Source organism: Podarcis cretensis (assembly GCF_951804945.1).
Source record: "Podarcis cretensis genome assembly, chromosome: 14".
NCBI classification, from domain to species: Eukaryota; Metazoa; Chordata; class Lepidosauria; order Squamata; family Lacertidae; genus Podarcis; species Podarcis cretensis.
Window position 1 is genome coordinate 24,744,872 of NC_137183.1, and position 144,179 is coordinate 24,889,050.

Genomic DNA, 144,179 nt, shown 5'->3' on the forward strand with positions numbered 1-144,179 from the left:
TGACATTTGAAAGTGCCAGGCCCTGCCCTCTCCTCATTGCTGTTCCATCCAAGGGCTGAGCCTAACAGTTGCAGCCCTTTGTTGTCCCCTATGACAAGAGGTGTAAATAAATAGTGTTGACTTTAATGCAGTCACACAACTTTACCTTCTCTCACACCCCTCTCCTCTATCCACCCATCCCAAAAATAACATTTCCTTCCAGCGGTCACACAATTCAACCACATGCCACCTGATCCCTTATATCTGTAAGGGAGCCAATACACTATTGCCACTCTGGCACAGAACCCACTTGGGGCAAACATGGGCTTGCAAGGCATTCCAAAAGGAGTGGAAAGCTAAAAGAGAAAGGGAAGCTCCTTTCCGTCCTCTGAAAGTGGCTCCTAGGAATGCAAGAAGTTGCTTTACACAGAAGCAGACCATTCGACTGTCAAGCACAGCGTTGTCTGTTCAGATTGGCAGTGTCTCTATGGGCTTCCAGGCAGGAGATTTTCCCAGCCCTGCACCAGAAATTGAACCTTCTCCATGCAAGGCCAATGCTCTAACATTGAGCTACAGTCCTGCGCACTTCGCCACACCATTTCTTGCTTTTCTAGGTTTGGTCTTCAAGGTGTGAAAAGATAGCATTTTCTCTTCTCGCTTCACCCTGACAGCTAAAGCAAAATAGACATGGGGTGGGGGAAGGCTGTGAAGTGGGTAAAATTGCCTCTTCTCCAATGCTCCATAAAGCTAGCTGCATCACTGGGCAAAGGTGCTCTATACAGTGCACCTTTGCACTGTATACCTCGGGTTACAGACGCTTCAGATTACAGACTCTGCTAACCCAGAAATAGTACCTCGGGTTAAGAACTTTGCTTACACAAGTGTATCACAAGTATCACAAGTATACTGTGCATCACAAGTATACTGAAAGTGATTGGTTGGGCAACAATAACTGACTCCATGGACTTCCACTGAAAAGAACATGGACACTATGCTTCGAACAATCCAGAGTACACTCTTTTCTCTCCTCCACAAATATCAACAACTTGCAAGTACAGTGGTACCTCAGGTTACATATGCTTCAGGTTACATACACTTCAGGTTACAGTCTCTGCTAACCCAGAAATAGTACCTCGGGTTAAGAACTTTGCTTCAGGATGAGAACAGAAATTGTGTGGCGGCAGTGAGAGGCCCCATTAGCTAAAGTGGTGCTTCAGGTTAAGAACAGTTTCAGGTTAAGAACGGACCTCCACAACAAATTAAGTTCTCAACCTGAGTTACCACTGTAGATGTGTTTATCCCATGGCTCTTGGAAGTCCAAATGCAGAACTAAAAATTTGGCCAGGGCATCAGTTTTATCCCCATTTCGAGGACATTGACTAGCAGTACAGGGAAAGACCTCTTTGCCTGACACCTTGGAGAGCCTCTGCTATTGAGAACAGTGACTAACAAGCTGGATTGGGGTCACTGTGTTGTTCAGCTACAGCATTTATAATCCCTGACCATTTGCCATACTGGCCGGGGCTGATGAGAGTTGGAATCCAACAATATCCGGAAGGCAACATTGTGTCTGCCGCTTTGGTAGATGGATCAATAGGATGATTCATTTTCAAGCACCTTCACTGGGCATGTGACCTAATGTTGTGGACATTATTCATTTATACGTTGAGTTGATTAATTTATATTCCACTTTTCTTCCAAGTGCAGGACCCAAGGTGGCTCACAGCATAAATTAAAACAGGTACAACTAAAATACACAATATTCTTTTTTGTGGGAGAAACCCTCCCAATTGTTTTTTCAGTTGGGGCGGGGGGAGAAGACCCTGCCACAACAAGCCGGTTAGTGGCCAAGGAATAAAAAAAAGTATTTGCCTGGCTGCAAAAGGAAAGGGGAGCTGCCTAGCCTCCAGTGGAAGGGAGTTCTACAATTGGGGAGCAGCCACTAAGAAGGCCCTCACCAAACATACCTGTGATTGCGGTGCGTCTGAGATAAAAAAATCACTTTCTCTTTGAGCAGTGGTTGGGTAAAAAAGGTAAAGGTACCCCTGCCCATACGGGCCAGTCTTGACAGACTCTGGGGTTGTGCGCCCATCTCACTCAAGAGGCCAGGGGCCAGCGCTGTCCGGAGACACATCCGGGTCACGTGGCCAGCGTGACATTGCTGCTCTGGCGAGCCAGAGCCGCACACGGAAACGCCGTTTACCTTCCCGCCGGTAAGCGGTCCCTATTTATCTACTTGCACCCAGAGGTGCTTTCGAACTGCTAGGTTGGCAGGCGCTGGGACCGAGCAGCGGGAGCGCACCCCGCCGCAGGGATTCGAACCGCCGACCTTTCGATCAGCAAGTCCTAGGCGCTGAGGCTTTAACCCACAGCGCCACCTGCGTCCGGGACCAAATAACAGAACTGTAGAACTGGAAGTAATCCCAAGAGTCATGTAAGCCAACCCCCTGTAATGCAGGAGTCACAACTAAATAATCCCTTACAGATGGCCACCCAACTTCTACTTAAAAACCTCCAATGTAGAAGACTCCACCACTGTCCAAGGCAGTCCACTGCACTGTCAAAAAGCTCTTATTGTCATGCACCCCTCTGTATAAAAATAATAATAAAAAATAATTTTATTTATGCCCTTCCCGGTTCAAAAACCGGGCTCAGGGCGGCTAACAACAAATTTAAAACACTTAACTGTAAAAGCAGCATAAAATACAGTATAAAAACATGAATAATCATAAAATTCAAAATTCAGATATCAATTTAGGGGAAATCCATCTAATAAACATTAGATAATTACCAGGGCTAGCTGGCTGAATTAGTCCTACTTGGGCCAGCGAGGAGGCCCAAGGAGGAGGAGAACCCTTGGGACTCTCTCCTACAGACTCTGCTTCACACCCTACTTGCATGTTTTTTCCAGGCACAAATGTCTACTTGAACTCTCTTGCTTGCCGAGATATATGTTACAGAGGGGTGTGTGTGTCTGTAGGAAACAACCAAAGGCAAAATTCACATCTGTAGCTCTTCCCCCTTTTGCCCCTGGCCCCACTCACCACTGGCATGCAGCCCCAAAGAAGGGATTGTGCCCTCAGACTGATACAGGTTCCCCGTCCCTGCCTTAGAGATACAGCAGACACAGGTTATCATGGTATTCCAAAGGATCATTAAATGTTACCTGTTCACAAGAGCATTCCCAAGCACTTAGTTGTAGTCTCTTCTTTTGTTGGAAATAGTGAATATCCTTGCCATATTTATGTGGGTGCGCATTGCTAAATTATTCTTTTGCTCTTTTATTCTATAGATCTTACTCTGTAAATTGCCTCAAGATTTTATATGAAAGACAGTCTATACATTTTTTGAATAAATAAATAAATTTTCAAGGAGGAGGAGACAAGGGGAAATGTCTTCTGGAGAAAATGGCCTATTTATTTATTTATTTATTTATTTATTTATTATTTTAAGTTTTCTAAAACCCCCACCCCTGAAAAAAAAAGGGGGGGAATGACTGTCAGTTTGCAGAATTTTCTCTGGATATTCTCCACCACTTCTGGGGGGTATTTGCCATTTTCCCCACTGCAATGCCCCAGAATGGCACTGGGGGGCAATGGATGTTGAATGGTGACCACGCTGCCTAGACAATGACTACTGCTGCCACCACCACTTGCAAAAAGGAGGACTAGCAGCGGCAACAGCAAGAAAGCAGCAAAATGAACCTTGGGGAAATGAACAAATAAGCTGTGCTCCTATGACTGCTAGTGGTGAACTCCACATCTGAGAAACTACGGCACATTTTCTCATCACCTTAGAGGAGTTTGACGAAATCCCATCCCTTGCTTTCTCTGCCCATAAATGGGATAGAAAAGATCATTTGTCTCCAGTTGTAGTGGCAAGGCAGGTGTGGGGAACCTCAGGCCCAGGGGTGGGGGTGCGAAAGCCACGTTCACCCCATACATCTAAAGCACTGTGATACCAGGTGCAACAGCTGTGGCTTCCCCCAAATAATTCTGGGAGCTCTTGATTTTTCAGGGTGCTGAGAGTTTTGGGGAGGCCCCTGTTCCCCTCCCAGAGCCAGATTTATGTACAAGCTAAACAAGCTATAGCTTAGGGCCCCACTCTCTTTGGAGCCCCCCCCCCCAAAAAAAAAAAATTAAAGGAAAACACACACACCTGGATGCACATTTCCAAAATATAAGGTAAAAACCAAATAAAATAAAACCTACATACAGCAACAGTGTTTTGTGTTGTGTAGGCTCTTATTATGTAAGTAATGGGCCCCTCCTGCTAGCCTTCTCCCTAAAATATCACTGGTTTGCTCATTTCTATATATAGGGTGCCTACCTTCTGCATGGACTGGTTGCATGGCAACATGGACAAATGGCTTTAGATACCTATTAGGTCCATAAATTACCATAAAGCATATATTCAACACAAAAAACAGTGACAATTTGTTGTTGACAAAGGACAGCTGGGCATATAAAGGGCCCCATTACTTTCAGTAGCTTAGGGCCTCATCAGACCTAAACCCGGCCCTACCCAGAGCTACAATCAACTGTTTTGGGTTAATAATCATTCCCTCTTCACAGGGAACTCTGGGAATTGTAGTGCTGGGAGAGGAATAGGGGTTTCCTCTCAGCAACCTTTTAAATGGATGGTATACATGTGGCTCAGGTCTCTCTCTCTCCAGCCCTCAGGCTCTTCCTAGGCTGCATCCTCACAGCAGTGCTTTGCATCCTCAAGTGTTTTCCTCTAGCCAAAATGGGTTCTTGAACTCTGAGAATGCCTCTTGCTTCCCTGGGTGGAAGCTAGGGAGAGGTAGGTTTGCAGAAACCAGCTTACCATTCAGTAAAGATCTACCCACTTCTACCTCACTCCCTCAACCTTTCCATTACCACACGGTTTTGTTTTGTTTTTTGAGGTGGGCATGTGAACTGACAGCCCCTCTTTTTTGTGATAGTCTATGGTTTGTAACAGCCTGTGGTTAGAAGCAATAAATATTTATCTTATTGCCCCGTCATTTGTAAGAATAGAACCCATAGCTGTGTTGATAATTTGCCTGTAGGGACCAAAAAAACCCAAAGAACTTATGATGCACTGCAGGTACACATCTCGATCCAAATGTTTATTTTTGCTTTCTGCACCTCGGCAGAACATATTGTTTGATTTAGGCCTCCACACGAGTCTGAATTCCATCTTTGCCGAACTCTTTGTTTCTCTTGCCATACTCTAAATGGCTCATGCAAGAAAATGCACTCCATCAAAGGAGAGTCATTTTCTTCCTGATTTGTGTCTGAAACATGAAAACAACGTAACAGCTGCATGCTGCGTTGAATAAAGAACATACACATGCATTTAAATCACTTATATCTTACTTTTTTATGATGCAATTGTGAATTATGTTCTTTTTGCATCTGTAATTAGAGGGCAGAACAGATGGCGAAGGCTTGGTTTAAAGTGATGTGTCCATTAAAATAACCTATGCTGCCAAATGATTGTCGACTATAACAGGGGTGTTCATTCAATACAGCAGGCAGTTTGTTGGGCTGAAACCCATTTGTGGAAAAAAAAAAGGCCCCTGGACTTTACACAGCGCTTGTTATTTTTAGGGTTTTTCCTATAAAAAGGATCTGCAGCAACAGGGCTCGCCTCATAACCCCGGAACATATGTTTTACCGTAGCGTTATAATTTTAAATATGACCTTGTGTGTAATGATAAGCATTTATGGCTGTAAATAATAGGTTGTGTTTGAGATGACAACATGGAATGAAAAAAAAATAAAAATGAAATCATCCGTCCTATATGGAGCGGGTAAGTAACATGTTTGGTGATCTCAGCTAATCTCCGATGGCCAGTTCTATGCAATCTGCAGCATGAAACGATGAATGGTCTTTTACACCCCTCTCTTCCCCCAACCCCGGGAATAATCGATCCAATGGTGAGACAAAGAAGTGTTGCTTGGATGGATGGAGGTAGCCTTGCCAAAAAAGCCTGAGGAGGTTTCAAACCATACCTTGCTGCAGACAGATGGTGGTTTTATATGCACTAGCATTCCTTAGTAAACTTTTAATAACATTTTTTCTCCCCCTCCTTTTTTTTTTTAGTCAGAAAAAGGTGAAAGGATCGCAGGAAGCTGCCTTATGCAGCGTTAGACCATTGGTCCATCTACCTCATTATTGTCCACACGGACTGACAGTCTACACTGACTGTCCTTTCCAGCCTTACCTGCAGTTGCCAAGGATTGAACCTGGACAGGTGTCATACCCTGTAAGTGTCCCGGAAAAAAACGCAACATCCTGTTTCCCCCCTCCCCACCCCAAGAGAGCATGGTAGCCATTTTGGTCACCATGATCTCACACAGTTTCAAACCAAGCCCTTGCCCTGAAAAAAAGAGTGTTTCTTAGGGGGTCGCAATATCGTATGGCACCCCAAAACATGACTTTTTGGACACCATGAGAGCATGTTCCCCCCAAAAGTGTGTCTTTGGGGCTCTGTGATCTAGCTCTGTACAGGATGGGAATATGTGTGTCCCAGTTTGGGGTTTTGGGTGGAGGGTATGCCATGTCTTTTGTTTAGGACAGGGGTAGTCAAACTTTTTTATACCTACCGCCCACTAATGCATCTTTCTTGATGAAAAAATTTCCTTACTGCCCACCAGTGCTGCATTAACATGTGCCGTGGAACCCCCACCTGAAATCCTGAAACACCCACTAGTGGGTGGTAGGGACAGGTTGACAACCCCTGGTTTAGGAGCATGTGAAGCTGCCTTATACTAAGTCAGGAAAAAATGATCCACATAGCTCAGTACTGTCTACACCATGGGTAAGCAAACTAAGGCCTGGGGGCCAGATCCAGCCCAATCGCCTTCTAAATCCAGCCCGTGGACGGTCCGGGAATCAGTGTGTTTTTACATGAGTAGAATGTGTCCTTTTAGTTAAAATGCATCTCTGGGTTATTTGTGGGGCATAGGAATTCGTTCATTCTCTCCAGAGTTTCAAATAGGGTTTTTTTCCGTCCCTACCTTGAGATGCTGAGGATTGAACATGAGACCGTCTGAATGCCAAGATGATGCTCTATCACTGAGCCTTCCCCAAAGGATTTGCAAGTTAAGGCAAATTAGGATTGCACCAAACTGAACTGCTGCGGCAAAAGGGTATCAGTGGGTGAAGTTTTCTTTCCTTAAAAGGGGACTGGCAGGCAAAGGGTCAAATCGTGGTGGAGAAAGGCAAAGAGCTAGTAGCTGAGCAACTCAGGACTCTCATATTTCTTACGATAGCTCCCTGCCCCTCCACACACAACACACACACACACACACACACACACACACACATACTTGCCAAGACCTGTATTTGACACTGGTTTGGTTTAATGGCGGCCTTGAAATGTAATAAACAAATGACAAAGCAGACTGCTTTGACTATACTAAAGTGAGAGTTTTCTCCCCCATCCCCTCAGCATTTGGATTCACTTTCATGTAGAATTCGGATGCACTTAGTTCAGATTAAACAGCCTTGATTGTGCCAGATTGAGGCCAGGAATGGGGATGGGGGAATAAAAGGAAGGAAAAAAGATAATAGATCAGGAACAAAATGCAGATTCAGATGTTGATGTTTGCAGGCTTTTGAATGCCTCTGTTTCATTCAGGGCCATTGATTGCATATAGTTGTCACTTTATGAAGAAGCTTTATTTTGTGCCCCCCCAGCCCTACCCCACTGCCCACCCAGGTAAGCTTTTTCCTCCTACACAAGTGTGTTAGATGAGACCTTCAGCATTGTTCCATCTGACAATACGAGGAGGTGATGAGTGACATGTTGTTGTTGTTGTTTTCACCGAGGACAGTTTTCCGGTCTTCAGGAGACCTGTTGGAACAAACACGCTGGAGATAATAGCATTGAGGAGGGACAAAAAGCAACATCAGTGTAAAAACACCATCACCCTGAAACATTCTGATGGGCCAGGCAAAGAACAATAGCCACAAACTGTCTAATGTGTTGTGTAAAGATAGCAATAACCCTTAATGGCAACTGTAAAATACAGCATTATGCTTGCCTCCAGAAAGGAAAATGCAAATTGATTCTCTTTTTCACTCTATCTCTCTTTCCTCATAGAGGTTTAAGTGCTTATCAAGGTTAGTAGGTAGGGCAGGGTAGAATAATATTGTTCTATTTGTGTAAAAAGGTTTGTTTCTTATTCCCTCCCTCCCCCTGCCCCGTGCTGTTGTTCTCTTCTCCTTCTGGATTACTTTCAAGGCCAGATAATGTTAAAAAGAGGTATTCTCTCCCCCACTGCCACCTCACCTCCTAATTTTCCCTATTGATAAGGCTTGGAGCCAATATGGTGGACAAAATGGTTGTCAGGACAGAAATTTTGCTTATGTGCCTCTCTCTCTCTCTTTCCATTGTTCAGACCCTGTGTTAGTAGGCAAGACAGCATAATCACACATAAGAGGAAGGAATCAGCAGGCTACAGGGGATCTCTCAGTTTTACAGTAGAGGAAGCCTTTGTGGGAACATCCCACCAAATTTGGGTTAAGCCCCAAAACAGCCCTATGAAGACTGAACATTCTCAGTTTTCGTGGCATGCTGACATAAGATGCCTTCAGACATGGAGAATATCTGAATTAGTTTTCTCAATTATAATATTCATTTCATACTGCAGCACCTGTTGCATTATAGAATGGTGATTTTTTGAGCAATATACTGGCATGCTGTGCTAAGTCTCATTCACAGCAATGGGCATGATGTGACATAACAACAGATGTCATTGGTCAATGTTGCTACTTCTCCACTCTTTCTGCATAGGTGTGCTTCTGTTTCCCCATGAAAACAGCAGGAAAGAACTATACGCTGGTATACCACCCCAAATTTCTTCAGGTTTCTCCTGCAATTTCCTGAGTTAAGGGTGCTGCAGAAATATTCTTTTCCTAGAATCAAATAGCACAGAACTGAGTGCTAAACACTCACTATATTCCATTAGTTTTCTGGAAGTGATTTTTTCCCCATCGTGTGAAAGCTCAAATATAATGCGGAAATTAACAGACAGGGAAATGTTGGCGACATGGAATAACCTGCTGCATCAAAGCAGCCTTAGACTGCATACACACAATAATTTCAAGGCACATTCCCAGCGCAACCTTTCCCTCAAAAGGAAAATTCTGGTCATTGTTAATAGCAAGGTAAATAATGCACGCTTTGGCAGAAGTCGAAGTGTAGCAGAGCAGAAACAGCACTTTGACAAACACAGAATGGGCGGATATTGCATGAAATTTAAATACAAATTTCCATGCACATTTTTTTTTGGGGGGGGGGGATAGTGCAGAAATTGGATAGACTGAGCTTATGAATGAACACATACAATAGTGACAGAAATAAGCCAATTCATTCATCCCTATTGAATCATATATTGTGTGGATTTTTTCATATAATTTCCAACCTTCTCTTACAGTCCAGGATGGAATGCAGCCTATGTACTCTAGGAAGTCCATGTGGCTAATAGACCTTGTCTGATAGGCATGTGATCTACTAGGGGCAAGCAAATCTCACTCTGTTCTGGTAACTTGCAAATCAGGCTTCAATGTCATCTCAGTGGGAAATGGTATTTTTGTTGCTATCATTTTAGAAGCTGAGAGCGGAACCGGCCACTAGGAGACCAATGTTCAGATTCCTTTTCCATTTGAAATGCTGAACTGCCATGCAATTGCCCTCTTCAGTGGAGCTATGTCCTAAATGATAAGGATGATTCGTGTACATGCCGGCAATGATGAAGATAGCTGATAAGCATTGTTTCATAAGCTCTTATGCAGATACAAAATGTTACCTGTCATTCTCTTGGCACATTAAGAAATCAGATAAAACAAGGCTCTACTGAAGTGTAGCACGCAAAACAGATATATTGCCTTTAGAAAATGCCTCCTGTCATTTCCTGAGTGTGGGGAATAATAATAAACCTTCCATGTAAAGAGCAGAAAAGAAGGGGCTTTAATCAAAATCTTACATTGATCTACAGTTAACACCCCCACCCCACCCTCACTCTCATTAATAACACTTGCACAAATTTCTATATTTTCCTGGGAAGTGTTGAGAGGTGGTATGATACTGCTTTTGGTAGAGAGTGGTTGTTTTAGGGTCACTGCTAGGAAGACCAGCAGATCATTAAGCACTGGGCATCCTCATTATGTACAGTGGTACCTCGGGTTAAGTACTTAATTTGTTCCGGAGGTCCGTTCTTAACATGAAACTGTTCTTAACCTGAAGCACCACTTTAGTTAATGGGGCCTCCTGCTGCCGCTGCACCGCCGAGGTACTATTTCTGGGTTAGCGGAGTTTGTAACCTGAAGCATATGTAACCTGAAGTGTATGTAACCAGAGGTAACACTGTATAGGGAAGATGTAAGAGGATTGTTTTGGTACAAGTGTCTTATGAGGATACAGATGGATAGTATTTTGAAAACTAGTTCATTGAGGAGTGCTGAATTTATTTAACTGCAGATTTGAGGGGTCATCCCCACCCAAAGGACTGGATGAATTTCAAAGCGAGCCCAAAGTGTTTCAAGAAAACTAGTGGAACTTCTCGGGAGACCCGTCTGCACTGCCAAGTTACAAAGTGCACATATAAACAAACTAACACAGACTCAAGGGCATCCTGATCAAATTTGCAGATGACACCAAACTGGGAGGGGTGGCTAACACCCCAGAGGACAGGATCACACTTCAAAACGACCTTGACAGATTAGAGAACTGGGCCAAAACAAACAAGATGAATTTTAATAGGGAGAAATGTAAAGTATTGCACTTGGGCAAAAAAAATGAGAGGCACAAATACAAGATGGGTGACACCTGGCTTGAGAGCAGTACATGTGAAAAGGATCTAGGAGTCTTGGTTGACCACAAACTTGACATGAGCCAACAGTGTGACGCGGCAGCTAAAAAAGCCAATGCAATTCTGGGCTGCATCAATAGGAGTATTGCATCTAGATCAAGGGAAGTAATAGTGCCACTGTATTCTGCTCTGGTCAGACCTCACCTGGAGTACTGTGTCCAGTTCTGGGCACCACAGTTCAAGAAGGACACTGACAAACTGGAACGTGTCCAGAGGAGGGCAACCAAAATGGTCAAAGGCCTGGAAACGATGCCTTATGAGGAACGGCTAAGGGAGCTGGGCATGTTTAGCCTGGAGAAGAGGAGGTTAAGGGGTGATATGATAGCCATGTTCAAATATATAAAAGGATGTCACATAGAGGAGGGAGAAAGGTTGTTTTCTGCTGCTCCAGAGAAGCGGACACGGAGCAATGGTTCCAAACTACAAGAAAAAAGATTCCACCTAAACATTAGGAAGAACTTCCTGACAGTAAGAGCTGTTCGACAGTGGAATTTGCTGCCAAGGAGTGTGGTGGAGTCTCCTTCTTTGGAGGTCTTTAAGCAGAGGCTTGACAACCATATGTCAGGAGTGCTGTGATGGTGTTTCCTGCTTGGCAGGGGGTTGGACTCGATGGCCCTTGTGGTCTCTTCCAACTCTATGATTCTATGATTCAATGCATGAAACAGAATGTTTGCAAGAACATACTAAGATCCCTGCTGGATCAGAACATCCACAGTGCTTGGTAAGAGTGGAAAAATCAGTTAATTTCAGCCTCCCTTAAGTTAAATCTATTGCCTCTACAGATCTTGTCCCCTCTTTTTCTTGGGGGAAAAAGTCCTCACAAAAATTGTCAATATTTTAATGCGCATTTCCCCTAATATACAAATTTGCAAGCAAATTTTCCTAATATTTTCTGAGAAAAGATGGGAGAAACAGCAGTGGTGAGGATGCTACTGTCCCCTGGGGCAGGCATGCAGGATGCATCCCCAAGGGGGGTGGGGGAGCAGAGGGAACCACATCAGCCCAACCCTCACAGCTGCTTCAAGGACTTTGCAAGGCTTTGCAAGGCTGGGGTCAGACTCCAGTACTGGGGTTGGCCAATGCTGCTGCTGCCTCTCTGACCCTGGGTCAGGCCTGACCCGGAAGTGGAGCTGCAGTCAGCTGGCAGAACCCCACAAGCAGGATTTGAGCACAAGAACACTCTCCTCTTCTGAATACCAGCAGCTGGTATTCAGAAGCACTGCTGCCTCTGACTGTAGAGGCAGAGTGTAGCCACCATGATGGCTACTAGCCGTCTATAGCTCTGTCCTCCATCAATAGTCTTCTCCTCAATCTATCTGCCCTCCCCCCAAAATAAATAAATGAATAAAAGGAAAATAAGAATGTTCAAAGTCAGCTTTCTCCAGCTGGAAGTGTTCCAGCTGTTTTGGACTACAACTTTCATCAAACCAGCCAACTGGGGCTGATGGAAATTGTGGTCCAAAACAGCTGGAGTGCATCAGGCCGGGGAAGACTGTCCTTGACCATTCCTGCATTGCTTTTTTGTGCCTTTTTTTTTTTTTTGCTGATAGAAATGCTGTTTTTAAGCTTTTATATTGCTAGTTGTCTCGGGTGTCCTCAGATTTCAAAATGGACTATAAATTTGCTGAAAGAAATCTATTACCTTGTAGTGGTTTATATTTTTATTTATATTTAACAAAAATTCTATACCACTTGAATGTAAGAAAACCTCTACGGAGTTTACAAGAAATATTTAAATTATCAGTAAAAGTGGACAAAAACAATTAAAAACACTTGACAATAATTAACAGTAATAATTATCGGGGGGGGGGGGGATTAAAACACACCACCATCTATGCGTTACTTTAACCTTGCTGAGGCCCAAGAGAATGGGTGATTATTTTGATTTGGTTCTCATTTAAAGGTGAACCTACCTAATTTGTACTTTCTGAAACAATGTACAGATTGAAGCATAGCCCCATCCTTCGAAATCTGTCACACTTATTCCAATTTTGCAATGCAGTTATCCATCCGACTATATAAAAATGCATATACTAAGATTAACATGTGCATCACATTTTGGGAAACTGCTTTGCAAAAGAATTGTGTAACTTGCAATTGCATGCCACCATGTGTATATTAGCAGAAATTCACACTACAATGCTGGTGAATTTTGATGTCAGTTTTTTTAATTTAAAAAAATTGCAAACTGATGTAGAAATGTGGAGAACTTAAGGTTGGAAATATGAGAAACAGAGAGAAACTGAAATGGATAGTTTCACTCATCCCTACTGGAGATGCACACCGACAATATCAACCTGGAGCTAAGAGGCTATTGCAAGGCTTTCCCAAGCACCCTCCCTCCCTCCTTCCGTCTCTCTCTTTCCCTGTTTAACAGTAGAACCAGTCAGGGGAACTGATCGACCAGGTAAGAATCCTCACCTTTTCTAGAAGCAAACACCATCTCCAGAGAGTGTTTTTTTTTTAATGAGTACCATGTCTTTATTTAGGAAAAGGATGTACAGTTGGCAAGTACAGCACAGTAAGACGATAGTTCAAACATGCTGATAAAACGTCTAGTTTTACGCCAGACGTGACTTTATCATTTACCAAGGTATATTGTTAGTGTGAAAATGATAGCCATCCCATGCCAAAACACAGACAGTGAAATGTATAGGAACAAAATGCTCATCGTGAGGAATTCTATGCTGTTTTGTGTGTGGGTGTATGTGTTTGTATGTACTAACATACAGCTTTCCGGTACGGAATGAAAGAAGAAACCATGGGGAAAGACCACAGTGAGCTGGAAATACTAAACTGGTGCTATTGGTCAGCAGTTCTCAACCTGATGCCCTCCAGATGGTTTGGACTACAACTTGCATTGGCCTCAGCTAGTGAAGCCAGGTTGATGAAGACTGATCTAGACTTCCTACTGACAAATTAGGGGAAGAGTCATAGTTTAGTGGTAGAGGATCAGCTTTGCATGGAGAACGTCCCAGGTTCAATCCCTGATGGCATCTTCAGGTTGGACCGGGAATGTCTTCTGTCTAAAACCCTGGAGAACCAAGCTGGTACCCTCCAGATATTTTGTACTACCACTCTTATGAGCCTCAGCCAACAGAGTCAATGGTCAGGAATGATGAGAGTTCAAAACATCTGGAAGTCACCAGGTTGTGCAAGGCAACTTTAGAAGTTTGGGGCTAGAAGAAAATAAAGGAGGACAAGAGAGGGAGAAGAATTTTTGGCCAAATGTAATTTGCCAGATTTTTTTTCATTTGAATTTAGTATGATACCAACACTCTGGAGCCATATACATACCACACATTGAAAGCACTTGTACCACTTTTAACCGCTATGGTGTCCCGCAAGGAATTTGTTAAAGGTGTTGAGAGTTTTCAGGGGACGCCCCCCCTTTAAGTCTGGTGAACCGGGTTCGCTTCCCCGCTCCTCCACATGCAGCTGCTGGGTGACCTTGGGCTAGTCACACTTCTCCGAAGTCTCTCAGCCCCACTCACCTCACAGAGTGTTTGTTGTAGGGAGGAAGGGAAAGGAGAATGTTAGCCGCTTTGAGGCTCCTTCGGGTAGTGATAAAGCGGGATATCAAATCCAAACTCTTCTTCTTCTTCTTCTTCTTCTTCTTCTTCTGTCTGCTTTCTTACTTACAGCCCCAAACTAGTGGGTGGTCTTGGTGTCATCTTCCTCCTCCTTAGTCTCAATGCTACCTCTTGTAGAACTCAGGAGGGTGGAGGAGGGGAACACAACTAGAATTAGTTGGATCTGCCTGTCATTGGCTCTGGCTCCGCCAACTATTGGCACCACTTCTGCCTACTGTTGGGGTCCTTACCTTTCACCCTTCCAGTTCCAATGGGCATCAGCCAACACCAGGGTGGTTCACATGACACAAGAACTCTATACAGGTGAAACTTGTTACTTAAACCTTTAAATACCAGTATAAATATATACTCTGGAACTGATGGGGAACTGAACAGATGGAGAAATCATTATCAGTACATTGACCAAGTTGACTCTAACCACAGCCAATTTTAGTATCTTCATGTACCAATGCTCATTGACTAGGCTTCAAAAACTGGAACCTTCTAATGAGAAAAGTCGCCATCTCCTCCCACCCCCAGCCAGACTGTCTAGAGTAGGACTGAACTGGAGGCCGTGTGGTTGACAGCAAATAATAATGGACGGGTTGCATCCATTTTCCTTGTGAAAACAGCATAAATTGGAAATTCTCCACCGCTGGGAAGACATTTAATATTTAAAGGTAATTTGACCTGAACATGTGTGTGTCATGAATCTTTGATGTGACCTACAGCAAATGTATTTATATAGCATTATTCCAAGGCTACTTATCTCTTATTCATTTTCTAGGATATTATTTTTCTTTCTTTGACTAATATACATTGGGCCTTCTCATTTCTCCACTCCAATAGAATCAAAGCAATCCTCTTATTTACCCTTATTCCCCATTCTCAAGGTCTGGTAACTAACAGTATAGCCATTTGACCCCCACATTGCTAAAATTATGCTGGAGCTATATCCTTACTGTTATCAAGACGGTCCTTTCCATCTTCTCTTGGTAAACATTTCTCTTTCACTTATTTTTCAAATGGGGTTATCAAAGGAAGTTAAATGCTTATTGGAAACACTTTTGGAAAATTCTGATAACTGAGGAGGTTTAGTGCTACTAGCCATCCCCATCCCCCTTATCTCCATGTAAAGTAGGCCATCAACATTTCAAATATGCTGATGAGGAACTAGAATGCAAAACCACATAGATGTCCCGGAGGGGACTGGCTATGGATTTGGACCCTGTATTCTTCATCTCAGGCTCTTCTCTCTGTGCCTTCTCTGAGGGAAGGATGGTGGGTGGCAACGTGGGAACGGGTTTTCTCCTTGGTCGCTCCCCATTTGTGGAATGCTTATCTCAGGGAAGCATGCCTGGCGCCATCACTATCTGCTTTTAGGCACCATTCAAAAACAAGAGCTGTTTGACAGTGGAATAAACGGCCTTGGAAAGTGGTGGAATCTCTTTCAATGGAGGTTTTAAGACAGAGTGTGGATGGCCATCTGCCAGGGATTCTCTAGCTGTGATTCCTGCACTGCAAGGGGTTGAACTAGATGAGCTTGGGGGTCCTTTCCAACTCTAGAGTATGATTCTATTATTCTTATTCACATAGGCCTTTGGATTTTAATATTTTAATCACCACCACCACCATCATCTCATATTTGTGTTATGGTAGTCATTGGTAAACAACATGGTATGCATGTAGGTGGTTCCAGGTTCAACCCCTTCAATCTCCGGTTAATGTAGCAGGTTATCTGAAAGGACGATGTCTGGGATGCTAGAAAGCTTATGCAAAACAAAACAGACACTATATTAGGGAAGGGCTGCGACTCAGTGGTAAAACGTCTACTTTAGATGCAGAAGGTGCCAGGTTCAAGCCCCAGGATCTCCATGTAGGGCTAGGAGAGTTGTTGTTTAGTCATTTAGTCGTTTCCAACTCTTTGTGACCCCATGGACCAGAGCACGCCAGGCACTCCTGTCTTCCACTGCCTCCCGCAGTTTGGTCAAACTCATGTTGGTAGCTTCGAGAACACTGTCCAACCATCTCATCCTCTGTCGTCCCCTTCTCCTTGTGACCTCATATTTCCCAACATCAGGGTCTTTTCCAGGGAGTCTTCTCTTCTCATGAGGTGGCCAAAGTCTTGGAGCCTCAGCTTCAGGATCTGTCCTTCCAGTGAGCACTCAGGGCTGATTTCCTTAAGAATGGAAAGGGACTCCTCCCCCAGGGAACAACCATGGATATGTCTCAACATTATTGAGAGAGATGTAGCAATGGTCTCACCTGGTAAAAGGCAGCTTCTGATGCTCCTGTGTAGATGTGCAAATGGTCTAACTGATCAGTTTCCCATGCTACTCATCCAATAGACTGCATTCAACTCTTTCTAGGACTGTATGTTGTCTATTTCTATCCATTTTCAGCTCAAATATATCAATTTCACTGAAGTAGAACTATTTCCTAAAATACTGTTGGAGTAAATATTCATTCCCTCCACCCCAAGTTCTGGTCCAGTATCATGGTTTCCTTTGGGTGTTACTTTCCTTCTGACTGTTGCCACCTTAACCTTCCTGGCTTAGTTACCTGGGCAGTCTATCCAATCAGGGATCATTTAGCTAACACGGTGAGGTCACAAATGCATATAGCACAGAGGATGAGGTCACAAATCTGCACAGGCAGATGAAGCTTAGATCAAAAAAAGGGCACTGTAAGCAGATAAGCAAACGTTTATGCAAGGGGTGTCCAAAAACTGCCAAAAACTAATGTGTGTGGGGTTTTTTTTAATGCCACTGAAAATATTGGTGGGAAAGTAATGTGGTTAGTTTGGGCTCACCACTGTTTCTTACATATACTTTGTTTTGAAGTTCATTCTCTATATGTAGCCCAAGTAGCCTCCACAGGGTTCCTAGATAGTCTCTCATCCAAACAACTTACTGGAACAGACCTGCTTAGCTATAAAATGGAACTGTATCATCTGCCTCCAAACAAGAGTGAAGGGTCTCAGCTTCCCTTAGATCTGGCAGCACATCTATGTATTTTATTTCTTGAAAACCTTGGGTTCTAGCCAAGAAAATCATTACACTCATGCAGAACAACTGACGTGAGTAGAGCAGAACTTCCTCTCCCTCTCACCTTTGACCCCAGCCTGCCTCCACGCTACTCCCAAATCTGGTCCAGAGAGATGTTGTGGGGGGACGGGACCCAGTGCAGATTGTGGGATATACAGGGAGAGAAGTGGTGAGTTCTGCTGCACTTATGGAAGTTGTTCTATGTGCACAAAGAATATAAGAACATGGGGGAACCTGCTGTGTTAGGCCCATGGTCCATCTAGTCTAGCATCCTGTTCTCACAGTGGCCAACCAGATGCCCATGGGAAGCCCATAAGCTAGACCTGAGCACAAGAGCCTTCTCCCCTCCTGTGGCTTCCAGCAACTGGTATTCAGCAGCATTTAGCTGGATACAACCCATCATCAAGATTTCTTGTTTATAAGCCAGCAGTTCTAAGCTTCTGTTTAATGTGATGTAAGAAACTGGCTACATTTTGCTATACCGGGGAAATGTTATAGCTTAATGACATTTTCTCTCTCTCTTTTACTTCTGAGAATTTGCTATTTTCCCATACTTTTGCATCTGCAGATTCCCAGAAACAGGAAATGCTGAGAAACCCATGAGAGTGATTTAATGAGAAATCTAGGCCAATTTTGACAAAGCCTGCTTTTGATGAGCTATTGTGGATAATGCAATTTCCCCTTTCGATTCTGAATTCCTTGGGCTTCAGTGCTGCCATCCCACTTCTAAATGCGTGACCCATTGATGCAGGATCACAGACATGAATGGATCTGTTTCAAAACAGAGGTGCATACTCAAGATGACTTTAAAAGGTTGATATGGCACAGGGCAGGTGCCTGTTGCTGTAGAAGAGACATCATCGCCTTAGCACCCTCTAGATGCTTTGGACTACAAAACCCTCAACCAACAGCAGATGGTGGCTGATGGGAAGTGTAGCGGGTGCCAAGATGGTAAAAGGTGCCATAGGTTTAGACTTAGGTGCAAGCTATCTGAAAGACCATATTCCCTCATATGAACTTTCCCTTTAGAAGGAAGCCCTTCTCTTGGTTCCACTACTCTCACAGACACACTTGGAAGGGACACAGGAGAGGACCTTCTCCTTGGCAGCTCTCAGACTTTGGAACTCCCTAAGAAAGCTGGACTTGCTCCGTCCTAGCTCTCTTTCTGCTGATAAGACTTTCTTGTTCCAACAGGCTTTTGGGAACTGACTTCTTTTAATGAAATGGCTGGTGCTGTGCTGTTTTTATTGTAATTCTTGGTATGTTTTAAACAGATTTTATATATGTATATGGTTTTAATTCTATCAGTGTTTAATTGTATTTTAATGGTTGATTTTTCTACAGTTTTTGTTTTAATCTATAAGCCACCTTGAGTCCTGTCAGGGGAAAAGACAGGTTACAAATCTACAGAGTACTATTTAATTATTTAATTATTAATAATACAGTCATTTTTATTTATTCATTTATTTTATTTACACCACGCACTTACACTTACTAAAGTTCTCTGAGTAGCTTACAAAAAAGAAGAGAAATGTAGTTGCACACCCTACAGCATTTCTCCGATGAAAATAGGGACGCGGGTGGTGCTGTGGTCTAAACCACAGAAGCTAGGGCTTGCTGATCAGAAGGTCAGCATTTCAAAACCCCGCGACGGGGTGAGCTCCCGTTGTTCAGTCCCAGCTCCTACCCACCTAGCAGTTCGAAAGCACATCAAAGTGCAAGTAGATGGCGGGAAGGTAAATGGCGTTTCTGTGCGCTGCTCTGGTTCACCAGAAGTGGCTTAGTCATGCTGGCCACATGACTCAGAAGCTGTCTGTGGACAAACACCGGCTCCCTCGGCCTATAGAGCGAAATGAGCACGGAACCTCAAAGGTGTCCGCGACTGGACCTAACGGTCAGGGGTACCTTTACCTTTATTCCATAATAATAATTTTACTATTTATGCCTCACCCACTGACTGGGTTGCTCCAGCCACTCTTGGCAGCTTCCAACATAAATATTAACACAATGAAACATTAAACATTTTTTTACAGGCTGCCTTCAGGTGGCTCTGGGTCAGATAACTCCATACCCTCCAACATTTCTCCAATGAAAATAGGAAAGTCTTAAGGAAAAGCAGAACATCCTGGGATCAAATCAGGAACCGGGACAACTTTTGTAAATCCAGGACTGTCCCTGGAAAATAGGGACACTTGGAGGGTCTGCAGCTGTATACAAAAATAAAACCATAACATCACATAAAGCAGAGAACTAGCAACCACAGAACAAAACTCAGTGTGGCCCCAAAGATTCACGGGTCTTAAAACTTCTAGAGTTATAAAGGAGCTATAATTCATGAAAAATCTATATATTTAAGAAAGAAAGATCTATGCTGAGTTAGATAGACCAATGGCCTGATGGTCTAAAGCAGCTTTTTATTTCTTTACAAATATCCTTTGGTGAAGGGGCACAGCCCAGTGCTTTGCAAGTAAAAGACTCTCCCAGGTTCAGTGTTTGGCATCTGCAGGTAATGCTGAGAAAGACTCCTATCTAAAACTCTGCAAAGATCTCAGAAGAAGTGTGGGCTGCTAGGGAGGCTTCATAGTAAATGTGTTTACTGGAAAGAAAAGCAGGCATACACTGTCCTTGACCACCCTACAAGTTAAAGGAATCATAAAGCAGCTTGTGAGTATGACAGAAAAATGGAACATTCTTTCCTAGAGAAATATCTAGAAATTGGAGAACATGTTTTGGCACTGTGCTAAGCAAACAGGCCAGCTTCATACACCATAACTTGAAGCTGGCTTAACTGTTGGTAATGAAAAGGCTTAATATAAGAGTAAAAAGGAAGCCTCTTTCACAGGGGAAGAAAACTTTCAAGACCTCGGAGAATAGGTCTCAACACAACACCAAGTAAGCAAGCCAACCTCACAAACCATGGTTTGAAGTGGGCTTGTTAACCATAGGTAATGAGGTGGCTTAATATAAAAGTAGCCAATCTAACTTTCTATTGATTGGGGCATTTCGCTTGGATGCTCAGTCCATTTCTGCTTTGCCATTTATTGCTGGGTGGATTAGCTAGTTAGTATTTTGGTAAATCTGCCTCTGAGGACTTTCTGTATATACTTCACTGAATCAGGAAAAAAAGAAGATAAAAAAACCCTTGAGATCCAATCTCCTGATACTGAACCTTTAAATAAGCTAAATTCACTTCACTGCATAAATCTACTCCAGCACAAGTGTTGGGTCCCCCCCCCCCCCCGCCAGCTTGACTAAAAATACTGATGGACTTGACAAGTCGGACCCCTGATAAGTTCGGCATCTTCTAAATTGCTCTCCCCCTTTTTTCCTCTCCTTCCCTTCCAGCTCATGGAAGCCAAAGCTTTATTATAAAACAGGAGATAAGTATATCAGCATGCCTTGGATGCTAGCGGAGCAGAACACAAGCAATGAGAAGATAAGGGAATTTGGTCAAACACACACAAACCATGGAACCTAACCCGAATAGCATCAGATAAGGCCAGCAGTGAGTTTCTATTAAAATGTAATAAATAAGAGACCTGCTTTTTCAGATACTTTTTGTTGTTTCCTTTACTTCTTCAGAGGTGTAACATGTCTGTTCTTAAGAGATTGTTCTCCCATTAGCTCTTGAAAGAGGTACGGGTCAACCTATGGTAAATGCTTCACAGTCTTCTTAAGGAGCGCTTTATTAAACCTGGATAGTAAAACAACATGTACGATCCCACTTTGCCTACACAGAAATCTTATCATGATGTATATCATCAAGGACAGGCATGGGGAACCTCTAGCCTGTGTATCTAATCTGGCCTACCAGACTTCTTTATTTGTCCACTGACATTCTGCCTGTGCAGTACACAGAGATGAAGTGGTCTGGAGTCATGGGGCGTGGGGTCAAAGACCCTTTACTATTTCTGCAGCATCCTAGAGCATCCCAATCTGTATGAAAGGGGGGCTTTTTAGCCACTGAGAATATGTCTTCTCACCTTTTGTGCTGGTTGGAGCCAACCAGAGTGAATGGAGGTGAGTCTTCCACTGAGGATTGGCTCCTGGAGTCACCCTGGAGAAGGCATGCATGGAGAACACCAAGGAGGAGTTGTTCTGTATGCTCCAGCACAAAGCATTAAGGAACATGGAAAGCACAAGCTGCTCCCATTTCAAGAGAATGGTGTGCAAGTTCTGTTACCTACAATGGAACTTCAAGGAAAACACAATTTAAGTCATTCCAAAGAAGATATTGGAGCACTCCAAATCATTTGCCCATTTAAACCTTTAAAACCCTATATGGCCTAGGACCCTCGTACCTACGGGACCGTGTCTCCTGGTATGTCCCACAGAGGAACTTATGATCTTCAAACAAAAACATCTTGGAGGTCCCAGGCCAAAGAGAGGTTACGCTGACCTCAACCAGAGCCAGGGCTTTTTGGGCTGTGGCTCCGATCTGGTGGAATGCTCTGCCACAAGAGACTAGGGCCCTGAGGGACTTGACATCTTTCCGCAGGGCCTGCAAGACAGAGCTGTTCCACCAAGCCTTTGGCCAGGGCACAGCCTGACTCCCTCCTCTGGCAATCTTCACAGAACTCTAGCCCAATGGTTGCCATCAATTTGATTTGAATTAATTTTATAATGAAATGATTTTAGAATGTTGTATTATTTTATTGTTGTTAGCCGCCCTGAGCCCAGCTTCGGCTGGGGAGGGCGGGATATAAATCATCATCATCATCATCATCATCATTATTATTATTATTTACAGGTATGTGCCCAGAAAGTAGTAGATCTACTTGAAAGGCAGTGCATGGACACCTGCAGTGGTGATTGCAATGCACTCTTATTATTATTAATATATAATGATAAGATTCCTTTATAATCTCAGAAGGTTGTATAATCTTTGAAAGGGGTGTGGCTGTAAGGGTGTGTGGCTGTGGCTATCACGAAGGAACCAGGCACTTCTGAACCCAGCACTACACTACTGCCAACATCCCTTTGGTTTAGGACATGCCCATTCCCTGTTGTCACCTCCTTTCACCAGGCCTACAGTTTAGTCCTAATGTTGCTGGCAGCCACAGCATCTTCTGCAGCTCTCACACCACAAGCCGTTTTGATCAACAATTAGATGGCAACAATTAGAACTTCTCTTGCAGCACTCACTGCATCTCCAGCAGGCTCTTGCTGTTCCAGACACGTCCAGCTGCTCTCGTGAGTTTTTAGGAGGGCTTCCCCCACCCCCAGAACATAGGTCAGGAGAGACAAAGTACAATGGCAACTGAATCCATATGGAGAAGAGATGACTCCTCTTCAAGGATCCTTGAGCATATTGAGGTGTTAGTTTCTGAAGTCTTCCCTCAACCCTTGCCATTCCCAATGACCATAACTCAGGAGAGGGCCAGTGGCAGAATCCATGCTTTGCAAGCAGAAGGTCCCAGGTTCAATTCTCAGCATCTCCAGGTAGGGCAAGTAGAGACCCCCGGAGAGCTGCTTCCAGTCAATGTACTGTTGACAACACTGAGCTAGATGGACCTGTGGTCTGACTCAGTATACAGGCAGCTTCCTGTATTCCAGCAGAGCTGGATCTGGAATGAGTAGGGCCCAAACCTATTGCTTCCTTAAACAATATGGAAATACAGTGGATCCTCACTTGTATCTGAAGTTCTCCTCCCTTCTTGTTGGTGGTCACACTGGGGTGGGGGAGGCACTTTGTCACTTACTTTCCAAAGGGCAATTAAGGTTGAGACTCTCCAACAGTTTAGGTGAAGCCCCTAAAATAGCCTTTTAAGAAAATGGCCTAGACCATGGAAGAACCCAGATGGTAAATGGGATGGATGAATCTGGCAGTTTCGTTTTTTCTAAGTTTCTCCCTTTTTCCTATCTTAAATTCAGTTGGCCATATTTTGACATCAGTTTGCATTTTGTTAAAAATGAAACCTGCTATTTTCACTAATACATGCATTTTTACCCAGACTTTCTCCTAATATACATACTTCAGAAAAGAAAAATGGTTGCAGAACTGCATTGCAAATTCTAGAGTAGTGCAAATTTCAAAGAATAACATTTTAATTCTTTTTTTTTGTGTGAGGGGAGTGTGAATTAAGTAAGTCTGCATTAATATGTGAACTGCACAAAATATCTCCCCTATCCCTTATGGTGATGATCAGCTTCGGTAGTTAAGGCTCTTAACGGTTATGGGCCTTGCAGTTCCTTGACTCTGAAAAGTACTGAAAAGTAATAAATTCTTAAAGTCACTTAATGCAACTGATTTCTGGTGCTGGTTTTGGCTGCAAGGGAAAAAATATATAAGCCCATTGAGGACTCTGGTTAGAAGAAGATCAACTGAGAATGTAAATGATATAAGTTGAAGATCATCTGTTCAGTGTCTAGTGGCAATTGTCTGTGTCATAAAACAACAGCAATGGTGTTCTCTTTTTATCCTGCAAATTCAGGCAAGCTTAAGTAGAGCTGTTTATATCTATCTTGGGACAGCCACCAGTGAGAAAATATCACACTGGCTAGCTGATATCTCAGCCATTCTGCTTTATTCTACCCTTTTTTCTTATGAGCTTTCCCTGCTTTCTCAATCTCACCCCCCAACAAAAAAAAATATTCAGTTGCATTAAGTGACTTTAAGAATTTATTACTTTTCAGTGAAATGGGCAGGGTGAAAGGAAGGGACATTCATCAGGCATGTTAACAATTTAATTAAAGGGATGTTAAATACAATCTCAATACAGAGAGCTAAGTACATTGTGTCCATGTATCTCCCCCCCTCCCCCCCACCTATATTTTACAAGCTCAATTCTTTGCCAAAATCACATTCATAAAAAAGTTAAGAGTTGGCTGTAAAAAAATGATATAAGAAGGGGGGAAATTGCTGGGGAAGGCAGCAGGATTCCAGTGGCACTGGGAGGCCATTTTACTGTCATATGGCTTACATATTTAGACATTATTCCAAGAGATAAGAATAGTGGTGCCATTCACACAGGAGAATCGAAATGAGAGCATATGTGTCGCACCCTTTAGATTCAGGTGGCTTCAAGCTGTGTCATATAATCCCAGCCTCAATTAAACTCCCCAAGGTCACCGGTACCCAACCAGGTCAGTCATAAATAAGATGGGTGATAGTCCTAGCCACAGAAAAGCCATATTTATGCTTTGCCCACAATTCAGAGCTATTAAAGGAAGCCTTCACACACACACACACACACACACACACACACACACACACACACAGAGAGAGAGAGAGAGAGAGGGGGGGGGGAGGAAAGGGAGAAAGGGTCTTCATTCCAGCAATACCATGATGCTTGACACAATTTTGGATATCGATAAAAATGCACAAACAGCCTTTCTCCTGATTGTAAAAAAATTGTACGATGGTCAGCAAGTGCGGTATGCTGAGCATGATATTATTTATATTATAAAAATAACATATGCATTGGATATCAGTCAATATTCAGGGAGAACAGAAGAGTATTTTCCCAAATGAAACATCCTACTTCTGCAGAAAAAATATTAGGAGGGCATCCAAGCTCTCCTGCCTGCCCCAAATGACAAATGTCCAAGAGCAGTATATATGAGGAGTGTGCACAGACCCCAAGATTCACCATGAACCTCTCTGTGTATGAATATTCTGGTCTGTTTGTGAGTCGCTCTGTGCATTCTCTGCTTCAGTTTGTGATTCAGCTCCTCGACTACTCTGAATAAAACAATGCTCTGTGTTCTACCGTGCTCTGTAATGGGAAATATAACACCAGCAATAACTTTTCCCCTGGTTCGGTCCCCGGCATTCCCAGGTGGAGTTGCGAGAGAACCCTGTCTGAAATTCAGGAGAGCCACTGCCAGTCAACCTAGGTCATGGGTAGGCAAACTAAGGCCCGGGAGCCAGATCCGGCCCAATCGTCTTCTAAATCCGGCCCGTGGATGGTCCAGGAATCAGTGTGTTTTTACATGAGTAGAATGTGTCCTTTTATTTAAAATGCATCTCTGGATTTTTTTGTGGGCCATAGGAATTTGTTCATTTTCCCCAAAAAAATATAGTCTGGCCCCCCACAAGGTCTGAGGGACAGTAAGGTCTGAGGCTCCCTGCTGAAAAAGTTTGCTGACCCCTGACCTAGGCAATACAGTGGTACCTCGGGTTAAGTACTTAATTCGTTCTGGAGGTCTGTTCTTAACCTGAAACTGTTCTTAACCTGAAGCACCACTTTAGCTAATGGAGCCTCCTCCTGCTGCTGTGCCGCAGGAGCACAATTTCTGTTCTCATCCTGAAGCAAAGTTCTTAACCTGAGGTACTATTTCTAGGTTAGGGGAGTCTGTAACGTGAAGCGTATGTAACCCGAGTTACCACTGTACTGAGCTAGATTGGCCAATGGTCTAACTCAATATAAGGCAGCTTCCTATGTTCCTGATGTGGTGAGACAAAACCTACTCTGCACCATTTCCCATCATGGCTTAGAGGTTCTAAAATATCATGATGGGTAGGGTTCAATGAAGTCAATTTCCTTGCCTGATTATCACATATTTATTAAACACCGTGGGATTAAATATTTTCTGGCATGTTGATTTCTAAATGTTGACTCTGTTTAGTAGTTTCCATGAAATCATTCATTCATGTCTGTCCAATATTGAATCTTAGTCATCTTCTCTTCAATATGGTATAGTTCTTTCAAAGCTATGGTATAATTATGACACAAATCCACCTCTATGAAGGCTTTGAGATGGCTTCTGACTGGGAATCTGAAGCTTATTCTGAATGTACTAAATGATCTACCAAATGTAAGGAAGTTTTTAAAAAATTACTTCTCAATGAAACACCCTTGGTGGCCAGATTAATTGGAGAGCCAACTTATCTCCCTCTTTGAGATCTTAGTTTTTACGGGACGGTAACTATCTTAGTTGGTAAGATTAGTCCTGCCTCATTGCCTTTTCTGCACAAATGGTTGGAGTCAAATTCCATGCTGCGCAAAGTGAATTGCAAGGATAGACTGCCAACCTAAGCACATTTTACCAGAAAAGTCCATTGAAAGGAGAGGGACCGACTTTTGAATAAATGTGCTTATTGTCGGGCTGACAGGCTTCTCGTTTTTGTGTAATGCCTCTTTTGAGAAGGATGATGCTTTTCCTTGATGGAACTAATGGAGAAGATTAAGGCTCATTCGAAAAAGTGATTCATAATGTGTGCAAATAAACAGGAGCTGTGTGCAAATGGCCCGATCAAAACTCTCCATCCTATTTGAAGGCAGAGAAATGGTGAGCAGGGGGAGCATTTCATCAAATTTCTCCAGGGACAGGATAAATTCTCAAGAAGTTTCTCCAATAGTTTCCTCAACTGTGGCAAGAGCACAGTTCCTACCCCCTGCCAGGGTTTTTTTTTTTTCCTTTTTTTTTTTGCTACTAATGCCTGACAACAATTGTGCATCATCTGCAATCTCAAAGACTTAGCGTTTTTGTTGGAGGACACCATGCACATATGTGGCAGGGGGGAGATGGGGGCCATTACAAAAATAGTGTGATATATTCTGAGAAAACTCTGCAATGTGGCCTTTCCTTTGGAATGGGGTAAGTAAATGAGAGATCTCAAAAGGTTTCTCAGAATTTTTTTTTATTCCCCCCCCCCTTTATTTAGGGGAGGATGAGCTCTAAAACAAGCAGACTTTGTGTATATGTAGTTATACACAGAAATAAAAACAAGAGAAAACGGTATATAAGGATCATATGTGTGGCTGGTGACCATGGGCAGATCCAGCCCATACACTGAAAACCCATTCAACAAATATTTAAAGCACATGACTTCTCCAAAGAATTATGGGAACTGTAGTTCCCGCTTCACAGAACAGCAATTCATAGTACCTTTAACAATCTACAGTTCCTAGGATTCATTGGAGAAAGTAATATGCTTTAAATGTGCTTTGGATGGGCCTTAAATGGATGGTGTGGATCTGATCCGAATATTTGGCTTCACATCTTAGCTCAGCATCAGGATAACACCTCCCAGATTCAGTTCCACATCTGTAAAATGTGTATCATAAGTTGTTCTAAGGCAAGTGAATGGAAGCATTTTCATCAATGAGAAACGTGCATCACATGTATATTACTCACTTGAGTAGAGGAAAGGGTGATTCCTCTTTTGATTACTGCTAGAGCAAACAAGGAAGCAAGATCCTAAAGAAGCATGACAAAGACCTACAGGAATGGACAAGCCCCATGCCTAAACTGCAATGCCCTCAACAGGAAATCTGCACTATTGTGGCAACGAATCCTCAGATTGGCTGATCTGGTGGGGTGGCATAAGAGTTCACAAGCTTTCCAGCTCCACAGGAAAGACAGTAAGTTTTCTGGAATGTTTATAGTCCAGGATTATCATAAGAAGGAAAACTTGTTGGTTTGGCTGGGATTTAACAAAATCACAGAGGCCACAGGAACAGGAGTAGATTTGTGGAGCAGGCCAAGGACAGGAAAAGTTCCCAGGAAGTAGGGGATCTGAGGGACAAGGAGTCCAGAAACTTGGGTGCAGAAGGAAGGGTACCGTGTAGACAATGAATTGAGATGCAAAAGGGATATATAAGAAATTTGAGGGGAAAGGCAGAGATGACAGAAGTCTGAGGCAACAGAGGGCTCTGAAGAAACTGTACAGTACCTTTAGGGATGGAGGCAGGAGAGAAATGTGTGAGCAAAGAACTGGGGTTGATTTCAACTCTCAAACCCCAGTTCTTTGCTCATTTACTTCAATAAGCTCTTGAATAAAGTATATCCTTTGCCTGTTTGCAGGCCCCCAGGGGCAATGTGTAGAAGCAGCCCTACTCATCTGAAGGGGATACGGTGAGTTATATCTGTTAGACCTACCCAGAGTAAACCCACTGAAATTAATGAGCACAATGAATTGAATTGTATTGATTTAAGTGGGTCTACTCTGAGTATAACTTAGTTTGATGCACACCCTTGAAAGAGTTAATTAATGGAAGAGGCCATTATTATTGTGAAAATGTTACTTTTGCAAACACCTCTGTTCCCTGTAGTCATTGGTGTACACTGTGGCAAAGGACGGCTTTGAATTCCAGCAGTGGAATCTAACTGTCCATCTGCATCAGTGTGCATGGGAAATCTCAACAAATGTTTTTCTGAGCATTTTATGTGTTTCTAATCCCCGAGCTAGCTTGCCATCCATAATACACTGTGGGGTAATAGCATGGGCTTGAGGATCGAATGTCCTGCGTGAGGGATTAGACTCACAGAAAGGCTGTGGCAACAATGGAAGGACTTCCGCTTAGACTTTAGCCAAACATCACATTTCTAAAGAAGGGGAGGTGGGAAGCTTACCAAATATCTCTCTCCTTTAGTTCTGTTTCCAAAGCATCTTCCTCTTCCCCTTCACGTATCTAGCTTTGAAATCTGTGCACCGCAGCGACCCCTTCTGGCAGGCCCTAAGAAAAACAGCTGTCAGCTGGCCAATGCCAAGAGGGTTTCCTAGGCTGCACTTAGAACTCAAGCTCAGTAGAAGAATTAGCATCCATTTCTTTTTCTGTTTGGAAGAAAAGTGATGTGTTTCTCTGCATTGCTTGGTAGGGGCAAACTTTCCCAGAATAAATGGAAAGTGTGTGTGTGTGTGTGTGTGTGTGTGCGTGTCAGAGAGAGAGAGCATGGCCTGATCTCTACAAAGTATTTAATCTCAAGTTAAAGCAGTCCACCCCTACATCTGGGGGAGCCCTGCTCTTCATTTTTTTTTTTTTTACAAGCTTTGTGATAAGACAGATATGTCTGACATGCTTAAGACACCAATTAAGGGATACTGCCCAAGTGCATTTCCCCCCAAGTACAAGCAAGATAAGTTACAACATCCAGAGTTATTCATTAACTGGGAAAGAAAAGGGGAAAGCTAGAGGGAGGAGAGTATACACTTCAACAGTTGTGCGGCATTCATGTCAACTTCAGTTTCCTGCTTCTTCTTTTCTTCAACCCTTTAATCCTTTAAGTCAGTGGAATTGGAGTGAACAAGCATAAAATCTTTCAACCCCCCCGCCTTTCCAAGGGGATTCCCAGGCCGTCCTGGCAAATTGGCTCTTGAGCAGGAGAGCTCTAGTTTCATTTCTACAAACCTTTTTTTATTATTATTTTGCAAAACTATGAAGCAAAGTACCGTATATCAGGACAGTATATAGCCAGAGGCCGTGATGTGAGTTTATGGGCGGTGTCTGGGAATTGGTGCAGAACAGAGGGCATGCTGGATATCCAGCAACTGTCTAGTCCTCAAGGCTATCCTAAATTACTCTGCAGCATTCCTCTTCTGCTGGCAAAAAGTTTTCCACCAGCAGGCAGTTGTTGTGCAAGAGAATGCAAAAGCAGGTTGCTGGCCACACAATAAACTGTGCCTTCTGTAGTGCAATGGCTATCTGCTGTTTTTAAATTGTTGCAATCTGGCTCAAGACCTTATGGTGAAGGGTGGGTAAGACAACAACAATAATTTTCTTCCCGTTTTGCTTTGTTTACCACCACTTATGCCTTGCTATCTCAGCCAAAACTTGGAGGAGAATTGCAACTCACATGAAGGAACTACTCTGTTCATTCCTTCCACAAATGACTATGATGGGAGTGCACCGGGGAAATAATTTATTGTGATTAAAAGTTAGACTTGTTAGCCAAAGCAAAATATCCCCTCCCCTGTTTGTCCATCACCTCCCTCTCATCTGCACCCCTCCCCTCTCAAGCTCTGGGTGTCTCATGAGTCAATATGGTTTTCAGTTCTCAAGGTAGGGAAAGGGAAAGGGTGGGAAAGTTGTGTGTAGGGATGGGGGAGATATTTGATTCAGTTCATATTTAAAAGAGAACCTGCCCAACCCACACTAGAAGAACAACAAGAACAAGAAAGTCATCTGTTGAAGTTTGCATTTCTCTGAATTTTGCAATGCCAGGTAATTATTTTCCAGCCAGGTAATAGTATTCCTATACTATGGTAAAGTGTCTATATGTATGCCTATATGATGGTAAAGTGCCCATAAAAATGCATATGTTAGTGAAAATAACATACAAAAGGGGGGATTGCTTTGCAAAAATGTGCATGTTAGGTAAACGCTAAAATGCAGATGAATTTACAGAGAGACTTAAAAAATGTTTGTCATTGAAATATGAAATATGAAGAACTGAACTTAAGGCTGGAAAAATGAGAAGTTAACAGAAACAAAAAAAAATTGACACTCATCCCTTGTTGTGTTTTTAGCTTTTTGGAAAATCAGAGGCAAAATAACTGCTTTTAAGATTCTCTGGTCTAGACACTTTGTTAATGGCATGATCTGACTTGAGAATATGGGAGTCTTCCCCAAATCACCCTCATTATTCAGGGGACACATAGAATGATGAACTTCCCTACTGAAAAGTGGCCTGCACATCATCAGCATTGTCTTCATCTGAAGTTGCCTTTGTAGAATGTCATGTGATCATCCCACATGCAACTGGTTCTTTGTTCCACATTGGCAAACAAGTGAGTAACCATTTATTAAAGCCTCGGTTGATGTTTAATTAGCTGTTCATATACTATTGATGAGTGGAACCTATCTGCTGTCACCTGGACCTGGTTAGTGTGCAAAGTTGTTATGCAAAGAGGGCTCTCTATAATGCTTCCTCACTCCCCCTGGCTTGCTGGTCTGGATTCAATGCTTTCATGACAGGCAGGAGCAAGAAAACCAATGTTGCTCTGGCAAGTTTGTTGGAGAAGACAAAATGAGAAGATTGTGTTTAGAGTTACACTGAATTGGATTTGGAGAGTCCTGCTCAGGTGAGACATCTGATGAAGGTCACAATTCAAATAGAATTGTGATAAGGCCAGCAAAAAAGGTAAATTAATTAAAATAAAAAATCCTGTGATTTTTTTTTTAAATGAGGGGTGGTATACAGATTATACAGCCATAGCTATGTTTAGGAAACCCTCCTAGTAGTTCCACCACAGAGCTGTGTCTGGCATCTTATTTAAGTAGTTTTTACTTTAATGTTGTATTTTTACATTGCTGTTATCCACCCTGGGACCTTTCAGTGAATGGGAGGTAAGAAATAATAATAATAATAATAATAATAATAATAATAATAATAATAATAGTAGTAGTAGTAGTAGTCGTCGTCTAACAATCCACCTATTTATCCATTCATCTTATGAAAGCAACAGTTGCTGTTATTACTTCTAGATTTCCAGGGCTTATGGCTGGAAGACAACAATCACTTTTTCCACTCGTAGGTCAAAACTTGGAATTCTCTTTTACTAGAGTTGGCCTTGAATTCTGCCTAAAGGAAAAAGTTCAAGGCAAAGTAGATGTTGACTAGTGATGGAGACATTGGGCGAGTTCAGGATGTGAACTTTTCCGGTTCACAATTCTTCACCCCAGCTTGAGGCAAGCTCAGACTTTGCAGTCTCCCCCCACCCCTAAAGGTGTATTTTACTGAAAAGCAAAATCAGGAGCCTCCTCCTTCACCTCATGTACTTTGGCTCTCAGGCAAGTCATCTGAAGGAATTTTGGGGCTAATGGGAGATGTAGTCTAAGACAGTTGGAGGGCACCAGTTCTAAAGTTGTAGAAGATGGTGGAGGACAAGGAGATGACCCATTCTGAAGAGGTACACTATATTAGTAATTATATGGAGGATAATAATAATCCACAGGAACACGGAAAGCTGCCTAATAGCCAGATCATTGATCCATATATGTTCAGTATTGTTGACACTCACTAACAGCTATTCTTCAGAGTTTCAGTTAGGGGTCTACCTGGAGAATGAACCTGAGACCTTCTGCATGTAAAGCAGATGTTCTACCACTGAGCTACAGTCCTTCCCTGAAATTTGCACACCACATTTGCAGGCAAAGTGCCCATTTGCTGTAGTGGAGTTGCCCCTACCATGGCTGAGGATTTGGTGAATTGTGTGGAAGAAATATATATATACATACTGTACAAACATACATACATACAGTACATGTAAAAAAAAAATTCTACCTGTCTATCGATCTACACATAAATAAATACATGTATAAAAGAAAACAATCTTTGGTTTACCTTTCCATCTTCCCAGGGATAGGAAACTTCATGGCAGGATGAAGAAAATGAGTTTATTAAGTTGACTTTAGCAAACGACTTGGGGATCTGGATGAAGCTCCTTGAGCTATGTCAACATTTTCTTGAAAGATATCAGAGATTATTTGATGTTTACTTTTTTAAGTACGGGTATTTGTAAGTTTTTTTTTAGAAAAAAAAAATGCCAAGGAGCATTTTATTACATTTTAAAATGTAATTCCTGATCCCAAGGTGCTGTCTATATAAATCTCAACAAACCTACAAAATCGCTATCTATATTAGATCAGCAAATCCTCTCAGGCCCAGCGCTGGGCAGTGTGTTAAGAATAAGAGGCAGAAGTGAAATTCCTTGGTAATAAAACTTCTGAGCCCTGACAAGTGTATGGGAATGCCATTTCGTGCAATGATGCCTGGACTTTCATATCACACCGTCCTTTATTCTATCTGTTCTGTTCTTCTTCCCCTTAACCTCGGTTTCTTAACTGCACAGCTCACCAGGATCTCAGGGAAAGGAAATATACTTAATTCAAGGTTCTGGTTTTATCCTATAAACGTACAGGGGAAATCTCAAACCCAGGAGCTGAATGTGGCCCTGAAAGACTCTCTATATGGTTCTCAGAACTACTCACCCTATTTTTGTCTGTCCTTGAATGTGCCCTTCAACTCTTGCTTGATAGTAGCTCTTGCTTGTCTGGTTGGCAGATAGAGAGGCGCCTGTGTGTGTGAGAGAGAGAGTGTAGAAACTAGCCTACAATGCAACAGTAAAATTGCTCCGCCCACTTTCTCCTCTGGCCCCACCCACCATTGGCATGTGGCCCTCAGATTGAAAAAGTGACACAGCAAACATCATTGAACAATGCTGCTGCTCCGCCCCCCTTTCTGCACATGCTTGCTTCTGTTCCTCTACCATTCCCCCATGAAAACTGTATACTGTACCTGGTATACTACCCAAATTTCATGACTTTACTTGGGTGATTTCCTGGGGTTCCAAACAGATCCCCCCCCCTGAAACAATTAACATGGAAATAAGTGCCAAAGTTCCACTAGAATTTTGGAAGTGGCTTTTGAAAGCTCAAATATAATGTGTAAATTAACAGTTTGGGAAAGATCAGAGAAACGGAATAAACTGCTGTGTGAATGCAGCCTTGTTGACCTCTCCCAACTGGAAAGAGAGTATATGTATAGCCAAAGGGAAGATTCTGTTTTCCTTACCTTTAAATCTTCTTGAACTTTTTGAGCAAAAGAAGAAATGATGGTGCTGGTAGGGCTATGCTCCCCTTATTGGACTTGAGGCCACAGCAAATGGCCAACCTCACCACCCTCTGTAGCCTTCTTTCAGGGAGTGGTGGAAATATTTTTGCAATGCATTGAACACGGTAATTGTAAACATGCTGGAAAACGCTCTTCCTATTTTCCTGCAGCTGCCTCTGATTCAAACTGGTGACCTTAGCAAAGTAGCAACACGTGTTTATTGAAGAAGAAAAAAAAAGAAGGAAAGAAAGGGAGGGAGGGAGGGAGAGAACAGAGGGATCATCTATCGCTGGGATGAAAGACAGAGACAAAATCTCCAATCTGTAATGCAGATTTATTAACAGTCATTCACTGGTTTTCACTGAAATACTCTTCACATAACCTTGACTTTATTAAGTAGTCCTTAAGGTGCATTTTGAAGACAGATAATGAGTTTGGGGAATAGGCTTATCTACATCAAGCTAATCTTTAACAGCTTGGAAAGGAACTTGGAGGAACTTCTTCCACTTCTCGCGGAATCACAGTCATTTTTTTTTAACAAAAAAAATCAAGTGTGTTTAAAAAACCCAAAAAACCTGTCATCTTTAATAGGAAGAGTTTATTGAGCACAACTCTGTTTTTATAGGTCCATACACTGGGGGAGGGGGGAAGAATTAGGAGGAAAAGATGGATGGATATTGGATTTGCAATAGTGTTAGATATTCCAGCAGTAACAGAAAAATGTGGGTAAATACTGACACATGAGCAGTAAGGCACCATACAACCCACAATGTGCAATTCCAAACACTGCAGTTGGCAAAGTATATTTTGAACTCCTGGTAATATATTGTAGGATAACAATATTTTCCCCCAGCGTTATTAGCAAAGTCACCTTCTTGCATTCCAAATCAGTGGAGAAGGGCTATTTCATTTCATTCTATTCCATCTAGCAACTAACAAAATGAATTCCACAAAGGACAAATGTAAGGTTCTGTACTTAGGCAGGACTAATCAGATAAACAAAGGTAGGATGGGGAACACCTGGTTTGACAGCAGTACATGTGAAAAGGATCCAGAGGTCTTAGCAGACCACAAGCTTAACATGAGTTGACACATATGCATCAAAAAAAGAACATGCATTTAAACCAACTAAGACACATGGGAGCCATGTGGAATGATGTTTTTTAAAACCAGCAACTGTAGAAATAATTTTTTATTTGATTATATTACTAATGTAATTACCTGGACGTAGTTGGGCCTGTTGGGGGGGGGGGAGAAACTGTATTTGATTGCTTGTATTTGATTATATGTTGTTCTTATATTCAACTAATAAAATATTCAAACCACCACCACCACCATGAGTTGACAGTGTTATGCAACAGCAAAAACCGAATAACAAATTAACTAACACAATTCCAGACAGCATCAAGAGAAGTATAATGTCCAGAACGGGACACAAGTTAAGAAGGATATTGACACGCTGGAACATATGCAGAGGAGGACAACCAAGATGATTGAAGGTCTGGAAACCAAGCCTTATGTGGAATGGTTGAAAGAGTTGGGTATGTGTATCCTGGAGAAGAGAAGACTGAGAAGTGATATGATAGCCATCTTCAAATTTCTGAAGGGTTGTCATATGAAAGATGGAGCAAGCTCATTTTCTGTTTCTCCAAAGGAGAGGACCCAAACAATGGATTCAAATTATAAAAAAGGAAATTCTGACTAAATATTAGTAAGAATTTTCTGATGGCAAGAGCTGTTTGACAGTGGGATAGACTACCTTGGGATGTAGTGGATTTTCCTTCATTGGAGGCTTTTAAGCAGAACTCAGATGGCCATCTGTTGGGGATTATTTAGCTATGATTTCTGATTGCAAGGGGTGGAATAAATGACCTTTGGGATCACTTCCAAATCTGCAATTCCACAGTTCTACTAGGTATTTTAGGAAGCTGTTTGTCTCTTCTATGCATCTGGAGACCTTTGAAGATGTCCTCACCCAATTTGTTGTGATGTTTCCTGAGATCGGGGAGGAGGTATTGGATACCTTTGGGCACTATTTAGAATTAGGATGGCAGACTGAACCTATCAAACCTGCACCAATGTTAATCAGATTTTGTATGCTGGTTCCTGTGATCAAGGAGCAGCGTTTGGATACAATCTGATTCAAAATGGTGGACTGAATTATTCAAAACTGCGTGCATTTAGACACCTCTTACAATATCACAACTATTTTTTGTGTAATTGTTCCTGAGATCAAGGAATAGGTTTTCTTCTGTGTTTGGTTACCAGTGGACACCATTTTGAATCAAGATGGCAGATTGCACCTTTCTAAACTGCACTGCTCCCCCCCCCCCGAATTCCTGATCAGCATTGTTTACAAGGCTGCTAGTAGTTAATTTATAAGCAAAACAGAGCCTTTCCTTCATTTAAAATAGGGGGGGATGCTTAGCAATAGTTTTGGGGGTGAGAAAAGTCTCTGCATGGAATATTAGCAGTAAAGATGGGCAAAGCTGTTAATTTCATCCCGTTTCAGTCTTGCTGGCACTCTGTCATAGATTGTTCAATCTCCTTGCACTCATATATACATACATACATACATACATACATACATAAATGCATATGTATTGCATACTTTTCAATGTTTTTCAATGCATTTGCCAGCAAAGTACGCCTGTTGTGTTTGTTGTTCACAGAAAGTATACATTTTATGTGCGTTTTTTTGCACATGAAGAGTACATTGAAAAATTCAGAGGAGTGCACAGTCTGACTGGGATTTGCATTCAGGAGTGTGAAATTGGGTTGGCCTGTCCTAGTTAGAAGGAATGAGACAGATGAATAGATCGATGGATAGATGGGCAGATCAAAACAATTCCTTTGCTAGGAAAAAAAGCCTGTGTAAAACCCAGTACATTTTTGCAAATTCCAGGCTAGTTGGCTTTTGAACAGATGTGTCATTTGAAGGCAAAGCCTCATTTGGTCTGGTGAGCTTGCCCTGGTTTTGAATCCCAGCTGCTGGCGTACAAAACCATAAATTGGCTCGGGCTTGCTTGAACGACTCCTGAACTTTTCAGGGAACCTTTTGATGAACCTGCTCTGGATTTTGGGTTGGGGGGGGGGAGGCGTGCTCAGAAGGCAATCATGAAAGCTAACACCAGGTGAGGTTCACTCAGAGCCAAACGTTTTCATGAGCTATGGGTTGGGAAAGGAAGGAGGGGGGCATCTTTCTAATTAGAAAGCAGAGTCTAAAGCTAAGAGACATTAACAAGCCCTGGCTACTGTCTGACCAGCAGTAAATCCCAGAATTGATTTAGTTCTAAGTTTCTAAAAAGTTTAGTGCACAAGTGCATAGTAGCTTGCTCTTTTTTTGAGACACAGAGAGAGGGCAGGACAACTTCTTAAAAGCTCAAGGGGAGCAGGGGAAAGGAAGCTCTTGTAAGCAGACCCTCAGAAATGCCATTTTGATTTAACCTTATTGTCCTAGAAAGGAAGGATTGCATCTGCAAACATACCTTTCTTTGCTGCTTTTGTCAATAGCAAAGTTGTTTTGCTAATGGTTATCTGCTAACAAGTCCTTGACCTGCTTGTAAACACTTTTTTTTTTTTTTGCCGGAAAACCTCAGGCCGTGGCCTCGGGCCTTTGCGTCAACAACAAGAGATAAAGTGACCACAACTTAACCTGCTCTGGCCTGGAGTGCCCTCTGCTGCCCCTTGACCAAGTGACTTTCTAATCTGTGTCCTTCTGAAAGGAATGGGGAGCTTATAAGGGTGGGCCAGAGACTGGGAAAGATGCATTAGCTAGGAGGAAATCAATTTCCTTCACCATCTTTCCCATCCTCTTTCAGTGGGAAGCACTTAATTGAAAGTGGTGGGTGATTAAATACCCAAGAGTAGGATGGGGTGTCTATGTTTTGGAGAAAACACTTCCCAAACACCTTGTTCTTTCATTCACTCCCACTATATATGAGAACTGCACATGGTGGGATCCACCCAAAAGTATAATTTCTGCAACCAGAATATTGAAGATTCTGCAATCAGAACGAATACAGGGGACTTTTGGAGGAGGAGAATTGGGAGAGGAAAATGAAATGACAATCAAGGCCAGCCCTACCATGAGGCATTGGGTTTCAAAAGCAAATTGAGAGGGGCAGAAGAACGCTTATCCACTTCCACTATCTATTGTTGCCTCCTGCCACCCTACCATTTCCATTCTACCTTTGGAGGCAAACTGACACTCATCTCTGGAATCTCAGCAACAGGGAACTGGCACTTCAAATTCCCCAAATTAAACATCTTTTGAAGTTAAAGGATTCGGTAAATTCATGGAGGATGTGGCTTATCAGTGGCCACTAAACCTGATGGATATGTTCTACGTCCACTGTATAATGAGTGAAAACAATGGAGGACTTCTGAGAAGGAATGGGGAGATGAAATGGTGGTCAAAGCCTTGATCAAAGGGATGGAGCGATTCCCCTAAGAGGAACAGTTGCAGCATTTTGGGGACTTTGTAGTTTAAGGAAAAGGCAAGTAAGAGGGGGCATGATCATCTAAATTTATGCATGGCATGGAGAAAGTGGACTGAGAAAAGCTTTTCTCCCTCTCTCACAACACTAGATCTCATGGATGTCCAATAGAGCAGAACGTTAAAAGATTCAGGACATATAAAAATGAACTTCTTCATGCACTACATAGTCATTCTGTGGAGCACTCCTGCAGGAGGCAGTGATGGCCCCCAAATTTAAAAGGCTATAAGAAAAGATTAGACAAATTCATAGAGAACAAGTCTGTAAATTGCTGCTAGCTACAATGGAGGCTATGTTCTGCCTCCACAGTCAGAGCAGTGTGCTTCTGAATGCCAGTTGCTAGGAACTGTAGAGCAGGGAGAATGCTCTTATGTTCAGATCTTGCTTTACAGCCTTCTCACTGACATCTGGTCAGCCACTGTGAGAACAGGATGCTGGACTAGATGGGTCATTGGTTTGACCCAGCATGCTCTTCTTATGTTCCTTGATGGGAAAAAGCTTCCTTGCTTTGTAGTTGAGGACCTGCTCTGCATGCAGAAGGCCCAAAGTTTAATCCCCAAGTAGAACTGGGCAAGATTCCTGTCTGAGCCCCCGGAGAACTGCTGCCATCTGGGGTTGTCAGTGCTGAGCTAGATGGGTTGACTTTGTCTAAGACAGCTTCCTCTGTTCCTACCATGGAATGAGCCCTTAGGAGCTATATCTTCCATGTGTTGAATTGTGGAGTGATGGTGGCATCAGATGAAATTTCTGTGCATTTTCTCTATCATGGTAAGGTTGGAAGCATAAGCAGAAAATGTGGAGCACCCCAGAGCTTTCCTTGCTAGCAACAAATAAGGAACATTCCACAGGGACTGTAACTGGATTCTCTAAGCATATTCAGGTATTGGAGTATATTTCACTGTTATATTCATATTGTCAATAATGGGACCTTTCTGCGGGAAATGAGGACTCTTTCTGTAAACATAATAATATTTGGAAGAGGGGAAAAAAGCACAGCAAATGTTGGACCACCAAAAAAGAAAAAGAAAAAATTAAATTGCTGGAGTATTCCCTGGTCAGCAAAACGTATGCAGGGAATGCTTAGTTTCATTCAGTTTGCTGAATCAGTAGTTTTGCGATTATTTTTTTTTTTAAGCAGTGACTTTTCAGATTCATGAGGGTACAGAAGGCAATCTTCATATTTATAAGGACAAGCTGTCAACTTGTTTTCCATAATTTATAAACTCCTTAAAACAAAACAAAAAAAAGGGCTTCACTTTCCTACTGTTGGAATGATGGAAATGACCTGTAAATGCAACAGGGGAGACTTAGGGCAGGACCCAGCCAGATTTAAGGACTTCAAAGACTCTTTAATGTCACTGGAAGGGTTAAGCATGTGCTGAAATCCCTCCTGCTGAGATCAGCTTAAAAGTGCATTGCCATGACAGTATCATGCCTCTGCTTTCAATGATGATGATGATGAGCCTGCTTTTCTGAAACCGCTTAGAGCAGCTAACATTACAAAACACAATAATCAAAGAATTACAGTTTAAGAGTTTGAACTTAATAAAAGCATAGTGTAGCAACAACAGAGAGTGTCTTTTCGGGTTGTTGGCCTGTGAACATAAGCCCTGCTGGATCGGAACAATTGTCCATTTCGCTCAACATCTTGTTCTCACAGTGGCCAACCAGAAACCTATGGGAACTCCACAAGCAAAAACTGAGCACAACAGCACTCTGATAGAATCACTGAATTATAGAGTTGCAAGGGTCATCTAGTCCAACCCCCTGCCATGCAGAAATCACAGGTGAAGAATCTCTGACAGACCTCTGTTTAAAGCTTTCCAGTGAAGGAGAAACCATCACCTTCCCAGGCAGTCCACTTTATCAAAGGCCTTACTGAAATCTGGATATGCTACATCCATAGCATCCCCCTGAGCCACCAAGCTTGTAACATTATATATAAAAAAGGGAAATAAATAAGATTACTCTGGCATGACTTTTTTTTTGAGGAACCCATGCTGGCTCTTAGTAATCACAGCATCCTTTTCTAAGTGATCATGCATTAGTTTAATTATGTGTTCTAGGACCTTTCCTGATATTGACCTAAACTGACCAGACGGTATTTGCCTGTGTCCTCTTCTCCCCGCTTTATGAAGCTGGGGACAACATTTGCCCACCTTCAGCCTGCAGGGACCTCACCTGTTCTCCAAGGCTTCTCAAAGATTACAGACAGCTTTCTCAAAGATTATTATCCCCCACTGCAATCCCCAACATCCTGCCTCTGACGGCGCTGTCCTGATAGGGACGAAATCCTGATGGAAAAGGTAAAGGAAGCTAAAATGGCTACAGTTTGCATGTTTGTCTTTGGTCAGGAATAGCAATCAGCCAAGCAAATATGGTATTCATATTGCTGTTGTTTTTAAATCTGCGATTGAATGATATTACATTGTTTTTGTCTTACTTGATCCAAGTTAAATAGTGGGCAGCAAGACAAATTATGTAGTATTTGGTGGACTCTGTGGAATGGAAATGGCCCTGAATGTGATAAATACAGGTATGGACAGAAACAGTTGCCTTCTTGTACCCCTAGTTCTCAGTGAGGTCCACCTGGTGTGGACACTGACATCCTTTTGGCACCAGGTTAGGGTTTTCCTCTCCACCCAGGCATTTAATGGAATCTGAAAAGTCTTTAAACTTGATTGTAAGTTGATTAAAGACCTGCTCTGTGTTAAGTTTGCACCACCAGAGCACACCTGGAATGCTTTCCAATACTGCAAGTGTTGAAAGAGGACTGGGAAGTCCTAGGTTTAAAACCTCATCCATTCCTGAAGCTCATTGTGTGACTTTAGGCTGAGAGATGGTGACTGGCCTATTCTGCCTCACAGACTGGGAGACAGAGCAGGGATAGAACTACCTATGCAGACTTCAGTTCCTGGGAGAATATGTAGGCTGGCAGAGAATAAAAAAAGTGGATCAAATTAGCAATATTGGTAAAACTTGCAGCTACCTGACTTGTAATAGAAATCTAGCCTGTTCATAATCCCCACCTGTATTTCAAGCCTTGAGTCTGAGTCACCAACACTGTAATATGTTCATAAATAAAAACAAGATTGCAAGTGAATTTCTAATTTCCCCTTTTCTGGCACCCGCTCATGCTCAGATATTCTTCACCTTAACCCTGTAAGAGTTGCTCCATGTTAACCTAGTCTAGAGGTGGGCAGTTGTCTTGGCCTGCATGCAGCAATGCTTGTGGGGGGGGGGCACATAAAAGTGGGTGTGGCCAGTGCTGGCAGTGGGCTGGGTTATTAACACACACATTCAAGTCACTCATTTGACTCCTAACATTTCCTGCCACGGAGACAGGAACCTTGGCTGCATTGGGAATGTTATATTCAGTGGATTATGTTGAAACTTACTACAAGCCGAGTTAACATACCCTCCAACATTTCTTCGATGAAAAGAAGGACGTCCCATTCCATAATGATAATTTTACTATTTATACTCCACACATCTTACTGGGTTGCCCCAGCCACTCTGGCCAGCTTCCAGCAAATATAAAAACATAATAAAACACTAAACAGTAAAAAACCTTCCCTATACAGGATTGCCTTCAGACGGCTCGGGGGTCGGATAACTCCATACCCTCCAACATTTCTCCAATGAAAATAGGGACATCCTAAGGAAAAGTGGGACATTCCGGGATCAAATTAGAGACCGGAATGGCTTCTCTAAATCAGGGATGTCCCTGAAGAAATAGGGACACTTGGAGGGTCTGGAGTGAATGGTTAACAAATTTTATTTCTGAAGAGGCCTGGGAGTCTGCATAAAGTAGTCACCAAGTGATCCTGCCAGGCCACATCTCTGAGTCAGCTCTCCATACCTGTTTGTTTTAAAGGGGACATTTGCCAAATAGTTAATTCATAATGCATACATTACATCCCCGCCTGTTTCAATGCAGTGAAAATTGCTGTTCCTGCATTGCTCTGGTTAGCCGCATTTTGCTTCCAAACTGGAAGGAACTCAGCGACCAAAGATCGCTATTAGAGGGGATGGTAGTTGCGTGGCGATTCCCAACCCCTCCCACAGATGGAATAAATAAAGACACAGGACACCAGAATTTAGGTTAATGGGCGAAAAATGGCCACAACCTTATTGATTAGGCATTGGCCCTATCAGACTAACCGGTATAACCAGGAAGGGTTAAGCACCAACAGGGGGAGCCCCCGAGATGCACATCCCTAGGCGCTCCCCGAGGGGTTACCGCTCGGGAGCGCACTTTAGGCCCTAGCCTCCATAGGTTTCAGATGAGGCGACGCCCCCCCCCCGGAGTCCTTTAATGAACTACCCTTCAACATTTGGGGGAGGTGATGGTGTTCCTCCCCCCATCTCATTTGCATAATAATACCCCTGCCAATGCCTAACCACCCAAACCAAAGATGTTGTGACGTTTTGCTACGAGGTAGGTGAAAAAACCAAGTGGCTTCCAAAATATAGCCAATTAGCCAAATGGAAAAACTCCTACCAGGCCCCTTGCGGCGACCAGCCGAAGCCCATAGCAAAGTCCAGATGAGAACCTAAAGGGCGGGAGGGTGGGAAACTGCAGCTGCTGAAAGAAAAGAAAGGGGCAAGCATGGGCTGCCCCGACCTTAAATGCCCCTTACAAGTACTGCCTCCACCGCCAGCTGATTGGCTGGCGCGGTGAATGATGAATCTTAATGACCCCGGGATTCCCTAAGTCCCGCAGGGCTGCAGCCAGTCCCGCGAGGGTGTGAATGGGGCGTGAGCCCGCAACCCCCCTCCATATGTCGGGAGTGGCTTTCTATTACATTTCTGTAATTTGCAACATGCAACATTCAGAACTGGGATGATTATGATGAACTGCTAAAAATACTCTACATAAATATACCAATCCATCCCCATAGTTAAAATTATCTCAAGTCTCCTATTTTTCTTTGTCTACTTTTCTTTCATTGGCACATGCTTTCCTGCACACACACCCCAAACAAACATCCACTATGATTAAGTCAATTCCTTTGGGATAGTAACAGAAATATAGAATGAAGTGGCATTTTGAATATCACGTAAAATGTATTTTTAAACTCTCCTCAAGCACAGCAGAGAGTTAGAAGTGCATTTTTTTTTTATCTAAGGACATGTGCTAAGCAGGGACACAACTATTCAGCTAAAGTTAAAGTAATTTTAAGTAGCCTTGATTGAAAGGGGAGAGAATTAAGCACATGCTTAGCTCTCGTTAAATCAGACCAAAAAGGGTTTAACCTTGGGGTGATCATGTTCTATATTTTCCATGTTCTTTTGAGTTTGGCTAGCGCTTCATCATTTGTAATCGTAACAATATTAGTATAAATAATGATACAGCAAGAGAAATAAAGATTTGGATGATACTAATAGAATAATTAGGAATGACCATTTAAGACTCTTAATTTTTGCTCTTTAGCCCAGATTGCTGTAACTAAGGAGAATGGGCCACTTTTCCTTTGCGTGTTCAGACCCAGACCTCCCCCCTAAATAAAACACATTTGACTCAAATTTTAGTTTTGGTTTTTGGGAGAATTTAGGCCACAACTTTATTGATTACGGAAAAGTGAGTGGTTGCATAGGCTCTGGTTTGACTAGCTCCCTGCACCCTTGCAGGTAGCGCTGACACAGGACACCAGCATAGGTCAGCCAAGGGTGAACACCTGAGGTAGGTGAAAAGCCCAGGAACAGACTCTGTTCACTCCCGAGATGCTCCCCTGGACTCAGGCATGGGCACAACCCCCTCTTGGGGGCTGACCAAACCAAGTTGAGCCCCTGGATTCCTTTAACGGAATACCCCTCACATAGGGATGGCGAGACCGTTCTCCCGCCCCTGTCACCTGAACCAGTGTCTATCTGCAACCTTACAAGTTGTGACGATTTGCTACATGGCAGGTGAAACCCAAATGGCAACAGCCAATCAGCCAAGTGGGGAAAATTCTTGCCGTGCCCCTGTCCCAACAACAGATGACACATGATGGCATAGCAAGGTCAATCGCAAAATGCCCTAAAAGTAGGAAGAGGTGGGCGGGTGTTCCGATGCACGAGTCAAAAGGGGAAGCTCTGGGTCATGTGCATAGGTCCCTTGGTCCACTTAGACTGCACCCCATTGGCCAGATTAAACCCAGCAATGAGGGACCTACCAATCATGTGTTGTGGCTGTCCAATATACCCACCCACAATCAGGAGGTCAGTCTCCAGGTCTCACCGCAACACGTGCCCTCTTTTAGGGAGGACACGGTTTCTCTCCCCCCCCCCCCGAATCTTTAAGTACTAAGGCCATCATGCATGGGGACTTGGCATGCTAAAGAGCATATTTTCACCCACACCAAACCCCTAGCTTTACCTCTCTTTGTTGAACTCTTACAGGTCCTGACTACAGAGCTGTGTGGATTTGAGGGCACAGAATGGCAAACTGGGCTCATCAGCATGCTGCACCATCTGACAGGAGAACCCACCTCCATCTGGGTGACAAAATGCACATTTCCTGGTTGGGACAGAGGGCCATGATGTGGGACAGCTTCATGCCCTTGGTGACATTTTAGACTGCATCTTCGGGACCTCAAGGTGTGCTTGTCATACAACTCGAGGACAATGAGTTTGGTAAGAGGAAATGAATTCACCTCTGTCCAACAGCTGTTGCCAAATTGAATTCTTTGCTTTCAAAGTACCTTCAAATGTTAATTTTCTGGTTGGAGCTCCTTGAGAGGCAACTGTGGAAGAAGGGCCACAGACAGACCCTGCCCAGATAAATTGGCCTTGGGGAAAAGTTAACAAGGTGATCTGGTGGAATGTGCAGACACATGACAGTTAGGTGATTCAACACCCAAAGATTATACGCAAAGATGGAACTGTGCAGGCCAGACTGAGTATATTCATCAGTGACTAGCAACAGTCACAACAGGTGACTGTGGAACAACAGGTGGACATTCATAATGGCTTGATGGAATGCTTACAGGTATAATGGGTCTGGGGGCAAGTTGACATGGGCTCACCAATGCAAGGGGAGGAAGAGGCATTGGGTTGGGTCTTTACAGGGAAACAGGTGGGGTAGGGCCCCTCCTGACCCATTCCATGGGTAATCCCCATAAGGAATCTCAGAGGGCAGCACTTCCTATCCAGATGCCCAGCTCAGGGGCTGAAGGATCATAGCAGCCCCTACCAGTGATCAATTAGGGATCCTCAGTTGCAGCTTTTGCTATAAGGGGACCAACCCCAAAACCTGGTCCACCCCAACTGTTTGTGGGCTGTCTGTTATCCTTCTCTTGGTCCTGCCACCCTCTCAGGACACTTGGTAGCGATGCAGGAGAGAACCTTCTTGGCAGCTGCTCTCAGACTTTGGAACTCCCTTCATAGGGAAATTATACTGGCTCCTTCCTTCTTGTCCTTCCATCGAAAATACGAAGACTTTTTTGTTCCAACAGGCTTTTGGGAACTGACTGTTTTTACGGAAAGGGTTGGTGCTGTGATTTTTTTTATTGTATTTTTCTATTAATGATTAATCGTTTTTCAATTATTGCCTCCCCCCCCCCTATTTTTAGCTATTCCTATTTTGTATGTAAGCCGCCTTGAGTACCTGTCAGGGGGGAAAGGTTGAGGTTTAAATAAATATATAATAATAATATCTGATGTTTCCATTCTGGGCTTTAATGCTGTGAGAACGCTGTTGTGTCCTGTGCTGATAATGGTATGCTTCTTATCATGCCTTCACCATAAAACATGACAGCATGTATGAACATCAGATATTCAAACAGTAAAATGTGTAAAGCTATTTTTCTATAATTGGTCCCAGGGCAAGGGGTTGATCTCACATATAAAAGCCTCCTGATATACTCCTGGACAGCTTTTAATTAGGGGACCGAAAAAGAAATTGAACTTTGGAAACTGTGATGAGACCGTGCCTTTAAATAAAGAGAAGGGGGGGGGGAGAGGGAGAAGGAGAAAGAGGACATAATCATATTGACCTTGAACTCCAAAATACCCTGAAATCAACTGATTTTTACTCCTTAAGCTCCTTAACAAGCATGGGGATTAAAGATGAGCTGTGTAGAATGCTTCATATTAGATATAAATGATAGCGGACAATAGAAAATTTATCCAAGGTTCCTGCAGCAAGCATGCGGTGCAAATTCCATTTCCCCAAGATGCAGCGATATCGCATTGCAGTGTAACATGTAACCGCTGACAGCAATACGTCTGCATCAGTTTGCGAGAACTCAACTGAAACACAGCAAGTTTTTGTTTTTTAAAGCCTGCCATTTCTTAACATCATCAGTTCAGTTTAAATTAACAATGTAAAAGTATATCAAACATTTGAGACATAATTCATATTCAAGGACTACAGTAAACTACCAACATCCTGGAGCCCTCCAGCTGTTTTGGAACACAACTCCCACTGCCCCCAGTCCAAAACTGCTGGAGGACAGCGGGGTACCGACGGCTGGTGTAGTGACTTGGAGAAGGAACTGTCTTCCTCCTCATAAGAACAGAAGAAGAGCTCTGCTGTGCCAGGCCAATGGCCCATCTAGTCCAGCATCATGTTCTCACAGTGGCCACCCAGATGGACCTGGACCTGAGCACAGAAGCAGCTAGTGCTCAGAAGCATAGTGGCTTTTAATAGCCTTATTCTCCATGAATCTGTCCTCTCCCCTTTTACAAAGGATCCCACCAGCCTGCCCATTGGTGGTAATGGTGGCAAAGCAACTTTCTTTTTATACAAGTGGAAGATTGAGTTACATCAAACAATGTTGCCTCCTGAAGCAGCCATGTGAACACATTCTTTTCCCTGTGCCAAGTTACTTTAAATTCTTCTACCTGGATCTGCCCCGTCCCCCCCCCCGCTTCCTCGAGCACATAAAAGAAAGCTATCAAGTTGCTCGATCAATGTTAGTTTATTATTGCTTACCCAAGTGTTTAATAAACCCGTCCCTACCTTGGACGTAGCTTTAAATACTTCATTGACTGTAACAAAGCAGCTTTTCCCACTCAGACCAAAGTGGGCTGTATAAACTATAATTAAACACTCATTACCAGCTCTGCCGGTCAAATAACAGAAGGGAAGGTCCATTATGTGACTGGCGGAACCAGCATTTAAAAGGGGATTATTGTTGTCAGAAAAATCGCTCAAAAACAAACAAAGAAGGAGGGGAAATTAAATAGAGGGGTTTGCAACGGAGTAGGGTATGTTTTGCTCTGTTTGTGAGTCTGGAGTTTCTGCCTTTGTAGACAATTACAAAGGGAAAGAACAGAGACGATGGGAAGGAGAGATGGTGGGTGAGACACCTTGGCATTAAGTTGGTCTATTGGTTGTCAGCATCTAGAGGAGGCGTAAAGTTGGAGAGAGGCAGCTGTCACAAGAGCAAATAAGGGCCTAAGGGTTGTAAGAAGGCATTGTTTTCTGTTCCACCCTGCAAACTTTGTTGGCAGTACTGTTTCCATTCCACTGCAGTTCATTCGCTGCATAATTTATGTAGTTAATTACATCACCAACATTGTCATTACATCATCCCACCCCATTCGTTTTGGTGCAAAGGAAACACAACTCAAATCAGGGAGGGGAATGTAATCAGTTATGCACTGTTTGTGGGCTGAAAGCAACAACGATGGAAAATGCTGATCTTATTCGCTGGGTTGAGTTCCATTCCAGACGTGGTACGAATAAGCGAGCGTTGGCAAGTTCTGCTCCTATTTCCATTTTCAGCTAAATGCACCAACGTGGCTGATAAAGGACCGCCACAAACCAGACTAATAGGTTGAAGATATCCAGTTTCTGAGCATGGAAGTTATGTTAGTAATAATCGTGGCATATACACATTGCAGGTCCCATGCTCCATGTTTTATAGCAGTACTCTTCAACCAAGGGTCCCCAGATGTTGAACTACAACTCCCATGATCCTTGACCATTGGCTAAGCTGGCTGAGGATGGTGGGACTTTTGGTCCAGCTACATCAGGGGTCACAAGGTGGATGAACATTGTTTTACAGCCATTGTAACATCCTACAGGCACTCATACACACTTTATTACTTTATACTTTATTTTTCTCGGTGTATGTTGAGGTGATATTGCTTAGCTTTCTGAGGGGCTTTCTCAGTTCCAGAAGTATGGGCAGCCAGGGAAACTTAAGTGTGCAGGAGAAATGTTTGCTGGGACATCAGGGAATACACAAAACAGCCTTGGCAACTGTGTAACAGCAAGGTAAGCTCAAAACCCCATACTGACTGGAATTCTAAAGACAGTCTACAGAAAATCTGACATGCCCTGAATATGAGGAAGAAAAGTGAAAACCTTTTCTGAAGAGGAAGAAAAGTGGAGAGAATTTGGAGGATGGATTTCAGCACAACACTACCTAAATCTAAGAGCCCATCACCCTCAGCAAGGTCAGTGATGGTTCTGTCCACAAATGTCCACCGATAGCCCTACTACTTCAGATCACGCAACATGGTGGGCTTGCATTTTGCTGGAGACCAGCCTGCAAAAAGGACATATTTAACAGTTTATAACTGTCCCAATGACAGTGTGTTCTAATTTAAAACTCCTGTGTAATACTTGTTGGGAAGTTTTAATATCGAAAGGGCAGCCAAGGTCTTCCATGAGAAATTTCTCGACAGTGAAAGAAACTAATCCTTTTTAGTAATGTTTGGCTCTGGCACTGCAGGAGCTGATCTCTGATTTCATATTTTATATCCATGGTTTTTGTTAATGAAATTTTCTCCTTTAAAGGCTAACCAGGCAGATAGGAAAGGGGGTGGTGGAGGAAATTAGCAGATACTTTGCAGTGAATCTTTGAAGTGAAATTCAAGTAGCAAGCCCGAGGCACACAGTATGTAAAACCCAACTACCAAAGTTTTCAAGAGGGGGGTTTAATCTATTTTTTCCTTCTCAGGGGACTGGTGCTATATTAAATTCTTTGGTTTGGAGGAATCAGTCAACTTGGCATTAGGAATCAACTTAGCAATTTGCATCTTTTGAGAAAGGATTAGTGTATTCAGCTGCTTCCAGGGTGTGTCTGGCAGTTGGCACCAACAAAGCCTTCAGACCCCAGCCGCTTGCTCTGTTAGCCTGCACTGACATCAGGAAGGTGGGATCCTCTTTGGTACTGTTGCCTCAGGGGAAGAGAGACATTAATGTGCTAACACTGAGGGTAAGTTGTCAAACAACTAAGGATGTAGTTGCCTGCACAAATCTATTTTCTTTTATAGTACGAGGTGGCATATTGCATCACCCACTATTTTGAGGAGATTTAGATGTTTCTTCAGGGTATGACCTGTTTGCCCTGATCCGCATGCTTCTCCTACTTCTGGAAGAAACAGTTGCTCCTTCTCCAACTAAAGAAAACAATTGTACTACCTCAAGTCAATTGTCTCCTTCCTGGCCAATCCTCGTTCTCTCTGTTTTGATTTAGATGGGAGACATTTTATTTTTGCTGTGGTGACAATCTTTGGAGGAGAGGCCTTAGCTTGGTGATGGAGTATTTTCTTTCCATGCAGAACGTACCAGGTTAAATCTGCAGCTTCTCCAGGTGTGGCTAGGGTAGACCCTTGTCTGAAACTACCAGTCAGTGCGGACAATAGTGAGCTTGGTGGGCCAATAGTCTGAGTCAATTTAAGGCAGCTTCCTGAGTTCCTTTGAAGAGTCAGCCTAATAGGTACTTGTGTCCACAGGAAGTATGGTTAATTTGTCAGGAGCTTCTAAAACAATGCAAAACCATAGCTGTGTCCCAAGGCAACCTGGCTGGGTTTTGTCTCCCCACATATCTCTGTTTGCTGTCAGGAATGAAGCTCACAACAGGCTTGCAAGATGAGAGAAGATTTACATTTAACCTGAAGAACCACCACCTGCCTTTGACCAAAAGGGAGGCAGCAAGAAGATCAGTCTAAATATCCTCTGTGGATTTAATCTTTGCAAATTCCAGTATGATCTGACCTGATTTCATGTCCCTGACGAATGAGCAGATCACAATTCAGTCATTCACCAATTTTACTAAATGTTCCAACACAGTTCTGAAAAAGCCAATCAACATGTGTTTCAAAATGTGCATTTAGAGAGACTTGTAAAAGAGCTAGTTCTGCAGATTCAAGCAGTTGAGCAGGCACATATAAGATAAGGCAATCCTTCAAGTAAACTGAAGATAAGAAAAAATAACAATACTAAACAATATATATTGGGTTGTGTCCAAAGTGAGCACTACTCAGAGCAGATACATTGAAGTTAGTGGACCTTATTAACTTGGGTTAATCAGTTTTGGTATAACTCAGTTAAACTATCAGTTTAAGTATAACTTTTTTGAATACAACCATTGTTCCTAACATTTCTGGGTGCCAAATTAGATGTTGGAATCCATGTCTGGGTATCCTGATTCTTAACATTTGTTTTAACAGCATCTGTGGGGGCTTCTCAAGTTGGCAGAACCATAATGTTGCGAGGAAGGTGTTAATCTTTTGCATCATGCCATTTCACTACTATAAACTGCTCCTCTCCCCCCTGTAATTTGCTCCCTTGGGGAAAAAATGCATGTACCAGTGGGGCAAAAGGAGCTTATGTGGTGTTATGGTTAGAGTATTGAGCTAGGACATGGGAGACCAGGGTTCAATTCCCCATTCAGTCATGAAGCTCACTTGTTGACCTTGGGCCAGCCATGGACTTGCAGTTTAACTTACACAATTATTGTGGAGACTGACTGAAGAAGGGGAGAACCATGAAATAATATTTTGGAGGGATGTACATTTTTTAAAATAGCAGAATGGAGGAAGAGTTGATTAATTCCTCACCAACTGCCACCATCCCAACCCATTTCAGAAATCCCAAATTTGTTCTGAGAATACTTTGCATGTGATGGGAAATCTGTTCGGTGATCTCCGATGTCTTGTCTTGCTTGGCCCCTAGGCTTACAAACCAGCAGAGAAGTTATTGCAAGGTTGGGGTGAAAAGCACTTGATCTTCTGTTCTAATGGAGTAATGAAAAAACCCTCCCCACAATAATTGTGCCAGGAGCTTCATTCTGCTACATGTTTTGATAGACGGGGGGACCCTGGTGACAAGTGGATGGAAAACAGCAGGAGGGCTGGCATGTCCTAGCCTGGAGCATGATGGGAGAGAAGCAAGCAATTGGTACATGATTTTATCTTTAGAAGATACCACATCCGATACATGCAGATGTAGCACATATGCAATGGATAGAAGCATGTGATATGCTCTGCTTATAACATAAAGTACACATCACATCCATTCAAGCTTTCTTTCCATGAAATCGTGTGTGTGTGTGTGTGTGTGTGTGTGTGTGTGTCAAAAACACCTCTGAAATTTGTTTGCAGGAAGCACAGCCTAAGATCAGCAGGGTGTAGAAAGTGTAATGAGAAGTTCGATGCTTTCAGGGAAGTCAGTGGAATCAGGGAGATGGGGGGGGGGGGAATTCTGGCATGGCCAGGTAAGTTAGGACTCAGCCAAGAAAGGGTGTGGAAAGAGCCAGAGGCACTGAAATACTTTGGGAAAGAGCCATAAGGTTGAAAATGGAGAGAAAGAAAGTAAAGATTCCACCATAAGTGGACTGCTGGAGTATATTGGAGCTTAATTTGTACCCTTACACCATTTTCCTGAATCCCCCTCCCCAATATGCTATTTGCCCCACCTTTAAAAGAAATATACGGAAGATTTGGTCACAATTCACCCATCATCATTTTTAGTTTGGCTCTTGGACTGGTTTAGTCACACACATCCAAGGAATTATGAATAATATAGTCCTGTGAGGGAGGTTAGGTAGGGCCAGCATGTCTGATTTCAGTGGATGGACCAAATATATTTGGGGTGGGAAATATTTCTGTGTGTGTATGTAGGGATGAACAAATCTATCATGAACAAATGTAGAGATTGTTTCACTACATTTTTAATTTTTCCAGTTTTAAACTCCAAGACCCACATTTCAAAATTTGTGATTTTTTTTTTACAGTCCTCATGAAAATTCCACCAGCAATTTAGAGAAAAATTATCCTAATAAACATATGTTTGCAGAGCAATTTTCCCCATTACATTGCATTTTTGTATGTTCTTTCCATTAACACATGCATTTTTATGGACATATTAGCCCAGTATAGTGGTACCTTGGTTTAAGAGCAGTTTAGTTTATGAATAACTTGGATTAAGAATGCTGCAAACCCAGAAGTAGGTGTTTTGGTTTGTGAACTTTGCCTTAGAATAAGAACATGTTCCGCTTCCTGTTGAATGTATTCCATTTGTAAATTGAGTCCCCCGCTGCTATGGGAAAGCATGCCTTGGTTTAAGAACGCTTTGGTTTAAGAATGGACTCTGGAATGGATTAAGTTCGTAAACCAAGGTACCACTGTATATGCATTTTGTACACATTACTTGATTTTTTGGAAGCCTGAACTCCTCAGATATTTTATTGGAAGGGGTGAAGGGACCTCGGTTCCTAAGAGTTGGCTCCTTTAGTTGGGTTAATGGACACTGATGGGATGCAAAAGGCAGCCATAATATTATAAGATTTAGACCATGAGGTGAACATATAAACACTCCCTTGAATGTGGCATATGTGAAGACCAATGTCACCAATGTAAAATTTTGATTTGCCATTCAGTGACGGGCCATTTGGTTAGAGGGAATTAACTGGCAGGTGCATTTAGAGCAGAGGTGAGGAAACATTTCACCCTGAGAGCCACATGCCTTTCCGGACAACCTTGGAGTGGGGGCACATACCAGTGGTGGGGAGGGCCAGAGGACAAATCAATAAATGCTAATTTTGCCTGTTCACAGTGGACTGCTTTCTTCTCACTTGCACACCCCTCTCTACCCTCCATTATGAGACACATTCCAGCCAGGCGAAAAACCTCAAGGAATGTGTGAAGCAAAGCCGGTGAGGTGTGTAGCCTGAGGAGAGTTTGGCTGATGGGAGTGTGGCATGGGACGATGTATGGTCTGGGACGAGTCCTGAAGCCTTGACAGAGAGGCCTGGAGGGCTGTCTTTGTCCTCTGGGCTGTAGGTTCCTGCCCCTGGTTTAGAGAGATGTGACCAATGGCATGTTTGGGAATGACACACACAGAGCTGGCCCACTGAAGAGGCAGGGTGAAGCACCTACCTCAGGCAGCAGAAACACAAGAGATGGTGCCCCAACCACCCCGTTTCCGCCATTTTGTGGAATGCTCCCACCTCTCGCCACGTTCAGTGAGATGGGGAAGCATTCTGGCGTGTGCCAGAAGTGGGTGGGGGAAGAGCGTGGTGGGGACAGCACGTTCCCATTTCACCTCAGGTGGTGAAATGGGATGGGCCTCCCTTTGACACATAGCAGTGGTGCTTTTGAAGCAAATGGCATTTTCTTGTCCCTCTGCTGTTCAGCTTCTCGGAGCTGGAAAATCGTGGTGTGCAGCTGCCTTGCGTTCTGAGGAACTAAGGACAACCCAAAAGCTTGCATAGTCACAGACGGCTGTCCAAGTAAAAGGTAACTTTCATGTTCATGTGGCAATCACCTCATCATCCTAGTTTTTAGAAGACACATACATCCCATCTCTTAATATTTTTGCACATGGCAGCAACCTTTTTTTTTTAGTTCATAGACAAATATTATTCCATATCTTATTGAATAAAATATATTTTATAAAAGCTGATGGAGACATATTGGCTCAATAAATTCTGATACTCCATTCAGAGGGAAAGTGGCAATAAAAATGCTGATGACGCGACGCCCGGAGAATATTGAATGCCATTAACATGTTATTTCCCCTGTTCTGATATTGCTGTCATGTTCTTCCCCTTGCTCTAATCTGTTGGTTAGGAAATCCCCCCTTTCCCTTCCTTGCTTGCCTGAATGAGAAAAATGGCATTTTTAGTGCTTTAAATTACCCGCTACTGGAGGGATGATCACAGATACAATGTAATGTGCCAACTCGCCAAAATTAAAACAAGGGTTGATATTCAGTCGGAACATAAAAAGCAGTCTTGTAGGACCATTTGTCCATCTACTTCGGCTTTCTCTACACTGACCAGCAGTGGGGTTTCAGACAAGGGTCCTTCCTAGCCCTATAAGGAAATGCTGGGAATTGAACCTGAGACCTTCTGCATGCCAAGCAGGTGTTCCACCTCTACACTATTGCCGTATATTTGCTTTAAGTGAAGATGAAGCATCAAGATGTTCCTTCATTCATCTCTCATGCCCACCCCCAGGCTCTCAATCAATTAAATAATTTGTAATTGATTAACCAGCTGCCTTTTTGCCAGTTGATAATTTGACTGATCACTTAAACTTTGCATAGGACCCAAACATCAGTGGAAATGCTTTTGCCAGTTGTAGGGTTATTTCCTTGTTGGGTGTGTTTTGAGTTGCTGAAGAATGAATAAAGTAACCTTTCATTGAGTCAGCTTTGGAGCTGCCACACAGCATCACCATGGAAGGAATGCCATCTTGAATAATTTCTCTCTCTCATTTCTTCTTTCACACCAGGAATAAAATAACCTAAAGCAAAATAAGCAAGGGAGCCCATAACCATTATTTCCTCCTAAGAATATTGTTCTTGGATTGATTAATTAATTAATTAAGAATGGGGCCTTAATTAATTAATTAATTAAGCAATCAATTATTATTTTTTTTAAAAAATACAAACATACATTTCATACAATCCTTAAAAATATTCAAACATACCTATATTCAGTCCCACAGATATTTCCTTTTCCCATCAATTAAAGGACAGGGCCTTTTTTGTAGTGGCATCCCCATTGTGGAATAACTTCTCCAGGAATTTGCCTGGCACCTCCTCTATGTTCTTTTTGGTGTCAGATGAATACCTTTAAATAGTCCAATCCTAACCATGTACACTCAGAAGTCCTATTGAATCTAATGGGACTTACTTCCAGGTGAGTGGAGTTAGGATTGCAGCCTTTGGACCCCAAGCTCTTTAGGCTATTATACACACTTCCCTAAGAGTAAGTCCCACTGAATTCAACGGGCTTACCTCTGAGGAAACATGTGAAGGATTGTGCTGATCATTGCATTTTAAATCTGGGCTACCAATTGTTTATCCTGTCTCTGTTGCCATTGTGGTATAGCGGTTGACCTAGGACCTGGGAGACTAAGGTTCAAAGGTCAACTTAGCCATGATGCTCAGTGGGTGAGCTTGGACCACTTACTATCTTTCACCCTAATCTACTACACAGGGTTGTTGTGACGGTTAAATGATTTAACGAGGTAGGGGAGGACCATGTCTGCTGCCTTGAGGTACTTGTGGAAAAAGGTGGGATAGAAATGCAGTAATTAAAAGAAATAAGGAAAAGTGTGTGGGGGTGTTGTTGTTGTCTTTTATTGCTTTTTCTTGATTTAAGTGTGTGTGTGTGTGTGTGTGTGTGTGTGTGTGTGTGTGTGTGTGTTATTCAACATTGTCTCATATATGAGCTGCCCAAGGAAGACTCATCAATGGGCAGCTCTATCAACTAAATAACCCACAAATACAAAAAAATAAAAATAAAAAATCAGTGCAGCAATCAGTGCATCGCTGTCACTTCCAAGAAATTGCCCCCTTTGTTGCTGTTTTCACCCTTTTATTTTATTTTTTTTAAAAAATAAAATAAATGTAACTTTAAAGGCTCCACTGTCAGATTCTCCATGGCTGAGAGAGGGTGGAAAACTTTCTCTCCCCCCCCCCCTTCTTTTTCCCGTGGCGCATGGTCCCAGCTGCATGACACCGTTCATGAATATGCATGAAATCAGATATGACATTGCCCCGCTCCCATTAATAATCTTGTCATCTGACTTGTGCGGCATAAAAACACAGCCTGTGGCATCTCAGAGTGAATGCAGCCAGGGGGGAGCGAAGGGGGGGGGGGGAGAGAGGCTGGTGGAGGGAGAGAACCAGTCTTGTCTCCTCTCTTTAAAAATTGGGATTAAGTGCTTGCAAAATTTGGCAGGAAAATTTAAGAAAGGGGAGGGTGTGGACCAGCGACGGGGGGGGGGGGGGGAGAGAAGCAAAGTCTCTGTGAATGTGCTGGCTTGTTAGACGCCCCAAAGCAGTGGGTGTAATGGAATGTGAGCTGACCTTGACTAGAGCCATGGTGGGTATCTCTCTCTCTCTCCCCCCCATCCACCCTTTTTTGTCAAAGCAGCACTTGCAGCCGCGGTTTGGATTTCGGGCTTTCCAGTCATCAATCATCTTGGCCTATTCTCTTTCTCTGACAGCTCAGTACAAGGTCTGACATTTGACACTGGGGACCTCAGGCCTTGCGCACATGGTTCAAGAAGGAAGCCAGAGGGAAGAGGGGCTGAAACAGAGTGGGGAGTGACAGTGTGTGTGTGTGTGTGCGTGTGTGTGTGTGTGTGAGAGAGAGAGAGAGAGAGAGAAGAGCAGCAGCAAAATAAAAGGCACGGCGGAAAACAAAACAAACGTAACCATAACGGGAATTGATCTCTTTTCTAGTATGTCAATTTTGATGCTGAAAAGGATGCTTTCTGCAATAGGTCAAGCCAAGAGGTCTGAGGTGAGGATGACAGCCTATGTTGCAGCCATACCTCTCAATATTATTAACGGTTATTTTTACCATTGCTTTATTAAATGCCTTCTAAACTGCCACCTCAAGGCAATTTACACATAATTAAAAACAGTTAAATGCAAACAATCAACAACCATCAACAACTGTTATTGTATTTAACAGCAGTTAGAGATAAACAATAAACAATGAAATACAAAAGCAGCATAGAAATTTAAAGAAGACTAAAACCGTCATGAGTGGGCACTCCTGGCAAATACCCATTTATCCAGATGGGAAAGCCTGTCAGAACAAAAATGTCTTCAGTTGTTTCCAGAAAGTGTGCATGGTGGGAGCCCGTTGTAGCTCTACAGCAATGCTGTTCCACAGAAGAGGGGCAGACACATTTAAGGCCCTGCTCCAAGCTGCTACAGAGAGGGCTCCTGAAATCTTTAGAACTTGCAGGAGAAAGTCTTCTGCTGATCACAGCAGTCTACTGGGTGTGTGAGGGATTAAGGCAGTTTTGCAAGTCTTAGGTTTTGTTTATGTTGGCTTGAACCCGTCTTTCTTCATGTGGCTACTAGTCAAGATGGCTGTGTTCTTTCTCAACTCTTGGAAGTAGAATGCCATTGTGTACCAGTCAATGCAGATGGAAAGAGTGCCGTTGCTTGTGGGTTTCTCCCTAATGGGCATCTGGTTGGTCAGTGTGTGAGCAGGCTGTTGGATTAGATGGGCCCTTGGTCTTACCCAGTGGGGTAAGACCAATGTACCCAAGCTGAGTTACTGACAACACAATCCTAGCCATATCTACTCAGAAGGAAGACTTATTGAGTTCAGTGGGACCCTCTATATTCAAAGCCGTAATAATAATAATAATAATAATAATAATAATAATAATAATAATATAATATTTATATCCTGCCTATCTGCCTGGATTTCCCCAGCCACTCTGGGAGGCTCCCAACAGAATAATAATAATAATATGACAAAAATATCAAAAATTCAAAATTCAAAAATTCCCTAAACAGGGCTGCCTTCAGATGTCTTCTAAAAGTCAGGTAGTTGTTTATTTCCTTTGCATCTGATAGGAGGGTGTTCCACAGGGCAGGCACCACTACCGAGTAGGCCCTCTTCCTGGTTCCCTATAACTTCGCTTCTCGCAGTGAGGGAACCGCCAGAAGGCCCTCAGAGCTGGACTTCAGTGTCCAGGCAGAACGATGGGGGTGGAGATGCTCCTTCAGGTATACTGTGCCAACTGTGCCCCTGGGGAAAAGGTTATCTGCAGTTAGAGCCAAAATAGGCTATTTGGGGATATTCCATTAATGATCTAGTGATAAAAAATTCCATTGACAAATTGACTATAACTAGGTCTACCTAATTCTGGGAAGTTTATTGGAAGGTTCCACCAGCCCTCTCTTGCTATGTGAACAACTTTTTAGTATTAAGGTTTAGACATTCCATTTCCACTAGAATTTCTCAGAAGTTCTCAAGATGGACTAGGGAACCCGAGCAGGTAATGGTCACAACAATTACCAAATTCTTTGTTTGGAGCTGGAAGAGTTAACCTCTAAGTTTCTCCTGCATATATCCTAGAAATTATTACCCTCCTCATCAGTTGAGCCTAAACTGACAGTTTTGGGAGGTATGGAAAAAAGATACCACAAATATATATATATTTAAAGACAACAAGTCTCTGCCATGTGGGGGAAATCATTTTAATTTAAATTCAGCTCCTCCATTTGTGTTAGAAAGGTAATACTGGGGTCAGATTCACCCACTGAATCCATGGAGCTGGTGTAGACTCTAAAGTGAGCTCAGTGTGATTCCTGTAGAAAGTAATAACAAATTAATTCCATTGTAGCCTGGGGCTGTGTGAGTCTGGATGGAATCCCTTCTAGGCAAAATTTTGCTGTAGAGAACATTGATTTATTTGAGACTAATATTCAGCATGACTCATGGAGCTGAAAGCAGGTGACAAGCTTTTGGAAAAGTTAACACACACACATACACACCCCTTGCTCCCCAAGTTTGGAGGCTCAAAAGCAGGGGATTTGGAACTGGGGTAGAGACATAAAGCACACCCTATTTTTCATCCTTAGAAACACTGATGATCAACCATTATTTCTATAGCACCACAAATTGGCATAACACTTGTTTACAATCTTACAATGCTGTGGAAGACAAGAACTAGAGGGTCAAGGAGAATAAATCATTTTGGTTGGGAGAAAAGGCCAAGCCAGCTTTCCCCAGCTGCTGTTCTCCAAACTGCTGTAGACTACAACGCTCATCAACCCCAGCTAACAAGGCCATCTTGGCTGGAGCTGATGGGGATCCTGATGCAAAACACCTGGGCAAAGGGCAGCAAGCTCAGGGAAGGCTGGATTAAGCCACAGACTTAAGCTGGACAAGGTGGGTTTTAAGATGGACATGAAATAAGTGAAAGAGGTGGCATTACACAGACATGTATTCCTTGTACAAGGAACAGCAGGAAAGATTAAACAACATCTTTTAATGGGGGGAACTTGGGGGAGTGCTGGAGTCATAGAGTTCAAGGAACAAAATTCATTAATTTTATTTATGTAATTTTTAAAATGTTGCTCTTCAGCTGGCAAAGTCTTCTAGAGTAGCGCGTGCGCGCGCGCGCGCACACACACACACACACACAAGCAAACACAGTCTTTCCCACTGTGGTTCTCTCCAGATAGTTTTTTTAAAATAAAAAATATATATTGCAGTTCCCAACAGCCCAAACCAGCGCAGCCAATGGTCAAGGATGATGAGAGTTATATTCTGAAATGTGTCTGGGCATGACACAAAAGGAAAACACATCTGGGAGGGATGAGGAAACAAGCATCTCAGGGACAAAGTCTTTAATTGCAAGCTCTTATAATGCCCAACTGGTGTAGAAAAGTAGGAGGAGAAGGTGTGTCAAATATTTTTGATTTCCTATCCCCACAAATGGAGTGATGGTGCTTCTCCTTCCCTTTTGTCCAACACAGCAGTGTGATGTTATAGCTACTTCCCAATGAATAATTGGAAATGGTAAACAAATTGTTTGAGCAGAAGCAGATTTTGGGCAGCACAACTGGTTCCGCTGCACTGGGTGCCAAGCCTAGGGGACGCTGCATGACATTACAACTATGACTTAGTGAATTGAGCAGAATGGAAGGTGAGAGGCAGGGAGTACTGAATTTTGACAGAGGGAGTTGCTGAAATTTGGAAGATTGAGGTCTGCCCTGGTTGGAGCAAGGTCATGAAATGCATGTGCTGAATGGGGGTGCCAATTTTCTTCAGCTCCCCACTGTACACAAGGGCTGGATAGTTCATTTCTTAACCCAAGCTCCAGCATGCAATGATACTATAACACAGCATTTGATGAAGCAAGAAAAGAGTTGTTCATATGTACACTGGTGGGAAAATAAATCAGTGATAAACATCACAATGAATTAACAGCCCAGTATTGTTGATGCACGCATACATCTCAGTACCCCTGCAGAACAACAAATTATTAGGTCCTTATAAATCAATCTTAACAGTTTTCCCTCCACCAATATGCATAAATGAAATAAAATAAAGGCAAAATGATCAAAGCACATGTTCCTGTGCCAGCTAATTGCCCGAAGGGAGCAGAGCAAAACTTCCACCCTCCTTCCTTCCCCATGTAGAAAACCGACTGAGTGCATTGTGGGTAGTTTGGGTCGTCTTCCACGAGAGTGTCAGGCCTCCTTTTGCCATTGCTGGAGGCCAGAAGTGAACTTGATGAACCAATGGGCTGATTCGGGCTGGCAATTCTTCTCTGTGTATTTTCAAATTTCTCATGCACGTAAAATTAAATAAACCTTGCTCTGCATATGTTTGAGATTTGCCTCGCTGTGAAGATCATATCTGCATATTTTTAAGGGATACACACACACACATACACACACACACAGGTTTAGGAGCATGTCCTTGTATTTTCACCACTACAATTAGGTCACTTCATTTATAATGCTTCTGGGTGTGTTCGCCCCCCCCCCCCCCCGCCTTCCTTCTCTTTTGGCACTCAGGCTAAAAGGGGAAGGTTAGAGGGTAAACATCTGTGTTGCAAGAAAGCTGGTGCTTCCCTCCCTCCTCCTTCTCCCCCCTCCGCACCCTTTGGCTTATTATGGACCTTGGAAAATCCCCCTCCCAGCTCCTTGTATTGCAGACATGATGCTGCTAAAAGGTCTTTTAAGGGGGAAAAAAACCCAGAAGCAGGCACACACACACAAACATTAGAAGCAAGGAATTTGCAATCTTGGGAAAGAAGAGTCCCTGTCAATTGGGAAAACCTTTGATCCATAAAATAAAAGGGCACTTCCTTCCTTCCTTTGCTTGGTGTTCATGCGATCGTTTTTCAGAACAGGCTTATTCTCATTCCAAAAGCTCCCACCAGCAAACTTTGGAAATGCCACACAGGCAAATAGAAATGTAAGATGGTATTGCTGTGAATCCAAGTCATGTAGTGTGCAAAGTGGAGCATCTCAACCCCCCCTAAAAAAGGTGGAGGGGTTTCCATGCTGGCCTTTGTGAGTTATTTATTTTTAAAATGCCTTGAAAATTCATTGGAACATGTTCTTCTTCATTCACATATTTTTGTTTGCAAGTTGGCTTAATACACACTTTTGTTTTGCAAGAGATTTCTTAATACAATGTCATTCAGTATGTTCACATTTTCATTAATACATGCATTTTTATGCACACTTTCCCCCAATATATACATTTTGGTATACATCTCTTTGTTGGAGAACTTTCAAAGTTCAAAATTTCAAGATTTGGAGATGTGTGGATTTCAAAGCATAGCTGTTTTTGTGCATTGTTTTAGGAACTACAAATGAGGTAGGTTGGCATTAAAATGTGAACCAAATAATCCCCCCGCAAAAAAATCCTTAAGTGCACGAACCTCTCGCATGATTTGTTTAGTTTACCCAAACCAATTTGCCCCCCACCATCCCTAGTGGTGATGCCAGGGCCGGATTTAGGTTTGATGAGGCCCTACGGCAGTGATGGCCAAACTTGGCCCTCCAGCTGTTTTGGGACTACAACTCCTATCATCCCTAGCTAACAGGACCAGTGGTCAGGAATGATGGGAATTGTAGTCCTAGAACAGCTTGAGGGCCAAGTTTGGTCATCACTGCCCTAAGCTACTGAAGGTAATGGGGCCCTTTATATGTCCAACTGTCCCTTGTCAACAACTAATTTTCGCTGTTTTTTGTGTTGAATATATGCTACATGGTAATTTATGGACCTAATTTTGCACATAACAAAATATGCATTTTATCAAAGTAATTGTTGAACTGAAATACAATTAAGAAGAATTATTCAGGGTTTTTTTCCTTTAAATTTTTTGGGAACCCCAAGAGACTGGGGCCCTAAACTATAGCTTGTTTAGCTTATATGTATATCCGGCACTGCGTGATGCCATCATAAAGTAACAGGTTGATATCAAAGAATCCTAAAAACTGAGGGTTTCTACCATGTTGTAGACCTGAGTAAGGAATTGTGAGCTCCTCCCTGGCTATTATTGGGATTAGTGGCTGTAAAGGAGCTCTGTACCACTGTTCTAGAACCAGGGATCTCTGGGCTGAAGCTGCTTCTTCACTGTCACTATCCTTCCAGCTGATCTTTTCTGCTCCTAGTCTAATGGGACCTTCCGCCTAATCAATATCCACATGGTAAATAGCTTGATGTTATGACACTGCATGGGTCAGGAAGAGCCAATGTGGTCTCCTCCAGATGTAATTGAACTACGACTCCCACCATCCCCAACCATAGGCCAAACTGGCAAGGGCTGATGGGAATTGGAGTGAGCTGTGCCTGGCCTAGTCAATCATGATGGGGTCATTGAGGGCAAATAAAGGCATGGAGACTGAGGGAGTTCTTCTTGGACCCCAGCCCAGCCAGGGAAGGCATGGTGAACAGGATGGCATACTGATTCTACAGTGGTAATAATAATAGTAATAATAATAATAATAATAATAATAATAATAATAATAATAATAATACTTATAGCTTGCCCACCTGACTGGGTTGCCCTGGACACTCTGAGCAGCTTCCAGTAAAAATACAAGAAACAACAAAAAACTTCAAACATTAAAAGCTTCTCAAAACAGTGATTACATTACAGAGGACAAATGAGAGAATTGGAAACTGAGAGCTCTGTACACATCCACTTCTTCCCCCCAAAACCCTAGGGAAGGCATTTTTGGGGCACTGCTGAAAATGTTCCCAGTATTTTTGGTTCATTCCCAGGCTGCACACACACACACACACACACACACACACACACACACACACGTGGTAGAAAACCCCTGCATTTTTAAAGATTCCTGAAGAGGTCTTTGCGAGAAAACAGATTTTTCTGAACTCATCCCTGGGCTGCAGCTTGCGGAGGAGAGGTGTTTGTGTGTGCGTGCATGCCCAAAGTCCCACACCCCCACACAAAGCTCAATTTATGTTTGTAAACAAAAGCATTGATAATATGTTTCCTATCAGACTGGGTGACATCTTATTCTTTTACATTTTCACCTCTTGACATGGACTGAGGGGTGGGGGGTGGAAGGAATGAAAAAGCTCTCCTTTCTCTGCAAGGGCTAGTTAAGATGTATCTTGCTGTTTTGCCATATCTTTAGTATGCAGGGAGCAGAGAGATGGAGATAAAAGGAGAAATGTCTATCTTTGAGTTCTCGGAAATACAGAATAAGTTATCAACCTACTAACATGCATGTCTGAATAGAGTTCCTTTGGCAGCAGGGAGATGTTATCTCTCCTGACATGCGGATTCCTCCCTCATGTCAATCCATGAAAGTACTAAAGAATAAATTCTCTAGTAAAATGAGTGTGGCGCACCACTGGGATTTGGAGAGCAACATATTTCCCCATTGCTAAGTCTTTCTTTTTCCGCTTTAAGAAATCCTCCAACTGAACCCTTGATATCCATATAAATTAGTCACTTGAAAAAATCCATTGCTTCAATCTCCCAGCCTCATGGAGAAGGTGGTGAATTTCTTCAAGGGTTGTGAGCTTGTCATCTCGCCACCACCTTCCCGGCCCGTCTCTCACACACCGTCTTGAGCCGGTCAAAGTGCCTTCCTTTGCAACTCCCACACTCAAGGGCCCCCAAATTACAAAGCTGCATCAGACTAAGGAACAACTGTCAGTTATATTTGGAGCTGTGCACAAATAGTAATTCGATTGGGGAGACAATTTCTCTGAATTTCCCCATCCTCTCAGGAGGATGGAGGCTTCTCCTTTTTCAACATGCTTTTGATTGACCTGCTGCTCAGATGTTGGTGGTTCATTCACTGGATCCGCCATTTATTTTTAATCTGCTGCTTTTTAAAAAAAGTATATTGCTTCATTACTTTTTAAATGAGTAAGCTGCTCTGAGTGCTTCCATTTTTGGAAGCAGAAAGGTGGGATCCCTCAAGATCCCTCGGATTCTCAGAGCCCCAGGTTGTCTCTTAACTTCTGAGATCCCCTGGTGGGACCCTTACTTTGATTGTTTAAGTACCCTTTTCATCACAGGACTCTTTCTCTGTTTTTTCAGTCATGTATTGGTCCCAGCCTGATTCTAAAACCCTGCTTTCTCCACACCTCTTGGCTTGACACTGGGATCCTCCCTGGGCCTTTCCCCCTGGTATGCATTTCAGCCATTGCCTCCTCCGAGGCAAATGAGCTTCTCTCTGGTCCTTCTTGTTTCCCACTTCTCTGCTTTCTTTATCCCCACTCACTAGCGCCCCACCTGCACTTAAAGCAGTGCCTGAAGGAGTGTCTCCACCTCCATCATTTTGTCTGGACATTGAGGCCCAGTGTGGAGGTAATGTTCCACTTTGTGAAGGCAAACCTCGCACCACACATGCAACAGTATGTCAAGGAGCACTGTGCCTGCTTTCCTTGACCTTTTGCCTTCTTGGCTAGAAAACAGGGTTTCCCCCCTGACCATTTATCCTCTCACAAATTGTTTGCTAGACATAACGCTTGGCTGGAGCATGACCGGGGACGCAGACGTAAGCAAGTATCGGGGAAAACATTTCAGGGAAACACCTGCTGACACGTGTATTTACTAATGCTGGAAATGTGCTTAAATAGAAATACATTAAGTTCAGGGTGGTTTCACTACTATTTCCAATTGCTGACTTCTGCTAATAAAAGGAGCTTTAGTAGAGCTAGCCGGCAGCTTGTTTGGAGCATGCTTGCCAGCGTGCTCCTGCACAGCTCACCCGCATCCAACCTCCCATCGTCTTGGTCATTCCTACATCCAGCACCAAGGGCCTTCTGGCGGTTCCCTCCCTGCGAGAAGTGAAGTTACAGGGAACCAGGCAGAGGGCCTTCTCGGTAGTGGCACCCGTCCTCTGGAAGGACCTCCCATCAGATGTCAAGGAAATAAACAACTGTCCGACTTTTAGAAGACATCTGATGGCAGCCGTGTATAAGAAAGGTTTGAAGTTTGATGTTTCATCATGCTTTTACATTTGTTGGAAGACACCCAGAGTGGCTGGAGCAACCCAGTCAGATGGTTGGGGTACAAATGATAAAATAATTATTGTTATAAATGGAAGAAAAAATAGGGCTAAGCATGTGCAGAGTGTTTTTTCCTCGATGAGTACAGCTATCTGAGATTGGAGAGAGTGGGCATCCTAGCCTGTGACTTTATGGCAAGCCGGGTCAGCACCACTTTAATTCAAAATGTTATGCTTCTGTCACAAGGCTTTGGACTAAGCATCCCACAAAACTATAGCAAACACTGGATAAAAATCCCAAGGAGGAAGTTTGCAAATATGATTTAATTCTGGAATTCAAACTGCTTCAGCTTACAGTTTCTTTCTTCACATTAACCCTTGGTTGTCTGGGGGTGGCTGGTGCAATTTTCTCCCCAGGATGCAGTGCCTCAGTTCTTCCCCAGCTGGGCTATATATATATATATATATATATATATATATATGTTCATGTATGTGCATTCCATCATTTCCAGATGTGGAGTGGGCAAAAGCACGCCTTCAAAAGCACCCAGCATGACTTATGCATTTGGATCGGTCAAGACTGCTTTATTGAAGGCTGTGAGTGCAAAGAACCATTTGGGAGAAAAGGGGGAGAGAGAGAGAAAAACCCCAACCTAAAACTTAAATGCTTTTTTAATAGGGAGGCTTAAAAACTTCCAAAAATATAAATCTAAAATATTTATATATGGGCTTCAAATGGAACAGACGTTATGACCTCATATGTGCATAGAGAATGTCAAGGGTCCCCCGCCTCCTTCGCCTCAGTCCCACCTGGAATGACTTTATCCTTTCAGATTTCCTTCACTCTGTGCCCAGGTTAGGTTCTCGTTGACTTATGACTCCATCAATCTGAGCAGATATGTGCAGCTCTCTATCCAGGGAAGTAGTTCATCTTGTATATGACTGTGCCTCCAACTCTTCTAAAGTTTTTTTTTTTTTAAAAAAAAACAAAAACAAAAAAAACCCCAGCTTGGGACAATTGCCTATTCAAACCAGCTTTATAGAAATAGATTCTCTTCCTAGTTTGGTTGAATTTTGGTGTCAGCTGGAGATGATGGACTCTGAGTGCAAGTGCAGAGTTCTTTTATTATTATTATTTGACTGAGTCATTTTACTTTTTCAGTATGAAATGGCTCAAAGACAATCAGAAAATCATTTGAAGCAATCTTTGCTTTACCTTAAAAAAGAAAAGAAAACACCCAGCTACTCTGAAAGAGTGAGTTTTTGGGTCGCACCAACAGAGTATCTGTAGTGTTCCTTATGTGGAGAAGACAACAAAATGAAGATGGGCACTATCACAAGAATATTGTGGGAGCATGAAAAACACCCATGTTTCTTCAGGAATAAACTGATACCAGACTAGAGAGTAGTGTATTGATTAGCATGTCAGACTATCACCTGGGAGATCAAGATACAGATCCCCCATTTTGCCATGAAGTTCACTGAGTGACCTTGGGCCAGTCACTGTCCCACTGTCTCTCAGCCTAACCTACCTCACAGGGTTGCTGTGGGGATTAAATGAGGAGGGGGAGAACTTTGTATGGCACCACGAGCTCCTTGGAGGAAAAGGTGGAATATAAATATAGTAAATCATTTATTAAAAGAACAATCTGGATCCTTCGCCATCACTTGTGACTCAGGTGGTCTCAGTGGCGCGGAGAGCCTTCCATCATAGCCTGACTACTCTATGCTCTGGTAACCTCTAGATTTGATTACTGCAACATGTTATACATAGGGCTGCTTCTGAAGATGGTTCAGAAACTTCAGATGGAGCGGAATCCGGTGGCCAGGGGCAAGATGGTTTCTGCAGTGGCTGCCGATTAGTGGCAGGCCCAACTCAAAGTGCTGTTTTTGACCTTTAAAGCATTAAATGACTCAGGACCTCAATACCACAAGGACCAGCTCTTCCTGTATGAGCCGACCCTGAGATCATCTTCTGAGGCCTTTCTGGGTGCTTCTCTTGCCCAGGCTTTTTCTATAGGGGCTCCCCATTTGTGGAATGCTCTCCCAAGGGAGCCTTGCCTGATGTGTTCATTTTACACCTTTAGATGCCAGGCGAAAACATTCTTCTTCAACCAGGCCTTAGGCTGATTTACATCCCATACACTTTTAAATGTGTTTGTGGGAGCAGATGGGGGGTTATTGGTTTGTGGTTTTTCCCGTTCTTGTTTTTATTATGTACTTTGTGTCATTTTCTTGTATTTTTATGTTGTGAACCTACATAAGATCTACGGCTTATGGTATACAAATGTCAACAACAACAACACAATCCTGCAATGAAATATTGCAGTGTGCAGCACTTAGGAACGGGCAGGTCAAACTTATTCCCAGTTTGTGTCAATTTCATATGTATATTTGTTTATGAATATGATGGTTCTATCTCATTTCTGTGTTAGGCTGCATTTTAAAAGAAGTCTTTATGAAAATTCATTCTAAATGTGTGTCAAAATATGTGTCAGGCATGCATTAAGGTACACATAAAATGCATGTTTTTGAAACTGAAACACTTTCTGAAACAATTTAGAAGAAAACTACACATTTCAAAGGGATGTCTGTGTTTCAGTTTATGCATTGTTTCAGAAAGTGTGAATTTGATAAATTTCCCTTTAAATGTGAACTAAATCCATTCCCTTTTCCATCCCTAGTGATCAGCATTTGAGACTGATGGTTTGTCTTAGCAGTATTAGCAGTAACAAGTTATTTAAAAGTAAAAGTATTCTTTAAAAGCAAATACATTTTTTTTTTTACTTTAAGAAAAACAATTAACAGCTTTCAGACACACTGTAGACAGCTTCCCTGTACTTACTGGAAAGCCCACCTGAGGACATTGTAGGATCTTTGGGAAATACAAGTACACAGGAAGGCTTCAGAACACAGAGCAACAGAGAGATGATTTGTAGAACAAAAAGAAGGACATTCAAAAACTCCTCCTTAACACTGTGAAAGAAACCCTGCATCCCAGCATGAAAATTTCACCATGATTTCTTTTTTCATCAGTTGATGGAGAAATGGAATTTGGTGGGGGCAGGGGGAATCCAGGAAATATTTTCGACATAGCAGGATATAAGGATGGAAGGATTTATCAGTTTTGATTCTCTCAATTTCCCAATCTTACAGTCAATTCTCCACATTCCTACAGCATTTAAGTATGAATTTATCCTAATAAATACATTTCTGTATGCAGTTTTGACTTATGTATGCATTTCCCCCCAAGCAATTTCACTTAACAACATGCATTTTGCACACCATTTTCACATATTCATTTTTATGCACATTTCCCCCAGTATATGCAGTTTTTGAAAATATTGTTCAACTGGAGAACAGCGTCACAAAATTCAGGTAACTGCGAATTTTGAAGGATACTTGTGTTTGGGTCCTCATATTGTTTGGAAAGTGCAAATGTGATAGATTGGCCTTTAAGTGGGACATGAATCTAATTTATCCCTCATCCCTATAACTTGCTTAGAGACATCCTACTCCAGGACCATAGCTCTGTAGCAGAGAGTAGCCTTTGCATATAGAAGCTCACATGTTTGCTCAGTATCATATCACTGCTAAAACGATGGCAAGAAAGGAAACTCCTCTGGCTGGCACCTTGAAGAGTTGCTGCTGGTTGTAGCCAACACTGAGAGCTAGATAGGCATCTGTATACATACACTCATACCTGACTGATATGAGAAATATAAGCTTTGTGTTCACCATCACCCTTCCTTCCTTCCTTCCTTCCTTCCTTCCTTCCTTCCTTCCTTCCTTCCTTTCTTTCCTGCCACTGCCCATGTTACATCTGTTCCTTTTAGTCTCCCCTTGCATTGATTTGAAAAAAACAACAGCAAGTGAGCAGTGCATTTATTGCAGCAAGCTTTTCTCCCTCTGACAAGCACAATCCATGGCCTACAAACCACACCATATGGTTAATTTTTAAGCCAACTGATCAAGTGTTTAATAAGGCAGAGGCCAGAGAGGGATGACGAGCTGTCTCAGTATGTCATTGACCTAGCAGTTCAGTGGCTTCTTAACCCTTCATACTATGATTGTGGCCAAACTATCAATGAAAAAGAACATCTATGATGGGCATCTAGGTTTACATTCAATGGCCCCACTGCAGAATAATCAAAAGCTGTTCATTCTGGGGGTGACTCTGGGCTGGTTGCCCAATGGATGCCATGTGCTTATTGCTTGATTTCATTTTGCTTGTTTACTCAACTTTGAACCTCCATATTACAGTGCAGTATGTCACTGAATATCAGCTGCTGGGGAACAACCACAAGATAAGGCTATCCTTGCCTTTCAGCTCTGCATGTGAGTTACCCAGCATCTGGATAGTCATTGCAAGGAGCAACCGAACTGAACCACTTCTACTCAGAGGTTTGTTGTTGGTGTTTAGTCATTTAGTCGTGTCTGACTCTTTGTGACCCCATGGACCAGAGCACACCAGGCACTCCTATCTTCCACTGCCTCCCGCAGTTTGGTCAAACTCATGCTGGTAGCTTTGAGAACACTGTCCAATCATCTCGTCCTTTGTTGTCCCCTTCTCCTTGTGCCCTCAATCTTTCCCAACATCAGGGTCTTTTCCAGGGAGTCTTCTCTTCTCATGAGGTGGCCAAAGTATAAATCCAGTAGATTTATACTCCCAGGTAACTCCCAGATGGACCATTGGTTCAATCCCAAAGTGCTCTTCATGTGCTTTGATGATCAACAGTAGAACTTGTCAATAGACCCCACTGAAAAAGCAGTGTGTGATGGTGGGGTGGATGGTGGGGCAAAGTGTGGAAATTCTAGGTGTGAGATCTGTCATGGCTCATGCATGCATGGACTTCATGTCTTGATGTGGCACTCATTGAGGGATGAACATGTATTTGACTTCTCAGGTCACAAGATGGCTCAAGTATTATTTGATCCATGCATCAGTTCAAGGGCTATGTCCATTTTACTGCAAGTTAAGAAACAGAGTAGAGGGAAACCTTTTTCAGCCTTAAAGCCATGTCCCCACATGGACAGTCTTCTGGGGGTAGGGTCCATGCCAGGAGCAGGAGGCAATGTAGGGGGAACAATGGATGCAGTTCTTACCTTTGTGCAGGAAGCTACAGTCTAGCCACTCCAAAATCAGAGAGGCTTTCATACACAGAGGCTGCACTCACACCACACTTTATTGCATATTCCTGACATTTCCTTACCTGTGAATTTCTGCATTTAATGAGATCTTCCACATGACCTCAAAAACCACTTCTGGAAATCTAGCTGCCTCGAGGAGAAGCTTGGTGCTTGTTTCCATGTTAATTGCTTCCAGAAAAAAAAGAATCTGACTGCATCTCTGTTAACCCAGAAAGTCTTGGGGAACAGAAGCACACATATGCACCAATGGTAGTGGTGGTGACATGTCTGATGATGTCTGTTGTGAGGGTCAAACTGATGTGGTTATCCATTAAAAAAAACACCCACAGTTCTGTGATTCAACAGGTAATGCAGTGGGAAAGGGACATTGGAAATTGAGGCAGAAACATTATTACCAGGAAAACTAACACGTCTGAATGCACTCAGGGATATGCAGAGACAAACATAGACATACATCTCTCCAACCTCCAGAGTGGCAAACGAGAGGCATCATCACAATTTAATGACACATTTCATCAGGGCAAAAAGATTTGAAAAGGACCTGGTTGGGACTTCCGGGTTAGCGCCTCCGGTAATGGCGGAATTCCTCTGATCGGGAGGAATTTGCTTCGTGGGAATCCGGGTCTGGCCGCCACGGCGAAGGCGGAGACCCACTAGAAATCACAGGTGGGTGAAGCCTGTGAACGTGGGATTCAGCTGGCACCTTTTGCGCCTCCCCTACTCGCGGGGAGACCCGGTTTCGGGGATCCGGAACGACGTGTGGTGAGCAGTGCAGTGCTTCGAACTGACTGCTTCTTCCACGGAGCGATGCCGCATAGCTGTTGCCGGAGAGCGCTGACTTTTTCCTGTGGACAATTTGATCTTAAAGTAACTACCCGTGAGTAGAGCAGAGAATTGGATTTTTAAATGTCTTAATTTGGTGCTGAAACGGGGAGGTCTAAAACAGGAAGTCCACCTTCCCCTTTTGTAAATAGATTGAAGCAACGAGGATGCAGGCTGAAGTCTCGGAAAGCCTATTGTAAAGGACTAAATTTCCATCAGTAAAAAATACTAAACCCCCCTTGGTGGCATGAGAAGAGGGGGGAAAGTTTTGGACTGAGTATACCTGCAGGAGAGAGCGAACAGAGATAAAATACCACCGCTCCGATCCTGGAAACGGGCTGCCAACAGGACTGACCATGATTAAAACGTTCACTGACAGTTAAATAAGAGGAATACATTGTTTCCACTGTCTCTGTCTGTGTTTAAAAAGGAGTAAAAGTAACAGAAAATTGAAACTAACTTTATGGTTTGAATTGAGTTTAAAAGGACTAATGCAAATAGAAACTATTTCCCTCTAGAGGAACTATTTCCCCCTAGAGGAAGCCTTTGAAACTGTCGCAAGTGTTGAGCTGGGGGAATCTCCAGCTGCAAGATAAAAACCTGTGAGATTCTGGGGACCTTGAATTGGTTAAGAATGTTGACAGAAGAGGCCTTAGTGGATGTATTATGCAAGATAAGTGACTCATTGGAACAGCTTCACAAAAAGGTGGATGTGGTAATTACCAAAATCGACAATTTGGGACAAAAAGTGAACACCAATACAGAAACTATTCAGAAACTGACACAGGAATCTACTTTGACATGGCAAACTGCGGAGAAGGCCAGGGAGAAAGTTATTGCCGTTGAACCTAAAGTAACACAATTGGAGAGAGAGAGAGTCCCAGCCTTACAGATGCAATTTGATGACCATAAGTTGATGCCTGCTATGATTGAATTTAAAGAAAATCAGATTTTGAGGATCAGAGCCCTACCTAAACTGGAGAAGGAAAGTTTGATAGATTTCCTCACACAGGAATTTGATGACTTTTGCGACCGGGACTTGGGTCAAGAAGAGATTAAAACTGTGAGGGCCTTTGGACTTGGAAGAGGAGCGAAAAAAGAGAAGAACAAAATAACAGACTGTTGGAACTACCAGAAGAACTTAGAAGAACAAATTTTGAAAGACGTCCTGAAATACCTTTTGGATCTTAGATTTAACTACGGAGATTTGGTTGCCCTGTCGAGAAGGAATAAAATCATCTTTAGGTGGGAGTTTCCCTGAGATCCACTCTTTAGCCTCAAAGGAAGAAGAATGAAAATAAGATCAGTGGAAGACAAAGTAAAGCTCATGTATAAATATGAAGAAGACTCGCAGAAGGGACTTGGAAAAGAGTTAAGATCATTGGACAGAAGATCACCAGGTTGATAGACTATAGGGAATTTTTGGATATGACTGGAAGAATCCGGGACCAGGGAGAAGAGTCGGTGGAAGAAGACTGAAAAAGTTTAAAGACTATTTATAAAAATATTGTAAAATTAATGAGTGTTAGAAAAATGTTGGAAAGGAGTTATATGGCTTTAGTAGAAATGTTATAAGGAATTAAGTACAAATAGATTATTAGAGTATTAAAGGGAAAATAAGGTTAAAATATGTTAAGACAATTATATTAAAGGGAAAAATAAGGTTAGAATATGTTAAGATAAATTACAGGACAGAAAACAGAGGAAGATGGAAAGGAATTGCTGAAACAGGTAATTAAAGTGGAATACAAAAAGGGAGGTGTGAGGAGGTCGCTGAAACAAGTAAATGAAAGTTAAGATACTGAACTTATTAAATGTGTTTTATATTGTGTTTGTTTGGTTTTGTTAATTTAATGTTTTGGGGTTGGTGTTGTGTGGTGTTTTTGTTTTTGTATTGTACTGTATTGTTTTGTTTAATTCTTTTTCTTTCTTTTGTAGTCTTCAAAATGTTAATAAATATTATTTAAAAAAAGAAAAGAAAAGGACCTGGTTGGGTAGAGCCCCAAGAGCCAAACAAAAGGGACCAGAGGGCCACATTCAGGCCCCACACCTCTCATTCTTGGAACAAAGCAACATGCTAGAGGCCTAAATCCTGTAGATTCCATCCTGAATAGAAGACAAGTGTTCAAAAGCTCAGAAACAAAAATTACAAGGAGTACATACTAGTCTCACAAGACTGCTGCATTCTGAGCACCATGTTGCATTCAAAACATTGTCAGCAATACAGAAACAGTAGCAATTATTCCATTTTAATGTCTTGCAGCGAGACACACCAGGGTTATTCAGCTTTCATGAGGACAGTGGCAGAAGTAACAGCTGAGGGGCAGTAGACAGCAACCCCTAATCCCCAAATCTGACAAGAAGTCCCTAACCTGAATCAAGATCCCCAGGTCCATAACCTGCCCTCCATGCTCAGTGCATGCCTAGGAAAGAGAAATCAGGGTTGTCATTTGGTGAAGCCAAGAAGGAAATTGGATCGTAGCAGGAAATAAAAATCAGATTTTTGTTGGAAGTAGAGTCTTAAAGTGTGAGTTTTGAGAACAACACAATAAATATTTGGATTAGGAAGGGGCAAAGACCAGGCTTGCGAGCATTCTATTTCAGCTATTTCCGCTACAGCTTCAAAGCTGCCAAAATATGTCCAGGATAACACAATAATAAACATTTTAGGAACTTCAAGTTCAAGCTTGAAGTTCAAGAGCTTGTCTATCATGTCTAGCATTAGCTAATCTTTTTGTTTTTATTGTAACATTTTAAAAATCTGTCTGTGGCTACGTACTCGACTGCTTTGCTTTGCAAAGGGTTATTTCAATGGTGACAGTGTTTCTCACACAGCATTTTCTCAAAATGCATGCCAACAATTAATGCCACAAATATGATCTGCTCTATCGGACACTGGAGGATTAATGGCTTACCGTGACCGGCTACAGAAATGTATGTCATGTTTCTTTGTGACTTGATGAAAACTTTATAGAGCTTTGCTTAACTGTGCCATCCCCTCTACCAACTTGATGCTCTCCAGATGTTTTAGACTACAGATACTTTCATCACCAGACAGCACAAGGCACCAGATTGCGGAAGGTTGCCCAGAACAAGTCAGTAAGGAAAACATCTACGTTAGCATCAATGCAGAAAGCAAGGCCACAGCTACAACACACACTTAAGTCACTCTTATACCACTGCAACACTCATGGCTCACTCCCCAAACATCCTGGGAATGTTGAGGGTATTGAAAGTCATTAGGAGACCCCCTATTCTACTTAGAGAATTCCTGAAGTGGTTTCACAATCAATTCTTCTTTCCAGGGAACTCTGGGGATTGTAGTTCTGCTAGCCTATCTCCAAACAACTCTCAGCACCCATAACAAGCTAAAGTTCCAAGGATGCGCTGGAAAAAACCTTGACTGTTAAAGTGATATGAATAGAGATGGAAGGACTTGTCAGTTTTCAGTTCTCCCACTTTCTCATTTTTCCAGTCTTAAGTTTACTTCTCTACATTACTGCAACAATTTGTGGTTTTTACAATTTGGGGCATGTGGGTTCTTTTCAAAGAGCTCTTCTCCCTTTCCAACTCATAATTCAAACACTGAATCCATGCCTTTTAGATCCAGTATTCACCCAGTTTTTACTGGGTTAGGTGAAGATAGCCTTTAGGCATGTAGCTTAGTACATCAAGTGGGGCTTTGAATGTAGCCAGAAACTAATGAGTTTATATTCACAGGGGCTAGTATCACAGAGTCAACAGTAAAACATGTTTGTTTGGTTTATAATCATGATGCTTGTGATTCTGGGGAGGCAATACAGATGCCTCTCTCTGCTTCATTCCCTCTGAGATAGATATATATATATATATATATATATATATATATATATATATATATATTCAGAACTATGCAACCTCATGGTGTTCTGTGCAATAAAAGGCTGAGTCTTAGTACACGATTGTTGTTATGCAAATCAGGTGTCACAAATCAGGTGTTGCAACTGATGCTTTTGCATGTAAGGAACTTGAAAAGTCTGGTTTGAAGAATATTCACTGAGACATAGCAGTTAAGACTGCAGAAATAATGGATTGTTTTGGTGCATGTGCATTTGTGTAAATTCCACACTGCACCATAAGATTTGTAGTGTGTATTGACTTATGTGGAGGTGAAATGATTAAATGAATTGAGGTGGTTTTTTGAGGGGGTGGTCTCTTCCCTTTCCGAGTCAAATCTCAATGCCTATACCCTCCATGAGTTGGATCAGGGCCCTCACAAAGCTTTGCCTTGCTATGTGTTTTCTGTTCTGTTCTTAACAGAATACCAGTGTATTTTATATATGTATATCTATGGGTTTTTTTTTAGTTCCCGTGCTTTGCAGTGAGGACTAATCCATGCTTCTATTTATCCTGTGATTTCTAGGTGCGGGTCTGAGAAGTTTTTATTCTGCCCCACCACTTTCTCCAGGAAAACTCACAGTTTACTACTGATGCCAATAGGGTTTTCTGCAATATTCAGCATGTGTTGATTTACTATATACAACCTGAGATAGACTTCAGGGGCAGCAGCATAGCTGAAACCAGAGGTGCGAAACCTGCTCATGCCCAAGGACCACACTGCCTTCTCAGCAGCGTTCTTGAGGCTGCATGTCAGTGGCGTCTCAGGCCACAAACAGGTTGTTGTTTAAGGGAAAGTCTGTGGCTCAGTGGTGGAACATCTGCCTTCCATGTAGAAAGCATCAGGTTCAATCCCTGGCATCTCCACAAAGGCTCTTGACTGAAACCCTGGAGAGCTGCTGCCAGTCAGTGCCGATAATACTGAGTTAGATGGACCAATGTGTTTGACTACAGTATAAGGCAGCTTCTTATGTTCCTATGTTGTGAAGATGTTGTTGTTATTGTTGATTTAATTCTTGCCCCACCCTTCTTCTTTAAGGAATCAAGGACAGTTTTGGTGTTGTTCATGCTTTTTCTTCTAGAGAGGCATCTCTTCAAAATCTGCAGTTAGTTGCTAAAATATTTTCACATTTTTACCAACTAACACTGGGTTAACACTGGGAAGTTCACAGAGGCTCACTAAGTTATGACTTGTGTTTTGACAGAAGTCACCCTACCTTTTGTGTGGGAAGCAAGACAGGTGTACACAGATCTTGGTTCTCTCTCTCTCTCTCTCTCTCTCTCTCTCTCTCTCTCTCTCTCTCTCCATCCCTCAGCCTTTCAGATTCTGTCCACTTTACCACTGCCCAGTACTGCAAGACAAACATATGGTGTTTACTACGATGACTGACAACTTTCTAGTTTTTCTCGCTCCTCAAGAGAATCCCTTCCTGCCAACTCAATTTGCAAGGCCTTAGATCTTTCCACAGACCTTTGGTCTGCATCCAGAATATTCTCTCATATTCTCTTGGCAAAGCTCAGCAAAAGACAACCTGCATTTCCCCCCTCTATCTAATTAACAGTCCACCGAGAGAAAATTGCAGCCAAGGAATCATCAGAGCCAGTCTGCGCATTTGCCTTTTGTACTCTGGTTACGGGTAGGGAGGAAAGGCAAGGGGAGGGTTGCGTACTTCTCAGGGTTTGTGTCCAAAGTTCACCTTCACATGGTTATGGTTGCTATGAAATATGGACTTGAAGTCTGCTTCAATTGCCTACTGAGGTCTAGGGACACTGATTCAGCCCAAAGTGGGAGGCAGCCACCAGCAAACCCCTGGCAAATTAATAGGACTGAAGAGTTGCCAAAAGGCTGGGACTAGAATCTGTTGCTGTTTATGAATGCCCCATCTAGTTTGACGAGATGAGTGGCCAAGTGGACAAGAGTGAATTCAGAAAGAAATAGAAAGGCAAAAGAATATGGACTCATTAAGGCAAATTCTGAAGGTTGTATCCAACTGTCATAGTCAAAGTAGCAATCAATCGGCATGACTAACTATGGGCATAACTGATCCCTTATGCACCACTTTGATCACTGGGATCCTCTGATGGGGTACTTCTGGTGGTGCCCTGCATCCCTGAGATTTAGTTGGCCATTGCTAAGGCCTTTAGTGCCAGTAGATGTTCATCAGTAATTATACTTGCTTTTTTAAAAAGATGTCTTCTGAAAACTGCATTGCAATATGAATTTCTCTTTTAACCAGCCAGTATTTACTGAGGCTTTGTTGAAGTTTTAAAAGATGTTTTTACTGATGCTTCTTCTCTACTTGGCAATCACTCATGGCCAAGTCTTCCATGAATGCAGTCTTGGCGGTGGTGTCCATAAATTACTGTGGAGGCCAATTCTGGATCCACACATCCTTCCACTGTGGGGACATAGGTTTCCAGGCAGGAGTTGATCACAATGAGGTTATGCCAAACATGTATTTCTCTTAGATTGTTTCTCCCTTTCGTTCTAAATCCGTGTCTCTTCAAAATCCACAATGCCTTTGTGTGAAAATAATAATATTTTATAGTCATAAAATCAGTATAGCATCAATAATTCTCAAGAACAGAGACTGGGGAATTATTGATGCTATACTGATTTTATTATTATAATTTTGTATGTGACTTGATACGCTTCTATTTAAGTGCAAACTAAAAACTATTCAATACATACATACATACATACATACATACATAGATTTCAATACATTCATTCTGTGCATGCCACCCTGACTATCAGCTGTATCTTTATGTCAGGGAAGAGTCAGAATGCGCAGTTTCATCAATAGTAGGGGAGGTTTCTGAGCAGGAACTGGAAGAAGAGAAAGACAGAGAGCTGACACACGAAACAGGGGGCGGGGCATAGTCAGGAGGAGCAGGGGGTCAGGGATGGTGAAGAGCCCTACAACCCACCAGAGCCAGTAGGAGGAAGTTCAGACTCAGAAAAGGCGAGGGGGGCTTTCACACCAGCACAGGCAAGGAGGGAAATGAAATGTAAAGAGCAAAGACGTATTGCGAGGCTTCCACACCTACTTGGTTGGTGCCAAAATCAAAGGAAGCCACTCCCCGAATCTGACTCGATGGGTTTGGATGCATGATTTTGAACTGCAGCTGCTCTTTGTACATATGTAATAAAGACTGTAAATATCACGCTGTATTGTGTTTTTAATATTCAGTTGGGAGCCACTCAGACTGGGGAAGGGTGGTGGGCAGGGTCTCAATAATAAATTATTATTATTATTATTATTATTATTATTATTATTATTATTAGTGTTGTTGTTGTTGTTTTATATTATTATAATTATTCCATTTTTAAGACTAGTAGACCACACATATATTTTTTTAACACAAACAGGAAAACAGTTTTTTAAAATAGGATGGCAAAGTGGTCTTTTCAATAGATTGTCAACTGTTTTTGGACATATTTGGAAATGCTCACCAAGTATCAGATTTCACTGTGTCAAGAAGCTGGCTTCTGTAATTGTGATGACATCAAGGCAGTTAGTGCCAGTAAGAAGAGGAATAATTTTCTGTTTGCAAAAGATGCAGGGAGAGGGAGGTAAAAGATGGAGGCAATGGAAGCAGAGGTGATCGGGCCAGATGTACACACCCCAAGTGACTAACCCATATTACAGTCTTCTTGAAATGAAGGTTGACGGACACTGTGGTTTCTTTAGGGCATATGGTTTTATTTACACATATATGCAACCTGATGGAGGGACTCACAGCATTTGCACTCCAAAAGATCTTGCTTCTCTATAAGGTTTCCAGAGAAGCCCTAAGCCGCAGCTTTGGGGTCTAGCACAGAGCAAGGCATATCTCTATGTCTCTAGCTTTCAGCCCCAGCCAAAAGCTTTCATACAAACACGGCCCTTAGCTTATTCTTCCCCCTACTAGGATGACATGGAATCTAGCTAGGTGAGGGTTGCCATACATCCGAAATTTCCCAGACATAGTTGGTAATTGGCCGTCGGAAACAGTGTCTGCACGGAAATCACTGAAATGTCCAGGAAAATACTCTGTTTTCAAGGTAAACACTCACCTAGTTTTTTAAATTATTATTTAACAACAAAAAAGCTCAACAACTTTTCTGTCCAGATTTTCACTTTTTGAACTATGGCAACCCTATCTGTGGCAACCTCCTAGCACATACGGATGGCCGTACTTAACTGACCAGGTGACTATTACCTTAATAAAGGAACTAGTGTGACCAGTTTGCTGGGTTTCCTCTTGTAGAGCCTAACCTTGCAGTCACAGGGTCACAAGTGTCAAAGGGACCATGAGCGTTGTCCAGACTGACCCCTCCAACTCATAACAATATTATATCAGGCAACTCCACAGAGTTGTCATAGGAAGGAATTTGTCAGATCAGAGAGATGCGGGCAACCTAATGTTGTTAATGCCTTTTTGAGGACTGTGAGGTGAGTGTGTTTTGTGGTGTCTTCTTTTTTGGTCACACATTGCTGTTCATATTGTTTGTTTTTTGCAGGAGAAATCCCTGAAATTCAGGAAGATTCACACACTTTTAAATTGTATTCCTGTAATGTGGAGACTAATGGATAGAAAACAAAAGTGGACCCTATAAGCCCTTACAATTGCAAAGAGACTTATACTTCAAGTTGGAACTCTCATCATCTGTTCCTCAGTGGTCTTACTTGTCATTATTGCATTTGTTCATATATCTTACAATCACCCATCTCATTTGGCTATCTTTTAGGAAATATGGATGGTGTATATTAATATATGAGATAAATTTAGGGCTGATGGATTATTCTAATTGTTAATATAAGCTGATGTTATTTTGTACCTTCTTCTGTTATAAATTTTTTTAAAAAAAATTAGGTGAGTGTTTACATTGAAAACAGAGCATGATGGGTATTTCCAGTTGCTGGGATGAGAGGAAATATATAAAGTTTTGGTTTTAATGTCAAATATTTTGGTGCATTCTGAACCCTGCTTCCAAAAATTACCTGATCATTCAAATCATGCATTTCTTTTATTTATTATTGTGGGGCAGGGGGAGGAGACGGTTCTGAATAATTGAAATGGATGCATGTTTTATACATCCCTCGCTTTTGTTAGCGTGGCACAGAGGATTTCTCTCTCTCTCTCTCTTTAGTTTAGTTATTTCTTCCCTGTTGTTCTTCTAGGGCATGTTCTGGCAACAGACAAAAGGGGACACTGCTGCAGCTTCCAGGACTGCAGGCTGAGGAGGCAAGGAGAGGAGCGCGTGATTGATGGAGTTCTGGTTGGCTTATAAAGGGCAGCCCGGAGAGCAGCGAAATAATCAGGGAAAAGGGCGTCCCATACTGGCTCTCTCAGAGGGGAGAAATGAATCCTGAACCTCTGCATTATTAAGTTGTCAGGCGGGCTGATGATGAAAATCTGAAGGTCAGGAATAACAAGAAGCACCTTATGGGGAGATCACGACCTTTTCTGGGAGTGCTACACTCATATTTATCCGCACCTAACCCTTATCCACAATTCTTCATTTGATAAGAACATTCGGAGAAAAGAGACGAAAGAGGGAAGGAGAGGGGAGGGCAGCGGCTGTGCAGCCAGGGAGGGGTTGAATGGGTGGGTGGGTGAGGGGTTGCAGGAAGGGGGGGGGAGGTTGAAGGCCTCATTGTCTCCCCTCTAAGCGGTGAGTGAAAATTAGGCTCCTCACAGAACTGATTGTGGATGCTGAAGTCATAGGGAAAGATAATAAACCAAAAGGACACACAAGGGATGCAGACAGAAATTGTTTGCTACAGTGGAACTCAATAAAGGGAACAGGAGTTTTCTTAAATGACAAATTTGGTTCAGTGGTGCTAAAATCAGTGCTGTCCCTGGTACCACATCAGCCATTCTGTCTCAGAGCTACCAGTTAGTTAGTTAGTTAGTTAGTTAGTCCAAGACAAAACTCTCTTTTCTTTTCTTTTTTTCTTTTAGGAAAGCAATTAATCCAAAAGTAAACTAAAGTCCTTCTTCACGCAGTGCCTAGTTAATTATGGTACACGCTGCCACAGGAGGCAGCGATAGACATCAACCCAGGTAATTTTAAAAGAGGATTGGACAAGTTCGTGGAAGAGAGAGCTATCACACTCTGGTGGAAAAGGGTGCTATTGTCGCTTGCTGGCTTCCCACAGGCATCTGGTTGATCTCTGTGAGAAGAGGATGTAAGGCTAGATAGGCCATTGGTCTGATCCAGCAGGCTCTTCTTAGGTTCTTAATATTTGTTTTTAATAGCCTCTTCACACATTATTACATCCTTATTCCCCCAGGTGTGCACCTAAAACATTTGAAGCATATGCCTACAAATAGAATGTGTGAACTTGGCTAACAAAAATGTGCAAACCTTTGCCATGAACTAGGGATTGGCTAGAACACCTTGCCAACAAAGGTCTGTATAGTAAAAGCTATGGTTTTCCCAGTAGTGATGTATGGAAGTGAAAGCTGGACCATAAAGAAGGCTGATCGCTAAAGAATTAATGCTTTTGAATTATGGTGCTGGAGGAGACTCTTGAAAGTCCCATGGACTGCAAGAAGATCAAACCTATCCATTCTTAAGGAAATCAGCCCTGAGTGCTCACTGGAAGGACAGATTGTGAAGCTGAGGCTCCAGTACTTTGGCCACCTCATGAGAAGAGAAGACTCCCTGGAAAAGACCCTGATGTTGGGAAAGATGGAGGCCACAAGGAGAAGGGGACAACAGAGGACGAGATGGTTGGATAGTGTTCTCGAAGCTATCAGCATGAGTTTGACCAAACTGTGGGAGGCAGTGGAAGACAGGAGTGCCTGGCATGCTCTGGTCCATGGGGTCACGAAGAGTCGGGCAAGACTAAACGACTAAACAACAACAACAACAAAAGGTATTGGCTGCAGCTAAGGATGGACCATGGCTCAGTGGTTGGTAGAGCATCTGATTTGCATGCAGAAGGTCCCCAGTTTGATCCCTGGCATCTCCAAGTAGGGTTGCCTGAAACTGTGGATAGTCCTTGAACTGATCTAGCAAGGAAATTCTGCTGCTTCTGCTGCTATCATTACCATTAATGTGCACTTCTTCACTAGATAGTCACAGTGATGAGAAAACAAAGAGGTAGACACTAAATATGAATTTAAGATAGTCATAACTTTATCACTCACTGTAAATGTACATATGACTGAAACAAGCTAAGAGGGGAGATTTTAAACTGCCCTGCCCTTATATGGATAGACCCTCCTTGCTCTGCCAAATGAATGAAGTGATAATGGGGCTTTCAAGTTTACTGTTGTTTGTATAACAATAGTAATTTTTAGCATAACTAGGAAACAGTTTAGCAATATTAGGAAACATAAACAGGCAGAGGCTGGGCACATCTTTCATTTTCTTTGATATGGTTCCAGCTTCAAACTAGCAGTTTAAATAATAACAGCTGTATTATTATTTTTTGGACTTATCCTAGGGTCATGGCTAAGGGTCCTCTTAAGGGTGTTCCATGAGGAGGTACTGCAGTTCAAAAGTCTCCTAATGTTGGCATAAGGTGACAGATTCTGGTGTAAGGACTGTGTCATTCAATCCTGAGAAAGCATCAATTTAGTGGCCCGGGGGTTATCTGAAAATGTGGGGCCATTCCAGTAGGAAGGAAAGGAGATAACTTAATGCTTGCATACGAAAACTAAGCATGAATAGTCATATTGAAGGAGGAGTAGAAGCATTTGCAGCATATTAGAATATTAAAAATGTTACATGCACATTATCTCAATATAGCCTTACTATTACCCTGTCAGAAGGAAAGGAAAAGTTGTTATATAGTGTCCAAGACGTTGCTTGTACATCATCACAATAATCTTTGCAAAACTCTGTAGCATAGGGTTAGTGGTATATTGCTGATGTAAGTTGAGGGTAAGAAATCATTAACTGAGGTGAGATTTCAAACAGAGACTTCCTGGCTCAGAGTCTACACTTTAGCCTACCATATTACATTGGGACATGGGTGGCGCTATGGTCTAAACCACTGATCCTCTTGGGCTTGCTGATTGTAAGGTCAGCGGTTCGAATCTGCATGATGGGGTGAGCTCCTGTTGCTCTGTCCCAGCTCCTGCCAACCTATCAGTTTGAAAGCTTCCCAGTGTGAGTAGATAAATAGGTATCGCTCTGGTTTCCATCACGGTGTTCCATTGCACCAGAAGCGGTTTAGTCATGCTGGCCACATGACCTGGAAAGCTATCTGAAGACAAACACTGGCTCCCTCGGCCTCAAAGTGGAGATGAGCGCCACAACCCATAGCCAAGATGGACTGGACTTAACCGTCCAGGAGTCCTTTACCCTTTACATTATACAGTGGTACCTCAGGTTACAGATGCTTCAGGTTACAGACTCCGCTAACCCAGAAATAGCACCTCGGGTTAAGAACTTTGCTTCAGGATGAGAACAGAAATTGTGCGGTGGCAGTGCAGCAGTGCAGGAGGCCCCATTAGCTAAAGTGGTACCTCAGGTTAAGAACAGTTTCAGGTTAGGAACAGAACTCCAGAATGAATTAAGTTCTTAACCCAAGGTACCACTGTATCGGCTTAAATTTTAAGAAGGGGGCTCAAATTTGAGGGTTAATTTGAGCCAGGAAGTAATCACACCTATGGTATTAGAGAGCATGACCTTGTATTCAAAGGATGTTGTTCTGAGACAGGCTTGACCTGTGGCATTGTTCATTTCTAGAGTTCTTAAAACGTACTTTGTGGGGAAGGGCTTAGTGGTAGAGCATCTGCTTTGCATCTAGAAGGTATCAGGTCCAGTTCCACAGCATCCATGGATAGGCCTGGGAATGTCTCCTTCTGAAATCTTAGAAAGCCGCTGGCAGTCAGCATCGACAGTCATGAGTTAGATGGACCAATTGGTCTGATTCCATATAAGGCATACTTTAAATGCTACTCTTACTGAGAAGTTGAACTAAAATAATAATAATAAAAATCCTGACTTCCATTAAACCAGGTTTTTTGCTGAATATACGTCAAAGATTTTATTACAGGCTCTGTGCAATAAAGTAATTGCATAATTAGTAATACATTCGTCATTCTTCCACCAAGGAAAAAGAATACACGTACAGCTTTTGTGTAAAATCTGACAGTGGAAGAGGGTTCCCCCCCTCTCCTCCTTTCCCCCAGAGAATTATATCATTATATCATAAAAGTGTCAAAGCTCGAGTTTACTGTTCAGGCTAATATTCTCAAATATTCTCTTAGGCTGACATCTCTGTCAATTAAAATTAAACAAAATTGCATTGTGCCTTATACACTTCAAATGGGAAGCTTTCAAGTTTATGGCTGTTCTTTGAATTGATTTTTAAGATGGCATCTGTAAAACCTGCCTTGTACAAGATGAGGTGGAAGGGAGGGGAAAGGAGGGGGATGTAGTTAAGGTTCAAGTCAATTTTAAAAATGGTTTCAAGATCATAAACCAACAACTGGAAGTTATGGGGAATCTGAGGATCTATATAAAACCGAGTGTGTTTTCTTTAAAAGAGAAAGAAAATATTGAAGATTCGCACCGTGTTAATTTCATCAAAACCTGGGTTTACTGCTTTACATCCTTTGATCCTGATAGTGTGTGTGTGTGTGTGTGTGTGTATGTGTGTGTGTACCCCTGCATCTCTCCCCCCTCCCATAGGAATAAGAAAAACAAGAACACTTTTCGTGTTGGGTTCCAGTTGCTCAGTCTCCCAGGATTTCATGTCCTACCACTCCTGGAGTTTCCCACAGAAATACTCTGTCTTTCTCATGGGACTGCATGTTTCTCATGGAACTTAATAGGTTCGTCAGAAAAAGATGTTCTCCAGAAGCAGTGACACCCTGCCAATAAAAGGATTTTTGTGGGGTTTGTGTGGATGATTACTCTCAATGAAATGAAGATATATATGTGCATATATACCCAATCTAAATTGCGCTGCCGAGGTTGTTCTCCCAAAACATATTCCCAAAGCTTGATCACTTAGGTTGTGTTAAAGGGTTGCTCATGCTAGATCACACAAGGGTCTTCTAGGGATTGTTAGCAGCCATCTGTCTCCCAAGAAAGTTTGCGTAGCATTGGCCACTGTGATGGGCAGAACGAAGGAAGCCTCCAGTTTGGCAATGGCTCGTATAAATATGAGAAGCTTGGCATTCTTCCCGTGTCTGTTCAACAGAGCTTGATGTACTGCCTGCTATACTTTAGGAACACAGGAAGGCGCCTGATTATACCAAGTCAGGCCATCTACAATAGGGGCAGGGAACATTTTTCCACCCCAATGTCCATATTCCATCACTGGGGACTAGTCAGGGTCCAAATACCAGTGGTGGGTGGGGAGAGCAATGGATGTGTCTTAGCTTTGTACAGTAGACTACATTTTAATTGCACAAAGGGACACATTCACACACCTCCTTGTTCTCTGGCCAATCAAGTAGTAGGCAATGGCTGCATTCAGACAGCACTTTGTTCCATCTTCCCGACATTTCCTTACCTGTTAATTTTCACATTTTATGTGATCTTTCACTTAACATAAAGCCACATACTATTCATTCCTCACTTGCACTCTGAAATGGTACAGTCCTCTATGACCTCTGGATTATACCACTACATTCTACTGCGTATGTGGACCCAGTATCAGATCTTGGGCAGTTTTCTTCAGCCTTGAGGCCCCAGATGCTGCTGAATTGCAACTTCCATCTTCCCTAGCCATCTTAGACAATGATTATGGATTAAGGGAGTTGTAATCCAACAATATCTGGAAATCAAAGGTTGACGAACACCGGATGAGGGCGACCATGTGTCCTATTTTACAGAAGACAGTCCTCAATTTGAAGGTGTCCTCTGTTTGAAAGGCTGCCCTGGCCAAGTCCGGTTTAAAGATAAGGAACCCTAAGAAGGGAAATCAAGAGGGGGCCCAAGGTTTCCCACCCACACTGAGCACCTGAACACCAGATTTCGGAGGCCCATGTGTCACTGGGCCATCTCCACTATAGTGAGATGTATTGCATTTCTGTCTAGATTATTGTAATTCTTTCTAAATTTACATTTATACATATAAATATATATGTAAATTTTATATACACCTGTGTCTTCTCTCTCTTTCGCAATGCAGTTCCTCTTCTGGATGATGTGTCTACCCTGCATTAGATCTGGCTCCTGCCTCTTTAGCCTGCTCCTCACAGTGGCCAGCAATAAAAATCATCAGGACACCTGAGGAAAAAACTGAGGTTCTTTTTATGGATCTGGATTAATGAATGATGTGCAGAATTCATGACCTGCAGCTCCTGGACCATAGCAGCAGAGATAGTATAGTCCTAAAACTGGGCTGTTAAAACATATGTATTAACTCACAAACACACAAACACTGCCTTTTCTGGAAGTGTTGTAATTTTTGAAAACTGTTCTAAATGCTATCTGGAAATAGGACACATTCCTGTTTCAACATAGTTAAACACACACACATGCATACATGAATAAAACAATCAGTAAGCATAATTCATAACATGATTGATTATCAACCATGACAGTGAAATCAGATAATCTCTAGTTTCTTAACTAAACATTTTCTGAAACAGCAAGCTGTTCCCCAATTGCATATGTACACTTGACTATGCAGGTGTTAGCTGCTTATGGGCTCAGGTCAAGAGAAATATTTAACTAGAGCCCCCTGAGACAAAATGCAAAATTAAGAAAAGAAGGGTTTATAAATGTGTGTGTGTGTATGTGTGTGTGTGTGTGTGTGTGATCGTTTTAGGGACTAGGTTACTGGGAGAGTGCTGATAGAAGCCCCTTAATTCATTCATTTAGAGCTTGAATGCTGTTTCATTTGACAACTTCAAAGAGAATTCTAACTGGCAATTAAAATCACCTACATCAACAGAGGGCAGATCATAGTACAGATTCAAAAAGGTATATGACTGCAATTCTATACTCTCTTCTTGAGCGGGGGTGGCGTGGCGTAGAAATTCATATGCTTCCAATTTAAATGAGAACCAATGAAATTTGCACTTCCCAAACCAATACGTGAACCAAATCAGAAATTTCCTCCAAAATTCTCACTCCCTTGAATTTTGCGGTGCAGATCTCCAAGCAAATGGTCAATAGAGAAAAAGAGTATATTTTATTGAAAATTACTCGCAAAAATGAGCTAATTGGTGAAAAATGATATAGCAGAAATGCTTTTGAATACCAGTTGCTGGAATCCACAGGGGGGGAGAATGCCCTTGTGCTTGCACCCTGCTTGTGAGTTTCCTAAAGGCATCAGGTTGGTCCCTGTAAGAGCAGGATGCTGGAGTAGATGGGCCATTGGCCTGATCCAGCAGGCTGTTCTTGTGTTCTTAGTAATTTGGTCTAGAATGCCCCACCCACAGTGGAGGCCGGTTCATTAGGGCAAATGCATTGCCCCACCAACCTCAGTCTGTCCTCAGCCAGCCTGTGCTTGCCTTACTTATAGCAAGACTGGGGGTGCCAATGCCTATTGGCTTCCTCCACCACAATTTCCATGTTGCCCTTTTATAACTCATCAAGGATGAGTCTGGGGACACAAAGTGAATTTGTTGACATTGCCTGTCTTGGGCTATGGTTCCATCTATTATTGGTCGCAGCTGCACCTACTGCTGGACTCCCTGCCCTCTGCCCCACCCAGTGCTATTTTTTCTAGAGAAAGAAGTGCCGGAACTCACCATGAACTCCTCCCTTATTCTCTTATAATGGCAATAGCGCCCACCTGAGTGGTGCCGGCACTGAGTTCCAGCTGAAAAACAGCCCTGGCACCACCCAATCCCAATGGTCACCAGCTACCCCTCCTGGTAGAAAATAGCCAATTCATGTATGTGGAGGGAAACCTGGATGTACAATCAAAAGAGAAGTACAGCCAGCCCAAGTTGCCTGATGTCAAGCCTTGTGCTCACAAGAAATTCCGTGTCACACTTGAGGTTTGTCAGGCGCCCTCCTCAACCATCTTAGGTGTACCCTTAACCAACGTAATGTATGGATCCGGTGATGCTCAAACACCCCTGGAAGAGAATTGCCTTTGAGCTTCTTCTCAGAGTGGCTCATTTAATTACGGACTGGCTGTATTTCAACTGGATGGCCTGCCGAGATGTGCTCTTAAGAGCAGAGTGCTTTTGAAATAAAACTATGAACTGCACACTCGCAGTCATTGATCGGTACTCTGAAGTTATCGAGCAGTCCTGGGAAAAGAGAAGGGCAATGAGGAGGGGATGAGTCTTCATTGTCTTCCTTTTAAGGAGGAGTTTCAAGCTGTCAAGGGCATAAGGAAGTTTGATGCTTACTCAGATATGGAAATAATGTTGCATGCCACCACAATCTCTGAGTGATGTAAAATTTTGGGGGTTCCAGGCACTTACCCAGGGTTTGTGTTTTCTTTTGGAATTGAGGCACAGCAGAGACTATGGTGTCCTTATGATATATGGTTTATTTACACATATATACAACCTGAACCTAAAGGTAAAGGTAAAGGTACCCCTGCCCGTACGGGCCAGTCTTGACAGACTCTGGGGTTGTGCGCCCATCTCACTTAAGAGGCCAGGGGCCAGCGCTGTCCGGAGACACTTCCGGGTCACGTGGCCAGCGTGACATCGCTGCTCTGGCGAGCCAGAGCCGCACACGGAAACGCCGTTTACCTTCCCGCTGGTAAGCGGTCCCTGTTTGTCTACTTGCACCCGAGGGTGCTTTCGAACTGCTAGGTTGGCAGGCGCTGGGACCGAACGACGGGAGCGCACCCCGCCGCAGGGATTCGAACCGCCGACCTTTCGATCGGCAAGCCCTAGGCGCTGAGGCTTTTACCCACAGCGCCACCTGCGTCCCTGAACCTATGATGGAGGAATTCACAGCATTAACACCCCACAAGGGCCTTGCTTCCCCCATAGGAAGCACAGCCTTGGATTCGAACAGAAACCAAATGTTGCTCTGACTTTCTTGCTGCTTTGCTTCTTGCTCGTATCACTTTTCTCTCTCAATTTTCACCTTTGTCTTTCTAAGTGCCTGTGATTTGGGGGAATCACCCACCCATCAGTCTAGCACAGATGTACTTCCTGTGTTGCCTTAATGACCCATTACCTCACCAGAAAGTTAGCTTGACTATTCCAAGAATTATAAGGTGGGGCCAGACATTTGAAGGGTCTCAGCATACAGTCTACCCCAGTCCCCAACTCATAACAGTTTAATCCATTGCAAGATAGCCTAGCCCATTGAGTTTGCTTTCAGTGGTATGTTTTTGAAGACATTTTTGCTTGGTCATGGGCTGCATCAATATCCATAACTGAATAATTTGTAGAAATGTGTGGAGCTACTGCCATGTGGCCCTCAGAATATTCCCTGGAAGGGAATGAGGCCCTCAGGCTAGACAAGGTTCCCCACCCCACACTAAAGGATGGCTCACACCTGCTGAACTTTACTACAGAGGACGTTCTTCTATTTGAAGGTGCCCTTGATCTGACAGGCTGTCTGGTTTCAAGATGGACCATAGGAGAAGGGCCCTGAAGTTGCCCATCTTTACTTAGCAGCACTTGGATAGCAGATAGAGCAGGCAGGCACACAGGTCACCTGCTCACATCCTTGTCTCCCACTGTGGTGAGATGTATCACATTTCTATGTAAATTGCTGTAATTTGTTTGTATTCAATAATAGTCATAATCAGAGCAGACCCATTTAATTTAACGAACATGGCAAAATTGGGTTCATTCATTTCAGTGGGTCAGTTTTCAGGAAAACTTAGTTGGATACAACTCATTGAGCTTGCATGCATGCACTTAAATTAATATATGCAAAATCCATGCCCTCATTTGCCTTCCATTTGGGGGCAATGCACAACTAGTCACCCTAAATCTCAATCTACAAGTCAGAAATAAGGGTGGGATCACAGAATGAGGGGAAAGAAGAGCAGCCAAAATGGCAAGAACTGAATGTAAGGAAGTCTTGTTACTCAAAAGGGCACCCAAGCAAGGGCTGTTGCTCAATAGCTGAGCATCTGCAGAAGGTTGCAGGTTCCATCCCTAGCATCTCCACTGAATGTCCCCTGTCTGAAAGCCCATGGAACTGATGCCCATCAATACTGAGACAATACTGAACTAAATGGACCAGTAGTCTAACTTAGTACAGGCAGCTTCCTATATTCCCACTTGGGCTTTACTTCATAACTGACGGTCCATTTAGCAGGTACCACATTAAATGTCATAGGAAATCTCAAGAGGTTTCTTCTTGGACGATGGGACTTGAGCAGCCTTCCTCAACCTGGTGGTCTCCCAGTGTTTTGGATGATAACTCCCACCAGCCCCAACCAGCACAACTGTATGATTTGTTTAATACATGCAGGCTAATATTATGTTAGTGTATTTATTAGAGCTGGTGTTTCATATCTATTACAATAACAGGCAGTCCCAAGCATCACCCGAGATCGTTCTGATAAATTAACATCCAGAGAGAGCCTCATAAATTGCCCTCTAATTTGTAGGAACAGTAAGTCATAAGAAGCCTAACCTTTTGCTTCTGCAACTCCACCTGACCTGGGGGAGAGAGTTTTCTTTTCTTCCTTTTCCAAGTGTAGGCCAGACCATGTTCTGTGGCTGCATTGTTGGACCATAGACCGCGATATTGAGATCTTGGTGTGATGGGCTTTCAGCAGGGAAGTACAAACCCTAATCCCGAGACACAGTTTCAAACAAACACTCACTTTATTTACTCATATCCATTTCTTTGGGGGGGGGACACGGTGGGGAGGAGGTGATAGGGAAAGGGTGGAAAGGGAGCATAGCTCACTTAATCCCAATACTAACACAATATTGATTCGCATTCATGCTCACTATTTATTGACGTGCGTCGCATACAATGGATGGTCTCAATTAGGCGGCCCCTTTCAAGGGAAGGGGCAATCACATTAGAAAAGTGACGAAGCCAACAGTTTAGAGAGGTCTAATTTTATGTAAAGTAAACCATCCAGACGCCAGGAACGAGGGAGTGGTGGCGGGGGGAATGCATGTTTCAACAAATCAAAATATTATTTTTAACCCCCAGTCCTAAAAAGAAAACCCAAAACAAATGGGATTTATCTGTAGAGCTAATTATCCTAGCTTAATATCTGTCCACAATCACATCATTGGACTCCAACATCTGTAATGAAATCTACTTCTCACACTGTGTGTTGAGTTCTTGTGTATTCTATTAAACAGTGTTCAATGTGTTTACCTAATAGCTTAGCACAAGATTTGCTTGGCGGTGCTGGAACCAGATTTATGGAATATTGCAGGCTGCTCAAAAATTTGGCACTCCCCTTTTAAGCTGGGCTGTGTCATGCAAAATGCATATTAAAAAATTGTCACCAAGGTGAGCAGGATCTGGCCTGGAAGGAGCACTTAGGCCTCTCAATAGCCACATACGGTTAAAATATAAAACACCTTCCCCTTTCTTTTTCTCTTTGGCCCCTTGCAGGTCTTTATTGCCTGGTCGCAGCTGGATTTACACTGTATTTAATAAAACATTAGTAGTCACTAGGGACTGAAATATGTAACATAAGTCTTTTTCAGTAAAATAATTCCATAAATCTACCTATGAAGATTTTTTTCTTGCAAGAGCTGTATGTTCATAATTTAATTATAAATGTGGTGTGTGTTTTCTTTTTTACCTCACTCTTGAAATTTCATGGAAACCAAACCTTTCCATAGTTTCTTGCAGATACATGTTTGCATATTTTGAAGTTGATTCTGAGTCTGCTCACTATCATGTTTGGTTGTTCACTTTGGAAACAGAATTCTGGATTAGGTGAGCCTTTGATCTGATCCTCCAGAGCGTGCTCTCTCTCTCTTTCTTTCTCTCTCTCTCGTAGAGTTGGAAGGGACCACGACGGTCATCTAGCCTAACCCCCTGCAATGCAGAAATCTTTCATCCCACGTGGGGCTCGAACCCATGACCCCAAGATTAGGCATCTCATACTCTTCCAACTGAGACAGACAGAGAGTTATGTTTTTTTCTCTCAATTCTTTCTACTGTCAGGTTTATAGAATACATTCATATCCCACCTTGTAGGCTTTTCAAAGTTATATGGTTGAAAACTGCGAGAGAACCTTCTCTCAGTCTCATCAACATCAGAAGCCCAGTTGTTGGTAACATGAGAGAAACTTTTCTGTGGCTGCTCCTGTATTGTGGAATTTCTGCCCAAGAGAAATTCTCCTTGTTCTCTATCTGCCAGGAAGCTTCCCAAATAAGCAGGCCTTTGAAAACTAGGTACAGGGCAATTGGTGTTTTAATACTAGTTCTAAATGTGTCTTACTGTATGATAACTATTGTTTTTAACTAGTTTATTGTTATTCTTATTACTTTGCATTTTATAATGATGTTTGCAAAATGTTGATTCCCAAGTTGGAAGAAAGACAGGATAGAAATGCACTAAATAATAAACAAGCAAACAACCGACAATAAGATGCTGGACTAAATGGCCCCATTGGCTTGATCCAGCAGTTAGGCTCTCCTACCACAACTCCTATGATGGAGGCTGATTTAGGACACAGGAAAGTGCCCTATGCTGAGTCAAACCATCCATCTATCTAGCTCAATATTGCCTCTGAAAGCTAGTTGTTGGGAATCTCAGGAGAGTGTTGCTGTTGCACTTGGGTCCTGTTTGCGGGCTTCACTCGGGCATCTGGGTGGCCACTGTGTGAACAGGATGCTGGACTAGATGGGCATTGGGTTCTTCCAGCATAAAAACACTCCACATGGAATCTCCCATCCAGGCAGAGGACGAGAACCAGTACCAAGCCTGCTTAGCTATCAGGCTGCATCCTGGGAAGTTGGGACATTTGTTGCTCTGGAGAGAGCTTCATATTAACCACCTAGGCAGGATTTGGATGGCATTTCATTTATTTAGTCTGCCATCAGCTTTATCGTTTTTGGATTGTATTTTATGTGACTTTATTGGCATTTCTCTCTTCGTTTTTATAGCTTTCGGAGGTTGTTTGGGTACATTTTGTGCATGCTTGCATATAAAATGCCTAAAATACATAGATAAATAACTGAATAAATAAGGGGAGTCCTTGGTCGAGACATCTTTCTCATGTGGGAGACTGGGTTAATTTCCCTGTCTGCAGGGGGAACTATTCCAGACCATGACAAGGTGGATTCCTCAGAAGTTATGTCTTTCTCTTGGTTCTGGGAAATCCTTATTAAACATTTATTTGGGATGGGCATGAGCATTGGTTGTTGTGTGTGTGCTTTTTTTTTCTTTTTAAAAAGTGTCTTGGTATGGAGTTATTTAATTACTTTTGTGAGCAAGTTTAAGGAGAAGCCTATCCGATCACACTGCGTGGCCTAAAATAAGATTATTTACAATCCAATCTAAGGAGTGCTGACTGGTGGTGTTGGCAGCGAAAGCTGCCTCAGCATTTAAATTCCCACTTTTTCTGGGCAAAAACCCAGCAGGCTGATTCAATTAAACTCTTTATGTTATATATTACCCAGAAGTTCACCATCTGAAGCAATTCACAGAGGCTGAAGCCATGCCTTTATGATTGCAATTTGGTAGCAAGACAATTTTTTTCCCAGGGACTTTTTTTTTAAGTTGAACTGTAATGAAAATGACAGGCGGCAACCACATACATTTCGATTGTGGGTTCTCTGAAAGGCACACGTTGACCCCTTTCCCCATGAAATGAAACATTATTTCGAGACCGCATAATAAATATTATTCATTGGGATGTAGATGAGCACACTGCAAATGTAATTTCTTGGGGAAAGGAGCTCCAAATCAAGAGACCTCCCCGCTCCTTTATTTATGGCAACATCCCATCCTGGTGCCCTTCAAATAATTTGGACTACGACTTCCATTACCCCCCAACCATTGACAATTGTAGCTGTTTGTATGTGATGCCAATAAAAGGGATGATGATGATGACGACAATTGTAGCTGATGGGGAAGGCTGATTTAAGATAATAAGAATGGAGGCTTTATCAGCATATCAGTGCCTTAAGTCTTTAATAGGTACAACGTAAGTTATCTTGAGTTGGTCTCTTGGTCCATCTAGCTTTCTTCTTCTTCTTCTTCTTCTTCTTCTTCTTCTTCTTCTTCTTCTTCTTCTTCTTCTTTTATCCGAACATCATAGGGTGGTTCAAAACATACAAATATAACACACCACCATCTCTGACTCTCATCCTTTCTCTAAGGCAGGGTGGGGAGTCCATGGCCCTCCAGCTATCATCAGCCCCAGTCAGCCTGGTATCGAAACAATAGCCCTCTGCTACTGTTGCTCCAAGGGACGCGGGTGGCGCTGTGGGTTAAACCACAGAGCCTAGGACTTGCCGATCAGAAGGTTGGCGGTTCGAATCCCTGCGATGGGGTGAACTCCTGTTGTTCAGTCCCTGCTCCTGCCAACCTAGCAGTTCGAAAGCATGTCAAAGAGCAAGTAGATAAATAGGTACCGCTCAGGCGGGAAAGTAAACAGCGTTTCCGTGCGCTGCTCTGGTTCTCCAGAAGTGGCTTAGTCGTGCTGACCACATGACCCGGAATCTGTACGCCGGCTCCCTTGGCCAATAAAGCGAGATGAGCTCTGCAATCCCAGAGTCGGTCACGACTGGACCTTAATGGTCAGGGGTCCCTTTACCTTTACCTTTACCTTTACTGTTGCTCCACAGGAACTGCTACCTAGTGGCATCCTGTCTCTGAGCCTGGAGGTTGCATATTCTCCATTGTTACTTGAGACTGATAGACTTGTCTTTGATGAACTTATCTAATCCCTGTTAAAGCCATCTGAGCTAGTGGACATCACCACATTTTCTGCCACCTCTCTCATAGGTCTACGATGTACCCATGCATGAACAAGTATTTCCTTTCGTCTGTGCTGGATCTCCCACCATACGCCATCAAATGGGAAAATTATAGTCCACTTTCTGCATATCTTGCATAATCTTATAAGCCTTGATTATGTCTGGCATTTCTTTCTCCCTCACCCCACACCCAAACTAGAAAAGTCCCAAATGTTGCAAAATTTTCTCACAGGGGATCCAGTCCACCCATCCTTTTTGTTGCCCACCTATATGTGTAAGGAGCTGCTTCATCTCGAATCTAGCCCAGTATTGCCAGCAATGACTGGCAGGAGCATTCCAGGGGTTCAGACAGGGATCTCTCCCAGCCCAAGCTGGAGATGCCAGAAATTGAACCTGGGACCCTCTGCATGCAAAAGAGATGCTCTACTACTCAGCTATGACCCTTCCCCACTCTATAACATATGTGCGAAGATGCAGCAACCAGAAATGTACAGTGGTACCTCTGGTTGCGAATGGGATCCTTTCCAGAGACTCGTTCACAATATGAAAAGAATGCAACCCGCAGCGGCACGTCTGCACATGCGTGTGACATCATTTTGTGCGTCTGCGCATGCGTGAGCGGTGAAACCTGGAAGTAACACTTTCTGGTACTTTCGGGTCACCGCGGGACGTATCCTGAAAGAACACAACATGAAGCGGACATAACATGAGGTATGACTGTACTCATTGTTCCAGGACTGCTTGCACCATACATATGTATTGTATAATGACATTTGGCTATTTGCCAGTTTATTCTGCATCTCTGACCTGACCATTTTGAGCATGGAATTTACCATTTTCCACAGCTGCCATACACTGCACTGCCATTTTCACCGAGGTCTCCATCATAACCCCAAGATCACTTTCTACCAGCTCAGATGTCATCAGTGTATATTTAAAAATCTCCCCCCCCCCAATAAAGTAAACCCCCAAATGGGGTGAAAGGTGAATAGACCTCTAGGTCACATCCCTACTATGCAGAGAAAGCATTATTATGTCATTTTAAGAGTATGGAGAATTCTGGAAACTGTATTCATTCCTTTTTGTTTCTTTCACAAGATTGATTATCACTCAATTGTGATAAAACCTTAAAGCAGTTAAAATAAAATGATGAAATTATCAATTAAAACGTTTTTTAAAAACTATTCAGAACATTCAAAAAACAATTAACAATAGCTATTTTTATATATTTTTATTGAATTTATATACCACACTATACCCAGAAGTCTCAGGGCAGTTCACAGATTAAAAACCAGATTAAAACACATGTCAATATTCAAAAAGATTGGATGGGCTTGCCCAAGGCTTTTCTTTTTCCCAGTTGGAACTCACCGGAACTTAATTCTGGAACCTTTCCGGGCCCTACTGCCATTACAGTCATACCTAGGAAGTTGAATGGAATCGGTTCCGGAAGTCCGTTCAACTTCCAAAACCAAAGCATGGCATCTGATTGTCGGCAGGAAGCTCCTGCAGCCAATTGGAAGCCACAGAAGCCCCGTTGGACGTTCGGCTTCTAAAAATAGTTTGCAAACAGGAACAGTCATTTCCGGGTTTGCGATGTTCAGGAGCCAAAACGTTTGGAAACAAAGCTATTCGACTTCCAAGGTACGACTGTATAAGAGAACAAGGGAACATGGTGAGTTCTGGCGCCTCTTTTTCTAGAAAAATAGCCATGGGCTTGCCTAAACAAAAATGCTTTGAGCAGGTACCAGAAAGAGTACAGTGGAAACACTTCCCTGATGTCAACAGGCAGTGAGTTCCAAAGTGTAGGTATTGCCACAGTAAAAGATTGATTTCTTTCAAATGTGGAACGAGTATTGTGAGACACCTGTAACAGTGCCAGTTTAAAGTGATCAAGAGGGCATATATAGAGTAAGGTGATCCTGCCAGTAAACTGGTCCCAAGCTGTTAAGGCCTTTGTATACTCAGGGCTGTCTTAAGCATATGCACCGCCGGGGTGCAAAGATCTGCCCGGCGGCCCCCCCCCCAGTTGCCCAGTCCCAGGCACGCAGGAGAGCAGAGCCGGCCAGCCGTCTCAGCGTCTCGCTGGCTCTGTCACCCCTGAACTTGTGACGCAGAGCCGCCCGCAGCAGAAGAGCCCACCGCTGCGCTCTGACCAACAGGCAGGCTCTTCCGCAAACTCAACTCTTGGCCTGGCACCCCTGAGAGCCCAGCGCCCAGGTACCCTGCATCCCTAGCACCTATGGGTAAGATGGCCCTGTGTATAGTAATAGCAACACCTTGAACTTGTCCTGAAAGCAAATCAGCAACTGGTGTACTGACAAAGTCTCAGTCCTGTCAGCATCTGTGCCACAGCATGAAACATTGACCTCATAGAGCTAGTTTGCAGCACCCTAAACAAACTACAGTTCCCAGGATTCTCCATGACTAACAGTGATGGAAGAGTCATTTCAGGATATAATGTGGAGGTGCTGCTAGGACAATACTGTCCTTATTCCAGAATCTCCTGCTCTTTCAAGTGTTGGCAGTAGGTTCCCACACTCCCATGTCCTTATTTTAAGCCAGGCTGAGGTTTGGTTGTGGTGGGGGTGGAACAAGGACCCCTGGCAAACCTTTCCATTCTGCTGAAGGCTGCCCTTGTGTTTTGACGAGTTTTCTTTACTTACCGCAGATTGTTTTAATCAGGTTTTCAAAGCCAGCCCTTTCCATGCTTCACTGCGACTGTCCAAAGACAATGAGCTGCGTGTTGCTTAGACAGGAACATCTGACTGGCTTTAATAGATTTTACGAGCCAGTGTAGCGCTTTCACATTAGATGCAGTTTTACATCTGAGAGATATCCTGGGTATTTAATCCGTACAAACAGCGCAGATATAAAGGAGGGTGAGAGAGGACATTGAACCCTGAAGACCTCCCTAAGAGATAGATTTCATTTTAATAAGGGACAAGGCAGCCATTTAATTCACACAGACCCCTCGGTGGTTCCCCCTACATGCTGCCTTTGGGATATAACGCAGCTCTCTTTACATCCACTTTATATGAGGCTCCTTTTCAATAGCAAGATAATAATATTGTGAAATAATCTACCTATGGATTTTTTTGGGGGAGGTGGGGGTTGTGGGGGATACAGTTTTTACAGGGAAACTTTTAATTCAAGGCTTTTCTTTCTTTTCTTTTTTTAAAGAAGTATTTCAGCTTCTTGTGTTCCCTAAAAAATGAAGTTTTCAATTGCCTTATTGAAAAGCTGATTGGGAGAAAGCATTTAGAATGAATAAAAATAACCACAAATGCCTTTTAAATAGCTATGTTTATACTTCTGGGCAATGTATTTACAATAAAGTCCCTTGAAATGTATTTTTTTAAAAAAGAATAAAATCACGATGGGTTACAAATATTTTATTATTATGGATTTTTAGAACAGGAAAATAAACGTTTTGGGTAAATTAAATATGGTTGCAGGGATGTCTCTCCATGACAATGGCATAGTGAGTGTATTATTTGTGCTTTGTTTACTGTGTCTTAGTGTTTCAATACTTTATTAGTTGATATTTTAAATAGTTAAACTGATCCCCCCCCCCTTATCCATACTGAACTTTTTTCTTTATAAGGAAAGATGGGGAATGAATGAATGAATGAATGAATGAATGACTAAAGGGTTCTGGAGAAGCAAGCTTTGCTCAAAGTAGACTCAGTTGAACAAATAGACCTAAGTTAGTTGCACTCGTTAATTTCAATGGCTCCTTTCTGAGAATGACTAATGTGAGATACAACCCAAAGCAATTTATTTTATTCAGGAAATTTCTGTAACATTCTCCCTGCCCTCCACCCCTCAAATAAGATGGCTGTTATGGCAGATAAGAAATAAAATACAAACCACTTTTAAAAGTTAAAGCAACTTCAAACTAAGAAAGAAAAGCAAATCAAGAAATCCGCAATATTTCGGTAATAATGCTGTACTATTTTCAATAGATATATATTTTTAAAAAATATTTTATTTCATTAACAAAATTTATATGCCACTTGGTTTTAATGAAATCTCAAAAAGGTTTACAAGCAAAAATAAAACAGTACATTAAGGGTTTTCAATAAAAGACAGTTTTTTTTAAAGAAAAACACCAGGCATTATTATAATTTTAAAATCCATTAATGTGCCCAAGAGAATGAAAATGTCAGTCATGCTCTGAATTTCTGGGGGGATACTGAGGTGTCTGGTTTCTCTCCTGCTGCCAGTTCTAGAAAATGGATGTACCAGAGCCTTAGGCAGATTCCCCCCCTCCCCCCCAGTGGTGATAATTCCTGGGGCCCAACGCAATATTTTTGGGGGGCGCTTCCTCCAATGTTCAGAAAAATCAGACCAAGCACGGAGCTGTGTGGCCCTGCTTCAATGCCTGGTTCCTCCTCCTCCCTTAGAGAGGAAGGAGCTGGAAGGCAGCTCCCAGCTTGTTATAGTGGCAGCAGTAGGAAGAGGAAGACCCACCAGCCATTCAACCAGTCCCTGACTTCTCCAACGTCCTGATGTGACGTGACGTCATGCACATGATGTCATTGTCCCCCCCAAATCTCCCTCACATATTGGCGCCTCTGCCCCCAAACTATCTGAGGCCTCTTGAGCTAAAGATCTGAAGCCACATCCTCTTTTTTACTGCCCAGAGTGGCTGGGGAAACCCAGCCAGATGGGTGGGGTATAAATAAATTGTTGTTGTTGTTGTTGTTGTTGTTGTTGTTGTTGTTGTTGTTGTTGTTGTTATGTAAAGCAGTATCAATTCCCAGAGTGCTTTAACAATCAAACCCTCATCTCAGGGATCTCTGAGTATTATAGTCAATGCTTTTCTTTCCTGGGGGCATGCAGAGGTACACATACCCCTAAATATTTTGTGAATCTAAGTTTGGCCTCATTGAGGGGCAGTATTTCAATATGAGTAGGAAAATGAGAGTACCCCTAAACATTTTTTTAAAGGAAAAAAAAGCACTGGCTATAGCTTTGGGAGCTATTATAACAACTATCAGAACTATCAGCTTAATAAACAGCAGTTCCCAGGATTCTTTGGGAAAGCCATAGAATTTAAAGTGCTATTATAGTGCTTTACCTGTATAGTGCAGTTGGGGCGTTAGTTGGTTACCACCCCATTTATTTGCTCTTGTAATACAGTGGTACCTTGGTTCTCAAACTTATCCATTCCAGGAGTCCATTCAATTCCTGAAACCATTCAGAAACCAAGGCACACTTACTTCTGGGTTTTCTGCATTCGGGAGACGATTTCTACAACAACTAAGCCGTTCAGGAACCAAGGTAGCACTGTATGTATATGAGTGTGTGTGTGTGTGTGTGTGTGTGTGTGTGTGTGTGTGTAATAATCTCTCTCACACGCATACACACTCAAAGAAAGAACTGTCAAAACCTGACAGGAGTCATGTCATATCCAAAAATCATCATCCTTCTTTGTACACCTTTCACTGTTTTTGTTGTAAATTGCTCTGCTCATCAGCCTTTTTTGAAAGTCACAGAGATACCACCTCAAGGATTTCCTTTTTTTCTATACCTTGAAATACAAAGCATAACTGTGTGTGTGTGTGTGTGTGTGTGTGTGTGTGAGAGAGAGAGAGAGAGAGAGAGAGAGAGAGAGAGAGAAGTTAGGTTGGCTTTCTTTCTCATATTCCAGGTAGCAATTCCTGATTTGAGGGGATCTCCTAAGTCTGTATAAAAAAAAAGAAAAATGCAATGTCTAATTTATTGCTTCATTTGTGGCTGCTGCTACAGCAAGGTAAATTTATTCTGATTTGCACAACCGAACTCCCTCCTGTGACAGTGACTAATTATTACCTCAGTTAAAATAATGAAAGTGTCGGAAAGTGTCCGAATGCAATTTGTTAGGAAAACATGTGGCATGCTGTGTTACCCCAGCCCCGGAAAGAAAAAAAAAAGCCTAAGTGATCAGAAAGCATGGCGAATTAAGATATTGTTCCCCCCCAAAGGTTACAAATCGATAAGTGGAATTTCAGAAACTCCAAGAGCCAGGGGAAGAAAATTCAGTTGCAGGTCGAGAAAAAGTAGGTGTTTTCTTCCTAACAAGCAGAAGTTATGTTGGATGGGGAAAATTCATAGCGACAATTTATATTAAGAATGTTCAAATAATTTTCTTCAGTTATGGTTGAAGGTGTGAGGCAGGTATTCTATATCTGTGGGTCTCCTGGTAGATTCTACACTGGTCAAGAATTATATTCAGTATTTTTATATATGCAATAGATATGAATAGAAGACTTTTTCATGTGTCATCCGTGCTTTCCCCCCTAGAAAAATAGGTGCCAGTAGAGTGGTGCCCCGCAAGACGAACGCCTCGCAAGACGGAAAACCCGCTAGACGAAAGGGTTTTGTTTTGGAGGCGCTTCGCAAAACGAATTTCCCTATGGGCTTGCTTCGCAAGACGAAAATGTCTTGTGAGTTCCTGCGGTCCCCCCCTTCCCCCCTTTTTCTAAGCAGCTAAGCTGCTTATCAGCTGATCCGCTAAGCTGATAATCCGCTAAAAGCCGCTAAAAGCCACTAAACCGCTAATAGCGCTAATCCGCTAAGCTGTCAATGGGCTTGCATCGCAAGATGAAAAAACCGCTATATGAAGAGACTCACGGAACGGATTAATTTCGTCTTGCGAGGCACCACTGTACTCACCATGAAGTTGTTACAGTGTCACACATTTTAACATAACAACAACAAAAAGAGGTGTCCGTACTGTGCACCATTCAGTACCCCATGAAAAAACAACAACACATTGCATGTCACACTGAATATGGATACAAGCTGCCTCTATGCATTTACAAGTGTTTGTGTGAAATATTATACACTTCTTGATTTCTACAGACTGTACACCCGTTGAATGTTACAGGTGAATAACTGAATGAGTGTGCAGCTCAGCTGTGTACATAGCAGCACACATCACACTCTCATTGAATGTAAGGGGTATTCACTACTTGTGCAGTGCACAGCCCCAAGCTTGCACTGAAAACTGAAATCCTGCCTTGCCGTTAGCATGCTCAAAGCACTTAAGAAATTCAAGTTGCATAGACCAATTTAATTTACACCCAAGCCACTATGAACTTATCACTCAATCAATACAAAATGATCAGAATGAAGATAAGCATATGATGATAAGAGAACATAATGAGCTGATAGAAAATGAAAGGAGGCCTGCCTGCATCTTACAAAGGGAAGCTGGTGCTAAGTTTCCTAACTGGGAGGATCAGAAAAGCATGTTCAGGAGATCATCTGCCCCCTCACTCCTTTATTATCCAAGCTCAAACACCCACCAAAGCTCAGGTCTTGCTCATAACGGCCTCACCTTGTTTTGAGCCTCTCCCGTAGCGCCCAAGCATCACATCTCCTGCAGTTGTGAAGGGATTCACAAATGGCATGACTTAAGTGTTGGTTTTAAGATATCTGTCATCACCCAAAGGAAAGGAAAACTAATGTCTCCTGTCTTCTGGGCAGTAATATTTTGCTTTTGAGCATGCTCTGCATTTCCATTGTCACTAGTGTGAGACTTTCACCAACCCCAGCCTGCTTCAACAGGGAGCTGGATGTAGTTTAGTGGTAAAAGGACAGGTTTTGCATGCAAAAGGTACAAGGTTCAATCCCCAGTGCCTGCAGATAGGCCTGTCTGAAGCTCTTGAGAGTTGCTACCAATCAGTGTTGACAGTACTGAACTAAATGGACCAATGGACATGGATGTGACAACTTTCCCATTGCCAGATATATTCATATAATGTAGAACTGGGAAGGTGTGATGGATATAATGGAAGGCTGCTGACATCATCATCATTGTTTCTTCACTATGAAGTCCCAGCATAGGTTACAGCAATTTTAAAAATGCATTCAAATTAGTTAAAACATACCACAATCAATTGAATAGGGTCTAATATATGTGGTTGACCAGAAGTTCTTCTATAGTTTTGAGCTTTCTTGGAGAATGCTTGGGAAAAACTCTGAGCTTTCCCCAAGAGTTCTCTGAGAAAGAACCCACTAATAGTGAGTTTTCCAAGGGAGGGGAATTTGTGATATCTGAGGCTCTTCAGTCCTGTGAGAGGCAGACTGAAATTAAATGGTCGCTCAAGTGTTGTTCATATGAATGCAACCTGTCTATGTCATACTTTCCGTGGATGGAGAGAATATTGTGAAATACTGTAACACATACTTTTTATTACAGAAATTTAGAAATATGTTTAATCTGTGGAATGCCAGTTTTGGGGCTATAAAGGAGGAAGTCTGGAATTTCATACTGTATCTGTATCGGGCAGCTGGCCTTTGTCGTTCACAATCATAGAGCTTGGGAAAAAACAGTAGCCCATGAAAGTACGCCCTCCATCAGTTTGTCAATAAGTCAATCAGCAGTTTGAGGGCTCACCATTTGGTAAATCTGTTTTGGAAATTTAATCTTGGGAAACTAAAATGTTGAATTCCCCAAGTCGTTAGACATACATAAATACACACACTACTCAAGTTCAAACAGATAGAGAATGATGGCTGCAAACACTAAGCCAAAATTTGCTGTTGTGAATTTCGGGGATATTTCAAATTACCAAAGAATCATACAGCGAATTATGTGTTAAAGTTCTAAGTTGACTCAGCCTCTTTCCTGAAATTCTGATCCTCCTATATGAATCTGGTTTATATTCTTCTATGGAGAGTATATATGGCAAGAAAAACTGGAGCTCTGCACCAGAGCATCTGCCTTGCAGGCAGAAGGTCCCAGGCTCAGTTTCCTTGGAGTGAGGGATAGTGGAGACTATGGTAGCTTTAGGATGTATTCAACCTGTGCCTGTGATGAAGCATAGGCTCACAGCATTAACACCGCAGAAGGTCTTGCTCCTCCCATGGTCATAGCCTTGGGTTCCAGCAGAAATAAAGCATGGCTCTGACTCTCTGCCTTCTGCCTGCTTCTAGCCTAACTCTCTCACACTCCTTTCTGCAGGTTTGAGGTGTGTTTGTGTCTTTGTGAAAAGTGTGCTCAGTTGGACCTCCTCTCCATTCAGAAGACCCTGGCAGGGTAACATGGCTGGCAGTGGGCATCAGAACTTCAGTCTTTGCTGTTTGCTCTGGGGTACCATGGGGAATTTAAATGTTGACTGGACCCAAGTGCTCAAAACTGCTTTCCGTGTTGTGCTGGAATGGTTGCAAACATGCTACAGGAGCAAGTTTTAAGGTATTGCTATTGGCAGATAGGGACGCAGGTGGCGCTGTGGGTTAAAGCCTCAGCGCCTAGGACTTGCCGATCGAAAGGTCGGCGGTTCGAATCCCTGCGGCGGGGTGCGCTCCCGCTGCTCGGTCCCAGCGCCTGCCAACCTAGCAGTTCGAAAGCACCTCCGGGTGCAAGTAGATAAATAGGAACCGCTTACCAGCGGGAAGGTAAACGGCGTTTCCGTGTGCGGCTCTGGCTCGCCAGAGCAGCGATGTCACTCTGGCCACGTGACCCGGAAGTGTCTCCGGACAGCGCTGGCCCCTGGCCTCTTAAGTGAGATGGGCGCACAACCCCAGAGTCTGTCAAGACTGGCCCGTACGGGCAGGGGTACCTTTACCTTTACCTTTACCTATTGGCAGATAAAGCCCGGAACAACTAGGATACATTCAAAAGTCTTACTTTGAACTTAAAGGGAGAAAAAGACGTACTAGTGCTATGCACTCCCAATGTTTATACAGTGGTACCTCTGGTTAAGAACTTAATTTGTTCTGGAGGTCCGTTCTTTAGCTAATGGGGCCTCCCACTGCTGCTGCGCCGCCACACGATTTCTGTTCTCATCCTGAAGCAAAGTTCTTAACCGGAGGTACTATTTCTGGGTTAGTGGAGTCTGTAACATGAAGTGTCTGTAACTTTAAGCATCTGTAACCCAAGATACCACCAAATTATGTCCACCAAGAACAGGGTCTTTAGTGTTGTGGCACCTGCCTTTTGGAATGTGTTCCCATTGAGCACGAGACATTGTCATTTAGATATAACACTCACTTGTTATCTCAGGCTTTACCCTGAAGGGTGATCCAGCTATACTGATGTATTAATCTGCTCTACAGATTTGTACTTGCTTTATGAATGCAATTTTATTGTTGACTTTATGCTGTCCACCACCATAGTTTTAATAACTGCTGATTTGTTTCTGTCTAACTCCATTCTTGAAGGGCTTCCTATAAAGTATCGTGTAGTGATTTAACAATAAAAACATTAATAATAAAAACCATTTCTTAAACATTTTCATAGATAACAACAATTGAAACAACTTCACATGTATAAACAATTTCATATATAAAAACAATTTTATTCTAAGGGGAATTTTTATTTTGCAATTTAAAAATAATAATACAAGAGGTGCCTGGAGCAAGCATGGCTAGGCCCTGTGGGAACTCCATGGTCCTGGCAGCTGCCCAGAGTTCCCAAGGACTGATGCCAGTCCTAATGAACCCCCTGCCCCATTACTGCTGATTGCTACTTTTAAATAAATGCATGAAGCCCTGAGTGGAAACCCTAAAAATATAGTCACCATTTTTCACTAACATTTTCTGAAGTGGTTGAAAAAGGCAATCCTTTCTGCCAATTAATGGTTTGCCCTCGTTCTCAATTGCCCTCGCCAAATCTGATGGATTGTGACTTCATTTACTAACGTGTGGTGACATCATTGCATCCAACAATGTCATGACAAGATGTTTCGGCTGTGGGCTGGAGTTTTTTTCCACTTCTACACTGCATGCGCCTACTTTTCATGAGACATATCCGTGCTAGTTTCCCGCAGCTCAATAAAGTTTACGACAAAAACACCCCGATGTAACAATACACACAAAACGAAAGAATGAGGTTGGGAATGCATGTTCGGGTATGCACCTGAAGACCCATCTGATTGAAAGTGATATAATGCTCCTGCCTTGATACACTGACACATGCACACACAAATAGAGTGAACCAGCGCATGGTGGCATCACTGTTGCCAGAGCAGTTGCGGAGGCAGCAGGAACCATTTCCCCCCTTCCTATGTTGTTCTGTTTGCTTCCTGTGACATCACTGCAAATGCAAACCTGAGTGGCTGCACTGGCGAAGGAACGGGGTGGGGTGGGGTAGCGCACCGCCCCCGGCACCATCAGGTAGGGGGGTACCAAGACGGCTGCCCCCCAGACACGTGCTACACCCCCAGCGTGCCGGGTGCCATGCCCCCGTGGACAGTGTGCCACACCCCCATGATGTGTGCCACGCCCCTGTGGGTGACATACCACGCCCCCAGACGTGTGCCACACCCCATGGGGTGGCATGCCACACCCCCAGGATGCACACCAGCCATGCCCCCGCCTGCTCTCCGCCCTTGGTGCCGGAGCATGCAGCATTGCCACTGAGTGGCTGTATGGCTCCAGGACATTCATCACATAATCCCTTATCGGTTGGCATCACTGGGAAGTTTGGTTTCAAAACTTTCGCCAGAGCAGCAACACTCTAAGAAAGCAGGAGATGTTAAGCACTGCAAAGAGCTGTGGGGAACAAGCACCATTTGGAAGGTTTTCAGGGGACTTTATGCCTTCCAAAAGCCCCCCTCCTTCCTAACTGTTACACCCCTTGACCATATTAATGCCAAGTTTAGTAGTAGGCACTTCTCAACGAGCTGAGCAATTTTGTTATATTGAATAAGTTACACAGTGCAGCATAAAAGAGTTTCGGGATCTACAATATCTATACGCTGCTACTACCTCTGGGAACCTGGCGTTGTTATTAGATTACGCTACACAAGATTAGTCCAGTCAATAAGGGATTTGTTATACGCTGCCTGCCATCTGAAATACCTGGCTGTGGGTGGGGGCTTTCTCCCCCGCTGAATTCCTTCAGGACCACCTTGGAAGAAGCTTCGGTTAAATATCTTCACAGATCATAAAACTGGCAAGCTACTCTGCCACATAGTTTCCATGCTAGAGACAGAGGGACTAGATAAAGTGATCTACAGTTGTGCCACGACAGGCGTGAATTAGAGATAAACAGAAGTTATTGAATCAAAAGCCACCAGCGCACCTGTATATTTAGAATGACACCTCACCTTATCTCACTAGATCACAGGCCGATTCTCACGTTACCTGAGCTAGGGGGGAATGTGAACTTTGCAAATTCCCATATCGCTTGTCCTAATGCACAGCTCTCAATCTAATGTTTCCAGCAGATCCGGAAAAAATATATGTCACGCTAATCCAAATGTTTTGATGTCATGCTTGCCACTGTTGATTGGGGATGTGGTCCACACTTAGCTCAGTTCACATTTAAAGACGAATCTGATTTGCACTTCCTAAAGCAATATGCAACCAAAACAGAGCTATCACTCAAAAGTCATTTTTTTTGCAGAATTTGCTGTGCACTTCTCCAACCAAGAAATGTGTACAGAAATGCATGTATTCAGTAATGTGTGCATAAAAGTGCATGTATTCATGAAAATAATATACAAAATGCATTCTATTTGGATAAAATGTTTGCAAAAGAAAAGAAAAGTGTATATTAGGCAAAACAGCACACAGATGTGTCTATTGGTGGGAAATGCTTATAAGAAAATATGAAGAGTGCTGCTGGATCAGATCTAGTCCAGCATCCTGTTCTCACAGTGGCCAACCAGATGCCCAATGGGAAGCCTGCAAATTGGACATGAGTGGAATAGCACTCTGCCCACCTGAGAATCCCAGAAACTGGTATTCAGAGGCATAATGCCTAGGACACTGGTGGCAGAATATAGCCATTGTGGCCAGTAATCATTTCATTAAAAGGAAATAATTTGCAATAATTTGTGGACATGTGGGAAATTAAATTTTAAGATTGGACATTTGAGAAAGCAATAGAAACCGAAATTGAGATATTTATCCATTCCTAGTGTTAATGCTTAAAAATATGTATTTCAATGCCCTGTCTGGTATTTGACCACTATAAAGATTGATTGATGTATTTCAATACCTACTTTGAGGGGGGGGGCACATTTGAATACAAATGAAGCTACATATTTAAATAGGTGTTTTGATAGAATTCTTTTAAAAATTCTCAAATTAACTCAAATTAACTCAAAAATGGGATGGGACTGAATTATGGATAAAAATGTGTGACTTGGACAGGGAGAGAGAAGAATCATTTATCCTTCACGTGACATGTTTGATGCTTCTGAATGGGCTTAAGCCAGCAGCAGATTTTTGAACCCCTGTCTGAACCTTGGCTATGCTAAATATAAAAAGAGAAAAAGAGCTCCATTGAATTTGTTGCTCCCCGAGTGGCACCACACAGATCCTGATATTTCAAAGGTATGAAAGTCCTATTGCTTCCATAGTCACCATGACATGGAAATGAATAGGAGTTGAAAGGACCGTGCTTAAGAATAGGCTTGCATTTTGCCCACAAGGTCGTTCCATCTCTTACATAAGCTCAACTTCCTCTGACTGACATTTTGGGAAAGGGGCCGAGGCAGACAGGTGAATGCAGATCAAAACAGATCTTGCAAAGCTTCCATTCTAAAGGTCAAGGTTGCCACTGGTTCTGTCGTAGGGTTTTCAACCCAGCTAACTCCATGTTTCTCTCCTCTCCAATTTCGGAGGCAAAAAGAAACTGGGCGCGGGGGAAGGACACACATTTGTGATGCATAAAATTGCACTTCCAGGACATGTCATCAAATAGGTCCTTCCTGTCTTCATCACCCATTTTATATCACACCAGTAAGAACCAACCTTAAGATAAATGTGGTTGCCTAGTTGGCTGGATAAGGGCATCAGTCAGGAACCTTCAACCCATGGGCTGAATGAGGCCCACCATAACTTCTCATTTGGTCCATAAGGCCATATCAGCCGAGCCAAGTCCACCTTCCCTGCCCCTGACATCATACATGTTGTCTGGTGAGGGGCAGGTAAAGAGGCACTTGCATCCAAAGATAACTGGCATAATTATGAGGTCAGGTGATTAACAGGTTTGGCAGCCCCACCCACCTGTCAAATTCAGTCCATACAGAGGTTTGCCACAGTTGATGGTGACAGTGATGGCTGTAGCTATTTTATGCTTTCTTTAATTAATGGCTCTGTTGCAGTTTGTGGAGACAGAAATCACAGGGGGTTGGACTAGATGATGCTCCCGGTCCCTTCCAACTCTTTGTTTCTGTGATTCTAACTCTGCTTTGCCTAGCATGCCAAAATCACAGTGGTTGACCTCTTACACAGTGACAACAACTGTGTTCATGACATTCAGGGGGAGGGAGGAACTTACAATAAAACCATAAATACCTGAGGCCCTTAATCAAGTATTTAAAAGGCTCATTCTCAAGGCTAACACTTCTTAAAAGGTAAAGGTATCCCTGACCGTTAGGTCCAGTCACGAATGACTTTGGAGTTTTGCGCTCATATTGCTTTACTGGCAGAGGGAGCTGGTGTTTGTCCACAGACAGCTTCTGGGTCATGTGGCCAGCATGACTAAGCCACTTCTGGTGAACCAGAGCAGCACACAGAAATGCCGTTTACCTTCCTGCCGGAGCGGTACCTATTTATCTACTTGCACTGGTATGCTTTTGAACTGCTAGGTTGGCAGGAGCTGGGACCGAACAACGGGAGCTCACCCCATTGCGGGGATTCAAACTGCCGACCTTCTGATCAGCCCCACTCAAAGTCCATCAAGTTCACTGGGTAACCTTGGTCCAGTCACTGCCCTTCAGCTTAATCTACCTCACAGGGTTTTTGTTGGGGTGAAATGGGAGGGGAGAATTATAGACACCACCTTGAGCTGCTGGCAGGAAGTGCAGGTAAATCAGTTAAATAAAAACAATGCAGTTTGGTAGTCAGATGTCTTAGGAAATTAGAGTTGTGATCATAACTCATTTCTGGCCTCTCTGACTAAGATGCTGTTATGGGCATAGTACCCTGTTCATTTACTATCCAAGGCAAGGCAAGAAGACGACGGAGTTTTCTTTGTCGACTATTTACCAAGCATATTGTTGATAGCCGATCTGCCCTGAGCTTCCTGGATGCTGAAATTCTGAACTCCAAGCCTGGTGTTTGGCTAAAATTCAGGTACCAGGCCGAAGGTCAAGGGAGTTGGCCAGTGGACTCTGGAGTCTAGTTGAGCTCCATCTTCATAATTAAAGCAATAATTTCTGACAGCGGTGGAATCCCCGGAGCAGTTAATGATTGTCTGGTGGGGTTGTAAACCCTGAGGCATAGCTGAGGATTTTTAATCCAGCTGGTCATTAACTGGCTGGAAATGTCTGACCTGGAAGGTCACTCTGTTGCTATTTTAAATCATGAAAATATAACCAAAGAAAAATGGTAACACAGAGAAGAAAATAAGTCAATTGGCATTTAAAAAATAAAATAAGTGTAGGTATTGAACAAGGAGAAACAGTCTTGGTTACTGCTGTTTGAGGAATATATTAAGGCCAGATTTTTTTCTAACTTGTCCAGCCTTTTATAAAAGGAAATGTGCCTCTGAATACCAATTGATGGGAATACAAGCAGGGGAGGGTATTGTTGCACCCAGGACCTGCTTTCTAGACATGGGTCTGAGAAGTTTCCTCTTTGCTCCACCTCTTTCCCCAGGAAAAGCCTCTCTTTAGTGCTAAATGGGAACAAATGGCCATCTGTGGAAACCCCAATTACCATTTGTTCTAATTCAGTGCTGAACCATGGGTTTTCCTTGGGGAAAGTGGTGGTGTAGGTGGAAGTCTGGATGAGCCCTGATCCTCCTTTAAAGGCCAGTTGCCATTGCCCAATTCCATGGGATCATCAGGATCCCTGAGGAAACAAGCCACAATGGCAGGATCTTGGACAACTCCAGAGAGCCATGCTAATGCAACTGCAAGAGACACTGTCTCCACAGGGAGCAAGAGCCAATGCCTTATATAGGCTGACCAGGCCTGAAGCGGGGAGAGTTCCTGGAGGAGCTGGCTGGCTGGTTAAAGGGCTCTCCCTTTATTTTGTAGCTGTTGAAAGACTGGGGAGACAGAGGTTCTGTGGTGGTGGGGACACATCCTCTGAGTCAGAGGACGATGGCAGGGCTGTGTCTTCTGCAGGAGGGTTCAAAATACAGGGTGGTTCTCCCCTCAGTGAAGCTGCCTAAACCTCATTCTTATCAGAGTCCTCCACTGCACACAGTAAGGAACTTGGGTCATGACAGGGAGCCATTCTGGAGAAGAAGAGGTGGCCGCTGAGGGTTGTCCAGTAAAGGATAAGCTTTGTCTGCCTACACCTATAATTTTTTGGCAGTTTGTGGAAGAGCCGTTGGGGATAGGAAAAGAGACTAGGTAAGAAGCTGTCCTTGAGATGGAGGTCCAGTTCTTGAAGTTGCTTCAATTACTGGTTGTGTAAGCTGCCTTGCAGACCTGCAAAGGTGAAAGACAGGAAACAACTGCATCAAACCAACAAACAATGGAGAAGGGCCATGGCTTATTCGTGGAGCATCTGCTTTTGTAGATGCAGAAGGTCCTAGGTTCTGGTTGAGGTCCCAGATTCAACCCACGGTATCTCCAGGTACATAGGGCTAGAAGTCTCCCATGCCTGAAACCCTGGAGAGCCACTGCCATACTGAACTACATGAACCAATGGTTTGGTTACTTGTAAGGCAGCTCCCTAACTACCACCTTCTTTTAGAAAGGACTCTCCTGCCCCCACCACCCCAGGATGGAAAATCGGGAAGGCAGAGCAAAGGACGGAAAGCATGACCCATATCCATCTGCAAGAGTAACAACAGAATTCATGAGCATCAAACAGTTGAGCACTGCTGATTGAGGAAGACATGAGACTGATAGAAACTTTACGGGGGGGCACGACTGGAAGTGGGGGAGAGAGAATGAAATGCATTGTGATCATTTCAGTACCCTCCGACTTTCCTGCTCTGGCTTCTCCCCCCTCCCCCTTTTTGTTTTGTTTTCCTAAAAGAGACATATGTCTCCATTGTCAGTTCGGTTTCCTGTGTTTAACCCTTGATATATCTTGCCTGATTACGGCTAATAAAGCTTGACAATCGGAGGGTTAATCCAGACGTTGGTCTCCTGATTTCTTCTCAGGAAACAGCCTGTCCCTGAGAGCTTTCTGGCCTGCTGCAAGGCTATATCCCCCCAGGGTGCCATTGGAGCCAAGCACCACTCTGCTCCTATTGTCTGCCAAATGGGCACCAATTAAGTCAACTGTTCTCCAATTAGAATTCGGAGGAATTTATCTTGTTTGTCTTGTGTTCCAAAGTCCTCAGCCAAAAGGGGCCATTTATTGGAGTTGGTTACACAGACGTGCGCACACAGAGTGGTGGTGCTGGGGTGGGGGGAGAGATGAAATAAATAAATAGAAGGCCTCCCTTGCAACACGATACTCCTGGGTTTTTCCGGCCATCCATTCACACGGCTTAATTCAGGGATGTGTGACGGCGAGGCCCACTGGCCTCGAGGGAGCTTTTATCGGAAAGCGGATTTGTACAGGATACCCGACTGACTGCAGCTTTAGGTATGTTCCATTTAGTAATACTTTGTCAGCGCCATTAGGCACACACCACCATCAACACCGAGGTGAATTAAAGGAAGAAACACAATTTTCTTGGGACATAGCTGATCTGATAATATCTAACTTTGGCTTCCAGAAATGCGAGTACTTCTGGGGGAGGAAAGGAACAGGGCCTTGCATTATCTTCATGGCGGGGCTGAAAAATTAGCTATAAGAGTAATGGCCCAAACAAGCTCAAATGCCCTCCAAGCCCACACATCCAAGTCTACAAAACTTTGAGCCCACCAAACTAAATGCACCGATATGTCATGCCTTGTATATGAAACAAGCTTTGTACTAATCTAGGCAGGAAACCAAAAACAGGTGCTTTATTGAATCCCCTAGTGGGGTGCTGGTGGGCTCCATTTGGTCTGATGGCTGCAAATTTGTGCAAGCCTAATGCTCAGCCCATAAACTGTCAAAGGGAGATTTCCAATCTAGGTTGCGTTAAGTCTTTGCAGGGCTCATTGTAGAGCACATGTTTTATATGCCAAAAAAAAAAAAAAAAAAAAATGGTGTTCAATCCCTGCCTCCAGTAAGGAACACAGTAAACTGCCTTCTTCTGTGTCAGACCCTTAGTACTCCAAGCTCAGTATTGCCTACACTGATTAACAGTGGCTCCCCAGGTTTTCAAGCAGTATCACTCCTGGCCAGTAGCGTTGCATGCTTTGCCAGTACCCGGGGCATGCACACGTGTGCTGGGTGGGACCGGGGGCAGAGCGTAGAGGGTGAACAAAATCTGTCATGCCAGCCTAGCCCTTGCTGCCAAGTGGGCACAGGATGTGAAGGGTTCATGGGGCTGTGCTGTGCTGCCTGCTCCACACCTGTGCAGGGGGAGCCTGGCCGGTTGATGCAACCCTTGGCGGGCACATTCCCTCAACATTGGCCGGGTGGCCATTCAGCAAGGGGGCCCAGGGATGCAATAGCATGGCAGGCCATGTTGTGGGGCCCAGAGACCCCTGGAATCAGGCAGGGCAAATGGGGATGCCTGCATGGGGGTGCCTGATTTGTGCCCCCTCAAAATTGTGTGCCCAGGGCTACACTGCCCCCGCCCACTATACCCCTGCTTCCAGCCCTACCTGGAGGTGCTTGGGATTGAACCTAGGACCTTCTGCATGCAAGACAGATGCTCTATGGCTGAACTGTGGTCTGTAGTAGTAGTAGTAGTAATAATAATAATAATAATAATAATAATAATAATAATAATAATAATTTATATCCCGCCCTCCCCAGCTGAAGCCGGGCTCAGAGCAGCCAACAACAGTAAAATAACACAGTTTGCATAAAATCATAATCATTTAATTGAAATACATTGTAAATCAATTCATTCTATAATAAATTCAGAGTCAAATTAATGGCAACCATTGGGCTAGAGTTCTATGAGGATTACAAAAGGAGGGGGTCAGACTGTGCCTCAGCCAAAGGTCTTGCAGGTCCTGTGGAAACATCCTGTGGAAAGATGTCAAGTCCCGCAGGGCCCTAGTCTCTTGTGACAGAGCGTTCCACCAGATTGGGGCCATGGCCGAAACAGCCCTCGCTCTGGTTGAGGCCAGCCTAACCTCCCTGTGGCCTGGGATCTCCAAGATGTTTTTATTTGAAGACCGTAAGGTAACCATTTAAAGGATCTCAAACAGAAATCTCGGGACAGACTTCCTTCTGAGACATTATGGCAGTCAAAGTCTGACAATGCTGCTCTAGGTATGTGGGTCATTGGCCTGACCCAGTATTAAGCAGGTTCAAATGTTCAAGCAGTGTGATGCTGAGGCCAGGCAGAAACGTAGGAAGCTGCCTTATACTGAGTCCAACCATTCGTCCATCTACCTCAGTATTACCTAATCTGCAGAGGAATAAAACTTTTGAGAAAGTGGAGGTCAGATTTCAGCTCAGCACTGGGTTTTAGACAGGGACTGCCAATCCTCCGAGTCCTTGCAACTTTGTGAGAAGTCTGCAAGCAGACTGCCGAGCTAGCTTCCTTCGATTCAGCAACGCCATTAAGAAACAGAAAATAGTTCCCCAGACAACAGCTTTAAGGAGGTTTACAAGATGAGATTTACTCCACTGCAACCCGCAACAGCACCAAAGCAGCATATTAGAAATAAATAGAGCAAGACCCGGCCTAAACAGCTTACACCTCACAGCAATCCTCTGCTAACTGGATTCATTTGGCATCGGAGGAAAGGGCTTCAGGCATTGTTTCCTGTTCAAAATATTCCTCGTGGGCCACCCAGGCAGATGGTGTGTGCCGCCTTCCTGATGCTGACTTTAGGGCAGCTGGTTGATAAGGCATTGGCCTTAAGGCCGGAAGCAGGCAGGTTGGAGCCCCTTCTGCACTCACCATCTGAAAGAGGGCTTGGGGACATCTCAACCTTTCATTTGATGGGGTTTGTGGGCACCATGTTCTGCATTCAGTTTCAATCCTCTACATCTCCAGATGAAAGGACTTCAGGCAGCAGAGCTGTGACTATCCGTTTTCTCTGGTGCTGCGGATCATGAACAGGCCAATGCTATTGCACTCATGTCTTGATTTTGGGCTTTCCACTTGCGTTTGGAGAGAAAAAAATGCTGGACTAATGCTGAAAGAGGAAAGCGAGGGGTGGACCCAGGATCCTCTTAGACCTGACGCCCACAGTGTTCTCTACCCGAGAGTATGGAGAGCTGCTGCCAGTCACCTGAAAATGTTACTGTTGTGGAATGTTCTTTTGTGCTCCAAAGCTTGGCTCCACTGTGGTTCAATTCCATGCCATATTGGAACCTAGGAATATTCCAATCACAAGGAGGTCTTGAGTTCCACGATTGCTTCCCATGGCAAAGTCATATCCCCTCCAAATTGGTGACTGGATTCTTTGTGGCTGGGGAACATTGTGAGAGATGTGAAACCAGTTGAAGAATGGAAAGGGCTGTATCCTGTGTCTGCTATCCGCTGGTGTTAAGGACTTCTGCACTAGAAGACAGGTGAGGTTTAATGCGATGCAACAGAGGAATCCAACACAGCAGTTGTGGTAGTGGGAACTCGCTGTGCAACAGGTTGTGCAATCTATTATGCAACAGAATTACTGGCAACCTGCTTATGAATTCTCTTGCGCAACAATGTTCTGCTGCACAAAACATTGCACCAGTGGAACAACTATACTGCTAAGTGACTTTAACTTCATGCTACATTGGCTACAACCCGAGGCTGGTATACCTTAAGAGATGTGAAACTGGGTTTCCTTCCAATGTATGCTGTGACATTTGAGAAGCACCAAGATCTCGGGGGAACAGGGTGCAAGCTGCCATGTTTATAAATGCAATATCCTTAAAGCATTTGGGTATTCCAGTTGTTAATTCTGCTCACTGCTGAAGAAAGCTCCACTAAGTATCTTTCATTTTCTTCAGCAAATACATAGATTCATACAGTTGCCAATGGAGGCAAAATGATTTCAGCAGGATTAATTCATTCAGAGGCACACATCCCACCATCCAGCTCCAAATGGGCCCCATGGCTACAGATCTCTCTGAGCACAACAGGAGTGGAGACACCAATAAGCGACACTTTTAATTTGCCACAACAGTTTTAGTGCTCCAATTCCTCAGCAGAATAATTGCCACCTGTTGAGCGTGCAGATGTCAAAACACACGGGAGGCCTCCCCTTCTCTCAAGACACACGGAGAGTTTCATTCTGTTTTGTAAACCTGTCAAGATTTATCACTTAGTCATGTTCTTATGTGGTAGGCTAGTTTACACAATACAGTTTTCCATGCTTGGGTCTGGTCCTTCTTGGATTTCTCCATTCCGGGGCTTGCTAAATTGACTTTATGAAGGCAAACTAGACGGGGAAAGGAAGCATGTGCTTGACTGCAGCTTGCATCCAGCTGATTAAATGGAAAGTGAAAGAAGCAATGTGCCATGCTCTGCCTAAAAGCCAGCAAGCTCTTAAGGAATGCTCTTCCCAGTGAGAGAGCTAGTGTGGTACAGTGTGATTAAGAATAGATGCTGTGGATCAGGATCCACTCCCTCCCGCAAGAAGTTAGACTGGCTCCCTCCTTGTTGTCCTTCCACTGACAGGTGGAGCCATTCTTGTTCCAACAGGTTTTGGGGAACTGACTGCTTTTAATGAAAAGGCAGGTGAAGTGCTGCCTGCCTGCCTGCCTGCCTGCCTGCCTATCTATCTATCTATCTATCTATCTATCTATCTATCTATCTATCTATCTAGTTTTAATTCAGTGCTATTTTTCTTAAAAAAGGGGAGCTGGAATTCACCATGAATGCCCCCTTGTTCTCTTATAAAGGCAATGGTGCCCACCTGGGAGGTGCCAGAACTGAGTTCTGGTGAGTTCCAGCTGAAAAAAAGCCCCGATTCTGTCAATGTTTACTTGTTTTTTTAATGATTTGGGATTTCCCCTATGTTTTAGCTGTTTTTATTTTTATCTGTAAGTCACCATAAGTTCTTGTCAAGAAGAACGACAGTAAGGTCAAAACAACATACAAGAAATAGCGGAACAAAGGAAATAGCCTTAGATTAAGAAAGCCACATTCGCACCTTATGTTTACGCCACTTTAACAGTCATGGCTTTCCCCAAATAATTTTGTGAATTATAGTTTGTTAAAGGTGCTGAGATTTGTTCGGAGACCTTTGCACCTCTCAGAGAGCTACTATTCCCAGAACTCTCCCAGTTCTCTTTCCAGGGAATTCAGGGAATAGTAGCTCTCTGAAAACTCTCAGCACTCTTAGCAAACTACAGTTCCCAGTACTCTTTGTGACCTTATAAAGTGACATGATACTGCTTTAAATGTATTGCACTGCCTTATACGTAAGGTGCAGATACAGCCTCAGCATAGGAGCCAACGCCTAGGGGCCGAGGTCCCTTGAGCCCCCTCAATAAAATATCTGAGGGGGATGCCCCCCCCCGACTTGATGGGCATTGATCGTAAAATGCTGTGCATGTGCTGCGTCTTGTGATTGATTATGCAGGGCGGGACTTACCTGCCCCGCCCAATATTTTATTCAAGTTGGCACCCCTGAGCCCTAGTCAGACCAATTAGTCCGCCCAGCTCAGCATCATTGACACTGATTGACAGTTGCTCGCCAAGGTTTCAGGCAGAAAACAATTTCCGGCCTTACCTGGAGACACCTGGGATTGAACCTAGGGCACTCTGCGTGGGAAGCAGATGCTCTACTGCCAAGCTATGGTCCTTCCCTTGTAGAAAGGCGTTTAGAAGCCACTAAGATTAATATTGATATAATGTCCCTATATTTCTCCTTGGCACCTGTTGAATTGTTGTACTTGCCCATTAGTACTCCATTTAACATCAGAAGCCAGTTAATAAATTCTTCTCCGCTGCATGGGAAATTGACTAAAAGACACAAAATTAGCTTTTAAATTTTAAAGAATTAAGATCTTTACAACTGACTGCTCCCTTCTCCTCTCCTCCGTAGATGTAGATAGATAGATTACCTTGAAAATGAACATCGCCTTTGCTTTCGCAACATGGAAATACATGCTTGTAAGATCTCCGGGTCTTTTCATTTTCAGTCTCATGTGTTGGATAGGAGGCTGAGGGAACAATTGCTACTCTTTCTCCATCCTTCCCCCTGGAGCAGTTCTCAAGCAGGGGCGGGTGAGAGGAAGCAGGCTTGATCAGTTGTCTAGGCCAGTTTAGGCCCAGAAGGTCAAAAGGTTCCAGCTTTTGTACTGCAATGTTCCTTGGATTTCTTTGGGCTCTTTGTCTGGTAACAGATAAATAACTGGGGATTTTTATGCTCCTTCTGTTGAAATGCAAAGACGTTCCACTCCCAAATAAGAAACAACCAAAATTAGGTGTTTCCTGGGGTTCTCTTTGGCGACGCTGAATGATTTCCAACTCAAACGATGTGATTTGGACTCTCCAGGTTTTCTTCAGTGATAATCTTTAGCATTTAGATACTGGCTTAGGTTGGCACCGATCACTTATTACAACAGTCCTGCAAGGTTTGGGATTATTATTAATACTATTAAGATTTAATTGAGTTTCTTTTAAAATGTTAATTATGACAAAAATGGAAGATTTACATGCAAACAAAAGGAAAGGAGAAAATAAAGCACTGAAATAATATGTAAGGTAATATTCAGTAGAAGACAAAACAGTTGCAATATTTTCGATGCATGTAGGCATTTGCTTAACACATCAAATTCACATACAGAATCGACAAATGAAAAATAAAAATAAAGGAATGAAGGCATGACTACTTAACATCATTTTTTCTCTTCCTTCCCAATTACTAGTAGCCCAACAGAAATACTGTGGTACCTCGAGTTACAAACACCTCAGGTTACAAATGCTTCAGGTTACAAACTCCGCTAACCTGGTAGAGTTACCTCAAGTTGAGAACTGTGCCCCAGGATGAGAACGGAAATCATGTGCTGGTGGTGCAGCAGCAGCAAGAGGCCCCATTAGCGAAAGCACACCTGTAGTTAAGAACAGTTTCAGGTTAAGAACGGACCTCTGGAACGAATTAAGTTCGCAACTAGAGGTACCACTGTATAAAGAGCATACATCTACCTAAACATACTTTCAAAAAACCCATACATTAGAATAAGCAGGAAGGACCATGCAGCAATGGACTTCTTCATAGAATCAATGAATTGTAGGGTTGGAATTGATCCCAAAAGTCCTCTAGTCCAATTCCCTGCAATGCAGGAATCATAGCTAAAGAAGCTCTGAAAGATGGCCATCCAACCACTGTTTAAAAACTTCCAATGAAATAGCCCTCACCATATTTCCAGATAGTCCATTCCACTGTCAAACAGCTCTTACCATGAGAAAGTTCTTCATATTTTTTTCTGGGATGACAAGGAACCATTGGTGAGTACTCCACAGGTTCAGTCAGTCAACCGGCTACAAATCCACCTAACAGTTACCAAGCTTTCGTTTTAAAAGTTTGCTCCATAAGAATATCATTGGGAAGTTTGCCAAAGGCTTTACTGGAATCAAGGTATTCACAGCATTCCCCTGATCCACGAAGCTTGTGACTTGATTTAAAAAAAGAAATAAGATTAGTTTGGTATGACTTGCTTTTGAGAAACTCCTTTGTAAATGAAAATAAATAATTTGTGCATACAATTTGTGCCATATTGGGGGGAAAAAGTCTCTTGTGGTATATCCTTGAGGTACTTTCAGCTTATGGCAGCAAGAGCAACTGTGGCAAAATCCTGGAACGCATTTGATTTGGACAAGTTAGATTACTAGTATTCAGTAGTTTGGCAGACTTTTATGCTTGGACAATATTATTGCAGCAAAATGTGCACACTTCAGTTTGTGACCCAGTCAACTGAGCCAACCCACAAGCTTGGTACCCCAACTACCCTTTTTAGGGGTGGTAGGCCCAGGGAGCAGAAACAAAAGGTTTATTGAATACCTCTCAGGGACTGGGCAGAGAAGGAATGGTGGAGAATGCCCCCCATCCTGACCCTTCCAGAGAGGAGGAAGAGGATAGATTTACAACAGGGGTTTAAGGGAGGTCACAGCTCAGAGGCAGATGAAGGGAAAAGTTGGGAAATCATGGGAGAGCCAGAGAAGCTGGCTGACACGTTGTCATTAGAAAGCATTCCAGACCCTCCATCTCCCAGAACCCAGAGAGCCTTAAAAGTAGGAGAGCAAAGAGCTCAAAGACAGAGGGTACTTAGTGGCACCTGTAGAGGAGGTGATGATGATGATGACGAATAACGAAGTGGGAAAGATGGGGGGTAGAGATTCACTTGGGGCAACACCATTATCCAAGAGGCTAGGTTCTATAGCTTCTCTCTGTAAAGTTTGAAATAAAAAGGGCTGTAAGACACTTTCCCTTGTCTTTATACTTTGCTGGGCAACCAGCCGGGAGCCGCTGACAACATCCTGACAATACCCTTTGGGTCACCAGTCTTGACTGGTGGGATGCGTTTGGTCTGGTGGTCACAAGTCGTATAATTCTGAGCAGCCCATTCTGAGCCCTAGAAGGAAAAACTGAGGGTGGGCAGGGGGTTGAACCTGGCAGTGATAGTATCAGCCTACTTATTCTGGTGCTATTTTGATCCAAACAGCAAAAACTGCATTTTGAGGTCTAGTAAAATAACACACATTTCCCAGCCTCGATGATGTAGGCTTTAGCACGATCTGAGGCTTAGGGGGGTTGTGTGTGTGAAAATGCTAAGAGGCTTTATCTCAGATGAAGAACAAACTTCCTGGCTTAATGTATTTTTTAAAAAATGAAATCAACATGTTTTTGGTATGCAGAAATATGATTCTTAAAAGAAATATAAATAAAATAGTTTAATAACACTGGTAGTAATAATAATGGTGATAGTGATAAAAATAATAATGGGCCAACAAATTCCAGTGATTCTTTTTGCATGTGAAAATTGGTCAGTCAGGGTTTCCTCATCCTGGCTCAAATTTTTAATCCCAGTTTATGATTGAAAACAGACAAATCCTGAACTATCAGTGTTGAAACAGTGGGAATTTGTTGGTGTTTGAGTGAGAGAGACAGCATTGGGAAAATATTCGTGGTGCTATTAACTTAGCAAAACTTCACATGAGGAAAAAAAGATGTCAGGCTTTATCACTAAATAAAAAATAATAACAATAAAAACCAGCAGCGCCTTCTACACGTCTAAATATTTAAAATACTACAAAGTCATTTCCCCCTCAATGGAGGTTCCCAGCTGTTTAAGCAGTTCCCATCATTATATTACAAATGCAACTTTTTAAAAAAGACGAAGAAAAGTTGTTGACTAAAGCCTGAGAAGAAGAAAAAACTACATGCACATGTGTGTATGTGCATACTTAGGTCTAATACCAAATTCTTCTCACCCCCACCTCCCTTCCTGCTCACTTATCATTTCCACAGAACTCCAGTAGAAATGTAGATGGGACAACAGCTTCATACGAGATGACAAAAGCTCTCAGATGAATCCAAGCAAAACATTTCTAAAAGAGAATCGTTTGGATTTAAACGAAGTTAGCTACACTTAGGTCCCATTGCAATTGAGAGACCAAGTTAATCATGGCTTAAGGTGAGAGGGAGGCTGGTCAACTTCATCTACATTTTAAGGGGTGATGGCTTACCTTGGTTCATACAAAATGGCTGAAGTTTGTTGCGTTTTACACCTTGAAAAAAGCTCTGAGGTGCCTTGTAGGAGCCAAGAGACTCTGTAGCTAGCTCCAGCTATTTACTGGGCCAAAATACCCATAGAACCAACACTATGTATGTACAATTGTTTGTGTGAAAGACCATACGCTTTTGATTTGTACAGCTCGACAATTGTGTGCACTGATACACAGAATGTACCAGCTGCCTTGAGAGACATGTTCTGGAGAAGAATAGGCTAAGGAGCAAACCCTACACAAATCCAGAGTGGAGACCCTAAGATGGTTAGATGACGCCTTCTTCTAGCAGCTCCTGCAGCCGAGCTGGTGCCAAACGTCTTGCTCTGCTTTCCTTTGGACCACATCTGTGAGGCCAAGAGGGAGGTCTTGTCATCTGGGCAGGCTAGTATCTCCATACACAATGCCCAGCCTTGCACCCCAGAGAGTTCACTTTGGTGCTGCTAACACATCAAAAACAACATGGGAGGTAGCAGTTATGAGTTACTGGTTTGTGCAGCCACATCAGGCGCTGTGATTCTCCAGTTGTTTAACTTCAACCCCCCTAAGGCAGGTTCCATTGTCTCTAGAGACAGATGGTTGCCAATAACAACAACAAAACTCACTCTGTGAACCTTAAATGTCAGTAGCTATGCAAGTATGCAGCTCAGCTATTTGTATGTTCCTGTTTGCCTGAAGTGGGGGATAAAAAGGGCTGTATGAGTGTAATAAGCTAGTCTACTGCACAAAGAGGAAGGGGAATCACAAGCCACATCTACCTTTTGCCCCACCTGCCACTGACATGACCCCTAGAAGGTTGACCAGAATGGAATGCAGCCCCCAGGTTGAAAATATCCCCTCCCCTGGATTAAGATAAGAAATCTCCCCCCACTCATAAAAGATTGTTTCCAGCCATGAATCTTTGAGAGCTTTTTTCTTTTACCTCCCATGTTATTGCTCCTATATAAAATATCATAACAGAAAAGCCAGTGTGGTGTAGTGGTTAAGAATGCTGGACTCGTAATCTGGTGAAGCGGGTTCGCTTCTCCGCTCCTCCACATGTTGCTGCTGGGTGACCTTGGGCTAGTCACACTTCTCTGAAGTCTCTCAGCCTCACTCACCTCACAGAGTGTTTGTTGTGGGGGAAGAAGAGAAAGGAGAATGTTAGCCGCTTTGAGACTCCTTAGGGTAATGATAAAGTGGGATATCAAATCCAAACTACTACTCTTCTTCTTCTTCTTCTTCTTCTTCTTCTTCTTCTTCTTCTTCTTCTACATTGCAAGCTGTCTTATAGCAAAACAGACTATTGGTTCATATAGTTCAGTACTGTCAACACTGAGTAGCAACACTTTTGCCGAGTTTCAGGCAGTAGTATCTTGCAGCCACAGGTGCAGACTTTCAAATTTCCTGCCAGGAGCCCAGGACTGAGACAAACCTAGGGAAAAGGTGGGGTGGGGGCCAGTGGTTATAGTGGAATCTCAATGGTCTCCTGCTGCATCCTGTCTTTGAAAAATCTTTTGGGGATTGTCATGTTAAGATTTGAAAATGTACTGGTAACTTTAGGGTTGCCATATTTCAAAAAAGTAAAAACCAGGACACCCTGGAAGTTGTTGAACCTTTTTTTTCTTTTTCTTTTTTCAAAAACCCCCAAAAAACAAACAAAACCCTACAAGATTTTTCAACTGACTTGCCTAAGATCCAGAACAAAGCACCAGACATCAATTCTGCCTTTGAAATCCCAGTAATGTCTGGGTAAATCCGGACGTATGGGAGCCCTAGGTAACTTTGTTGAAGAATAGATTGCACAATCTGTTGGACAAGTTTCCACCAGAACAACTCTGCTGTGTGGGATTTCTCAATTCTGTAACATTCAAACTCACCTGGACAAAGAACACTGTATATCATCCTCATGGGTGGCTTTAAAAGAGGATTGGACAAATTCATGTTTTAAAAATTAATACCACCATCCCCAACAATCCAAAACCCATCACAGCTGTATTTTTTTATTTTATTTTTTAGTCCTCTTTCTTTCTTTCTTTCTTTCTTTCTTTCTTTCTTTCTTTCTTTCTTTCTTTCTTTCTTTCTTTCTTTCTTTCTAGAGAAAGATTTCTCTGCAGAAAATGCAAGGGAACCCCACCCCCCATTGAACTTTTGCTTCTGCGTTAACCTGGCATTGCTAAAACCAGCAAAGTTCTTTGAGGTTGCAAGGAAGAGTCCAGCCTGAGCAAAATGCTAAAAGGGACATGAATAAAAGTCAAAAGCATTTTAGAAAGCACACACACAGAGGAAGCAGCTCACATTTCACTCTTGTTTCCTCTGAAGACTGACACAGTAGCTCCCCACCACCCCCCTTTCCATTTTTTTTTTCCATTAAGTGAGTTCTTTGGAGAACATCTGAACTTTTCCCATCCCGGACTATTCCCATGGACAATTGGCAGGGAAACTAGGGCAAGTTTAGAATCTGGGATTCTTTCCAGGCATGAGTTAACTTGCTAAAACGCCACTATTTTCCTAATACTAACAGTAAACAGAGTTCACATCCACATGAAGTCCTTTGTGACCCATCCGGGGGACAGGGAGAGCATTCTTGTATATTTATAGAACAAGCTAGAGATATATAAAATACTTTAAACCCTCCACCCCCACTGAATTTTCAGATCTCATAACATCTATTTATGCTGTGTGTCCCTCTCCCCCACAATATACATCTGCATTTCTGGGGGAATAGTGAGGTGTCTTGTTTCCCTCCTGCTGCCAGTGCTAGAGAATGAATCTAAAAGAGCCTAAGGCAGACTCCCCCCCCCCACACCCCAACTATCTGTGGCCTCTTCAGCTGGAGACTGAACCATATCCTCCCTGTCCATTTAAGGCAGTATCAGTTCCCACAGTCGTTTAACAATTAATCCCTCTTCCCAGGGAATTACACCACTGTTCTGTTGCATCCCCAGTAGATGGCAACTTTCCTAACAATTTTCAGCACTTTTAACAAACTACAGTTCCCAAGATTCTTTGGGCGGGAGCCTTGACTGCGGTATAATACTACTTTCCATCTTCTAAATGCAAAGCCTAGGCTCTAACACACAGGTTTGGGTCATCTCCACAGGTGAATGAACATGCCAAGCTGCCTTTCACACTCTGATCCAGCTCAGAGGTGGGCAACCTCTGTTGACCATTCACAAGTAAAACCTTGGGGGGGGGGCAAGTCAGCTGTGGGTGAGGCCACAAGTAAAATTGGATGGAGCAACCCGCATGATTCTGACCATTGTGCAATAGGTTACATGTAGTCAGAGGTTTCTGAATACAACTCTGTCCAAAGCTTACATCTCTCCACCCTCCAGCCAGCCAAACAAGACACATTTTCTCAACTCTAAAAGACCTTCAAGCTTATGGTGATGGGATATTTGAGAATGGTATAGAGCAGGACTGGTGAAGGGAGTGTCTAGAAAAGTCCTCAGGGCTAGCTAGAGAAGTCTCTAGAGGTGCATTTGGCCCCTGGGTCTGAACCTTCATTCGCTGACCCAACTCAAAGGTGGGCTATTATTATTCTTTCTGTAGAGGGAAACATTTTCTCAGGGGGCAAAGGGGGTGGTGCAGGGCCCCAGCTAATAGGGCCAGGCTCCGCTATCTGGCTGGGTTTCCCCAGCCACTCTGGGTGGCTTCCAACAAAATATTAAAAAGACAATAAAACATCAGACATGAAAAACTTCCCGAAACAGGGCTGCCTTCAGATGTCTTCTAAAAGTTAAATAGTTGTTTATTTTCTTAACATCTGATGGGAGGGTGTTCCACAGGGTGGGCACCACTACCAAGAAGGCCCTCTGCCTGGTTCTCTGTAACTTCACTTCTCACAGTGAGGGAACTGCCAGAAGGCTTTCGGAGCTGGACCTCAGTGTCCATGCTGCCCTTCCTCACTGCCCTGCAGGCTTCCAGAAGAGGAACAAATAATTCTTTTCAAAGGGCTGAACTTAACACTTGTAGAGGGCTTTTGAAATTATCCCAGGGGCCACAGGTTGCCCAAAACTTAAACACACTGTTCTGCTTAAACTCCACTTGGAAAAAAGGAGAATGTCTCAAGTTCTCATTTCAGCACTCCTCTTTAAGAAATGTGCCATGGGAAACTCTTCTTGGGAAGAGGGAAAAATACACACACGCACACAAATGGACACTTAGATGAAATGATGCAATAATATATTAAACCTCCCATGATAATAGAGACTGAGTTGAGAGAGAAAGGAAACAAACCACCAAAGATGAGGTTTCAAAAAGCAAAGCAAAACAAAACCTTGTTTTCTGGGGCATAAAGTGAAATACTTTGCAAGTGAAATCAAAGTATAAAGCTAACAGGCCAGAGACTGGGTGAAGCACCACATTCTTGGAAGGAAAAGAGTAGAACAGCTTCTTTTAAAACCTGAAGTACTGTATTCAATGCCAATTCAGAAGGGGCAGAGAGTGGGGGAAGATATTCAAGTCTTCAAACTTGTTTTGTAGCCTTGGCTGAGCTAAGATCTTGCTTTTGTCTTCGGTGACCCAGATCCCAGAAAAGTCCAGCTTCTGCTTTGCTGGAGTGTCCAGAGTGAACTCATTTAAAGGCTAGAATTTACACAGCACTCTCTGAACTTTCTAGCATTATATTTAATTGTTAATTGCTTAACAGTGTAATTAAAAAGACACCCACCCACAAACTAGCTGGCAGTGGTACCCTACAAAGGTCATTGGTAGTGATCTGCATTGATAGTGGTCTGTAAATGACAGTAATGATGTGCTAGAATCATATTGTAGTAGGGAAGCTGAAAGATTTCAGGAGCAAGATCATTGGGCAAAGGCACATAATGAACATCACCTCTGCTAATAACTCCCTATGCAGCCCTAGTCACTTCACTGTTTTTCACAGCCTAAATTTTCCAACAGGATGGTAGGAAAGAAAGAAGGGCAATAACCTTCTTAGAGATGGATGGATCTATTTTATGTGAGCTCAGACACTTTGTCCATCTAGTGCAGTAACTACTCTGGCTGGCAGCAACCCTAGACAGTCCCAGAAAGTGGTTTTTTACTTTTAGGGCTAGTCCGCCCATGAAGCCATATAAATATTTGCACCTGATGTAGATCTTCACTCACTCCTTCCCTGGTGGTGGTGGGGTGGTACCATTTTGTGGCTCACCTCAGGTGTCCAACAGGTCAACTAAGCCATACCACTCAACTGTCCCAGGAAAACAGGGACATCCTATTTTTTCACATGGGAACACAGAGGCCATTTTGGATGTTGTGATCTCACACTATCTCACCCCACGATCTCACCCCAAAATAAGTGTTTTTTGTGGGGCGCTGACCTCGTGCAGGTCACGCGAGCTTTGAATTTCCTATTGATGTATCAGGCTGCAACCCTAACCCCACTTACCCAGGAGTCAGCCCCAATTAATTCAATGAGCTGACATAGTTCTGAGCTGACATAGTTAGGATCACACTTTTAGTAATGTGGTTATTTAAGTTTCAAAAGTCACAAAGAACTTGGCCGTCCTTTTTCATTGCCTTGCTGATAAAAATTATGAGAGTGCCCTACACTTTTTTTAAAAAATAATAATCAATGTTTCGACAAATATTTGTATGATAGTTTTACTTTGTTTATATTTATTGTGCTCCTAAAGAAGAACAGCTGTTTAAAATATGTTTAAAATTGTTGTTGTTTTTTTCTTGTGCACCTGGAGATTCCCCCACCCAATTTCCTTTCCCTGCTATTGTTGCTATCCTCATTTTCTTTCCTAGAAGGCATTGCTACCTGGTTGGGAAATTTGTCATGTAAACGGATACTGTGTATTTGAGGCTGCAATGTTAATCAACCAATTGGCAGAAGTGGTGCATCCCATTTCACCGCCTGAGGCAAAATGGGAACGGGCCACCAACACTTCTCTTGCAGTGCAGCAGGGTGAGCAGGGCTCTCGCAGGGGCACTGTCTCATTGACTTTCACTCCTGGAAGGAGAACAGGAAAGGGATCATAGCTCAGAAGCAAAGGTACCTTGAGAAAAAAAGATGGGAAAAGACATGGAAGAAAGAAAGAAAGAAAGAAAGAAAGAAAGAAAGAAAGAAAGAGGAATAATATACACCATGCACGTGCAGAGCCCCAGCTAACATGTGCTTTGCATAACTGAATCGGGACCATTGAGCTTGGATTGTCAGGTGGTTCTCATTTCTGCCCATTTGTGAGCTTCACATGCCAGCTTGCATAGACAGAGAGATAGTTTAGTAGACTGATAGAAGATAGACAGACAGACAAATAAAGAAATGGAAGAGGTAAGAAAATGATAGTGTTGATAAATAGATGACAGATAGATGATTAGATAGCCTGTTGATTAAGGGATATCCCAATCATCATCTGTAACCAAAAGTTTGCTTCAGTACTGCCCCCCCCCCTTTGTGTGAGTCTGTGTTTTTATCCCCAAGTTATTTACACATTTGGATCATATCCGGCTTCTGAAGAAATGCCATGAGAAAATATTTTATTCTCACAGTACTTCAGAATTTGTCAAGAAAGTCACATGCTTTTAAAAACTCACAGGGGAAACATTCTTTTTTTAAAAAAAAGAAAGAAAGAAAGTCACCCAGCACTTGGTTCGTCATTCATTAACTCAGTAGAAAAAGCACTTTTCAGTTTTTTAAAGATGCAGATGTTGTTTACTTTATTTTTCTCATCCTTGTACACTTTTAAAAATGTGTTTTGGGAAACTCGTTGGAATCCTTACAAATGGACATGTTGGATACCTTCTAGCAATAGAGCACTTATGTTACATTTAGGAGGTCTGCGTTTCAATCCCTGACATCTTTAGGCAGGGCTGGGAATGTCCCTTGTCTGAAGCCCTGGAGAGCTGCTGCCAGTCAGTGTAGACAATACTGAGCTAGTCGTATGACCACTTCCTATGTTCTTTGATTATGACCCAATACAGTGGTACCTCAGGTTACATACGCGTCAGGTTACATACGCTTCAGGTTACAGACTCTGCTAATCCAGAAATAGTGCTTCAGGTTAAGAACTTTACTTCAGGATGAGAACAGAAATTGTGCTCTGGTGACACAGCAGCAGCAGGAGGCCCCATTAGCTTAAGTGGTGCTTCAGGTTAAGAACAGTTTCAGGTTAAGTACGGACCTCCGGAACGAATTAAGTACTTAACCCGAGGTACCACTGTAGTTCTTAACTTCAGCTAGACAGTGCCCATTCTTTTTGTAAATAACCTTTTGTTATAAAAAGGTAAAGGTAAAGGTACCCCTGCCCGTACGGGCCAGTCTTGACAGACTCTGGGGTTGTGCGCCCATCTCACTTAAGAGGCCAGGGGCCAGCGCTGTCCGGAGACACTTCCGGGTCACGTGGCCAGCATGACATCGCTGCTCTGGCCAGAGCCAGAGCCGCACACGGAAACGCCGTTTACCTTCCCGCTGGTAAGCGGTCCCTATTTATCTACTTGCACCCGGAGGTGCTTTCGAACCGCTAGGTTGGCAGGCGCTGGGACCGAGCAGCGGGAGCGCACCCCGCCACAGGGATTCGAACCGCCGACCTTTCGATCGGCAAGCCCTAGGCGCTGAGGCTTTAACCCACAGCGCCACCTGCGCTTTTGTTATAGCAGCATACAAAAAAAGACAGCAAGAAGGAAGCAAAACAGAACAGCAAAACAGAAAAGGAAAAAAGGAGAAAGAAGGAAGAAGGAACAGAGAAAAGAAGAAAAGCATGTAAAACAAGATTATGCTACTTTCCTTGTCCGTGGCATGGACATTATAAAATTTGAAGTAAAGCCGGAAACTTCTGGATCACAACAATTTCAGTAAACATGAAGGAAAAGAAGTATGCCAGCAGCGTAAGAGAGTCTGGTGCAATTCTGCATATCCCAACCTTGAGCAGATGATGGTTGAGAAAAAGTTTCCCTTCTCACTATCTCCTAAATATTTTGGAAAGTGGTTTGTCAGTCTGTCTGCTGTTTCTCTACCTATTTGAACATTGCTTGAGATATCACCACCAAACTTCTGCATTGGGGCAAAGCACTGTTCATCAATACCAGCCACCATTTTGAATCGAGATGACAGATGAAAACTCAATTTTGGTGCGACTGTGACCACTTTTTTGGCATAGGTTTAGCCACCTCTCAAGGTATCTTCACCAAACTTGGCGCAAAGGTTCCCGAGGTGAGAGGGCAGACTTTGCCACCATTTTGAAACCAGGCACCATTTTTATTCCCAGATAGTGAACGGAAACATCCCTAGGGTGTGCCTTTGCCTGACTGGGGTAGTTGGGGGTGGGGAGCTGTGGGCTGTTCACAGCCCTGCAAAGCAGGTCTGGGGCTGGTCAGTAATTGGGTGGGTGACTGCATGGGTGCCACATGTATGATGCCATATATACACAATGATACACACACAGTATATAATATTTAAACACTCCTTCTCTGTGTTGGGACGCGGGTGGCGCTGTGGGTTAAACCACAGAGCCTAGGACTAGCCGATCAGTGGTTCGAATCCCCACAACGGGGTGAGCTCCCGTTGTTCAGTCCAGCTACTGCCAACCTAGCAGTTTGAAAGCACGTCAAAGTGCAAGTAGATAAATAGGTACCGCTCTGGCGGGAAGGTAAATGGTGTTTCCGTGCATTGCTCTGGTTTGCCAGATGCAGTTTAGTCATGCTGGCCACATGACCTGGAAGCTGTACGCAGGCTCCCTCGGCCAGTAAAAGTGAGATGAGCACCACAACCCCCGAGTCATCCGCGACTGGACCTAAGGGTCAGGGGTCTCTTTACCTTTACCTCTCTATGTTAGTTCTTCTGTATTTCAGCCTAAAGTGAAGACAAAATTAGAGGTAGCAGGTTTGCAAATTGAGCGGAGGGAGGGAACCACCAGAATCTAAAAATGATAATGAGGGTTCCGAGAGGACAAATACAAAAACATTCTCCACCAACCTATGAATTATTTTTAGCCGGGTTGCTGAAGCAGCTGCCTGGCCAAGTTCTGTGTTTAAATAAATAATTTCTCATGTCACGAGACATGGAAAAAAATCAGGTAGAGGACGGCCCAGGGCAAGCAAAAATATATACACAATTGTGCCATCAACAGATGTATCGTCAGGCTCTCCCGCCCCCTTTAATTTGGTCACTGGCATCTTTGTGCTACTTCTGTCACACCACATCAAATGGAGCATGAATTTTTGAAGCAAAACCTCTGCGATTATTTCAGTTGCGATTTAATCCACAGCTAACCTCAGGGCGCAGGAAGGTCAGATGTCAATGAATCAGTTTAGCATGCCATCCGACCCCCCCCAAACAGAGAGCCAGGTTTTGTTTCGCTTCCCCCTTGTACGTGTGGCTTCTTATTCATGTAGACTCGCCATTCAGGGTCTCTGCTGCTCCCTTCTGCAATCTGCATGATGGTAGATGCACTTTTCCTTACAAAGAAGCATAGGAGGGGAGGAAACAAGCGTAGGAGGGGAGGTGTAAGAAGGTATCATTTTCTGGTCTGCCCTGTATTCCTCGCATACAGCATTGTTTCCATTTTACTGCAGTTCATCTTCCAACAACAACAAAAATGTTATTCATTTCGCTCTCTGCTTTGGCAAGATTATGTAACATACATGACTTACGGTATTAATTGCAAAAACTATGTTGTTACGACATTATTCCACCCCCATTCATTTCAATGCAAAGGGAAAACAATCAAAGTGGTAAAGCACAATTATATATTGTTTGCAGACTGAAAGCAGCAACAATAATGAATATTGACTCTATTTTCTGAATTCATTTCCATTCCAGACATGGGATGACTAGGCAAAAATTGACAATTTGCTCCCTTTTTCATTTTTTTGTTTGAATTCTCTGGCATCTGTACTGGTTTACTGAATTCCTCTGGCTATAATTTACAAGGTCCTTAACAACTTGGGTTTGGGATAACTAAAGGACCACCTGAAACCTGGAGAAGAGCCACAGCTTAGCCACAGTGTGGAATTGACTTTGCATGCAGAAGGTCCCAGGGGTCACCCAGTAGGACTGGGAATGTCCCCAGTCTGAAACTGGAGAGTTGCTGCCAATCAGAGAAGACAATACTGAGCTAGATGGACTTGGTATAATGCAGCGTCCTATGTTCCGGTTTGGCCTCATCACCACACCACTTAAACATATGAACCTGCCTAATACTGACTCAGACTGTTGACCCAGATAAAACTCGCTAAGTTTCATAAGGAGGTCTTTCCCTATCTGAGATCCTGCGGTTGTCACTAAGTCATAAAGTATCTGCTTTGCATGCAGAAGATCCTAGGTCCAATCCTTGGCAACTCTAGGTAGGACTGGGAGTCTTTCCTGTCTGAAACCTTGGAGAGTCACTGCCGGCAATACCGAACTAGATGTCCTCTAACTCAGTAGAAGGCAGCTTCCTATGTTTCTAATGGGAGGTACTCCTTTCTGGAATGCTGGAGATCTGCTGCCAGTCAGTGCAGACAGTATTGAGATAGATGGATGGATCAATGGACTGACTTGTTATAAGACAGATTGCTATGCTCCTCCATGCTTAAATATTCTATACTACACCAAGTTGTTGCTGTTGGTGGGGACAGGCTACCCACAGCACCCACCTCCAGTGTTTCAATGCTTGCACTGACTGCCCATCTGTTACTGGACCAGGTTCAAGTTTCTTGTATCAATTTACAAGGCCCTGGAAAACTTGGGTCCAGGAGGGCCTTGAAGACTGATGTCTCATATGCCTTATTATCGAGGTCTCTGTACTTTGTAGTGAAAAGGCATCCAGACTGCCATGTTGAATAGTTGTTTTGCTGGGATTTTTAATATAATTCATCTGAGAAAATGAACGCTTAGCTGAGCCATTTGTGACTATTAATGTTAAAAATCTAGCAATGGGAAATTTCTTTGCTGCCTTCCCCCCTTCCCTTGATGCCCTAAGCAAGTGCTTGTTTTGCTTCATGGTTAATTCAGCCCTACTTATTGCCCTATAATAAGAGAGGACCTTCAGGCCTTCCAAGCCTTTTTATGTGCTCACCAGGATTCCTCACCCACCATACCTGTCCCCAGGCACACACCCTCTCTGCAGGACATCACCCAGCTTCCCACATTCCTGGAATGTTCATGCCTGTCTGGAATGTCCCCTTGAATTCTGATCATGTCTCCTGCTTGCCTAGATGGAAGACAAGGGGTTGTGTTTGTAGAAATAACCTCCTGTAAAAAGGTAAAATTTACACCCATTGCTCCACTGGCTTTTGCCTGTGGCCCCAACCACCACTGGCTTGTGGCCCCCAGAAGGTTGTGCATAAAGGAATGCGGCCCTTGTGGTGAAAAAGTTCCTTACCCTTGCTCTATACAGTTTCTGCAAGGAAGGTGAAGTTGCAGAGGGACTCCTTCGCCAGTGAAAAGTTTCCGCTTCCCGACAAAGAGCCTATTAGCTTCCCACCGCTCTCGGATTTCAGGTCCTGGAGTAGGCGGCTAGGCAGGCAGACAGACAAACTGACTCACCGAGGTGTGGGCCATAATTACAAAAGATTGCGATCTTTGTCCATTATCTAATATAGCATTGCGGTCTGAATCACCAGGAGCAGTTTATGGAAAGTGTATGCGTCAGATTAGTCACAATATTCAATATTGATTGTTATTCACTCGCAATAATAAGCCCAGTGTTCAAGCTCCCTTGGTGCCGTCTATTAAACGCAAACACACACCCCAAATCCACAATCTTTCCATAAGTTCAGTCGACTCCAGGAACCAGAGACAAATACGTGGAGAAAAAAATCAGGCCTGCAGCTGAAACCAACATGTCTGGAAGTGAGAGTCCTTGTCACTTCCCCCTGCTCACAGCTTGCTGATTCCTATCAGCCGCTGCTCCCAATGATGACAAAGATTGCATGCCTAACCTTCAAATCTCCTCTGTGCATTGTGTCCTGCAGACGGGTTCATAGGTCTGGCCTGAGGTCAGTGGGTGGACAGTTCACTTGCGCTGTTATTTGTCACCAGGGGTCAAGTGGCACATCTAGAGAGAAAGCGAAAGGACAGGCAGATGGCCCCCCAGTTTCATTGTCCTCATGTTGCTCCACCTGTGGCCAGTGATATACATGCTGCACATATGGCACAATTGTACTGATACATTTTATTTTATTTATTACTGTGTTTATCTCCCATTGGAACATAAGAAGAGCCTGCTGGATCAGGTCCACCTAGTCCAGCATTCTTTTCTCACCATGGCAGAGACAGCAAAGCCATCACGGCTAGTAGCCACTGATAGCCTTTTCTTCCATAATTTTGCCTAATCCTCTTTTTAAAGCCATCTAAGCTGCTGGTCATCACTGCCTCCTGTGGACATAAAACTGCAAATACGAAGGAGAAGCATGCATAAAAATGCACATATTTGTGAAAAGAATATTCAGAATGCATCATATCAGGGGGAATGGCTTGCAAAAAAAGAGAGGATTAGACACATTTATGGAGGAAAGGGCTGTCAGTGATGACTGGTGATGCTTCTGAATATCACTTGCTGGAAGCCACAGGAGGGGAGAGAGCTCTCATGCTCAGGTTCTGCTTGTGGTTTCCCACAGGCTTCTGGCTGGCCACTGCAAGAACAGGATGCTGGACCAGATAGACTACTGGCCTGATGATCCATCAGTCTCTTCTTGTGTTCTCATGTTCATTGCTTGGTTGGAGAGCAGCTTTTCCAAATGTGGAGGAGTGCAATTTTCAAAGGCTAGCTACATTTCAGACAACATGTTGATTTGCAAAAGTGCCAAATAGATCAGCTGACATTTTAATGAAAACCTAACTGAATTTCTCCCCACCCCATCTCACTTTTTGGCTCAACCCCCCGTTCAGTGTAAATATGAAGGCATTTTAGGTGCATAAAGCCCCCCACACATGGGCTCCATCAATCAGGAATTGGAAAAAGGGACATGGATGCACTGGGCTAATCTCTTCTTTACTCGGAGATATTCTACTTTGCACCAGAAAAATAGGAAGGTGCCATATGCCATGTCAGACCATTGGTCCATCTAGCTCAGTGTTGTTTGCACTGACTGGAAGCAGCTCTCCAGGGTTTCAGGTAGGAGTCTCTCCCAGCCCTACCTAGGGATGCCATGGATTTTCTGCATGCAAAGCAGATGCTCTACCACTGAGCTATGGCCACTGCTCTAATAGGAGGCTGTCTTCTACTGATAACTTCAGGGTTTCAGGCAATAAACTTTACCAACTGTTCCTGGAGATGCCAAAGATTTAATCTGGAACCTTCTGTATGCAAATGTTCTACCACTGAACCATGAGCAGTCCAGGTCCTGATGCACCTTGCCTCATGAATGATACTGAATTGTTTGCAGTGATGTTGTTTTTATCTATGTAGGTGAGTACCTATTTAGAGTATAACAAGAAATCATCTCACATTGCTTCCTGACTATAAATCATCTCACATTGCTTCCTGCCTCCTAGTCACTTTCTGTCTGTAGCTGGAAAGTGTGTCCTTTTATCCCCTTCCTCAAATCCACCCCCCTGTTTTGCTGCCCCCTCCAGTGACTCTGAGGGTCACGTCCCTTGCAAGTTCATTTCTGGGCCAGCTCTGCCAAATTATATGATGGGAATTAATGTCCACTTGAGCTTCCAACAGCAAAACCTGATTTAAGCTCTTAGGTTGAACTTGTCTACAATTGTCAGGGTGAAAGGCCAGTTCCTAACCATTAATTAACCTAATCCATCTCAATCTCCTTTATTTTATACCTTTTTTCAGGTTTGCGACTCTGGGAAATATATTTGGGGGCGGAGGTGAGGGGGAAGCCACACACTACGCTGGGGGTGGGGAACCCAGAAATACTATTATGCTGTGTGACATCTAGTTAATTATGCAGTTAACATTGTATTTTTGTAAGCTACACTATTGTGAAGGCTCACATGGTTGACATTATTAAATACCGGTAAACTGATGAATGAAGCTGACTTCATCTGTATTGTTCAGTGCTTGAAACTAACAGGATATATTATGTTCCTATAGTATTTACCTTTTTTAATGGGTCTTCTGAAAGCTCAAAGACACTTTGATCCTAACAACAACTGTGTAAACAAGGTGTCTTCTTGGCTCCAAGGAATCGAACATGCTGGCCAAATTTGGTGGGGCCACCCACCTGTCAATCATGACATCACTGTGATGTCACATGATTGGCAGGTAGGTATGGCAGCCCAACCATCAAAATCCCTTCCACCGCTTTGTAAAGCACCCTTTGAACCAGCCTTTAAAGGAGATGTCACCGATGGTATGAACAGATGTGTGTGGTTTGGGGGAAGAGACCTGGTAGGTATAACTGAACTCATGGGTGGACTTAGATAGGTCCATGAACTGGAAGTTCCCCATTCCTGCTGTAGGTCGTGCCTGTACTAGCTTCCCTAACTTTTCTTGGACTGTTCCAATTCTGGGCTATAAGTGTGTGCCTATGCAGTGTTCGTGGCAGTAAGCCTCTGGATACCAGTTCCTGGGAATCACAAGGGGGAAGAGGCACTGAGGCACACAGGTCCTGCTCATGGGCTTCTCATGGGCATCTGGTTGGTCACTGTGAGACCAGGATGCTGGACCAGATGGGTCTTTGACCTGGTACAACTACAAAGCTTTTCCTATGTCCTTATTGGAGATGATTCACTGACAGTTCTCTTAGTTCACAATCTACTATGAAACTGCACTTTGGCTTCAGCAGAACCCTGGACTCCAACAGAGATCTTTAACATACTTTTCAGTCTGTCCACTCATAAGAATAATTTGTTTTAGGGAGAGAAGTTGAGCTGCACCAAGCATTCTTGGAGACAGCTTTCCATTCCATTCTCTTTCATCATCCGCCAACCGCAGGCCAACTGCCTTGCACTTCTCTGATTAAACAGGAGAAGGAGGGGAGGGGGGAATGGATAGATAAGGGAATAAGGAGCCTGACACTGGGGAGGCTGTCATGCTTCATGCCTCAAATATTTCAGTTTTTTATAATTGGCAAGATTAAAATACTTGCATGAAAGCTTCATGTTCACCATTTGCAGGGCTGGGATCATGTGACTGTCTGATAACTCCAATGCGTCTTCAGACACAGAGGTACGTATAGTGAATGCCAAGCATGGAGGAACACAGTGGTGTACCCTAGTCTGTGCACCTTCACCATACAGTGTGTACTAGTGCTATGCCAGGATCTGTGCCTCCCTAGTTTCGGAAAAGTTTTCTCCTGCCTCATTCTCCTATTCTCTGCTGTCTAGCATGTTCATAACTGAGGTGGCCTGTGAACCAGTGTTCCCAGTCAAAATTCTTCAAAAAGCTGTACAGTGGCCAAACCGATGAGGCCATAGGCAAGGTTGTGAGATCACTTTTCAAGGAGGAAATCAGCTTTGAAAATGGGTGCCTCCTCAAAGTTGGTGGGCTGAGCCTGGATAGCTCAGTTGAGTAGAGCATGATGCTTATAATGGCAAGGTTGCAGGTTTGATCCCCGTATGGGACAGCTGCATATTCTTACATTGCAAGGGGTTGGACCAGATGAACCTCAGGGTCCATTCCAACTCTACAATTCTATGATCTGTGGCATCTAATCCCCAGTCCATGACACTGACTTATGGAATGTGATTAAGGAAAATTAAGAAGACTTCTTTTGGGACTTGAATCTGATTGCAACATTAATGCAATTTCCCTGAGGTGGGATCATGCAGGGCCCCGCAGAATGAGAGCAGAGGATGGGAATAACGTCAGTGGTGTTCCAAACTCAAAACACTTTTTGCTTTTGCACATTCTTTTCTCAAGCTGTTTTGACTAGTTTGCAGAATTGAAGTTTTATAGCAAACCATTGAATCAGCAGCAAAGGAGGTCCTATTCTGCACCCCCACCCCCCAAATAAAGTTTTTTGTTAATGACTGGCTTCTTTTGTGGCTGTTCTTGCTCTGCTCTTGGAATTTTCATGAAAATGGGCTGATGCAGTTCAAGGGCCTCCCCAATAGTGTTTTCTCCCCCTTGCCAAAGAAATGCCGTCAGTGTTAAAAGGCCCTAATGAATGCATAGACCAAGAAGCTTATTTACATCAAAATTTGTTTACTAAGCCAACTTGAGCCCCGAAACTGGGATAAACAGTTTCCTCGATAATGTAATAACTGCCAAAGACCTGATCCATTCAGGAAAGGCCAAGAGACTTGCCCTTCGCTTATGGATGCAAAGTCACGTTGCCCAAAATTGAATCAAATGCTAATAAAGAGTCAGATCCCACAGGTCAATGAGGAAGGAGCTTTTAGCGCTGAATGCAGCCTCCGACCGAATGAGTAACCGCAGCCCAGCCTGCTTGGGTTCCTAGGCAAAGTGGTTTCACTCCTTCAATTGTCTTTGTTCCAAGTGCGGGGGTATGTGGGGTGGGGTGGCGGCAGGAGGGGGACATATGCTTCTTCTCGTAACCTTGGTGAATTTGGCACTCTGGCTGATACCGCCAGAAATGTCAGATTGGGCATTATTCATTTCTAAATTGGCCAGCACACTTTCAAAAATTATTATTCCAGTGTTTGGTGGCAGCTGTGATAGGCATTAGAAAGTGTGCACATTGAAACAGAGGTGTTCATTTCAATTGCAAAGTTATTCTCAGCCACCCTTAACCCCAAGATAGGGTTTTGTGGCCATGGCAGCATGCAGACTCTGCCATTCCCAGTGGACCTAAAGTTCTGTCTGACTTGATCTTTGGGCTACTGACCACTGTGAAGAGCTATAAGCTTAAAGAGTCCCCAGAGATAGCATGTTCTCCCATGCTCCAGTCTTATAAGCCCATTGGTCTTCCTCATCTGGTGTCATGATCCTAGGGTCAGATTCCCTTTCTCCAAGGACTCTGGATCAACAGGAGAATTACACGTAGGGCCAGTTCCAGAAGCACTTCCACAAGAGAAGCCCATGGTGTGAATGCCCCTCTGGCCTGAAAATGTCACACTGCCATCCTCAGAAGACTCCACTGCAGGAGCCTCAGTACAGCCAGAGTCTTCCTTGCTCCATCAGAGTAAATGGAGTAAGTGGTGTCCATTTAATTGGATAGGAATCTTCCAGGGAAGATGGAACTTGCCATTGGAGCAGACCTGCTGCTCCTATATAAGGCTAAGGCTAAATCTGGCTGTTGCTAAAGCAACATCAGAGCCTCAACCTACAGCAGGGCTGTAAAATGCTTTAGTTAAGATTTGAGACTGGCTAGGATAACAGCTGAGTCTTGCATATTTGGCATTTCAGTTCCCTATTTGTTTCATTTTGCTTATGCTCCAGTCCTCATGTTCTACCAGCTTCCTGTTCCTTCATCCTACCAGTTCTCTACATTGTCAATAGCCCAGCATCAGAGCAGCTACACATGTCTGAGAAACAGAGCACTTACGCATGGATGGTTACAAACAAAAACAGAAACAAAGCAAAAACAAAAAACGGGGGTCACAAGCATGTAGTAGTCTATGCTTAAATCCAGACTCTTTCTTTACCTTCCCTTCCTTCTTTATATTCTGGTTTCATATCCATGAACAAGAGTTGAAAGAGGGTAGCGAGATGGTTAAAAGGGATTGCCAGTAAACCAATATGTCACCTTCAGACTCACATTACTCACATCAGAGCACTATTTATTACTTATTTCATTTCAATCTACTATGCATTTTGGAAAGTGGTTTGTCTGTCTGTTCTCTATGTATTTGCATACCTCTTAAGATATTGTAATCAATCTTTGCATGATGAATTCTGAATACAAAGTGCAGGTTTCTGCTGCGTTGGATAGAATTGGACTCCATTTTGAATCAAGGTTCTGAATCTTCTTTTTTTTTTAAAAAAAAGAATGAACCTTTACAAAAACACTGATTTTGAGCATTCAAATGAAATTTTGGAAGATGGTTCCTGAGATTGAGAAGCAGGTTTTTTGTCACAGTCTGGATGCTGTTTTGAATGTAAATAGTGGGTTGAGCTTCACTGATTTTATCCAAATTCAGCAGGATTGCATTTGACAATATATCCAATAACATTAGATTGAGATTTTTTTTTTAAAAAAAATGTATAAATCTCAGTATTCTTGGTTTCCTAGAATTCCCAAGCACTGCTGGGCACTTTCTGCAAGTGAGGGTGTGGCCTCCAGAGAGATGGTGTGGCCTTGAGAGAGCCCTGAGGCCTGGATAGAGAGGTCTGGGGTGTGATCAGTATTTAGGTCAGAGGGTCCCTACCTACTGCCCCAAAGCAATGATGTAGAAAACTTGGATTCAGGCCAGCATCAAAACTCTTGAGCACAATCCATGCCGGCGCCCTGCCACAAGTTCTGCACTGCACTTTCAGGAAGTCCTCTCTTTCCCGTCTGCCCCTCTCTTTCCCCTCCCCTCTGCCTAGTACGGGGAAATGCACGTTTAAATTCACTTTTGAAGCAGCACCACAACTGGAATATGGCATTACATGACTCTGTAACCTTTTTTTTCCTTCCAGAAAACCACCCTTTATGAATAAAACATAGGTGACCTTTAAAAACTTAGCGGTTGTACTGGGGGATTGCATATTAACAAGCTTTTTGAAGAGCCCGGACAGGCACGGTACGTTTCAGTTAAGGACAGATAATAGAATGATTCAAATAATTTATTATTTTGCAGCACAATGTGGAGGAATGTAGGGAAACCTCCTCCGCTGGAGACTTGCTTAGAATGTTGCACGCCTTCAGGTACATGCTTCCCCTCCTTTGCCTAAATTACGGAGCTGATTTGAAACAAAGAGTTTCCCTTCAAACACCAACCATGCTGCGCCACAGCCTGGAATGTAGCTTGTCGTAAACTCGGTTAACTTAGTGCATATCACACTGATTAATCTGTCAGAAGATCACCACCAAATTGCGGCAGAACACCTTTTGACAACGCCTGTAAGCAATGGAAGACAGGGCTTTAATATGTTAAACACACAACGACACGTGCGGTCAATGGAGATGGGGGACTAGGCTGGTCCCCTAAACGTTCCCAGTAAATTAGAGCATCTAAGTATTAAAGCCTGCCCCCTCCTTCCCAAAGCCTGGGAAGCTTCTGCCCAGCTTAGGGAGGGAAGGATGATGCTCACGCAGGTGATGTTGAAACCTCACAGCATCGTTCCCCCATCACCCTTGCAAGCCGGCGCCTCTGGCCCTAACTGTTCCCCTATGAAAAATTTCACCGCACAACACTGTAAATGGAGGTACAGAATCTTAGGAGTGGAGGATAAATGCCCCCAGCTGACCCCCCCTAGTTCTCTCCTAGGTCTGCCTCCTCCCCTGGCCACACCTATCTCTCAGGTCCACACCCATCACTGGTTCTGCTCTAAGTCCTAGGACTTATTTGAATGCTTTTGCCCACACATTGACACACGTGCAAAGCACAATGCAAGCTACCGCAGACAAATCAGCATTATTTATTGACATAAAAGCTCTTTAAACAACTCAGGGCTAGGATAACTTGCACACCATTTACTACAGGCAATGGTGACCTTTATGGTCATTGGAGGTAGGAATGGAAGAATCTGTCCATTTTGTGCTTTTCTTTGTTTCTCTTTCTTCCAGTCTTATTTTCCGTTCTCCATGTTTCTGCTGCAACTTGCAATTAAAAAAAACAACACCCTTAATTAAATTTAATTAATTAAAGCTAGAGTCGCCAACTGATTATTAGAAACATCTTGGTTGCTTATCTTGGTTACTGGGTTGTCACAATGGTTTACCCCCACCTAAGCAAAGCTGCGTAAACGGACTGAATGACTTTTGAGAAATTGAGTAGGTGCTCACAATCCTTTGATGCTTAACTAAACGAAAACTCATCTGAGTCTCAAATTAATGATAGATCCTTGTCCTCCTGACAGCTAAATTGCTGTCTCCTCTCCCTGACAAACCCTCTACATTGTTCGGCCCTTAATTTTGCTTTAAACAGGAGACCAGACCAGCAAAGGTCAGACTCTGAAAGGTCTCCCTTAGCGCCTTCAGGGAGCTTTCTCCTGCATTTATAATATTCTGTTTGGATCTCAGCAGGACATCTTCCCCTCTTCACTAAGTGGTTGTGTTTCACTTGCTGTATGATGCCTTTATACAAGGGAAGGAGTCACAAATATGTGGGGGAAATATCTGAAAGTTTCATCACAGGACATTTATGTCAGGCCACTTTCCCCACAGCTTCTAAACATTCCTGAGATGTCTTTTGCAGGGGGAAATCTGTAGGAATAACTGCAGAGATATCAAACTTTCCTCGATCCATAAAGGAAAAGAAGTGGATGCTGGTTTTCTCCATTGTGCCTTAACACAGAGAGGGAAGCAGAAAAGTGCTCCATAGGGCCAACGTGATGGGTTTTCTCCAATGTGTCATTAAGGTGCTTCAGAGCATCTGTGTTGCTGCCATATGAACTGGATGGGAACACAAGGTAATCAATTTCAGTTGAGAGCACTAATTTATCACTTTGCCATCTTTTATTGCAGGCTGGAACATCTCTCTCTCTCTCTCTCTCTCTCTCTCTCTCTCTCCCTCATTCTCCCTAAATGCAAACTAAGAAAAATAAAGACAGTCCTAGACAGTCCATTTAGTTCAAAGGGAATTGAAATTGATAGATGACAGTTATAGATAGACAGATAGAAAGAATGAGATGCAATGGAAGATAGAGAAGTGACATGCATATATTTGTATTTAACACACACACACTCCATACCTGAAGGACTTGGGGGAGATCTCACCCACTGCACAGCAAGAAACCTGAATTTGCTACCTAATGTAGTGAAGGACTTTTTTCAGTTGGCATTTGAATGCCCGGAGGGAGGAGAAAGAGTGAAGCATGACATTTGGCTCTGTCCCAACTTTCCCCTTTTTATAGGAAGGTCCCTGGGAAAGCAGCCAGGGAAGGGGAACACTGCTCAGACCCGTGCTTTCTATGTATGGGACAAGCAGAAGTGTGCATGAGCCCTTAGAGGTTCAGTCTGCCTCATGGTAGGAATTGGCCCTACCATTGCTATGGCCACTGGCTAATGGAAATAAAGTTTTGTCTTATTGGCCCTACCAACCTTTCATGAGACTTTTGTCCAATCTAGAAAGCTTTCTTCATCTTCTGGCCTAAAATTTCTGATTTTGTGTGACTGAGACCACATCCACACCATACCTTTAAAGCACTATGATACCACTTTAAACAGTCCTCCCCCTGCCCGCCGCCCAAGAATTATGAGAGCTGTAGTTTGTAAAGGGTTCTTCGAGTTGTTAGGAGACCTCCTATTTTCCTCACAAAGCTACAATTCCCAGAGTTCCCCCAGAGGAAGGATTGACTGTTAAACCACTCTAGGAGTGGCGAGTGTCCTTTTAAGATTCAGCGCCCTTGACAAACTGCAGTTCCCAGGATTTTTGGGGGGGGGCATGACTGTTTAAAGTAGCACAATGGTACTCTAAATGCATGGTGTGAATTTGGCCTATCTGTGTACAAGAGAGAGTGAGAGACAGAGAAAGTGGGAGGGGATGAGGGAGAGGGAGAGGTGTGTGGGGGGGGGGGGGAGAGAGAATGATCTTCACAACTCCCTGTATCTCTCCCCAGACCCCAATTTCCTAACCAAAGCACATTACGGATCTGATGCTTTTCCACAGCCTGGTAACACATCAATAAACTAAAGATTATTGTGCTTTGTCAGGTTTTATTTTGTAACATTATGGGAAATTCTCGGCTGCTCTGGATGACTGCATAAACTCTTACTGCTTGACAATTAACAGAGCTAGTAATAGAAAATGCAATGTAATTTACCTTCGTACAAGGGATTTCGGTTAACAAAAATTAAACTATTGAACTCTTTGCTTGCAGGAGAAGGACACTGTCTTATTATGTCTATCGGTTGCTGTTGGGATTGTTGTTTGCTCCCCGCCCCTCTTAAATAAAAAAAAATAAAAATGCAAAGACGAGAGCATTGTGGGCCTTGGGTGGATTTATGGTGAAGATGTTTTGCACGTTCAAGATGCCTGCTTTGGAACTGGACAAAAAGCTCCCTGCTAAATAGCCATATTTTATTCTCCTACTGTGATAAAGGGAGAGAGTTCATGTAGATAAATTATCTTGAAGGGGGAGTTCCTTTCTCCACCGAGCAATTTCACTGCTGAATTTTGTTCATTTAAGAAGAGAGAGAGAGAGAAAAAAATACTTATAGGTTTACTCTCTTCCCCTGCAACCTTCCCAAATGATTTTAATCAAAAAACATGCCTTTAGGATGTCATCATTCTCTGAAGGTTACGGAGCAGAGCCTGTACCTTGGGTGCTTCTGTACCAATGTTGAGGGTCAAATGAGATGAGATTGTGGTGGCCACGTTTGCTGCTCATGTGTCGCCACTGCTCATGTGATGCATCTCATAAAAAATGGCACATGGACGAAGGTAGTCTACATGGACAAGAAGGCTATTGATGGCTGCTAAGCATATGGCTAGTCTCTGCTTCCACAGTCAGAGGCAGCCATGTTTCTGAATACCACTTGCTAGAAACTGTGGGAGGAAAGAGTGCTCTTGTGCTCAGTCCTGCTTGTGGTTTCCCTTCAGGCATCTGGTTGGCCACTTGGAGAACAGGGTTCTGGATTAGGTGGGCCATTGGAATGACCCAAAAGGTTCTTCTTAGGTTCTTAATCACCCCTTGAATTAAACTTTCCATGAACCACCATCCAAATGCCATTTTTCTACAGCTTGGCTACAACAGAATTTTAGGAAGATGTCTTGCCTCACATCAAACCATTGATCCCTCAACCTCAGTACTGTCTATACCAGTAGTGGCCAAATTGCTGCCCTCCAGATATCCCAGGATGACAACTCCCATCATACCTGGCCATTCTCCATGCTGACTGGGGCAAATGGGAGTTGGAGCGGAACAGCGT

General features: G+C 43.1%; 2 long non-coding RNA genes across 3 annotated transcripts; one reads left to right on the forward strand and one right to left on the reverse strand.

The window, feature by feature from the left end:
* Positions 1-23,689: 23,689 nt before the first annotated feature.
* On the reverse strand, positions 23,690-32,637 carry LOC307203542. Its single transcript, XR_013833274.1, has 3 exons — positions 32,476-32,637; positions 28,765-28,868; positions 23,690-23,732 (listed from the first exon to the last, which is right to left on the reverse strand). It is a non-coding gene; the product is annotated as an uncharacterized lncRNA (long non-coding RNA).
* On the forward strand, positions 30,991-80,418 carry LOC307203534. 2 transcript variants are annotated; one of them, XR_013833255.1, is made up of 3 exons: positions 30,991-31,213; positions 44,631-44,864; positions 80,217-80,418. It is a non-coding gene; the product is annotated as an uncharacterized lncRNA (long non-coding RNA). The 2 variants fall into 2 exon arrangements; XR_013833256.1 differs by lacking the exon at positions 80,217-80,418 and having other exon boundaries at positions 44,631-45,885.
* Positions 80,419-144,179: the final 63,761 nt, after the last annotated feature.